The sequence below is a fragment of the Capsicum annuum genome, chromosome 11, assembly GCF_002878395.1.
Source record: "Capsicum annuum cultivar UCD-10X-F1 chromosome 11, UCD10Xv1.1, whole genome shotgun sequence".
NCBI lineage: Eukaryota > Viridiplantae > Streptophyta > Magnoliopsida > Solanales > Solanaceae > Capsicum > Capsicum annuum.
In genome coordinates this window covers 176,554,609-176,698,787 of record NC_061121.1, presented here as the reverse complement: position 1 = coordinate 176,698,787, position 144,179 = coordinate 176,554,609, and the positions used below count along the sequence as shown (strand labels likewise).

The 144,179-nt window shown below is 36.2% G+C and overlaps 2 protein-coding genes, 2 long non-coding RNA genes and 1 other non-coding gene across 24 annotated transcripts; 3 read left to right on the top strand and 2 right to left on the bottom strand.

Annotated features, from left to right (window-relative positions):
- Positions 1 to 47,980: 47,980 nt before the first annotated feature.
- On the top strand, positions 47,981 to 102,577 carry LOC107854432. Of its 4 annotated transcripts, none has more exons than XM_047399111.1 (17): positions 47,981 to 48,320; positions 48,423 to 48,476; positions 48,749 to 48,804; positions 48,932 to 48,965; positions 51,959 to 52,031; positions 52,386 to 52,477; positions 68,439 to 68,513; positions 68,711 to 68,802; positions 79,581 to 79,710; positions 79,847 to 79,936; positions 80,368 to 80,433; positions 95,552 to 95,643; positions 98,391 to 98,456; positions 98,552 to 98,618; positions 99,878 to 99,966; positions 100,789 to 100,915; positions 102,055 to 102,577. In XM_047399111.1, exons 1-17 carry the CDS (start codon positions 48,159 to 48,161, stop codon positions 102,142 to 102,144), a joined length of 1,455 nt encoding a protein of 484 aa, XP_047255067.1. In that variant the 5' UTR covers positions 47,981 to 48,158; the 3' UTR covers positions 102,145 to 102,577. The 4 variants fall into 4 exon arrangements, with proteins under 4 accessions (XP_047255067.1, XP_047255068.1, XP_047255070.1 ...); XM_047399112.1 differs by lacking the exon at positions 102,055 to 102,577 and adding an exon at positions 101,313 to 102,045; XM_047399113.1 differs by lacking the exon at positions 47,981 to 48,320 and having other exon boundaries at positions 48,423 to 48,525.
- Positions 96,670 to 96,773, top strand: LOC124889187. Its single transcript, XR_007047799.1, has one exon. It is a non-coding gene; the product is annotated as a U6 spliceosomal RNA (small nuclear RNA).
- Positions 102,578 to 108,991: 6,414 nt separating the features above from the next.
- Positions 108,992 to 112,956, top strand: LOC107846848. The gene is made up of 4 exons (XR_007046927.1): positions 108,992 to 109,195; positions 110,827 to 110,965; positions 112,514 to 112,631; positions 112,711 to 112,956. It is a non-coding gene; the product is annotated as an uncharacterized LOC107846848 (long non-coding RNA).
- A 4,842-nt stretch (positions 112,957 to 117,798) lies between these two features.
- On the bottom strand, positions 117,799 to 118,378 carry LOC124888532. The gene is made up of 3 exons (XR_007046926.1): positions 118,293 to 118,378; positions 118,112 to 118,195; positions 117,799 to 117,863 (listed from the first exon to the last, which is right to left on the bottom strand). It is a non-coding gene; the product is annotated as an uncharacterized LOC124888532 (long non-coding RNA).
- Positions 118,379 to 136,678: 18,300 nt separating this feature from the next.
- LOC107848134 (protein PALE CRESS, chloroplastic-like) lies at positions 136,679 to 141,697 on the bottom strand. Of its 17 annotated transcripts, none has more exons than XR_007046923.1 (6): positions 140,490 to 141,671; positions 139,359 to 139,424; positions 138,517 to 138,644; positions 138,375 to 138,425; positions 137,631 to 137,814; positions 136,679 to 137,119 (listed from the first exon to the last, which is right to left on the bottom strand). XR_007046923.1 is itself a non-coding variant. In XM_047399106.1 (6 exons), exons 2-5 carry the CDS (start codon positions 140,572 to 140,574, stop codon positions 137,665 to 137,667), a joined length of 309 nt encoding a protein of 102 aa, XP_047255062.1. In that variant the 5' UTR covers positions 140,575 to 140,657; positions 141,530 to 141,677; the 3' UTR covers positions 136,679 to 137,119; positions 137,631 to 137,664. The 17 variants fall into 17 exon arrangements, 8 of the variants coding, with proteins under 8 accessions (XP_047255062.1, XP_047255063.1, XP_047255064.1 ...); XR_007046924.1 differs by having other exon boundaries at positions 140,533 to 141,671; XM_047399106.1 differs by lacking the exon at positions 138,517 to 138,644 and having other exon boundaries at positions 140,533 to 140,657; positions 141,530 to 141,677.
- Positions 141,698 to 144,179: the final 2,482 nt, after the last annotated feature.

The window sequence follows — 144,179 nt, the reverse complement described above, 5'->3', positions numbered from 1 at the left end:
ACACTTTCATACCTTATTGCTTGAATTTGGAAAGATGGATGGTGAAATCATTTGAATTTGATTCTTAGATTGATAGCCCTAGGGTTTTGTTCTTGAGGGTTGTATGAATAATGATTGTATAATGCCTCTAAAAGGGCTAAATTTCATGTTATGGGGGCTGAAGGTCATGGGAAGAAGACCTAATTACCCCTTGAGATGCGGTTTTTAAATGACTGAAAACTGGGTTACCAACGCATAGGTCGATGTGGCGCGTCGATGTCATCAATGCGATATCCAATTCATCACGCCAAGTTAGAATCGACTCACTGGAATTTGACGCTGGTAGCTGGGAAAAATATTAACCAATGCGATATTCGACACGACGCACCAAGATCGCATTGGTTCACTATTTTGGGATTTCAAAGGAGCTTCAAACAAAGTTTGAAAAATCTGAAACTTGCCTAGGTTCACCTATTGACCTTCCTAATCATGAATTAACTCAAATATAGACATTTAAAGGACATTAAGGTCGTGAAGTAAGAGTGCGAACTTCTGAAGGCTAAAATATAACTAAGTCAGAATACTTAGCTAAATATTCTAAGTCTGGGACCCCTTGACAAGCTTAAAGGACTAAATTAAGCTAGAAATTTTTGCGGGGTCTTACAAAGGACTAGGATGAGGAAGTTTGCTTCGAGTTTGTCTCGGGACTTGGTACTACAGTGCAAGGTCGGCTTGCTGAATAGTGACATGGATATCTCTAGGCTTGTGGTGTACATGTAGCTTCGAGTTTGCATCGGGTTTGTCTTAGGACCTTGGAACTAGAATGGAAGTTTGCTTCGGGTTTGTATCTAGGATTGACATGGGGTTGGGACATTCTCTAGTCTTCCTTAATACCTTCTATTTATGTGATTAACACGTACTGGGTCCCTTTCAGCAGGGGGAGCTGAACCCATATAGTTTGTGGGTGCTTATTTATGACTGTTGAGCTACATAGTATAGGACAATATTTTACTATCATGCTAAACCTCGTTCCCCACCCCATTATCTTATATATATGTATGCATGAATGTAAACATGTATAATGAGTTTGAATTAAACTTTTGACTGACACTACTTCTTCCTAATCCTGAGTTACATACTAGTGCTCACCCCTCTAACTATCTTCGAACGTTGTCTCCTCATGCAATGTAGGGTCTGAAGGCACTTCTACTTCTCCTATGCAGTGATAGGTGATCCCAGAGTCGGTCAATTGCGGTGAAGTGGTGATTTTCCATTCTCCAAAAGACTTGATCATTCCATCAGTTTTTCTTCTGTAGATTAGAATTGAATTGTCATTATCACAATTAGGGTTGGGGGAATGTCCCAACGCAGGTTATTTTCTGGTGTAGAGGCTTTAAGGATATTACTGTGGATTGGATATTAATGTTAACACTTTTATATATCTTTGACCTTATTACTTTATATCTTGTTATATGTTCAAAATTCAGTCATTTCTAGGTGTGTTATGTTTTATTTGGCTAGGGAAAGGGGGTTGCCTTCGGTCCTTGGTGGACTTGAGATACTCGTCTTGGCCAAGCCCTGGTTCGGTTCATGACAGTAACTCAAGCCATCTACTTTACCTGAGATTCAAATCCTTCTGAGAAGACCCCAGATCAAGTAAGCAATACACATCACGAGAGAAGAGCTGTAATATACCAACGACAACCTCAAGAGATTCCGGGGATTCATGACTGGTGGCAAAAGCATACAGACGGTTCCGACTAGTGCCAGAGACAGAGGTAGAACACGTTGGTACAAGTGCTGAAGAAGTAACAACCAAACCTGATTTGCTCTCATAGAAACCCTAGCTGAAGAATATTCTCACTGCATGTGACCAAGTTTACCATACCTAAACACTGATTCCTTCTCTCATCACATACTCCACAATACACCTGATAACAAAATCTGCAAAGAGGATATGATAGAGCTGACTAAGCTCCACAGCCTAAGATTGGCACCTTGTGCCTTAAACCCACTATCAGTCTAAAATTGACAATCACTAGACAGCTTTGGATTGGAGCACTAGTCGTAGAATAAGAACCAGAATTTCCCCACTTCTTATTAGACCAATGCATGCCATCTCTGCCACTATTCTGCTGGTCCCCACCCTGCTAAGATACCTAAATTTCTTACTGTCTTTCCCCTATTTCATCTTTCCTTCTTCTTCTCATCCTCTTTTTATTTTATGTACACCACCAGCCTAGACATATTCATGTCATTATTCAGCATTACAACCATGCACTCCAACACCAAGTCCCGAGACATGCTCGAAGAAAACTTCTTTATCCTAGCGCTCATGCTAGACACTAGCTCGGGACGATAGCCTAAAAACTAATGAAATTTTAGGGCATACTCCTTCACACTCATCTTGCCCTATTTCAAATTCAAAAACTCCTCATCCTTCATCTCCCTCAACTCCTAAGGAAATAAGCAATAAAGAAAAACACCAGAGAAGTCATCACACATTGCTGGCTTAGCATCATCCACTCTAAGTTGTTCCCACTCTTCATACCACTAATATTCCACATCCTGCAGTTGATATGCGTCAAACTCCACACCTTCATAGTCAAAAGCATGCATCACCCTGAATATCTTCTCTATCTCATCAACATACCTTAAAGATCCTCCTCAACCTTAGAGCCAATAAAGGTTAGGGGATTCATCCTTATGAACTGGCCACCCTAGTGACCTTAGAAGATGGAGCAACAAAACCAATATAATTAGACTGAATAGACTGAGAAGGCACCAATTGGGTTAGCAATTGAATAGACCAACAGAACTCGGCATTGGAAATATCTCTTAGGGGCAGAGGGTATGATTATTATTATCCCGAGAATGTTAGGGAGGACTGGTAGGGACCGGTAAAACTCCATAAGGGTTAGTACAATCAGGAGCTAGGACTCTAGATTAGGTTTGTACTCCATAAGTAGGATAAGTTTCATCCATATTATTTATAGGTGGGACAAAAGAGGTTTCATGAGCATCAGATCCTTGAGGAGGCATAATCTAAAATGCAAAAAAATGAAATTAGAAGAGTTTTAAGACCTTAGACTCTATAGCTCAAAAATAGATCATAAGAAATGGAAATATTCCTAAATGCCTCGTATCCTCTCCCTTATAAGTGTGGCGTGCTACATACTCATAAGAGTCTCTACAAGGATTTATGGACACCCAATTGACCATGAACCTATGCTTGGATTCTAACTTTTAACGACCCAAACCAGGCCTTATCGTGATGGGTATCTCAAGTGTATCGTGAACCGAAGTCCACCCTCTTTTCCTAGACAAATAAAACATAATACAACTAGAAGCAGATGAATTCCAAACATATAATAAAATAATCTTAGTTCCAAACATATAACAAGATAAGCTGAGTTCTGAACATATAAAAAGATAGGCAACTCATAAAGAAATTTAAGAATCTCAACAACATCCTAATCCACAGTAGCCCACAAATTCTCTAAATAAACCAAAACCAATCTAAGTCAGGATATGCCCTCAACGATAGCCAAAAGAATCCAATAGAAGTAGTCTAAGACATAAGTGAAACAAGACTTCAAAAAGATAACCCTTCTGGAAATGGAAGCTCACCACTTCAAAGTTGACTGTTGACAACCCAGAAATCCTATCACTGCATAAGAAAAGTAGAAGTGTCTTTGTTCCCTATATCACATAGGGAAACAGCATCTGAAGATGGTTAGCAGGGTTAGTGCTAGCATGTAACTCAGGGATAAAGGTAAAGTAATTCCAGTTAAAAATCTCATTCAAGCTCAATATACATATTAACATTCATGCATATATATGTATATACAAAATGTTAGGATGAGGAGCAAGACTTACCATGAAAGTAAAACATAAGTCTAGGTAGTGAAGCATAACCATTATAATATTACACATGATCTATATGGGCCCCATCTCTTGCCCCCTGGTCGAGCCCCAGTGCGTGTAGCCATACAAATTGAAGAATAACCATAAACATATATGTACAGAGGACTCAAACCTCTTGATCATATATCAACATCAAGGGTGGCTCAAACACTAGGTCATTTAGACCCCCATGTCGGCAAATGTGGTTTCCAGTATTAGACCTCTCAGGACCTCCACTTTTACGGCGAACTACACAACCCCATTTTAGCCCAATTAAAATATTTAGCACATAACCCATTCATTAAATTCAAGGAGTCATTCATTTAGGCAACATCAAATTGTATTGTCATATCGACTATAGCTTGCAAGAAAATATGATTATGCCAAATCAAACAATTAGCCAATTGAGTATTTAACCCACTAGCCAGCAAAACTTCAATGTTACAAGTAGGAACCAAACCATTTAGCCGAGTAGAACTCTAACACCTTTACTAATAGGAATTCAATAGTCCAAGTCAGAACAAAATCATCTAGCTAAGCGGGACTCTAACTCCTTGGCCAATAGAACTCTAAATTTCTAAGTTAAAACTATTACATGGCCCAAAACCTTTATAGAACCATTTTAGCAATTTATGTAAGACCTTAGTTTAAAGTAGTAGGCAAAGCCAAATGATTATCCATATTCAAAAACCAATCTTGCAAGTGGGTTGAGGTTCTCACCAATTTTAATACAAAAATCTAATTATTTATGGGAATCTACAATCCCTATTCCATCACCATGACCATGAACCCTAATGGGTTTACCAACCTGTAATTCAAAGCATAATTAATCTATAAAAACCATGGGAAAATATTTAAACAATTATAATCCAAAACCCTCAACCCATCATTCAAAACCCACATATAAATACGAAAGCGATTCATTCCATAATTTAAAACACAAGTTTAGGAAGAGAGGTGCATGCCTTAGTCACCAAGAAATTTAGAGAAGAAACCATCCTTGAGCCCTAAATGACCAAACTCTTAAAACCCTATCTTTGTCTTTGAATGGAGAATTTGAGAGAAGAGAGCATGTATTTGATTATTAAAATGATTTAAATAACCCTCTTAGGGTGTTTTATGGATGTGGGGTCTAAGTTGAGAAGGAGGGAAATAACAAAAATGCCCCCAATTAAAAGTGCAGAAAAAGCTATGTCAATCGTCACGAGTTATCTTACGACTCATGATGTTTTGTTATGAGTCATCTCCATGACTCATAGTCTAAGAAGTAGCTAAAGGACCCGTGACTGTAGAACCTATGAGTCACATACTTTGGGTCAGAGGTTTCGTTATGACACATAGGGTCCTAGCCATTGTTAAAGAAGAAACACCAGGCACCCATACTAGTTTGGCTATGAGAAGCACTATACGACTCATTTAGAGTCTTTACAACTCATAACCCTCTAGTCATACTCACAATAAAAACTTTAGACTAGCACACTGGCCAGGCTACGATTGTGGTCTTAAGATCCATTAGGTGACCTTACGACTCGTAAGGTAAGTCGTAGGTTAGGAAGTAAGCTCAAAATCAAGGAATTTTCCCAGGACCAAAATCCAGGGTATGAGATTTGCATGAAACATTTGACTTTTAGATTGTTAGAATAGTTTATGAGAGTTATTTTTTATTAGTTCACATAAACTTATCACTTTGTAGGGGTTTTGAACAGGTTGGAAGACAAAAATAGGGGAGCAATAAGTTTGCAAGTATAGCTACTAAAAAACAAAATAGGGCAGCAGAAATGCCTTAATTATAGCGATCGTGAAACATAGATAATGATCGCAGTTTTTAGAGATCACCAAAAGTGTATCACGATCATGACACAATATGCCAAAGAATATTATGATCGGGAGGGATTTACCACAGTAGCGATCCTACCAGAAAATATTATTTCAGGAAGCCCCTCTACCTCTTTTATGTTTTCTTGATGTGTAGTAGGGACACTACAACTTTTAAGCTTATGCTTTATTGAGATTTTGTGGATTAGTCATTTTTTCTTTATTTTTTCATTTCTAGATTTTTATTTTTATTTTTTAATAGTGATATTGGATAAGCCTTTCCCTATGATAGATTGACTGACGACATTCTTAAGGAAAAATTGTATTGAGGTGTTAAAGTTAAAGATGCAGAGGAAATTTGAGTACCTATGGCATTACTAATTGGGATTAATATTGCAACTATGGTAAATTTTGAGTAGCCATATTTATTGTCCTCATTTGAGACCAAATGAAAAATGGTGGCTTTCTTAGTTCTAGCGATAGTTAATCTTGCATGGTGAAGGGCAAAATGAGCATCCCCCTCCATCCAAAAAATTTTGTGAAAATCAAGGGCATGAAATTGAAAGATTTTGTAACAAAGTTTTGCCTCTTTTTGTGACTCCAAATTCTATAGTTGGTAGTAGTGTGATAAATAACTCCTTTTGCTCTTAAGTAGAAAATACAATCGATCCTTCTAGAATAGTTTGTATGCCTGTGTAATGAGCACTAGTCTATTTATTCTCATGCTTACTTATGTCATCTAGAACTTGCCCCGTTGGTCTTTCAAAGCTAATCTTGATTGCATATGGTTGGTGAGATGATCTTAGGCCTTCTTTGTGATTATTAAAAACTACTTCAGCCAAAAAGTCTACCCATGCATGAATGGTATCCCTACTCACCCCTTTTGAGCCTATTAACCTTTCTTTGGCAACCATATTACAAGCCTCTAACCATTAAAAATTTATCCATCTTTTGAAGCCTACCCTCCTTGAATTTACAATTGCAAACTTGAGGCTAAAAGCCTAAGTTGGGGGTGTAGTGGAACTTGGAAGAGGTGATTATGGACATAGTCTTGTAAATGACTGCCTAAAAGAAAACCAATGATGAAAAAAGAAGGAGAAATAGAGATAAAAACATGAAATTGTGGAAAGAAAAGAAATGAGAAGAAAATACTTTCAAAAGATGGGTGAACTAATTTGGTAAAGGTCGGTACATATGTGATCTGAAAATGAATAAAGTGGTCTATGATCCAAGATTAATCTAGTTAGTCTATTATGTGGACTTCAAGGAGGGTGTAGTAACTTTTATCAAAAGTATTTATCCTACCCTTCCCTAAACCTACATTACAATCTTGAAAAAGCCCTTCGATATCTCCAACCAAATGTCTTTGTGTTAGCAATGATTGAAAATAAGGTCAAGTTTATGGCATGAAACTTGTTTGCATTAAGAAATTCTTTGTGAGTGTGAGTTCTTTCACATTCGTCCCTTGTTGTACGTTAAAAAAATTATGTGTTGGAACTTCTTTTCATGAGGAGGCATGTAGACTAAGATAGATTGATGAAGTTGGAAGCATTTGAAAATAAGGCAAAGGGGCATAGTTGATTTGTTATTAATGGAGAGTCACTTTTTGAGAATCGGTTGTTATTGCTTGACTATTCTTGAAATTTTCTTGCATCCTTAAAAATGTGATTGAATTTGAGGGGGGTGTATAGTTAGTGCTTCTCATGCTTATTAACTAATTGTTAGTTCTAGTCAAGTTCAAAATGGTGATGGTCATTGTTTGAAAACTACGAGCTTCATGGTAAAGTAGTCTCATGGAATGTAAATAAGTGTTGCATGAGGATAAGCAAAGTCTTTAAATTGGGGGTGTTAATGAGTGGCGAATTTTCCACTTATTTATATGTCATTTCTTAAACACTATGGTGAGTTAATTGCATATATGAGACAAATTCTTCAATGAAATATACTAATATCCAGTGTTTGTGATCTTAGAGGGAAATCTGATGAAAAAGAGTTGAGACAAAGTTGGTAGGAGAAGGAAAGTGAGCAAAAAGAACAAAAGATGAAGATAAGCTCAAGGAGACGACCCTCAGATATGGCTATTGCAATCTGAGGGTTGCGATCGCGGTCAGTTAAAACACCCTGGACTTTGGCCCTTGAAAATTTCCTAAGCTTTAAGCTCAATGCCTTGGTTATGACTTGACTCCATGAGTCCTAGGGTGTCTTAACGGGTCATGTAACCCAGTCGTAATATGTTCAGTGGATGTTATTGAGTTACTATCTTAGGTACAACTTAGGGACATGAGTCATGATGGCTTGTGATGAGTCGCTAGGATGAGTCGTAACCAAATCATGTATGCTATTGGCCTGATTCTTCTTTGAGTACGAGTGACTCACTATGAGCCTTAAGGACTCATTATGAGTCAAAACTATCAAATTATGGGATGTCTAGTGTTCCCCCTATTTGGTTCTTCTATGGTAATGAGTAGGACCCTACGAGTCATAGGGTCATGTTACGAGTAAGTTGTAAAGATAATAGTGTTGGGGGTCCTGGACACTGTCTTGGTTATTACTCGTGGTGACGAGTCATAAGGTGATGTTATGAGTAGATGGATGACTCGTAACCAAAGAAGATGCTTTTCCAGCTTTTAAGTTGGGGGCACTTTAGACATTTACCACTTAATCCCCTTTAGACCCCATGTCCATAAAACACTTTTGGGGCATTTATTTAACACTTTAATAGATTAAACTCTCTCTCTAAGTCCTATCAAGCAAGTCAAGCTAGGGTTTTACTAATTTGATCATCTAAGGCTTCTACAATTGATTTTTCTCCATAAATTTTTGTGATTCAGGCATCTAAGTCTTCCCTCATTGTTGATTTTGTAAAAGCACATAATTTAAAGTATTGTTCATGAGTCATTGGCATGGGTTTTGAAATAAAGGTTGAGGGTTTTGAATCTTTATTTTTGAATAATGTTTTCCAACGATTTAATTATGATTTTCCGTGCTTTGATTATAGTTTTTGCATATGTAGGTGTATGGGAATGGTGATTTAACTAAGGGGTCATGGCTAACCCCAAACTAATGATTCTTGTCTTGGCCTTGGCTTGATAATGGTACGTCATCAACCTGTTTGTGAAATTGTTAATGAGAATGACCTTGTCACAAGTTTGAATTATAAATTGAACTAATACATTGGCCTAAAATGGTGAATAAATGATAATGGCTTTATGAAGGACTTGATGGCCATAAATTGATTTAAATTGTAACCTTGGGGTTTGACTAGCTAAATGGGTTCAAGTCCCAAATGTTAAATCAATTTGCTGACTTTGTTCGGATAATGGGTTTGAGTCCTAATTGATGAAATTATTGTTATGGCATATTATACGCTTGTATGTGAGCTTAGTATGACGATACCAATAGGGTGCCGATATGTACAATGGGTTAATAAATGGTGATGCATATTAAATGTTCTAAATTAGGCTTAAAAGCAAGATATGTAGTTGGGTTGTGAAAGTGAAGGTCCTGAAGGACTAACACTGGCAACCACATTTGCCAGTGTCTAAATGAGCAGGAGGTTCGAGTCCCTTGTATTGAATATATGAATAAAAGGTTTGAGTCCCTTGTATTAATGGCTCATGATTGAAGAAAGAAAGATCCATCTTGAGAGGAGGCGTAAAGTTGATAGAGATTAGGAAAGTGGATGTTTTTGGAAACCCTACTGCCTTTTTATGTTTTAAAGAGTTCCGGGTTAGACCGGACCATTCAAATAGTAGTGGGATTTTAATTGTATACTGGGTATGTACATTATATTTTGAAGAATTTTAATAAAATACCAAATTAAACCAAAACAAAAGGTGCCTAAGTTACCTTAGTTATGCCAGGAGGTTCGATTCTCCAATAAAGGCATATACGGATATGGATATTCTTTGGTTCGTGCAATAACACGCACTGGGGCCTATCCAGCTAAGGGAGATTTGGGTCCATATAGCTTGTGGGGGCCTTGTTATATGATGGTTATGCTACACAACCACAGGATAAGGTTTTCAAATTTCACGCTAAGCCCTTCTCCCTACCCCAGCATGTGGTATTATATATTTATACATATCTTATATGACATTATGCACTGAATCTTGTATTGGTTTTGAATGATTATCATGGCATTATTTTGTTCCTCTATCCCTAAGTTACATGCTAGCCCTCCAACTGCTAACTGTCTTTAGATGCTGTATCCATATGCGATGTAGGAACTGGCCATACTTCCATTCTCCTGCCCAATGACTTGGATTTGGGAACACCTAGCAAGTCAGATCAAAGAGGTGAGCTACCATCCTTTGGAAGACCCTATTTTATGTTGTGTATTTTTTTTTATATTGTTGACTATCTCTTTGGATATTGGATTTGTCTATTGTTGAGGGCATGTCTTGATATTTTATTGACTTTCGATTTTGTATAGGCTTTGTTGGATTACTGTAGACTTGGGTGGTTTGGTTGATTATTTGGTGACAGACGGTTATTCGGGTACCAGTGGTTGGTATAGACATATCATGAATTATCATTAGATCTATTATAAGCTATCTTGTTATATGTTCAGAATTCATCTGACATTTGGAGATGTTGTGTTGGTTCGATTAGGCGAAAGGGGTGATCTCCAGTTCACGTGGGACTTAAGATAACCATCATGGCCAGGACCTAGTTTGAGTCGTGACAAATGTGGTATCAGATACTAGGTTTATGGTCAATTGGGTATCCACAAAGTCGTGTCAAGTAGAGTCTCTTTTATGGGTGTGTAGAGTGCCACACTTATAAGGGAGAGTCTATGAGACATTTAGGAATATTTTCCTTTCATATTGTCTTATTATTGAGCTATAGAGTTTAAGGTCTTGGATCCTTCTAATTTTCATTTGTTCGACTTTTAGATCATGCCTCCAAGAAGATCTGATATCTATGGAACTTCTTCTGTCCCGTCTAAGGACAATATGGATGGAGCTCGTCTAACTTCTGGGGTCTAGACCCATTCAAGGGTCACTGTGTTTGACTATCCTTGTGGAGTCCCAACTTTTACCACTAATCCTACACCTGACAGCAACACTCATATTCAGTCACCTCAACGAGAGGTTACTAATGTTGAGTTCCATCACCCCATTAGCCTATTAACCCTGTTGGTGATGTCTCAGTCACAACATTTAAGTTCTGCTGGTACTGTTATGGGTTCATTTGAGGCTACTAGTGTTGGCCAATTTATGATGTTGTGTCCTTCAATGTTTACTGGTACAAAGGTTGAGGAAAATCCTTAAAGATTCATTGATAAGATGGAGAAAATCTTTCAGGTTATGCATGCTTCAGAGGCTGAAGGGGTAAAGTTTGCTGCCTACCAATTTAATGATGTGGCATACTAGTGGTACAAAGAGTTGGAATAGTTGAGAGGCAAAGATGCTAGTTCTACCTTGTGGGATGATTTCTCTAGTTCATTTCTGGGCCGCTTCTTTCCTTAGGAGTTGAGGGAGGTAAAGGCGGAAGAATTTGTTAACTTTAAACAAGGAAGAATGACAGTCAAGGAGTATGCCTTGAAATTTCATCAGTTGTCCTGGTATGCTCCTGAGTTAGCATCTAGCAAGAGGGCCAGGATGAGAAAGTTCTCTTTTGGATTGTCCCGAGACTTGATTCTGGAGAGTAAGGCTGTCTTCTTAAATAAGGATATGGATATTTCTCGACATGTGGTTTATATGCAGCAGGTCAAAAAAGAAAGAAAAAGAAGCAAGTTAAGATTAGTGAGAGGTAGTGTAAGAAATTTTGGTATTTAGAACAGGGTGGATGCCAGCAGCAGAGTTGAAAGTGGTCTAAGAAAAAGAGTTGGGGGAGTCCTAACTCCTAATCGGCGGCTAGTACTCCCTACCCAAAGTCATTTGGTGACTGGCGTTTTTAGGGAGATGATGCTTCTAGCGCACAGGGGGCCTAATCTCAGGCCAATAGGGACCAGTCAGCACCATCCGACCCTTCCTGCATATTCTATAGTTAGCACTACCATGGTTAGTGTGACAAAGGGAGGAACCAATTCTTTCATTGTGACCAGATTGGACATATGTAGCGGGATTGTCCCTATAGAGTTATTTATGGTCAAATAAGGTTCTTGTTGCCTCTTTATCAGCTCCTGCACTAAAGGGTGCCACTTCTGGATTAGGCACTAGTCGAAACTGCCTTTATGCTCTCACTACTCGTTAGGAGTCCAAGGCATCTCTGGATGTCTTTACTAGTATGTTGAAACTCTTTTCCAATGATGTGTACCATTTACTTGATCCGGGATCCACTCTCTATTATGTAACCCCATTTGTGGCTGTGCATTTTGGTTTCAATACTGAGTGTTTATTGAACCTTTTTTCCTATTTCTACCCCGGTGGGTGACTTTGTGGTTGTTAGAAGAGTCTATAGGAGTTTGTGTGGTATCTATTGGTAATAGAAAAACTCTGGTGGATTTTACAGAGTTAGACATGGTTGACTTTGATGTTATTTTGGGGATCGATACATGGTCTAACCAAGTAATATAATGGCCTTAAATAAAGCCAAATATCAATCCCTCAGATACTTGTGTTAAGTAACTATCCAATTTTAGTTCAAAAATTGAGATTAAACTAGTGCAACGTAACCAAAAGAGTTTTGAAGGTTTGTAAACTAAGAGTAAACTAAAATAATGCAGAAAAGTAAAGACTTTGGACAATCAATGGATTAAAACCAGGGGTTAAATCACTATGAACAATCATATTATGCTATTGAACTTCATTTTTTAGATTTCTTATCTTGATTATTGGTTCATAGGGTTTATCGTATGATCATGGTCTCCCGACCTCTAACCTTCTACCTAACTGGACATTATAACTACATCATTGAGAAAGGATGTAATAATCCATTTAGATGCATTAAGACGTTATCCTACATGTGAACTAAGAAAGGCTTCTAGGTATATCCCTATCCTAGACACTAATTCAAATTCCTTATTTCACAAAAGAATGAGAATCTTACTCTATTTATCTCTATGTTCTATCTTCCTATTCCCCCTCCCGAGTTCATAAGGTCGACAACATATGTATTCTATGGGTCGTGAATCCTTAAAATCATGATAACAAGAATAAACAAATAACTAAATATGATAAGCAATCCAAATAAATCATTTCATCATACACCATGGATTAGAGCTCAAAACAATACAACACTAACAGCGGTGAACTAGAAACTCGAGCTAAGACTAGGATTGCCCATGTTGATCTTTACTTTGTGTTTTGACTCTTGGCTCGATTCAATTAACCCTTGACCATTATAAATAAGTTGTACACATAATTATACAATAATACCATTAGGAACTCCATGCACATGTTAGAATCCATCGCGATCATCTCGAACAACACCTAGCTCAAGCTAGTAACAACAGTTTTCTTGTTTAAACTCTAAGTGACCAAATTAAGTACAAAATTATTTCAAAACACTTTTAAATATTGTAATTAGATACTTAAACACTTAGATGCTTATTATATCATTATTAACACATTAAGAACACCAGAAGTCCTCAAAAAAAGCTAAATAAGCTAGGATAACAATACTAAGGTGCATAAATTCACCTCAGATCACCACCGCACACTTAAAGCCTTGTTCATCCTCAAACAACTCCTTACTCTGATCATCATAAGCTGAGGTGACTCCACACTTCTGCTACAATCAAGACACTCAAGCTAGTACTACACTGACCGCATAGAATGCAAGCTTCTACACTAAGCATGTTATGTACATAATTGAAAGTTCAAGAATACTACTTCAAAACATTGAAGCCTTAAGAATTAACACACCTAGTTGGCAAACTCATGCATATTGTTAAATCAAAAACATCATAGAATTCACCCAATTACCATCAAACATGTGCCCACATAACAAGAGAGTTACCCATAATTACTCACACAAATACAATTTATAACAGAATAGGTACAATAATCAAATTACGCTCACTCTCACAAGGAATTCACATGTTACACAAGATGAAACATATGTTTTCCCTTAGTACTCAACTAATATCATAGTGTTAAATCTTGAGGTCAAATAGGTCAATATGGGTTATAATGTAAGAAAATGGATGGGAAGGAACTATTCTGGCTAGTAATAGTGATTATCTCCCCTAAACACTTTAATACATCACAACATACAATCAACTAACCTTTAACAACCATTTTACACCACTTCTATTTACCCCTATCTTTTGTTTTTCCCTATCTCATTAAGCTCATTCACATGCACATGGTGGGAGTATTGTCTATTCATATCTTATTCAATTTTGAACCAAAAAAAATTCTTTACATTACACAACTCCCAATGACAATATATAACAATTGTAAACACCAATAACTATCACGTTGGGGCTTCAATTTTACTTTTCTCCTACTTGAAATTCCAACTCTTTAACTTAATTAATTTTACACTAAAGCACTTAGCAGATTTGGATGAAATTAAGTTCTATCAAAGAAGGGAATTAGGATACATATGAGGCTGCCAAAGAAAAGATAAAGGCTCAACAGGGCTGACTAGGATTATGCACAAGTGTAGGTAAGAAAAAGGGTATTAACATAGCTATCAAAGAAATCCATATATCATCTCCTAAATCCACACTCTTTATTTTGCTTTGCACATACACCAGGAAAGTTCTAGCATCAAATGTAAAGAAATATACAACAACCTCACATGCACATGGCACATGCTCAACTCAAGTCGGATCATCATAGACTCTTAACTAAACAATCACATGAATTTAACTAAACAATCACATGAATTCAACTTTAAGCCAACAAGTACAAGAGTCATAATCATGAGCCTAGGAGTTTCAAAAGTAGTAATTCACAAAATTAACATGCTTTTTACAACCAAAACACTTGCATCATGTAATCAAATATAGCAACAATAAGAATATCCCATTTATTCCTAACACAAAACTATAAAATTACCCCTAAAATTAGGAATTAATTTCCCAGCTCTACACTTAAAAATCTACTTTATCCCTAAAGTATACTTTAAAGGTAGATATATAAATACTCCATGGGGCCTCTAGGCCTAGCTAGTAGCATCTTTACACATCAAGGGGGTCCGGGGAATCCCACACTTTGTCTTCACCATGATCCTTAGTTCAGGTTTTTCGGTACTCAGACTTCCCATCAACCTATGACGTAATAAAAACAAAAACTACGTGAAGTAAAACTAAAATACTAAATTTAAATACCTATCTTAACTTAGGTTGCCTCCTAAGCAGTGCCTGATTTAGTGTTGTGGCACGACCTAATCTGCAACTTATCCATTTTCTTTCATCCTCTTCCCCACACTAGGACACCATCTTCTTAATCGTTTCTAACCTCTTGAATGTGAATTCTCAAGGTCAACAGATCTTTCAACAACAGCCTTTTCAGGGTCATCAATTTGCATCATGTCAGGCTAGGGCGGTTATAGCTTGGGCTGCTCAATAAGGAAGTCTGAAGAGGTCTTTAATTAAATAAACTCTACCACCCCACACTTATCCCCTTCAATCACAGTAAGTATCCATAAATCTTTATTGTAGGATAGTGTGTTTAGCGGTTTGTACACTTTGAAAACTGCTTCTTTATCATCCAGCCTCATTGTAAATGTGCCCTCTCTCACATTTATCAAAGCTCTTCCCATCGCCAAAAATGGACATCCCAAGACGACTGGTACTTTTTTATCTACCTGAAAATCTAAAATACTAAAGTCAGCTGGAATAATAAACTTACCCACCTTGATGAAAATATCTCTATGACTCATTCAGGATGAGCTATGGTCTCGTTTGCCAGTTGTAGTAACACAGAGCTAGGTCTCGGCTTTCCTAAGCCCAAAGTGTTGAACAAAAAGGGGGCATCAAATTGATGCTTTCCCCTAAGCCACTAAATACATGAAAACAGAGCTCGATTTGGGCTTTTCCAAGCCCAAAGTGTTAAACAAAGAGAGAGGCATCAATTGATGTTTTCCCCTAAGTCACTAATTTAGAAACTATCTTAATTTCAATTTTACTTTTTAGATTTCTTTGGTGTTTTACTCTTGGTCTTTGGATTGAATTTGCAGAAAATAGGTTTGCATACTATGTGTGCTTCAAATCCTGAGTCCATGATGTTTGTGAGCAATATTCAAAGGCTGAATTATAGGAACATCTACAACCTGAAGTGGTAGACTCAGCCACCAAATCCATCATAGAACAACCAATAGTAGTAGTAGGTTCAAGGGAATCAGGCCATAACTTAGACTAGAAATATAGAAGAGATGTTGAAACAACTTATGGCTGGTCAAGCACAATTGGCAGCAGATATAAACAGTCAGTGAGAAGATATAAAGACTCAGCAAGTCACTATAATGAACTTGGAGTTGCAGGTTGAGCAGATGCAGCAGGCATACAATTCCAGATCTCAGGGTGGTTTGTAAGTACTACTGAAGCTCCTAAATAAGTAATGGTAATCACTTTGAGGAGTGGTAAAGAGCATAATAAGGAACCTCCAAAGAAAACTAAGGAGGTAGATGCTGATTTGGTTCCTAAACAGGTAGATGACCAGGCTGTTAAAGATTTAAAAAAGTCTAAGTACTCGAAACCCAAAGTTACTAAAGAGGTAAAGAAAAGACTACCACCACCATTCCCGCAGAGGCTGATACCGAAGAATGATGTATGCTTTAAGAATTTCTTTCACACATTCAGAGAGCTTCACATTAATATTTCTCTCTTAGATACTTTGTAGAGAATGCCCAAGTATGCTAAGTACTTGAACAAAGTGGTAACTAACAAGGTTAAACTGCAGGATGTTAAGATAGTATCACTCACCAAGGAGTGTAGCTCTGTGGTAACGCAAAAGATGCCCAAAAAGCTCAAAGACCCTGGGAAGTTCACTTTTCCTATTAAATTAGGAATAGTGAGATGATCCACGCACTTAGTGACTTAGGGAAAAGCATCAATTTGATGCCCCTCTCTTTATTCAACACTTTAGGCTTAGGGAAAATAAGACTGAGCTCTATGTTACTGCAATTGGCAAATGAGACCATAGCTTATCCTGAAGGAGTCATAGAGGATTTTCTCATCGAGGTGGGTAAGTTTATTATTCCTGCAGAATTTATTGTCCTAGAATTTTAGGCAGATGAAAAAGTACCAATCAACTTGGGACGTCCATTATTAGCGACGAGGGGAGCTTTGATAGGTATGAGAGAGGGCACACTCACAATGAGGCTGGATGATGAAGAGGCGGTTTTCAAAGTGTACAAATCACTGAACACACTATCCCACTATAAATATTTGTGCTTGATTACCATAATTGAAGGGGATAAGTATGGGGTGGTGAATTATATTCCACAAAAGATCTCTTTAGACTTCCTCATTGAGCAGCCCAAGCCACAACCGCCCCAGCCTGGCATGTACAAATTGATGAGCTTGAAAAGGCTATTGTTGAAAGATAGACTGACCTTGAAAGTTCACATTCAAGAGGTCAAAAATGAATAAGAAGATGGTGCCCGAGTGTGAGGAAGAGGGTGAAGGGAAATAGATAAGTTGCATATTGGGTCGTGCCATGACACGAAATCAAGCGCTGCTTGGAAGGCAACCCAAGTTAAGGTAGGTATTTATTTTTAGTATTTTTAGTTTTTACTTACATGGTTTTTTTTTATGTTGATTCGTAGGTTGATGGAAAGTATGAATTCTAGAAAACCTAAGCTAAGGAGCATGGTAAAGACTAAGGGTTGGGTTCCCTAACCCCATGGAGATATAAAGATGCTACTAGCTAGGCCTAAAGGGCTTGGGGAGTATTTCTATCTCTACCTTTAAAGTATATTTTGGGGACAAAGTAGATTTTTAAGTGTGGGGCGAGGAAATTAATTCCCAATTTTAGGGGTAATTTTATAATTTTTGTTTATTGGACCCTTTTTCTATTTCTACCCTAGTGGGTGACTCTATGGTTGTTAGAAGAGTCTATAGGGTTTGTGTGGTATCTATTGGTAATAGAGAAACTCTGGTAGTCTTGATAGATTTAGACATGGTTGACTTTGATTTTATTTTGGGGATGGATACGTGGTTTCACCAAGTAATATAGTGGCCTTAAATAAAGTCGAATATCAATCCCTCGAAGACTTGTTTTAAGAAACTATCCAATTTTAGTTCAACAATTAAGATTAAACTAGCGCAACGTAACCAAAGGAGTTTTGAAGGTTTGTAAACTAAGAGTAATCTAAAATTATGCGGAAATGTAAGATTTTGGACAATAAATGGATTAAAACCCAGAGTTAAAGTACTATGAACAATAATACTATGCTATTGAAATTCATTTGATAGATTTCTTATCGTGATTATTGGTTCATAGGGTTTATCGTATGATCATGTTCTCCCGACCTCTAACCTTCTACCTAACTAGACATTACAACTACATCATTGAGTAGGGATGTAATAATCCATTTAGATGTATTAAGACGTAAACCTATATGTGAACCAAGTAAGGCTTCTAGGTATATTCCTATCCTAGATGCTAATTCAAATTCCTTATTTCATAAAACAATGAGAACCTTACTCTATTTATCCCCATGTTTTATCTTCCTATTCCCCTTCCTAAGTTCACAAGGTTAACAACATGTGTATTCTAAGGGTCACAAATCCATAAAATAGTAATAACAAGGATAAAAAACAACCAAATATGATAAGCAATCCAAACAAATCAATTCAAATCAAAATTAAACATGTTCTTGGTACTAACCCCAGAAATGGGGCGTTTAGCCACGAATAGACATAACCGTAATCCACATCAATGAATACATGATATAATCCATTAAAAAACCAAAGTAAATAGAAATAAACCCAAATTAAAGTGTGTATAATCCCCTCTACAAAGCTCCAAAAACTTCCCAAAGTATCCAAGGTGAATACAAACAAGTACAAAGGTCCTATTTATATAGGGAGAAAATTTATGATCGATGGAGAGAGCCATGTGCCGCGTTGGTCAGCCCTTCTGGAGCAAAAAGTGCATTGCTTGGATTATTAAACTAGATAGAGTATCACACCATATTTCTTAGTCTATGGTGGAAAGGTGCGCGTTAAGGCCAATTCGTGTAGGCTCACTGGAAATTGCCTTTGACGCCAAACTTAGCCTTTTGCTTTTGTCTTCCATCCCACACCTCGTAGTATTGTTTCCACTTTTTTTCCCGCATGTATATCACCAATACATAATCAAAATAATCTTACCAAGCATCCTACATCTTCATACATCATGTATTAGAGCTCAAAACAACACAATATTAATAAAGACTAAGCTTGCCCATGTTGATCTTTACTTCGTGTTTTGACTTTTTTCTTGATTCAATTGACCCTTAAACATTATAAACAAGTTTTTCCACACATAATTACATAATAATACCATTAATAACTCTTTTAACATATTAGAATCCATCGCGATCAACTCGGACAACACCTAGCTCAAGCTAGTAACACTAATTTTATCGTTTAAACTCTAAGTGACAAAATTAAGTACAAACTTGTTTGAAAACACCTTTAAACATTATAATCAGATACTTAAACACTTATACGCTTATTTATATCATTATTAACACATTAAGAACACAAGAAGCCCTCAAAACAAGGCAAAATATGCTAGGATAACAACACTAAGGTGCATAAATTCACCTCAGATCAATTGGTTGCACTCATGCTATGCTTCTCTAGACCACCGAACCTATAAGGTCATGTTTAAATTCCCTAATGAGTAAATTTTTAAATGTAAGAGAAGTTCCCTAGAGCCTAAGGGGAGGTTCATATCATATCTTAGATCCTAGAAATTAATTTCCAAAGGTTTTCTATATCAATTGGTCTGGGTTAAAGATTATAACTTGAAATGCCCATCTTTACATTCTGTACCAGTGGTAAATGAGTTTCCTGAAGTCTTCTCTGGTGATCTTCCTGGTGTCCCTCCCGATAGCGAGATTGATTTTGGTATTGACCTTGATCTAGACACTCATCCTATTTCTATCCCTAGGTATAGAATGGCTTTATCTAAGTTGAAGAAACTCAAGAAGTAGTTGAAATACCTTTAAACAAGGTATTTATCCATCCTAGTGTATCTTTGTGGGGTACACCTATCTTGTTCATGAGTAAGAAGGATGGTTCTCTTCATATGTGCATCGATTATCAATAGTTAAACAAGGTGACGGTAAAGAATAAGTATCGACTTCTAAAAATTAATGATTTCTTTGACCAGCTTCAAGGTGCTAAGTATTTCTTTAAGATTGATCTTAGGTTCGGTTATCATCAGCTAAAGATTAGGGAAGTGGATATCCCTAAGACAGGTTTACGTACCTGGTATGGGAATTTTGAGTTCTTGGTCATGTCTTTTGGCTTGACCAATGCCCCAGCGTATTCATGGACTTGATGAATCGGGTCTTCCCTCAGTTTTTGAATTTATTAATAATTTTTTTCATTGATGACATTTTAGTGTACTCAAAGAGCGAGGCAAATCATGCTGATCACCTCCACATTATGTTACAGATCTTGAAAGATCAGTAATTGTCTGCTAAATTCTCAAAATATGAATTTTGGTTGACCATTGTTGTATTTCTGGGTTATGTTTTATCTAGTGAGGGGATCATGATGGATCCACAAATGGTTGTGGTGGTTAAGAAGCGGCCTAAACCCACGACTCCAACTGACATTCGGAGCTTCTTGGATTAAGCCGTTTACTATAGAAGGTTTGTGGAAAGTTTATCTTCTATTGTAGCCCCATTAACCAAGATGACTTAAAAGAAGGTGAAGTTCTTGTGGTCTGATGCATGCAAGGCTAGTTTTGAGAAGCTAAGAGACAAGTTGACTTTGGCTCCATGAATCAGGGTATATGTTTCATCCCGATTTAACAAAGATATATCCTGACCTCAAGGATATATATTGGTGTAATTACATGAAGCAGGATACAACCAACTTTTTGGCTAAGTGTCTGGTGTGCCAGCAAGTAAAGGTATATCACATGAGGCTCGGTGGGCTATTCTAAGAAACTGAATTATCGGTATGGAAGTGGGAGATAATTAATATGGATTTCATTATCGACCTTCCATGGTCGTAGAATCAATATGACTCCATTTAGGTCATCGTGGATAGGATGACTAGGTTTGATCACTTCTTGTTAGTAAGGACTAAATATTTTGTAGAGGACTATGCAAAGTTATTCTTTTAGGAGATCATAAAGTTGCATGGTACGCCTGTCCCTATTATCTTGAATTGTGGTACTCAGTTCTCATTGCATTTCTTGTGCTCTTTTTAGTGTGGTTTGGAGACTAGAGTAAGCCTTAGCATCGCCTTTCACCCATAGAAAGATGGGCAAGTAAAAAGAACCATTCAGACTTTGGAAGATATGTTGCGAGCTTATGTAATTGACTTTGGTGGTAGTTGGTTCAACAATTTGCTACTCATTGAATTTGCCTAAAACAATAGTTACCATTAGAATTAGTATGGCTCTATTTAAGGCATTGTATGGTGGAGGTATAGATATCTTATTGGGTGATTTGAGATTCGTAAAGTGGAGATGTTTGGCCCGGATTTGGCTCACCAAGCGATGGAAAAGGTAAATGTAATTTGGGATAGTCTTAAGACTGCCTAAAGTCACCAAAAGTCCTATGTGGATGTGAGGTGAAGAGAGTTGGAATTTGAGGTTAGATATTGGGTGTTCTTGAAGGTGTCTCCCATGAAGGGAGTAATACGGTTTTAGAAGAAGGGAAAGCTCAGTCCCTGATATGTTGGCCTATACTTGGTTTTGACAAGGTTGGAAATGTTGCGTATGAATTGAATTTGCCTTTTAGTATGAATACCATTCACCCGGTGTTCTATGTGTCCATGTTGTATAAATGCGAGGGTGATCAGTCGTTGATTGTTCCCTTGGAGAACATTGGTCTTTCAGATTCTTTGTCCTATGAGGAGGTCCCAATGATTATCTTGGATTGGCAATTCCGTCGATTGCAGACGAAGTATGTGGCTTTGGTAAATGTTATATGGTAGAACCAAAAGTTCGAAGAAGCTACTTGGGAAGCCGATAAGAACATAAAGTCCAAGTATCCATTCCTATTCCCTATTCCAAAAATTTGTGCTTAAGGTATATGTGTTCTTAACATCTTTGTTTTTTGTCTTTGTTAAAGGAAGATTAAAAATTTCCTTGGTAATTTGTTTTTTATATTAAAGGTAAGAGTAATGATGTTTTAGGTCTAATCATGCTATAAATACTATGTCTTATCATTCGAAGATGAATGATCCTAAGGGGGGAAGATTGAAACACTCCAAACTTTGGCCCTTGAAAGTTTCCTGAGGTTTGAGCAAACTTTCTTGGTTATGACTTGAGACGAGTCGTAGGGTGTGTTGATGGGTCATGTGACCAAGTCATAAGGTTTCCAATGGATGTTGTTGAGTTGTGTCCTAGGTACGACTTAGGTATATGAGTCGTGAATACTCATGATGAGTCGTTAGGATGATTCGTAACCAAATCATGTAAGTTGTTGGCTTGATTCTTCTCTGAGTATTGAGTGGCTAACTATGAGCCTTAAGGGCTCGTTATGATTTATAATGATCAAACCATAGGATGTCCAGTGTTCACCCTATTTGGTCTTGCTTTGGTAACGAGTAGGACACTACGAGTTGTACAGTTATGTTATGATTTGGTTGGTTGAGTCATAACGATAACAGTGTCGGGGGTCCTAGATACTACCCTAGTTACGACTTATGGTGACGAGTCATAAGGTGATGTTACGAGGAGATGGATGACTCGTAACCAAAGACGATGCTTTTCTAGCTTTTAAGTTGGGGCCACTTTAGACGTTTCCTACTTAAAACCCTTTAGACCCCACGTCCATAAAACACTTTTGGGGAATTCATTCTACACTTTAATGGATTAAACACTCTCTATAATTTCTGTCACGAAAGTCAAGCTAGGGTTTCACCAATTTGGTCATCTAAGGTCTTAAGGGTTGATTTCTCTCTATAAAACTTCATGATTCAGGATTGTAACTCTTCCCTCATTGTTGATTTTTTAAAAGTATGTGATTTAAAGTATTTTTTTCATGAGTCATTGCCATGGGTTTTAAAATAAAGTTGGGGGTTTTGAATGTTTATTTTGAATAATGTTTTTCCATGATTTAATTATAATTTTTCGTGCTTTGATTATGGTTTTTGCACATGTAGGTGCATGGGAATGGAGGGGTCATGGATAACCCTAAATTGATGGTTTTTTTTCTTTGTCTTGTCTTGATAATGGTATGCCCTCAACTTATTTGTGAAATTGTTAATGCGAATGACCTTGTCATAAGTTTGATTCGTGGGTTGAACTCGTACATTGGCCTAAAATGGTAAATGAGTGATAAATGGCTTTATGAAGGCCTTGATGTCCATAAATTAATTTAAATTGTAACCTTGGGGTTTGATTAGCTAAATGGGTCTAAGTCCCAAATGTTAATCAATTTGATAACTTTGTTTGGATAATGGGTTCGAGTCCCAATTGATAAAATTATTGTTATGGCATTTTATACACTTACAAGTAGGGTTGGTATGACGATCTAATGGGGTGCCTATATGTACAATGAGTTAATAAATAGTGATGCATATTAAATGTTTTAAATTGATCTTAAAAGCAGGATGTGTAGCCGAGCCATAAAAGTGGAGGTCCCAAAGGACTAACACTAGAAATCGCGCTAGCCGGTGCAGGTGTCTAAAAGACTGGGAGGTTTGAGTCTCCCTTATTGAATATATGAATGAAAGGTTTGAGTCCCCCGTGTTGTATACATTGGTTCCTAAGTCACCTTGATTATAGCGGGAGGTTCGAGTCCCCCGTAAAGGCATATACGAATATAGATATTCTCTGGTTTGTATGGTTAGACGCACTGAGGCCCTTCCAGCCAGGCCCATACCACCGAAGAGTACACCAAAAAAATACAATACAGAGAACCCATCACGGCATCCCATATCACTGGATAGTACAACAAAACATCAACAAACAATACATCAAGGCAATACTACACCACAACTAACCGAAGTCGGGGGTAACACAACCCCGCCATGGCTCATTTCTGAGGTCCACAATCATCATCAATACCGCAATTTAATCACAACGAAACCAATATAGACATAACATAGTTATATAGTTACTTATTCTCTAACTCATTAATAAACTCCAAGATTAGTCTATACTAGTTAACCTTTGTTTCCATAAACCACTAGATTACAAGTCTTATAGTTACTAGCCAACACTTAAGGAAAAAGCTACAAGTTACTAATGCTATTATTTATTCACCCATTACAAGGCCATTCTCTATTTAGAATTCTCATTATATAAATCCTCAATTAAGCCACTACGAAATCACATACTAGATGTCAACTTAACTATCTATCGTACAATACCAAGTCTATTACTATTGAGCATATTACAACCTTAAGGACTAGTTTTCATATTTTAACCAAGTAAGGTCCACCAACTAGTTCACTAGGCTTCTAGCCTACAAGTCATAATCATTTATTAGAAATAACTGGTTATCACATAAGCTACTTTACTAGGCAAAATTCCACAACATAACCACTAATTAAAGTCAAGTAGATTTACTAGGTGAGCCTTTAGTTTTATATAAGATTATGCATACCAATTAGCCTTAACCCAATGATAGGCATAAATTACCTCTAGTTACCACTTAGAGTCAACAAGGGTCACACCTCTTATTTAGTGAAAAAGGACAAGGAATGAACAATAATTTACCAAGAAAGATATCATGTCCCACGTACATAAGCAGTTTGGCCCCACAGGCCTAACATCACTGTTATTCAAGCATTTATGTAAATTTGCCCTACACGGCATCATAACATCTTTACCTCTTCTTGACTTATTGGGAATTATCATAACATTAACATATCCTCCGGATTCACAGGGCATCATCATAACATCAATATTCCTCCGGATTCACCGAGCATCATCATAACATTAACATATCCTTTGAATTTACTGGGCATCATCATAACATCAATATAATCTACGAATTCACCAGGCATTATCATATCATCATTACCTCTTCCGAATTCACCAGGCATTATCATAACATCAACATAACCTTCGGACTCACCGAGCATCATCATACCATTCATATATATAGTCAAATCAATAAGCATATACAAGCCACAATAATAGAGTAATAGGGATGTAAGGTAACATATACCATCATACTTTACTATTAACCATCACCACATAGTATGAGTAGAAGCATGATCATAAGTATCTAAATGATATACATAATCACCATTTTTCCAAGGCTATCTATATCATGACCACAAGATAATCAATCAGCTATACACATTATCCAACCATTAACCACATGCATAAACCAACAAACGGGTTTTACCATAATAATCTCACTAACATAATTTAGACGTTCATCAAGTATCTAGGTCTCTAAAGGATTTCATAGTTAAAGCTTAAGGTGGGTTAAGTCCACTTCTAAATCCCAAGAATGCCAAAGTTCACTATCACAAGACTAACATCTACCTGGATTTAGGCTAATTTATCTAAATCACACCATAAGGGCTTATCATTCCTTACTAAGCCTAGAGGGGAAATCTTCTTCAAGTATTCTTTCTAAGTCAACCCAAACACCAAGGCAATTTCCTAACTAAGAAATATCTAGGTCAACATACCCTTAAGGTTAAGGAGAAACATCATTATCAACTATTAGAACAACTAAAATGTTCTCCTACTATTCACAAAATTACAAGTAGAACTATCCAAGGTTCTAGGCTAAGGGTCAAGCATCACACTTTGCAAGTTCAGTAACCTTTAAGAATCAACTAATCCCAAATATCACCATTCAACCATTTATCATCTAAACCCCACTTAATCTTATAAGATATTAAAAATTATACTACAACCAAGTTCAATCTAACTACAAGTAAGCCTAACCTACCTTAAGTCCAAGCAACTCACGAACCAACAAGCTTTGTTTTTTCTCTTCTTGAAGCCTCTTCTTCCATGAGCCAAGATATCATCAATACAATCTAAGAATTACAAAAAAAATAACAAAACCTATTATGGAACCATTGTGCCGTGGGTTCAAAATAACACCAAACCCCCAAGTGGGTTCCACCCTCGAAAAATGAGTTTTCGAGACCAACCTATTGTTCAATTATCATTAGAGAGTTATAATCACAACCACTCACAACCAGAAACCACTACACAAATACCCAAAACTAACTTTTCTGACCGAACAACCCCACCCCTTCATCTCCATCGTTGCTCCAACTCCAATGAACTAGAGTAAACCACAACCACCACATTGACATCCCTTTCAAGAATTTGAGTAAATCAATCATATTTGTGGCTATAATTGAGCCTTAAACACTTAGGGTTTTGTGTCTAGAAATCAAGAATTTAACACCAACTAGAAGGAATCTAACCTTAGATTTGTAGCAAGATTTGATTTCACAAGTTGTTTAAGGTCCTAATCAACCCACAAGACTCACTTGGAAGATTTTACACTCTATTAGGGTATATAGCTTAAGGGGGAGGCATAAAATGGCCAAAATTTTAGGCAAGACAACCTTTAAATAGGCATACCTAGCCCTTAGGTGTCGCATTCACGGTACCACAGTTGCACCCACATCACTACAGTTGCGGTATCTCCTCCTATGTCGGCATAGCTGAAGCTTGGAACTTGATTTCAGGCTTTGGCCAATGCCTCAAGATGTATTCAGAGTCCGATTCGAAAAAATAAGATATGTAACCACATAGATTTCAATGTTCCAAAAGTATTGGTGAAGTAAGATTTTGCATTTAAGGTCATTTTACTAGAGTATTTGCTTAGTGATCAATTAGGATAATGAAGACTTAGAATTGAGAAATTAGTTCTAAATAAACAAACGAACCGCCAGGTAACCGATCTATTGGTTCTGGAAAGTCACTAATGACTTAGGGCGGGCATGGAGAAGCTCAATAAGCGAAATAAGCAAGAATACAGACAATTACCTGAAGGGTCATTACACTTAGCCATTTTAGTTCCCCAAGAATACAAATATTTTATTTTTTGCATTCTCGAGACCGAAATATTAATTTTTGATTTACAATGTGTTTACAAATGTTAAAAGGGTCATTCGAGAAGTTTCAAAAAAATTTAAAGAGGTTCAATAAGATTTTGGACCTTAGAGGGAGTAAGCCTCTATGATTTTGGTGTGTCACAGAGGATAACCTCTATGATATGTAGCGTATTACAGAAGTTAGCCTCCGCGATATGCAGTGCGTCATGGAGGCTAGCCTCTCGATAGTCTCCATGCCAGGGAGGCTGTGTATTTTGGCAGCTTTTAATAAGTTAGGGGGGAATTTCAGTCCTTTCCCCCTCACCCCAAATACCCAAATCACAAATTAAAATCCCAAGAGAGGCATTATTTATACTATTCCCCATCAGTAACCCACGTAAAAATCATCCCCATTCCCAAGAACATGAATTTCAAGTTTCTCCCAAGGATTCAATCATCCAAGGTCCCAATTCCAAGCTTTTCTTCAAGAATTCAAGAAACTCGGGTATGTGGGGTATTCATCAACGGGTTCCTTCCACCTATTAAGTCCCAAAAATCTCTTTTTATTCATGCGTAAATCCTTTTTTCCTCTTGTTATTGAATTTTAATATTAAGCATGAATTTACTTGAATTTCTCTTAATAGTCTTAAATATAAACCATGATATTATATTTCCCCATATAAATTATACTCTTACATTCTTTATATTTTCAGTCATCCATATTATGTTCAGTTGATACCAGGTCAATTAATCAAGCTATGAATCAAACCACATAAGCATGTTGTCCTCCCAAGTTTAACACATTCCCATATTTAAATTTCATGGATTTTATCAGTTTAGTGAAATGTACTATATTTTGGGTATTTGAATCATAAATTTCCTTACAATGTTTTAGATGATGTTATGATGTTTAAAGTATCATTCAATGCTGGAGGTTTATGAACACTCGATACCTATATGTTTACATATGATTCAGATTTGTTTCAAAGTTACAAGTCAATCAAATCATGATTTTATTATCATATTCATGTTGAGCAATTATTATTAGTGAGTCCAGTTTACTTTAATTAGTAGAGTCTATTTAGTTGGGAGTAGGATTTAGCACCAAGCGAACCTAGGGATAAAGGTTCACCCGCCGGTAGAGCACTGGACCTTTAGTATCAGTTCTTAATTTCCAGAACTACATTTCCATCATAGTTTATAAGATATCACTCTCTAGTAGAGGAATGACACTCTCGTAGGGGTTACCCATCAGTAGAGGACTGATTCCCTAGTCCTTTGAGATATCATCCTTATAAATCCACATTGTCAGCCAGTGTTTATACCTGTGGCAAGGTACTGACACCCTTCTAACTAGGGTTATAGGTTGGACCCTGATTAGCTCAAATTAGGGAATGTCGGTTACATAATAGCTCCCATTGTTTCAGCTTAGTACTCAGGTTATATCGGTACAGGTTTGTATGACCAAGTATTCAGTTTATCAGCTATTCAGTCAGTCAGTTTTATAGATTATTTCAGTACATATTTTACTTGGTCTTTCATTCATTTTACATGTTAATACATTCATATTCAGTATCCACATGCATTTCAGTTAGTCCCTATCTCACATATCAGTACATTCAAGGTACTGACCACATACTCTTTGTTGCCTATGTTGATTTCGCAATATAGGTTCGGACACTCAGTTCCTCAATCGCATTTAGTCAATCCAGTTCCACTCAGCAAAAATTATGGTAAGTCCTCTTCCATCGAGGACAAGTTATTTGTAATTATTTTCAGTATTTTCTTTATTTTAGTCATTCGGAGTTAGTTGGGGGCTTGTCCCATCAACTACTCATGTCTTAGAAACTTTCTGATATTCAGACAATCCGACTTATTTTTAGTTTAATTAGTAGTTTCATACATGCTAAGTGTTGCTTCAGTATTTCATCTTGACAGAGTTTTTATTAGCTTATCTTCTGCATATGATGCTTGTGCTATTATTATATTCAGTGCTCACAGTAGGTACCAGATCATAGGTTAACTTGGGGCCACTTGTGGCCTTAAAAACTGTTATAAAACTAGGGGTAGCCTCAAGTCGTGACACTTGAGGGTTAGGATAAACTTTGATAGATATTATAGAGTTCACAATAATTTTTAGTCAGTAGTGCATAGGAAGTTATAAGATAACCAAAGATTATGCACAAGGATTACAAATTTATGTGGAAACCATGGATCTCTTTTAAGGTTTTCCTTTTCTTTTGGAGATTATGAAAGAAAGGACTTCCCTTGAGATTTTCTTATTAATACAAAACTAGACGAAGTGGCAAATTGTGTTTGTTTATGATTTGACAATTCATGAATCATATGAACACTTATTTGTCACTTGTCATGCAACTTCTTGGTTATAGTCCAGTTTTGCAGCAGTAATAGGGGTACACAGTCCTTTCTTTCAACTCAAAGACAATGTTTTTCAATAGTGGAATGCTAAGTGTGTTACTAAACTCAGGACTATGTTCATTATTGTCCCATCATTCGTATTGTGGTAAATTTAAAAGAGAAGGAATGATATTTAGTATGTTGGTAAGATGTCGATACATGGTATGTTAGCTGAAATAAATAGACACTTTTATCTTTTTGCAACAGTTAGATATCCTTGGTTGAGAAACATGCCCAATACTTGGCCTATGCTAATTAAATTTTTGAAAGATTACAGACCTACCATTAACCCTAAAATAGTTAAGTGGAACCCTCATATTAACGGATTTTACAAGTACAATAATAATGGAGCCTCTAAGGAAACCTAGGCCCAAGTACTGGTGCATTTTATATAAGAAATAGTGATGGGGAGTTTATTATTGGAGCAACATAGAATTTTGGAGTTTTGACTAGCCTAGAAGCTGAAACTAGTGCTATGAGAAAAGGGATGGAGTATTGTGTTGATCATAACTTGCTTACTGTTATCATGGAAATAAATTGTTTAATTCTTAAAAAGGGTTTAGATGGAATATGGGAGGTTCCTAGGAGGATTAGTAGGGATATTAAAAATAATCGTGGCTAAATGAGTAGAATCAAATGAGATGGAACATACTCTAAAGGAAGAAAATAAGATAGTTGGTATCAATAATTAAATTTAATTCAGTAAAAGGCATTTCAAAATAAGGAATAGCAATATAGAACATTAAAGAGAATCAAATTCCCAATATTAGAAAATTAAAATATTAGAATAGGAGATTTCAAGCATAAATAAGGGATGGATTTCACATAAATCATTAGATAAGAGATCAAACAGCATGAGCACATAGATGAAATATCATGAATATATAGTGGAACAATTTTTATAGGGAATATCAAGGGTGATATTAGGCTTACCTGTCAATAATGTTAGCCCTGAGTTACATGTTGCAGTGATAGTAGCAACTAATGTGTCTGAGAATGGAACATATGTGTCTCAGTTAAGAGGTGAACTAGAATCAAGTTGCAAAAGTCATAAAGAGAGTTAGAAGGTTGTACTACCCCAAATTTAGAAGCTCTAGACCTCTAAAAAGGTAGGCCAATAAATTATTTTTCCCAATGCCACAAGTCTTATCTTAATCCGATGTCTTGGCAAAGAGTTATGAAAATTTCCCATACTGTCAGCTGCCAGTGATAATAACACAGGATGAGTCATTACCAGTTGCTATGTATGAGTTATTACCACTCCAGTGAAGATCTCAAACTTCAACCCAGGGGTGATTAATAGAACCTACGACTCGTGATCAGTGACGATGAGTCATTAGGTGGTCTTATCACATTAGTTGAAAGAAACCCAGAAATTGAATTCCAGACTACAACTACTCCTAACGACTCATAGTCAAACCTTAAGAGTCATTAGGAGATGAAGTCATTCGCTTAGTAGTAAAGATCCTAGACCTCAAAGCCTCAGGTCATAACTCAGACCTCAACTCATTACCAGAGGATACGAGTTGTAAGGTGAGCCATGATGACTATAACCAAAAGTCCTGAATGATTTTAACAAGGTCTTTTTGGTAAATTCTGCCCATTTTAACCCAATCCCACGATGTTTAGGCCTTCAAAACATCAATTATCAAAGGTAACCTTACCCTAACCTTTCATAACTCATAAATTTGTCAAAACATAGCAAAAGAAATAATTTTTTCCCAAAATCCAAACTAGGGTTCATCTAAAGTAAGTTTAAGTTTCAAGAAGGTTTTCCAAGGGGTTGTTTTCAGGTATATGGGATTTCATCAATGGTTATCTTCCACCCATTTAGTCCCAAGAACTTTCTTAATTTACAAGTACAAACCCTTTTGTCTTTTAATTAGGTTCCAAGTCAAATATGAGATTTATCAACTCTATCTTAGTTGTTTTAGTTATGAACCATGAAAATATGTTTCCCCATGAGAATTGTATTTCCATATGTTTGATAATTTCACTTTTACATAACATGATTGGTTATGTAAATATTGAGTATTATTCATAATTTTCCATACCATAGTCAGTTTTATCCTTATCATGTTTTATTGCATTAGTCTATGCTAGTAGATTATGAACACCTGATACGTAGGAACTCATTCATATACCAGCTTACATGTTATTTAGTATTTCAAAATTTTATATGTATCGTTAATTTCATAACACCATGATTGAGCATATCAGTTACCGGTTTACATCTTAGTTATAATTTATTATCAGTTCAGTTGGGAGTAGTACTTAGCACCGAGTGAATGAAGGGATGAAGGCTCGCCCACCAGCTGAGGACTGAGACCTTTAATAGAAGTCCCTAAGTTCAAAAACTATTATACCACCATAGGTTATGAGGGGTCCTCCGCCAACAGAGGACTGACACCATAGTCCTTCAAAATAACAGTTTAGTAGATCCACGTCAGGCGGTGTTGGTACCTTTGGCAAGGTACTAGCACCCATCCAATTGGGGTTATAAGTTGGAACCCAGTTTTGCTCAGGTTGGGGTATGCTGGTTGTAGTTAGCTCCCACAGTCTCCAGTTTAGTTTCAGTATCTATATATCAAATGTATGTTTCATCTCAGATATGCGTGACTTTGTATTTAGTTACTCAATTATTCAACTTGTCAGTATATGTTTATACTCGGTCTTGCATTCAGTTTATATGTTCATACATTCATGCTCAGTTATACAAGTTAGCTTTCCCATCCTGCATACTCAATATATTCAAAGTACTGATTGCATACTCTCTTTTGTGCTATATTATTTTATGATATTGGTTCAGATGCCTAATTCCCAGATCGTGCCTAGTCAGTTTTGGTGCCACTCATCAGCAGTTGTTGTGAGTCCTCATCCTTCAAGGATGTGTTATCAGTTGTCACCTTTAATATTTTATTTTATTTCAGTCAGTTAGAGTAAGTCAGGGGTTTGTCTCATCAGCTCCCATATTTTAAAGGCTTACAGACAGTCAGACATGTTTTCAATTTTTATCAGATATTCAAACATGATTGATATTATTTCCATTACCACTTATTATCAAATTCTTGAGTTTAGATTTCACCCAGTATTATGTTATTTTCTCCCATGTTCATAGCAAGTACTAGACCATGGGATAGCTTGGGGTCACTTGTGACTCTAAGCACTGTGTTATGGCTAGGGGATAGTCTCGGGTCATGAAAAACTTGGTATCAGAGAACAAGGTTTAAAAAGTATTAGGGTGTCTGAAAGCTGTATTAAGTAGTCTTGTTCATGGTTGTGAAGCGTTCCACACTAATGAGCGAGAGGCTATGAAATATTTTAGGAAATTTTTACTTTTTTCGTTATTCATGTCATGCGATTGGCATGAGCTCCTTTTTGTTTCCTCTTCTAGCTCGGCCTCTACCCGCTTATAGAAAATGCCTCCTAGAAGGATTAATGGAAGGAGAAGTAGGGACCAGCCAGTATCGCCACCTGTCCCAAAAGACCCTCTGAATGAGCAAGTCTTCCACGTTGAATTCAGGGTTGCCTTCATAGCACTAGCCCAATCCATGGCTGCCCAAAATAACCAGTAGGTTGTTGATCCAGCCAACCCAGTAGTGAATACGACAGCAACTAAGATCTGAGACTTCACTTGGATGAATCCCCAGTGTTCTTTGGATCTAAGTCTAAGGAGGTATCCAAAAGAGTTTTAAGATTGTGTATAGAAGGTGACTGATATTATCGGTGTTACTCTGAGTAAGAGTGCTGACTTAGTTGATTACCAATTACAAGGGGTGGCTCACACCTGGGTTAAGTAGTAAATGGAGGATAGATGTGTCGATGCAGGTCTTATAGAGTGGGATAAGTTTGTTATTGCTTTTCTAGATAGGTTTTTCCCACTTGATAAAATCCAAGGGCAGGAGTTTATTAATCTGAAGAAAGGTAGTATGAGTGTTAAGGAATATTTGCTCAAGTTAACTCAGTTGGCGAGGTATGCTTCTAATATGGTGGCTGATCCTAGGGCCCCAATAAGTAATCTTGTATTTGGTATTTTTGAGGATGTAGTTAAGGAGTGCAGGATGGTTATGTTGATTAAAGAGATAAATCTCTCCAGATTGATAGTTCATGCTCAGCAGATTGAGGAAGAGAAGCTCAATAAGAAAAAAAAGAAAATAAAAGGGTCAGGACCGGTAGTTTCAATTTCTCTCAATGAAGGTCAAAGGGTGGGAATCATTCTGAGTTTTGCCAGAGATCTTCAGCTCCAACCCCGTCATCTGCTAGTGCTCCAGTGCCTAAGATTCAAAAGGATGCACTTGATAGAGCACTATGCTCTCTGTCTTAGTGTAGTGTGAACAATGGCTGCATAAACCCAGTTTGTAGGAAATGTGGTAAGAACCATAAGGGTGAGTGCATGGTAGGTAGTTATGCTTGTTTCAGGTATGGTAAGCTACGCCACAGAATGAAGGATTGCCCAGTGGTTGTGTAGAGGGGGAAGGATCTTTGTCGGCAAGGTCAGTCTAATTATAACTCCTCATCAGCTCCAGCAGATCACCCTACTCAGTAGGGTGCCATTTTTAGTTCAACCAACAAACAACACTAGAATTGATTTTATGCCCTTTAGACTTGCCAGGATTAGGAGGGTTCACCTAATGTGGTTAATGGTACATTACAGGTCTTTTATTTACATGTATATACATTATTAGACCCCAGAGCCACACTTTCCTTCATGACTCCCTATATAGTAGTTGATTTCGACATCAGTCCCAAAATCCTAGTAGAGCTCTTCTTAGTGTCTACTCTGATTGGTAATTCCATTATAACCATATGGGTGTACAAAAATTGCCCAGTCACAATGTCCCAAAAAGTCACCTTAGTTGATATTGTAGAATTAGAGATGATCAATTTTGATGTCATTCTTAGTATAGATTGGCTCCACTACTGCTATGCCTCGGTTGACTGTAGAAATAAAGTAGTTCAATTTCAGTTTCCAAAAGAGCCAGTCATAGAATGGACGGTTAGTATCTCATTACCTATAGCTCGGTTTGTCTCTTTCCTTAAGGCAATGAAAATAATTTTCGAGGGGTGTGTCTATCATCTAGTCCGAGTTAAGGACTCAACTTCCAAAATCTCAAGTCTTGAGTCAGTCCCAGCAGTAAACAAATTTCCATAAGTGTTTCCTAAAGATCTTCCTAGAGTTTCTCCCTAGTGGGAAATCAGCTTTGGAATAGATCTCTTTTCATTTACCCAGCCTATTTCAATTACACCTTACAGAATAGCTCCATACAAGCTTAATAAATTGAAAAACCAGTTGAAAGATCTCTTAGATAAGGGTTTTATCAAACCTAGTGTCTCTCCGTGGGGTTCTCTAATTTTATTTGTGTACAAGAAAGATAGTTCCCTCAGAATGTGCATCGACTACCGTCAGTTGAACAAAGTCACAATTAAGAATAAGTATCCCATCGCTATGATTGACAAATTTTTTGACCAACTTCAGGATGAAAATTATTTCTCTAAGATAGACCTCAAATCAGGCTATCATCAACTCAGACTCTGAGAATGTTACATAGCAAAGACAACCTTCAAAACTCGGTATGGTCACTTCAAATTTATAGTTATGTCTTTTGGACTAACGAATGCTCCTGCAGTTTTTGTGGACTTGATGAACTGAGTGTTAAACCAATACTTGGACATGTTTATCAAAGTCTTCATAGATGACATCCTCGTCTATTTTCGTAGCAAAGGTGAGTATGCAGACCATTTGAGTGTTGTTCCATAGACCCTTAAGAATCATCATTTATTCACTAACTTCAGCAAGTGTTGGTTCTGGTTGAAATCAAAAACTTTTCTTGGTTATGTTATTTCTAGGAAAGGCATCCAGGTTAATCCTCAAAAGACCGAAGTAGTAGATATCAGGAGTTTCTTAGGTTTAGCCGATTACTATAGACGGTTTGTCAAAATATTTTCCTCTATTGCCTCTCCCATGTCCAAAATTACTCGAAAAAAAGTCAAATTTCTGTACTTCGATTATTACGAGAAAAATTTTCAGGAGTTGAAGACTCGACTCACTTCTGCCCTAATTTTGACTCTACCAGAGGGTTCAGATGGTTTCATAGTTTATTATGATGCTTCCAAATTTGGTCTTGGTTGTGTGTTGATGTAGTAAGGCAAGGTTATAGCCTATTCCTCTAGGCAGCGTAAACCCCATGAAAACAACTACCCGACTTATGATCTCAAGTTGGGAGCAGCTGTTTTAGCCTTAAATAGTTGGAGGCATTACCTTTATGGAGTTCACATAGATGCGTTTACTGATCATAATAGCCTTCAGTATGTGTTAAATTAGAAAAACCTAAATCTTCATCAGATAACATGGTTAGAACTGTTAAAATATTATGATAATAAGTGTCTTGTATCACCCGGGTAAGGCTAATATAGTAGCAAACACAGTTAACAGATTATATATGGGAAGTTTTGCACATATTAAGGATGATAAGAAAGAGTTAGTTCGTGAAGTTCTTTGACTTGCTAGATTAGGAGTTTGGTTGGTTTATTTGACCGAATGTATATGGGTTCAGAATATTTTGGAATCTTCGTTGGTTGTTGAAGTGAAGGAAAAGAAAGATAGAGATCCTATTTTTCTTAAGTTGAAGGAGGCAGTTAGGAATAAGAAAGTTGAGGTTATCTCCCAAAGGGGAGATGGTGTTCTTTGCTATCAGGGTAGGTTATGTGTTCCAGACGTGGATGATCTGAGACAATGGATGCTAGCAGAGGCTCATGGTTCTTGATATTCTATTTATCCAAGAGCCACTAAGATGTACCGCAACTTGCGGGAAATTTATTGATGGAATGGTATGTAGAAAGATATCACGGAATTTGTGGCTAGGTGTTCTAATTATTAGCAGGTTAAGGTTGAGCACCAGAGACCTAGTGATACGCTTCAGGAAATCAGTATCCATACTTGGAAGTGGTAAGTGGTGTATATGGACTTCATTACACGGTTGACCCATATGCATCGTCAGCATGATTCCATTTGGGTTGTTGTAGATCGAATGAATAAGTCAGTCCATTTCTTACCAATTAATATTTCATATTCAGTCAAGGATTATGCTAAAATCTATCTCAGGGAGTAGGTAAAGTTACATGGAGTCCCGTTGACCATCATATCAGATAGGGGTACCCAATTTACCTCTTTTTTGAAAGGCTTTTCAGAAAGGTCTTGGTACCCGAGTTCATCTCAGTACAGGCTTTTACCCGTAGACAGATGGTCATCCAGAGAGGACCATTCAGACTTTAGAGGATATGTTGAGGGCGTGTGCACTTGATTTCAAGGGTAGTTGGGATGACTACTTGCCGATGATTAAGTTTGCTTATAATAATAGTTATCACTCTAGTATTTAGATGGCTCCATTTGAAGATCTTTATGAAAGGAGGTGTAGATCTCCTAATGGTTGGTTTGAGATTGGTGAGGCTGCCTTGATAGGTCTAGATTCGGTGCATGAGGCAATGGAGAAAGTTTAGCTGATTAGGGAAAGATTGAAAACATCCCAGAGTCGTCAGAAATCCTATGAAGATGTGAGCAGGATGGAGCTTAAATTAGATATTTAGGATTTTGTCTACTTGAAAATTTCTCCCATAAAGGGGGTGAAGAGATTCGGTAAGAAGGGAAAGCTCAGTCCCCGCTATGTTGGCCCATATAAGACTTTGATTCGGTTTAGTGAGGTAGTGTATGAGTTGGATTTGCCTGTGGATTTATCATCAGTGCATCCAATTTTCCATTTCTCCTTGCTAAAGAAATGCAAAGTGATCCAGCTTCAGTAGTTCCCTTATAAAGTGTGAGTGTAGAGGATATCCACTCTTACGAGGAAGTCCCAGTTGAGATCCTCGACCATCAAACTTGTAGGTTGAGAAATAAAGAGGTTGCCATAATAAAGGTCTTGTGGAAGAATTTGTTAGTTGAGGGAGCTACATGGGAAGCAGAGGCTGATATGTGAGCCAAGTACCCCTATCTTTTCTCTTCGAACCTAGTTTCAACTTGAGGTAATAGTGAGTCGACCCAAAATTAGGCCTTGTCGTATGGGCACCTCAAGCCTAACAAGGACCAAAGAACACCTCGTTAACCCCACCTAACCATCATATCAAACCACAAGCATCGGATAAACTCCAAACATATAATAAGGTAGCGAAAACAAAACTAACATTCAAAAACTTAAGAAAGTCTAGCCATTCATTAATATCAATATTAAACATCCAATGTACTCAAGTCCACAGTCATCCATAAGCCTCTATAAATCTGGAGTCAATAATATGTTGGGACAAGCCCCCGACAATAGCCAAAATTGAATCCAAAATAAGTCTATGGCATAAGTTAAGATGACTATAAAATATGTGCCTTCCAAAAGATGGAAGCTCACCACTTCGATGTCAATATTCGAATCGCCCAAACACCTGATCACTGTGTAGGAAGATAAGAAGATGCTCCGACCCCTGTGTCGCATGGGGACAAGTGTTCGAAGATGGTTAGTGGTTAGAGTGCTAGCATGTAACTCAAAGGTAAGGATAAAATAGTGTTATTATTTAATACCAAGTCAAACCATCATAAGCCACCACATTTATATAGATAGACATGTAAATACATATGGATACATCAAGTGTCAAAAGATGACAAGGCCTTAGCATGCATTTTAAAGCACTCAAACATGAACCATGAAGTGGAGGACTTAACCTTCCACCACTTAGGTTATATCGAGCAAGAGTACTCTAACCTCAAACCATCTTATTAGGCAAGTGGACTCTAACCACAAGCCTTTCCTTTAGTCAAGTGGACTCTAACCACAAGACATTTCATTACGCATATGGACTCTAACCACAAGTGATTTCATCGCGCAAGTGGACTCTAACCACAAACCTTTGCACCCATTACTAGTCGACATTGGAACTCTAACCCTTTATTCATGCATTCACATTTGGGGACTTTAACCCATTTAACCATTCTAAGCGATCAAGGCCACAATTCAACATTATACATGACCACAAGGTCTTTATGAATCATATATCAAACAATCACTTTAACAAGCCAATACATTATCTTCAAATATCATTCAAGTCAAATTGTAGTCATCAAGACCCTTACAAAACCATCCATTCTTTATTAACATTCTTATACTAGTCTTTATTTCAAACACAATTGAAGTTCATGTTTAGGGACTTTAACCCATTTACCCATCAAACCATCAAGGTCATAAATTGACTAATTATTCTAACAAGGTCTTTACAATACCATTTATTCACCACTTATACTTATTGGACCATTTACCTAGTTCAAAATATCATCAACATGTGACTAGATATTTCTCTTAGATATTTTCACAAACACCTTGTGGGCATGCCTTTACCAAGACGAAAATCAAAGTAGAAATCATCAATCTTAGGGTTACTCATGACCCACTTGTTAGAACACAAACAACAAGTACCCACATGTGTAAATCATCACCAAAATCAAGTATAAACACAAGTCTAGGCAAGGGCAAACATTACTCGACACTAAGCATCAAAACCCTTAATATTTGATTTGAAAATCATCATTTACAAGTCATAATCCATGTTTAAAACATATGATATTTGAGTTGACAATAAGTTAAAGAGTAACATGCCTTATATAAGATGATCCACGGAAAGACTTGACCCCTCCTTGACTCTAAAAGAACACTTGTGGAACCCTAGCTTCTAATTTTTCAATAATGTGTTTGAGAGAGTATTTGGAATGTTTGATCCACCAAAATTATGGTTTTTGAGGCTACAATACATTATATAATGAATGTACTTAGGGGTTTTAGGGTGGGAAATATCCATAAAGCCCTTGCCTTAAGAACTGAAAAAGTGACTTCCTAGGAGGGTACGACTTGACTAAATCGTACCCTAGGGTACGAGTACCCTATATCGTACCCTAGGCTTCACTAAAGACCCTTACACTGCCCAAGGTACGACTACACACACATGACACGTATGTTATGGTATGGATGATACCATAAATCGTATCCCAAACTGTACCCAAGACAGTGTCCACTAGATCAAGACCAACACTCTATACGAATAGGTGTATACAACCCGTACCCTAACATACAACCATAAGGAACCTAAACCGCATCTTGGATAGTGTTTAACCCCACCACACTTCCTAGTATGTGAGTGAGGGGTCACTAAGTCGTATCCAAGGGTACGACTAGTACCCTGGAGTCGTACCTAGTCCACAAGCTTCATAAAAGGGAATTTTCTAAAGGTTCAAGGCCTAGGTGTTTTAAATAGTTTTCTTAATTTATAAATAAATTAATTTTTTCATTCCTATCTTAGCTATCCAGCCATCCTCATGTCATAGCATGCATTAATGAGTTCAGTTCAGTACATGCATCAGTTACAGGTTCAGATGTTTAGTCATGATTCAGCCCATAAATATTTAGTGTGTGGTCTCAGTTTTCCCTAGTAGTCCCATTCAGATAGTTTTATTCAGGGACGAATGATCCCAAGTGGAGATATTGTAATACCCTAAGTTTCCAAGCTTTAGAACCCTTCAATAAATTAGTTTCCCAATGCCACAAGTCTTATCTTAATCCAATGTTGTGGCAAAGAGTTATAAAAAATTTCCCCTAGAGTCTGTCAGTTGCCAGTGGCAATGACTCAGGTGACGAGTTGTTACCAGTCGTAATGAGACATTACATTTGAGTTGTTGCCACTCCAGTGAAAATCTCAAACTTCAGCCCAGGGGTGATAACTAGAAACTATGACTCATGATCAGTGACAACAAGTCGTTAGGTGGTCTCATCACCTTAGCAGAAAGGAACCCAGAAATTGAGTCCCAGACTGTAATTAATCCAAACGGATTGTAGTTATTAGGAGGTGGAGTAGTTGCCTTAGTAGTGAAGAGCCTAGACCTCAAAACCTCAGGTCATAACTCAGACTACGACTCGTGACCAGAGGGTATGAGTTGTAGGGTGAGCTGTGATGACTAGAACCAAGATTCCTGCATGATTTTAACATGGGATTTTCGGTAAAGTCCACCCCCTTTAACCCAAAAACCACGGCGTTTAGGCCTTTAAAACATCAAGTATCAAGGGTAAAACTTACCCTAACCTCTCATAACTAAGAAATTTGTCAACACATAGCAAAAAAAGCGATTTCTTCTCCGAAAAGCCAAACCAGGGTTCATCCAAAGCAAGATTAAGTTTTAAGAACGTTTTCTAACGAGTTGTTTTCAGGTATGTGGGATTTCATCAATAGGTCTTTTCCATCCATCGAGTCCCAAGAACTTCCTTAATTTATAAGTACAAACCCTTTCTTTTTTAATTGAGTTCCAAGTCAAATATGAGATTTATCAAATCTATCTTAGATGTTTCGGTTATGAACCATGAAAATATATTTCCACATGAGAATTGTGTTTCCATATGTTTGACAATTTCACTTGCACATAACATTATCGGTTATTAAAATATTGAGTACTATTCATGATTTCCGTACCATAGTCAGTTTTATCCTTATCATGTTCCATTGCATTAGTCTGTGTTGGGTTATGAACACCCGATACCTAGGAACTCATGCATACACCAGCTTATATGTTATTTAGTATTTTAGTATTATACATGTATTGTTAATTTCAGAATACCATGATTGAGCATATCAATTACCAGTTTACATCTCAGTTATAAAATAGTGTCAGTTCAGTTGGGAGTAGTACTTAGCATCGAGTGAATGCAGGGATGAAGGATTACCCGCCAGTTGAGGACTGAGACATTTAGTAGAAGTCCCTAAGTTCCAGAAATATGGTGTCATCATAGATTATGAGGGGTCACCTACCAATAGAGGACTGACACCCTAGTTCTTTGGGACATCAGTTTAGTGGATCCACACCAGCCAGTGTTGGTACCCTTGGCAAGGTACTAGCACCCATCCAACTAGGGATTACAAGTTAGACCCTTGTTTTGCTCAGCTTGGGGTATGTCAGTTGTAGTTAGCTCCCACAATCTTGATACAAGACAAAACTAAGAAACTAAAAACAACACATAAAGAAGAAAAGATAAAGAAGAAGAACACGGATTCAAACTACACAACACACAGATTTAACAAGAAACAAAATGAAAATGCATTAAAGTAAATGGATAGTTAGTGAGATATACACCTACACCAATGAATAGCACCAAGGTGTGTATCAAACAGAAGACATACAACACCAATGGAGGATAACACCACACTCTTAGGTGGACACAAAGGGATCAACTCCTCAATCACCCACCTTTCTTACCAAAATGTCAACTCAAGTAAATCCACACTCAAGCTAACCCTAGTTTCAATGTCTTTTCCAAAACCTACACTAAGATAGCTTTTCCAAGACCTACACTAAGATAATTTTTCCAAGCCCTATACTAAAGAAAGAAAATACAATTTGAGTATCACTCAACAATTCATCAAAGCTAATGAAAGTAAAGGTTTAAGTATCTATTATAGTTATTATAAGACAAAGACTAAAATACCCTTAATGAGGTCTTAGAAAGAGGCGCCTCTTGAGTGTTGATTTGGAATGTATAAAGTCCATAATGTCCTTCAAGTGAGGTGCCTATGGAGTGTGTAAGGTATCTTTCCTCCTCTCTTCAACTTAAGCCACGGCTTTGAGGTGGTTCCAAGGTCTTCAATTGCTTTGCAAATCCAAGCTTGGTCTTTTGAGAAAGCTTGTAATTCTTATGCTCTTTACGCTTGTATCATCCTCTCCATCTTGAAAGGAATTTGACCTTAAATTCACACCTTGGAAAAAACAAAGAGAAGGAAAAAAACACACAATTCTCAGGGTTTGAGGGTTAACATTAGTATCACAATTATATAATCACGCCAAAGGGGCACACTCTTGGAATACAACTAATAATCCTTTGTTATGATCATGAAACACTTACTACAAGCATCACAAAGTACATGGCTAAGATAGATATCAAGGAAAGAGGAGTGCAATCCGAGACTATCACATATATCATCAAGCCAAGGTTGTTCACATTTGAAATATATCCACGGGTCCTTTGTGTGTGACATGAAAAGCTTAGCATGAATGGCACAAAGGAAGTGGCTTTGACAAATATCAAGAGATAAGAAAGCTACAATGATCTTAATGGCTTTACTATACCCAAAAGGTAAGACTACCTTTACCTTAGGAACTATAAGATACATTTGTTTTATTACCTCTGCAAAGGACCTCATCAAATATGGTGCCACTATTGATCTTGAAATCCACCTCACCCATATATCACTATCATGCAAAGAAGGAAACCAGCCACCAAACATCCTACCTCTACACAATACAAATTCAAAATTAACATGGTTATCATCATGGGTAAAGAGGTAGTATAGGAAGGAATCAAATGTGAAAACATCATGCCGAAGGGTACACTCTTAAAATACAACCAGCAATCCTTTGTTTGACCATAAAACACTTAGTATGATTAGTACAAAGGATAAGGCTAAGGTAATTATCACAGAAAAATGAAGACATGCAAAGACAATCCCTTCCTCACCCCACTAGTGCACCAAGATCAAATGGATGAAGTAGCTAAGGATATAAGCCGAGGTTACTCATTCATTTTACTAGGGAATCATACTCATAATCACCCAAAGCATTTGATTTTAAGGGAAGACTAACATTTAAGAATAAGGATCTACGGCCTAGAAGACTTCCCTCAACAAGATGCATTCCATCTTTCACATCCTCACTAGTTGTTGGCAACTCACAAACCAACGTAGACTCACCTTGGTTATTACAAGGGTCAACTAGTGTGTGAATAATTTTTTTACTTGGTAATGGAACCTTATTCAAGTTATAAGTGCTAGCACTAGATGGACACAAATCATTCTTACGAAAAGAATTGATTTTGTCATCTAAATGATCAACTAGTGCTAACGTACTTACAACAAAAGTTTGGTCCTTATGCAACTTAACAACACCAAGAATACCATAAAAAGAAGATTCATACACTTCTACACCAAGTAAATCTAAAACAACACCAATTTGGCCACTACTAGCCACATCACAACAATTCAAGTTTCTAAGTGTGTAGAAGATAGCTTTGTTACCTTGTAGATCATGGGAAGTGTGTTCTTCACTTGGTTTTGAACCATGGAATCCCTAATGTTACACATCACAATGGAATATGTCAAGATTTCCCCTTGGATTCATTTTTCATCACTTGTCCCAAGATTGGAACTTTTGGCAAAAGGGTTTTATTAACTCATCAACTATGTGTGCATGCAGAACTCCGTTTGGATTCTTATTTGAGAATATATGATCTTGAACCTGTACATAATAAGAATCAATTCTAGGCAAAATGCTAGCTCTTGGGTCCTTGTTAGACAAGATCCACAATCAAGCGTTTCTTTTCCTTTCCAACTTCACTACCTACGATTTTCTTTTCCCTCTTTTCTTCACATTCTTTTTGTACCTCACCATTAAATTTCTCTCCATCTTGAGGCTTGGTCATATTCTCTTTGGATTCTAACTTGTGGAGAGGAGGCATTGGATTTTGTAGAGTATAGGTTCTTTGGACTTGAGGTGTTTAGACTTGTGAAGGGTAAGGTCTTTGGTCAAGTGGGTTTGGAACTTGGTAGTTCAGATTTTGAGGTAGAATTTGAGTACCAAGTCCTTCTTGTTGGGATTGGTTCAATGGGGAATATATAGGTTTACTTGGCTCACGGGTTTATGGACTTTGGTTTTGGTTTTGTGGTGGCTTTTATTCTGATCATGTCACCCTTCATTGATCCCAAATCATCCTTCATTGAACCCAAATCACCCCTCATTGAACCCAAATCACCCTTCATTGAACCAACATCCGCCTCTAGCCTACTAATATCCATTCTCACCATCTTGATCTCATTCCTTAAGTCAAGGTTAAAAGCCTCAAGTCGAGCCAAGATAGCTCCACCAATGTTATTTCCTAAGGATTAAGATGGGGTACCTTCAAAACAATTGTACCTGACAAAAAGCAAAAAACAACAAAGGATAACCTACAAAACGAGAAAACAAGTTAGTTCAAAAGAAATCCTCACCACTCTCACACTCGGCTCTTACCTCACACTTGGTCTCACAAGTATTGATACTTTGGCATGTACTTGGCAAGTGAGTGAAGGATGATTCTACTTTGTCCCAGAATGAATTTTCATTTGATATGACTCGTAGAAAATTGCTTACGGACTTGAACCAACAAATTTCAATGAATTACAAAAAACACAAAAGAAATGTTGACACGAAACAAAGGACTCTAAACTAATTATCAACCTAGTAGGTAGTTACTACGTTGCTAATTAGTGGTAGAATCAACACAAAAGCAACTAAAAACAACAAATAAAAATTTAGAAATCTAGTTAAGAACTCAATTTGGTTGTTACACTAATGATGATGTGGCACAATGTGATTGGATGTCACTTTTCAAAAATTTTCAATTCTCAAATTTTTGTCTCGACCAAATAACACTTAGAGAAATAAGAGAATTCGATTTTGAAGGGAAATATACAAGTTTGGAGCCCTTTTGAGCTTCAAATGGATTCAAAATCAATTGGTCCACTCAATTGTACTTTGATGTTCCTTTGTCCCCTCTTTCTTTTTGGAAGTCTTACAATATGCTAGGAAATATTCTTGTACAAACAATTAGTACACTCTTTTTTTTCCCTTTTTGGATCAAACAAACTACTTGAATATGCTTCTTCAACAAGATTTAAAGATGATGGAAGAACAAGATGAATATTCAAGAGTTGACCAAGGTTTGACCACTAGGAAAATGAACCCTAAATTCAATTTTTCTTTTAGATCTAGGTTTCTTTTGCCAAGCCAAGCACAAATAACAACAAATCAACCACAAACACCCAAAATACCACAATACCACATGAACCTACCTTCACAAAAGCTTCAACACGCTATAACAATGGTGGATCTAACTAAAAAACAATCAAATCTTGTTCCAAACTTAGATCTAGACTCTTTAGGTGCTAGGGAACAAAGATCTAGCACTAGAAACTAACAAAACAAAACAAAAATGTGTAGATCTAGCTTATAAGGTTCAGATCTACAACTTCAACACAAGATACTACTTTTTTGTGATTTTTCTTGACTCTAGACTCTTTTTTGTAGAGATTTTCTTAGATCCAAGACAGAGAGCTATGGGAACAACTCTAATACATGGCTCTGATACCAAATGATATAAGACAACACTAAGAAATCGAAAACAACACACAAAAAAAGAAGAGACGGAGAAGAAGAACACAGATTCAAGCCACACAACACATAAATTTAACAAGAAACAAGATGAAAATGTATTAAAGTAAATGGATAGTTAGTGAGACATACACCTACACCAATGAATAGCACCAATGTGTGTATCAAACACCAAGACACACAACACTAATGGAGGATAACACCACATTCTTAAGTGGAAACAAAGGGATCAACTCCTCAAGCACCCACTTTTCTTAACAAAATGTCAACTCAAGTGAATCCACACTCAAGCTAACCCTAGTTTCAATGTCTTTTCCAAGACCTACACTAAGATAGCTTTTCCAAGCCCTACACTAAGATAGCTTTTCCAATCCCTACACTAAGGAAAAAAAACATAATTTGAGTATCACTCAACAATTCATCAAATCTAATAAAAGTAAAGGCCTAAGTATCTATTTATAGTTATTACAAGACAAAGACTAAAATGCCCTTAATGAGGGCTTAGGAAGAGGCGCCTCTTGAGTGTTGATTTGGAATGTATAAAGTCCATAATGTCCTTCAAGTGAGGCGCCTATGGAGTATGTAAGGTCTCTTTCGTCCTCTCTTCAACTTAAGCCACGACTTTGAGGTGGTTCCAAAGTCTTCAACCGCTTTGCAAATCCAAACTTGGTCTTTTGAGAAAGCTTGTAATTCTTGTGCTCTTTACACTTGTATCAAATCTCCAGTTCAGTTTCTGTATTTATATATTCAACACATGTTTCAACTTATATATGCATGACCTTGTATTCAATTACCTAGTTATTCTGCTTGTTCAGTTTATGTTTATACTCGGTTTTGCATTTAGTTTACATATTCATGCATTTGAGTTAACTAGTTAGCTTTCCTATCCTGCATAATGGTACATTCAAAGTTCTGACCGCATACTCTCTTTTGCGCTATATTATCTTATAATATAGGTTCGGACGTTCAATTCTCGAATTGCGCCTAGGCTGTTTCTGTGCCACTCAGTAGCAGTTGTGTGAGTCCTCATCCTTCAAGGATGGATTATCAGTTGTCACCTTCAATATTTTATTTTATTTCAGTCATTTGGATTTAGTTGGGGATTTGTGCATCAACTCCTCACATTTTAGAGGCTTTTAGACAGTCGAGCATATTTTTAGTTTTTATTAGATATTCAGACATGATTGATATTATTTTCACTAACACTTATTATCAGATCTTTGGGTTTAGTTTCCACCCAATATTTTTTTATTTTCTTCCGTGTTCATAACGGGTACCAGACCATGGGTTTGCTTGGGGTTACTTGTGACTCTAGGCACTATATTACAACTAGAGGGTAGTCTCGGATCATGACAGAGATGAACCAGAATCAAGTTGTAAAAGCCATAAAGAAAGCCTGCTCGTATTAGATCTAGTTGAAGATGGATAGTGGTATCAACTTCGTATAGAGCTAATATGTCAAGTGCATAATTCAAATGAGATATTAACAGAATCACATAATCATATGAAACGGGGGGTAAGACTACTACTTATGTGAGAGTTAGGAGCCTCAATCTATTGAAGATGGAGTTGAAAAAGTCTTCGTTTGGACCGATTTCATGGCATTTGTATGACTTGTAAATATCTTAAATGAAATCTTCCAATTGCTCAACTTATCCAATAGATTTGGGGTTTTTACCATTAGGAACATCTTAGGTTTTACCCTTGCTTACATCGAGGTTCCTTTGTTTGATTTGGTTGTGGATGTAGCAAAGAAGATTGAGGAGCTTCGACTTAGTTTCCTTTTTTATTGATTTCTGATCTTTTTGATTCTTAGAAATAGTTTTTCTTTTTGTTTGAGAAACGGGTTGGGCCTGCTTAGGCTGATCTCTTGGACATGTACAACTTTTGTGTTTTTAATAAAAGGTCTTCTACGCCAACTTTTTTTTTTTTTTAAAAGCTTGACCTACAAATTATGAGAATAGTTACAATTGATGACTGATTCAGGCTTCTGTATTGATGAATTGTGACAGAAAGTGTTAAATTCTAATGCCCTATGCTCTGCTACACTCCTTCGTATGCCTCTAGGTCGCCACTTTATAATTCATGCCCAATTAATCATTCAACCCGAACCAAAATCAGACTCAAAGCTCGTTTGACTAAGTGTAAAGTCGCCTTATTTTGAAAATTCCTTTGCAAAAATGTACTGAAAAATAGTTCATGCTTGGCCAATAAATCTAAAAATCACTTTTGAGTAGCAACTAGTGCTTGACCAAAGTTTCTAAAAGTGTTTTAAGTGTACTTTAAAAAAAAAAAATACTTTTACAAAAAATTAATTTTTTTTAGCCTGTGAAAAATAGTTTTTACTACCTTCTATAAACATTTAATTTTCTGCCAAAAGTCTGGTCAAATATATTACTCATCCATTTTAAAAAGAATGACTTAGTTTTTTTTGTCATTTTAAGAAAGAATGACCTCCATGTGACTTGTTTATGACCGTAAAATTAAATAATATTTTGATACACTTGACATATATTTACTAATAATAAGATTCAAAAGTTATTTTATTTATTTTTTATTCTATATCAATTCAAAACAAATAGTTCTTTTTAAACGAAGTCCTATTTTGAGAAAAAACCTGACCACAGTGCAACTCATGAGCAGGAAAAGAAAGAAAACTCCTCGTTGAAGACGCGAGGACACGAAACAAATTGGGTTGGCGGGAAAATCCAGCAGTTTTCTCTCTCTTTAGTAACATTTGCCTGTCAACTCTTCTGAACTGAACAAAATTACGGAGATAGGGGCATGGACAAATATTTGGTTCCCTCTGATCCCTTTCCCATTAACCCTAAACACAGTAAGAGGAGGAGGTCACAATGGAAGAGAAGTCTACTGGAATTGAACGGAAAATTTGATCGAAAGTACCAGCATGATGTTGCTGCTTTACTCATGCAATCTTATTCAGAGGTAACTTACCCATTTATATACATTTCCTTTTTCAATTTTCAATTTGTTTGCTCAATTGTTTTGTAACTTTCTTTTTGGTTGTTTCTTTCTTTATATTTGAAGGTTATGGTATTACCTCATACTTATCACATCGATGGAGCGCCTTGTCAAGCGCATGTACTGCTAATCTATGTCCTCCAGTTTCAATTTTTTTGCTAGATTGTTGGTATATTTATCATCATATTTATTTTTTGAAAAATATAAGATCTTTTTTTCTTGTAGGAACTAAATTTCATTAGTTTCAATTAGTAAAGTTCGCTAATTTACTGCTTTACCTTATTTTCCTTGATTTTGAAGAGAAACTTTGGATAATAGCAGCAATTTAGACTTTTTGTTTGGTTATACATCTTTAATTTGTTCTTCCTCGTTTGTTCTTCTTGAGGTTCCAGGTGAATTGGTTTCTTCGTGGTGCTGGTACTGACTATAGACAAAATCGGTTAGGCGGGTACTGTGGTCTTTTTATTTGTTTCCATTTATTTGGTTGCTGGTTGGAATCAACTAAATTATTACTCGTGTCCAAGTTTTGTCTTGTCGATAGCTCCTCTCTTGATTTCATGTCCTCCTGTTTCCAGAGAGGGTATCTCGGCCTTGGAATTTGATAAAAAGGTAACTGCTGGATTACTAATCTCTAGAACTTGATCTGAAGGCATTGCGGTTTCTTTGTTTATCTTCTTTTTTTTTTTTTGGTCTCAAGATAGTTGTGTTCTTCCTCTTTTCGGAAAATCTTGGCTGCTATATTTTCCCAGCTCCCATAAGCAACTGCATAGTGATAACCTATAATTGCATATTATCAGATGGTTGAAAGAACATTATATTCATTACTTCTATATTGAGGGACTAGATGAGATGGCTATCTCAATTAGAAGTCAGAAGCTATCATAAAGCATAAAATAACCTGGAAGTTCTTCAGTTTCCAATCAAAAGTTCTTCAAGAAATAACATTCTGTTGGCGAAATGGAAGTAAAAATAGGTTTTCGTAATGCACTTCTTCATGCCATGTGATTGCAAATCAGATGTTAGATAAACATAACTTGTGTATTCCTGCTAAAAGTTAGAGAGATTAGTAGTTTATCCCAGTTACTGAATAGTTCAGTCTGTATTATTGATTTTTAAGAAACGGTAGGAATATAAAAGAAATGGACCTTTGGATTTTCACCTATAAGGGGTCGTTTGGTAGTGTATTAAGAAAATAATACATGCATTATTTTTTGTGTACTAGTAGTACCTTGTTTGGTATATGTTTTAGCTTATGCATAATTAATGCTTGCATTAGTTATACACTCTATTGTGTATTGTGGCATGTATTAGTAATACCCACCTTTTTCCATGTATTAATAACAAAAAGGTTTGAACACATGCATTAAAGTGATTAATGACATTATTACCCCTTAAATTCCTCTCCCTCCCCTTAATATTTGATCTTGTTTCATGCCGAATTGATACAGATTATGTAAGTAGTCACCCTTCTCTTTGGTCATTATGGCTTAGCCCCCATAATTCTTTCACAATTTCGATCAAATTTTTAACTTTATCACTTGCATTCACTTCAGTTGGAAATTCTGAAGTTGGTGACTCCACTCTCTGATTTTTTTCTGATCTAGCTATTATAGAACGGGAAAATTGAGAAGAATCAAGGAAGAGGGACTAATTTTTTTGAGTGAATTCAATTTGCTTTGTTATTGAAGTAGCTTTCCGCAGCTGGAAGCCTCTGAATTTTAACGGTGAAGTTTTATAATCATGAGGGTATTTTTGTAAATTAATATTTTTGTATAAAAATTATATAAGATATTTTATTTTTAATACATCAAACCAAACAATGTATAAGAAATAATGCCAACATAACTAATGCAAGCATAACTAATACCAGCATTATTAATGCAAGCATTAATAATACACCTTATTCAACATTATTCTTATACACTCTACCAAACGACCCCCAACTGTCTCCATTACATACCAAACTGTATCTTGATTGCTGAGTATGAAAAGCCACTTGGACGTCAGGACTCTACATAAATTGGTCACTCAGCTATGTTTGTGTTTGCCCTTGAAGGTCCATTATCCTTACCACAAAGCCAACACACCATCTCTTTACTTTGACAGATTATTCATTATTCTTTACCTTCTATTTTTCTAAATAAAGAATTCTGTTTTTTTTTTGTTTTTGAGATTCATTCTGTTTATTGTCTTCAAACAGTTTTTCTTAACCACAGTCCTTCTCTTCTTTAATAATAAGCAATATGTACCTAATAATCTCAGCCAGAATTTTTGTTCTATTTTATTCTTTTGCAACACTCCGCATGCCTTTTCCATTAAGATGCCTATTATACTGGGAGATGCTTTACTGCCGGGAAGAAACAGTACCGTTCTTTTGGAAGAAGGATAACTCTGGTTAATAGTATGTTAGATATCTACTATTCCTTCCAGTTTAGAGAAGAAGATTAGCAAGATAAGTGGATATTTTTGTGGGAGGACAGTGCTCAGAATAAGAAGTTACTTTTGTTAAGTGGAATACAATAATCAGACACAAGGAAGAGCGAGGCTTATGAGTTAGGAATTCAAAAGTTCATAACCAAAGTTTGCTGTGCAAATGCTTTTGGAGGCTCAAGATGGAAAGGTAGCCCTGGAAATTTGTGGTGGAGAATAAATATGGAAGAGAGGGGTTTTGGGCTCCTAAGACTGTGAATACACCTTATGGAGTAACTGCGTAAAAACGTATAGTTTCTGCGAAGAATTCAGCACGAATGTCAGCATTGTAGTTGGTAATGGGAAGTGAGTTAGGCTGTGGAAGGACAATCAGGATGGTACAGGATTACTAAAAGAGCAATTTCCTTGCCTTTACAGTACAGTGAATAACACAAATGTGCTAATGACTGACGTCTTTAATGAAGATGGCTGGAATTTTCAGTTCAGGAGGAATTTCCTTGATCTTTTTTTTTTTTTTGAGAAAGGGAATTTCCTTAAATTGAAATGCATAATGTGGACCTATTTTTGCAAAAGTGAGTTCAGTGAAGATAAATCAGGGGAGGGATGTGTATTATGCTGGAATCCTAGCAGGAGAGGAGCTTTTCTGTCAACTCTTATCATAGAGAACTCATTAAGAAAGACACTGAATTGGGATCTATGTGGCCTTGGAGGTTGATTTGGAAGGCCCTTGCACCAGCTAAAAGGGCTTGTTTTGGTTGGTTGTTTGTCTATGATGCATGCTTGTCAGTTGTCACAGGAGAATTTGAGGCCTTAAACTTTGTAGCAGATGCTATCTATGTGAACACTCTTGTGAATCTGTTAATCATCTTTTTCTGCACTGTAATTACACCTGGCAGATTTGGACCATATCATGGAAATTTCAGAAGTCTGTTAGGATGCTGGAAGTCTATTAGTGTGGCAGGGAAATTTCAGAAGAATATCTGGTTGACGGTGACCATTCCTTATGCATAGCATGGACATACTGGATTTAGAGGAACAGGAAAATCTTTTTGTGGAAAAAAGGAGCAACTCAAGTAGTGAATAATAGATGCACTCAAAATCAGGCTCTTAGTTTCGGTTTCTCAGTCTGTTCTTCAATTCTTCATATTTTACTGCATCTTCATTTTTGGCAGGGCATATATCTAGCATCAGTGACTAAATCAGGCTGCTTAACTGTGCATGACTACGAAAGTCTCTATTGCAATGGTACGGGGTATAAGTTTCGTCATTATGTGTATTTTTTCCTAAATTTTTGTTCAGGAGAATTTTTTTTTTGTATAAATCATTCTGATTATATCACTAGGAAGAAGTATGATATCCCTTGCAATTATCCATGACATAATACTTTCCAATTACTATCAAATTCTTAAAACTATACTCATCCTCTACAATAACAACATACCCAGTGAAATCCCACAAAATGGGGTCCGGGGAGGGTCAAGTATACGCATGCATTACCAGTACCAATATTAATCCTCTAATAATAAGTAAATCCTTTTATGTAGTTTATTGTTGAGCTACTTCTTAGACAATGTTTCAGAACTCGAAAACTTCATATAGGTTCAAAAGAAGATGAAACAAAGCAGTTGCTGCACATTTCAACTGGTCAACAACTTGATGTTGTTCGATGGAACGTTTCCAATCAATATGAGGTTTGAACACTTCCCCACTGCATGATCTTATGCAATAAAAAAGTAATCTTTCTATACTATGATATCTTAAATATCATGATTTGAAATTTTCATGTAAGTTGGTAAGAGTATAGGCAAATTTAGTGAAGTTGTTGAACAACTAGTGCATTAACTAGAAAATGAGAAAATAACACCAACTTGAGAAAAACAACAATAACAAACCCAGTGTATTTCCACAAAGTGGGGTCTGGGGAGGGTAAAATGTGTGCAGTCCATACTGCTATCTCCGAAGAAGTAGAGAGGTTGTTTCCGATAGACCCCCGGCTCAAGATAAAGAATAGTAAACAAGGTCATAATGAAACATGAAGCAGGATGGATGACATAACATAAATAACGAATAAGAAATAATACAAATAGAAATCAGAGAAATACGAAATAAGAGAAATACGAGGAATACAAAATACAAAATAGGAAATAAGAAATAAAAAAATAGGACACCCACCTAGTAGTAACATACACTCACAAGATCAAGATTCTTGGTAAGAAGCTAAGAATAAAATAAATCTTTTAGCAAAACATAAACGAAAGACAACCTAAAAGCTCAACAGGAAACCCCAAATTATAGTTCCTTAAACCTTTCATAAAATAAAGCTAAACCTCAACGAATACCCTTTATTTAAGTATTTGTTACATGAACTCTTACCTTTCTTTGATGTAAGTTGATTGACCATGATGTGGTTATAGATACTTCATTCGGTTCTATAAGAAACACCAAAAACTTGCTAAAGGTTGAAGACACTTCTGGTAGATTCATCCAATAGGTGTGATAGTTACAACCTATAACCTTTTCCATGTAATGTAAATCTAGAGTAAAAGCTCGTTGAAAATTATTGCTAACATCTGAAATAAGAATACTTAAGATTTCAAACGCATAAACTGATAGTTAGGCCTCATTTATTTTTATTAAGATTGAGGCGTCTAAATTTGAATACATACATGAATATTAAGATTTGCATTAAGATTTAGATGTTGGATTTGGATACGTGTCTTAATATTAAGATGATGTATTAAGATTAGAATACCAAATAATTTAGACTATTTGTTTTCTCTATATATGAATATATAGAACTCGTCTTTATCAATTTTTTTTAAATATATAATTCAACTAAAACATACTAAATAAATCTAATACTATATCAGTAAAATATTTTAAAAAATATTATGTCGATGGTGGTGATGATTCGCGTGGTGGTTGTGGGTGCCAATTAGAGATTGTGTTGGGCCATGATGTGGGTTGTAGCTAGTAGTGATGGTTGCTGGCAGTAGTGATTGTTGATCGTGGCGGCTAATAGTTGTGATAGACGATAGTCATATCTAATAGTGGTGGTGAATGATGACGACGACCGAGTATATAGTAGCGGCTGATGATGGTGATTGTCGGTGATGATGATTGTAAAAGGTGGCTAATGATGGTGATGATTGATTGTGGTTATTGGAGGCGGTAAGTTTTATAACATGGTGGTTAGACCGATGTTGTATGGGACAGAGTTTTGGCCAGTAAAAAATTCTCTTGTTCAGAAGATGCATGTTGTCGAGATAATGATGTTAAAGTGGATGTATGGGCATACTGTAAAATTAGGTCTTAGACCTAACTCACCTTAAAAGCTAGCTCATGAGGGGAGGATTGCCCAAGTCATATAAGCAAACCACCAGTCCATTCCCCAACCAATAAGGAATTTCTATCCACTCTAGCACCCCTCCAACTGGCGTGTGGACCAGAAACCCAAGTGGGGATGGACCTGGCGTTGATGCTATCTTGATTATTGCTGGTACTAATGACATCATCAACATAAACCACCAAATAAATTCATAGATTTGGAACAAAATGTCGATAAAACACAGAGTGATCTGCTTTATGATGTCGCCCAAACTATACCCTCCAAGAAGATACAATGCGGTTGCTGTCAAATTATAGGTACCCAACTATGTTGGGGTCGATCCCACAGGGAATAGGTCGAATCTGTCTCTCGAACTTGCTGAAGTAGTCGGAAGTGCAGGAAAGTAAATAGGGGAAATTTGTAGTAAACAGTAAAAAGTAACAAGTCCTGAATGCCTTCAGTTGTAACCAATTTGAGATGAACACTAGGACTGTGTCCCCCTTGTCTTCCTAACTCAGTAGGTTTCACGTGCTCAATCCAACTATCTCACTGCCATATATGCAGAATCTGACAAGTTAGGTATTACCAACCGTTTTGTGAACGCATTGATAAATCTCACTGTTCACCTTGTGAGTCTCAGGGTGTCGCCTTACTAACGTTTGTCTTTGATCCCAGTTTAACTATCACCTAGTGTCGCCTTACTAACGCTTGCCTTTGATCCCGTTTAACTATCACCTCTTGGGTATCGAGTTATTAGACGAGGGTTGATTGCCTCGAATCACTGTTGTAATCCTTTTTTCCCAATCTCAATCTCTCTTGTGAAGATGTTCTTTAATACAAGTAAGTTCTTTGCGTTGGCCACCGCTAAGAAAGCAATTAAACTGAAGAATATCACAATGCAAGTGTAAACAATGATCTAGAAGAATCTCACACTTCCCCTACTTCGTTATTCTACCAGGGTTTCCACAACCCTAGCTGAGGAATTTAGCCGCTCAATTGCAAGAAACGCTATGGAATTCAATAAAGAAAGCATAGAAGTAATCTCACAACAATGAAGAATAAAACCCAAAGACTCAAATCAATTAATCAACCAAAAACCTAGAACAAAGAGATTCCAAGATCAAAAGTCAATCTTAGAATCAAATATATGTTTGTGAATAGTATGAGTGCGTAAACTTACTATAAAATGTCAAAAGAGTATTTATAGAGTACATAAAAATCCTGGAAATCTAAACCAAAACGTACAGGGAAAACTAAGTCGGTGGCCACTTACGGCCGTAAGTGGCACCTACGCCACGTAGGTGGCCATTGTAGGTGACAATCTTCTTAATTCTGCAACAACTCTACTTGTTCTGGTACCTACGGGGCATAAGTAGTACTTACGTCCCATAGGTTGGCTCATCGTAAGTACCAGGAAATCTTCACTTCTGCAGTTTCTCTAAACTTCAAGTCTCTGACACTTGCACTGGTACCTAGGTGACCCCTCGTAGCTAACCGTCAAAAACTTCATTTTCTGATTCTCTGAAGTTGCATGTCTGACGCCTATGATAGGCCACTTACGGGCCGTAGGTGGGACCTACGCCACGTAAGTGGCATCATAAGTGGGCCCTTCTGCAGCTTTCACTTCCTTTTCTTCTGTTTAGCTACCAAAACCTAGTTTCCTGCAAAATAAACACAAAAACACATCATATCTACCAAAACAAACCTAATTACTTGCATATTTTTCGATTTTAAGCATCGAAAGTGCCATGAAACCATGACACATCACTTCAATATAAATAATGCCAAACTTTTGAATTACCGTGCTGAACTTTTCAAACTAGGCTCGAGGAGATTGTTTTAGACCATAAAGTGACTAATGCAATCGATATGCCAGACTAGACTCATTGATAACGGACAAACCACGAGAAGAGAAATAAGGTACGTAAAATAAGAAAACGATAGAATCGAAATTGCGAAAAGTAAAGGATAGCTAGATAGATAGACACAAAAAGAGACGAGATACGACAATCGAAGAATGTATCAAATCCTAAAACCTTCCTTTCAAATACCTACAAGCACCTACCTCTTACAAAGACAGAGAGAGAATCATATCACCCAATCAACCAACGTTTCTAACAAGTGTTCAACAAAAGCCTAACCAAGTTCTCACACTCTCAAGTGTATAATTCATCAATTATCATCTAAAAACTAAGGAAAATGAATGTAGGTCCTAATATTTATAGCCTTGGGCCTTTATTACAAACATAGACCCAAAAGTGACCTATTTTCATTAAAAAAAACAATGAGCTGCTGCCTAGACTCATCTGCCTACATTGCTCGTCACCTGCTGGTGTATCAGGGAGCAGATGCCACCTGCGGGTGCAGGTTAGCTCGCATATGGCTCCAGAATGTCTTCTAGTTCTTTTTGTCTCTCCAATTGATGCGGAAAACAAAGCTAAAAATCGAAACTATAACTAAAGAACGGAGATGAAGATGATTACAATGACACAAGATGAAACAAGACACGGATTCAACACAAATACAAGAGAAATTGCATAGAAAATAAAGATAGATAGTGAGACCAAGATTATTACAAGATTAAGAACCAAGTGTATTTCAACACTAACCCCTAATGAATGTAATAATTAAAACCACACTCTTACGGTGACCGCCAAGGGAATCAACTCACCTCAAGATCCACCGTTTCCAAGCAAAAGTTAATATTGGCTTTTCCAAGCCCTATACTAAGGATGACTTTTCCAAGCCCTAACTAAGACTACACTAAGGTGGTCTACTATCAAGAGAGAGGATTTTCAAGTGTTTCATACATTCATCATTCAAAACTAATGTGAAAAGACCTAAAAGAGACCATATAGTATATTACAAAAGAAAGACAAATGACTTCAATGCCTGTAATGAGGTGGGGTGGCCATGGAGTGTCATTTAGAAAAGTCTAAATGACCAAAATGCCCTCAAGGCTAAGTGACCAAAATGCCCTTAATAAAAGGAACCAAAACCGTGAATCACCAAGTATGGCCCAAACCCGAGAGTCCTCAAGTCATCAAGGCTCCAAGCAATCTTCCACACTTGGATTTGTTTAATGGCATGCTCAAGACGACCCCTCCAAGTATGATCACGTGCTCTCCATGCGACCAAAGCTTGATTCTTCACGTAGTGACTTTGAATGATATCATCGAAAGCTAAGGCGGCCATTTGACTTGTATCACCAATGACCTCCCTAATGTCTTCCTTGACTCTAAGCTACCCTCTACACGTGGTATTGTACTCTTGGGGGCTTGAAAAGGGTCCCCCAAATGTGTCCTTGCATCCGCATCCTTGGAATGATCATGGCTTGGATCCTTTTGTGTCGGCCTTGAATCATAGGTATTGAAACGTTAACGCCGACTTGGCTTGTATCATCTTCCCCTTCTTGAAAAGGGTTTGACCTCGAATCCAAACCTTGCAAAACCATAGGGAAAACAAGCAACAACAACGCATGAGCATTAGTGTTAGCAACAAGAAGCTTATCACCAAGCTAAGGAGGAACACACTTAATATATAACCAAGCATGAAAATGATCAATCAAGGGTTTGTAACCCCACAAAATAAAAGCTACTTGGTTATTCACATAAGACCTTGACAAAGGGAAAAACCAAAAGAACTATGGTAATTAGTCAACCACACATGCAAACCCACATGGGTTCTATGTTTCAACAAGCATAAAACCCGTTTTTAAGTCGAGAGTCGCATGATAATTCGCAAAGCTAAGTGCAATGTCATGGACAAGATCATTCCAAGTTAAGACTCTGTTCAATGCACTAGCTATCTTTTAGAATGGGATTACTCGCAATTCACCACCGGGGTCAAATACAACAAGTCAATGAACAAATGACATTTAAGCTCACAATGTTATTAAGTAATAACACCAAGCAATTTTCACATGAAGGCAAGGAAGTGTTACTACTATGTTCACCAAACAAAGATGTGACCTTTACGACCTTTAAAAGCCTACGGATACACATGTAAGTGTCAATATCCTTGATCAAATTTCATTTGTTGTCTTGACCAAGCATTAAGACAAGTGTATTAAAACCACCACTCTCCAAATGGTCACCGGGGTCGAATGAAAGAAGTATCCATAAACTTGGGCAATACCCATTTTCCCCAAGGGTGCCGATATTGCAAATATCACTAGAAAATATACACTCCACACAACCACAGGCAATATTATAAGCAAATAAAGAGTAGATAAAGGTGTCTCGCAAATTGATTTCATCTAAGGTGTTCTCAAGGGCATGCTCACTATTATGCTCAAGAACATTATCAAGAGTATACTCAAGAATTGGAACACTCAAATAAGAAGAAATAATTGGAAAACAAAGACCACCTTTCATTTCTTCACAATTCTTCCTCATAAAAGTACTCTCATTTTCCAAGAAGAGATTTTTATCTTTAGAAGGAATGTTGTCACACCATGGGGGGTTGTTATATTGAGTATAGCCCTCAAGAAGACCTACATCATTAACATGATCTATACCTAGGTAGTTTACTAGGAGTGATTTCATCATCTTCAAACCAAATATTATACTTAAAGAGAGAAGGATCAATCAAAGAAGGAGAATTATAACATGTAAGTTCACTCTCAAAAAATAATTATCAAGTTTTGAAGAAGTTCCAAACACATGATCATCCATATTGGCAAAGCAAGTAATAGGATCCTCATCAAGAGGCTTGCTCAAAGGGTCACTCCTATTCAAACGATCAACATTTTTCACATCATCACTAACTTGAGGTTCACTAATCACATCACAAACATCCTCAAGTAGTGGACTAGATTCACAAGCAAGTTGATCAACACAATTTTCACAAGACAATGTACTATCATTCAACACAAAGGCTTTAAGACTAGGTAGATTCAAATTGATCTTATAAGAAGAGTCAATTCGATCATCAATAGGATCAACTAATGTATCTACACTCTCAACATGTATATTATCAACACGAAGCAAAGGATCATTAGGCTCACATATAGATAAGCTATCACTCACACTCAATTGGCTACTATTCACACAATGATCTTTCATATTTACTAAAGTGCAAGAGTTAGCTTTGTTACCTTGAAGCTCATGAGAAAATTCTTCTTTTCCTTAGGGCAAGGCTCTTACTCCCGAGAGATAAAAAGTTGTCTCTTCCATCACATCCGTAGATGTTGACTCTTTGTTGGGAACTTGTGTTCCTTCATTCTCCGCGATTGTACCTACACAAGTGTCCTCACTAAGAGAAGGACAAAATAAAGAGTGAGATTGAATTTGTGGCAACCCCTTCACTTCACTCTTCACAACCTCTTTTTTTTCCATTCTTGGGTTACTACTTTGCACTCCCTTACTACTCTCAATCTTTTGCCTTTCAATTTGGTTAGGTATGGAGCAAGTGCTATTTCCTTGACGATTGGAAGGATAGGTAGAAAGATATGCCAATTTTCCTCATTTGGAACTCCATACCTTGCAAACCAATTGGCACGCAAACTTAAATGTCCAAAGTCCAAAGGAAATACATCACACCAAACTTCTCTATAGTATCCATCTCAAATGAAGGAAACCTTCACACTCTAGACAACTCTATGGCCTTACAAGAAATATGGACAACATTTTGACATTCGAGGTATTCTCAAATAGTTAACCGTAGAGGGAGTAATGTAGTTTGCATAGCACCAATCACCGAGAACAAAAATGCATCCCGAAACCCCACAAATATCCACCTTCCTCGTGCCAACTTGTCTTCTCGGATCAATATTATAAAGCTTCGTGTACCCTTTCGTCACATAGATGGCCTTCATGTACCTCTTCAAGGCACTCCATATTCATGTGGAACCTTTTGCAAGTTCCCACCATCTCAACGCTTGACCTCGAAGGTGCTTAATGGCATATGTGGCTTGTTCGACCACACTCATATCATAATTTTTGAAAAACCTATCACATTGCCATTCCCAATCAAGATAAGCTTCGGGATCACATTCTTCTTTGAAAATAAGAAGAGGGGTTCTAGGGAGATTACGATTTTTACTACTCCCTCCATATCGACCTTGGTTCCTACTTCCCAACCTTTGTGCACTAGAACAAGAAGGATAAGATTAGTATCCCTAGACATTGAAGATAAACACTCTCGTCTTTCAGTCAGATGGCTTCTACTTGAACTAGCATAAGCTCTCGCACCATATTGACTAGGATAAGAACAAGACCAAGAATACGAATCTTCACTCGTCTTATGAACATTCCCACCATAAGTTGTACAAGGTGTATAGGAGTAAGCTTTATCTTCATGCTTGAAGTGGGAAGTGGAAGACTCTTCACATGCCCCATCATCCTCATAAGAACCATCACAAGGCTCTTCATCCTGTCCATATTCACCATAAGAGCTAGATTAATCATTTGCCCCATATTCTTCCCCGGAATAGTAGCTCTCATTCCCACACGACTCAAGATTATGGCTATATTCATAGCCTCCATAATCACCATCTTCATAATAGCCATAACCTTCATCACTACAAATATAGTCTCCTATGTTGTAGTCACATGTATCCGAGGCTATCTTATACATACTTCCTTATAACTTCGTGTACCTACAAAACGAGCAAACAAGGTTAGTAGGAAAAGTTCCTTACCTACACTCGTAAGATTCTGACCTTTGCATACCTCACAATTGGATCGGCTAATGTTGAAAGCTTGTTATACTTCGATCGTACACGTGTCAATTGCTACTCTTGGCCGGAGTGGATTCTTGTTTAAAGAAAGACGGACGACTCAATTATAAACAAAAGGACTTGAATCAAGAAGTTAACTACGAAATAAAACTAGAAAAGCACACAAAGAAGACTGACTAAGAAAAAAATAGACTCTAAGACTAATCAACCAACTAAGTAGATCAAATACTAGTTGTTAATAGTTTAGGAATCAAGAAATGAGATTAGGAATCAAAAATTGAAACTAAGATGTTGGAACCTGAGCAAAATGGGATTTTGGGTGCTTGAGATGATTTGGTGAGGCGTGGACAAAGGTGGCCACATGCCCTCGCAGATGGAGCTTTTCAAGTCATAACAGTGAACTTGGAAGTCACCTGCATTACAAACTGCTGGCGCAGATGGGTCATCTGCCCACGCAGATGGGGCCACAGGTGGCCGGACTGAATAGCTGAAGCCTCCAAATTTCCAACTTTTTGTGGGCCCACTTGCACTCTCTTTCCTAGTACCTTCCCTTTTTGGAATATTTTTTTGTACCAACACCCCACACACCTTCCTTTTGGATCAAACACCTTTTTCTATGAATCTTTTTCTTGAAGATATGAAAATTCTTCAAGAACACCAAGAATAAATATGAAGATCCAAAGTTCACAACTTCCACATTTTAACTAGGAATTCAATAAAATTTGAGATTTAGGCTCCTCTAGTCGTGGGGAACAACCTCCAACAACTTTTAACACTAACATCCACACCAAAATTTTCAAATTTTTAAACTCGCAATTTTCTTCAAGCTCTAAACCCAAAAAATGGTGGATCTTCCAAAACCTTTCCAAGTAACACCAAATTTTAGATCTAGAGTCCTGTTGACATGGGAATCATTTTCTAGTCACCCTTAACCCTCAATTTCATCCCAATTTTGGTAGAACCCACTTTCAAATTTCTTCAAACCCAAGAACTCTGCACTGGGTTTTCTTCAAATCTTCTCCAGACACTCCCAAAACTCAGATTCCGACCTAAAAATTGCTAAAGCAAACAAATCTAACAATGGAAACTCAAACAAGACTCAAAACAACGAAAATATTTTTGGGATTTTTTTTGAAAATGCTTTTTTAACGCTTTTTTTTTCCTTTAATATCACAACCTAAGATTTAGAATTGTAAGAATGAATCTAAACTGAGCTCTGATACCAAATGCTAATGAACAAACCACGAGAAGAGAAACAAGGTACAAAAAAAAACGATAGAATCAAAATTGCGAAAAATAAAGGATAGATAGATGGATAGATAGACACAAAGATATGAGAAAGGACAATCGAAGAATGTATCAAATCCTAAAACCTTCCTTTCAAATACCTAAAAACATCACCTCTTACGAAGACCGAGAGGAATCATATCACCTATCAACCAACGTTTCTAACAAGTGTTCAACAAAAGCTAACCAAGCTCTCACACTCTCAAGTGTATAATTCATCAAATATTATCTAAAAACTAAGGAAAATGAAGGTAGGTCCTAATATTTATAGCCTTGGGCCTTTATTACAAATATGGACCCAAAAGTGACCCGTTTCCATTAAAAAAAAAAATAAGCTGCCGTCTAGACTCATCTGCCTACACTGATCGTCACCTGCTGGTGTAGGTCAGGGAGCAGATGCCACCTGCGGGCGCAGGTTAGCTCGCATATGGCTCCAGAATGTCTTCTAGTTCTTTTTATCTCTCTAATGACCTCCCTAATGTCTTCCTTGTCTCTAAGCTACCCTGCACACATGGTATTGTACTCTTGCGGGCTTGTAAAAGGTCCCCCAAATTTGTCCTTGCATCCTTGGAATGATAATGGCTTGGATCTCTTTGTGTTGGTCTTGAATCATAGGTTTTGAAAGGTTAACGCCGACTTGGCTTGTATCACTCCCCCTAAGCAACAAAATCAGGTGGTTGTTCCATATAAACCTCCTTCTTAAGGTCATCATGGAGAAAAGCATTCTTAATATCCAACTGAAAAAGAGGTCAGTGTCGAACAACCAAGGATAGAAAAAGGCGAACACATGCTATTTTAGCCACGAGAGAGAAAGTACTACCATAGTCAAGCCCAAATATCTGAGTGTACCCCGTGATGACAAGGCAATCCTTAAGTCGATTAATTTGGCCTTTCGGACCAATTTTCACTGCATAAACCTAACGACAATCAATGGTTGATTTACTTGAAGGGAAAGGAACAAACTCCTAAGTACCAATTGTATGTAAAGCATACATCTCGTCAATGATAACCTGTCGCGATCCCGGATGAGAAAGTGTTTCTTTTGTGGACTTAGGAATGGAGACAGAGAACAAAAATTATATAAAGAGATAATGGGGTGATAATAGACGATGATAACTTAAAAGGGTATAATGAGGGTTAGTATTACGAGTGGACTGCATACCTTTTCGAAGTGCAATCGGAGGAGACAAGTCTGTAGTAGGTGTAGGGTCAGGTGCAGGTCGGGAATCATCTGAGCTTAATGTTGTACGTGCACGGTGATGATAAGTCAGGAGTGGTGGCACTGTAGATGGAGTTTTAGAAGGTATTGTAGATTCCTCAAAAGTCGTTACAAGTAAGACTGGTGGCACTATGGATGGAGATGTAGAAGTAATGGTAGGTTCCTCAAAAGTCAATATAGCCTTAGACATGTTAGGATGATCAGGGTTAGAAGAAAGATGTAAAGTAAGCTTGAGACTCAATGAACGGTAAGCAACAATGATATCCTTTTTGTACTAAGAATAACCAAGAAAAATACATTTGAAAGCACTAGGGGTTAATTTATCTTTCCCTGGTTTGAAGTTATGAACAAAACATGTACTCCCAAAGATACAAGGAGGAAGAGAGTATAGAGGTGACTAAGGAAACAATATTGAATAAGGAATTTAATTTTGAATGGAAGATGGGGGCATTCGATTAATTAAATAGCAAGATGAGATAACTACATTGCCTAAAAAATGCAGCGAAATATGGGATTGAGTGAGAAGAGTAAGAGTAGTCTTGATGAGGTGCCTATTCTTCCTCTCTGCTACTCTATTTTATTGAGGGGTATACGGACAAGAAGTCTGATGAATAATTCCTTAATGAGTCATAAATTGTTGAAACTGGGAGGACATATATTCTTAGGCGTTGTCACTACGAAAGGTACGAATAGAGAGGCCGAATTGATTTTATATTTCAGCACAATAACTCTTGAATATAGGAAACAATTTAGAGCAATCTTTCATTAAAAAAAATCCAACTATATCTTGAATAATCATCAGTGAAGCTAACAAAATAACGAAACCTTGAGGTCGATGTGATTCTACTAGGACCCCAAATATCAGAGTGAACTAAGGAAAAGATAGATTCTGCACGATTCGTAGTACTACGTTGAAAGGTAGTTCGGGTGTGTTTCCCAAGTTGCCACGACTCACAATGTAATGTGGATAGACTAGACAAACTAGACACCATCTTTTTTAGTTTGAACAAACTAGGATGACCTAAACGTTTGTGAATTATGCCCGAAGAATCTGTAATTGGACATGCTATGGAGGAGTTAGGAGAGTTAAGGTAGTAAAGGCCTTGTGATTCATATCCTACACTAATTGTTTGTCCTGTACTATAGTCATGCGTGATAAAAAGAGTCCTCAAGAAATAGTATGCCACAATTTAGGACACAAGTCAAATGACTGACTGATGCAATATTAAAAAGACAACCAAGGACATAAAGAACAAAATTTAAAGTGATAGAGTATAGGGGAGTAGCTTGTCCAACTCATTTTGCTTTGGTTTGGTTACCATTGGCTAAAGTGACAGTGGCAAGAGACTGTGAATAAACAATATTCGATAAAAGTGATTTATCACCAGAAATATGATCATAAGCGCTAGAGTCCACAATTCATGATCCAACGGTAGGAGATTGTGCAGTTGAGGCTAATGGTAGAGATATCTTCTAACTTGTTCGAAACTGAATAAACTCATTATATTCCTTTTTAGATAAATACACCCATTGATTACCTGTGGTGTTAGAATGAGCAACATGAATATTTTTAGGTGGTTGACCATACAAAGAGTAACGCATGTCACGAGTATGTCCAAGTCTATTACAATAACCAGGGGCGGAGCCATCTTTGCTGTAGGGGGTTCATTCGAACCCCAACAACAACAACAAACCCAGTGTATTCCCACATAGTGGGGTTTGGGGAGGGTAAGATGTACCTAGTCCATACCACTACTTCCAGAGAAGTAGCAAGATTGTTTCCGAAGATAAGGAATAGTAAACAAGTTCGTAAGAAAGCATGAAACAAGATGACATAACAAGAACAAAGAATAGTAGTAAATTCGTAATAAAGCATGAAACAAGATGGCATAACAGAAATACGACGAACCCGCTGCACCCCCATACTCTCCTACTTGCAGCTCCAACCTATGGGAATAGCCCTAGGACTACCAACCCGGCTACCCCAAAGCTCTCCTAATTACTGACAACGATCCACCCATACGCCCAGCCTTCTATCTTAATTTGCGTCCTTTAGACCCTTCCTATCTAGGGTCATGTCCATAGTAAGCTGTAACTGCTCCATGTCATGTCTAATCACCTCTCTTCAGTATTTCTTCTGTCTACCCTTACCTCGTCTGAAACCATCCAAAGCTAACCTCTCACACCTATAAATTGGGGCATCCGTGCCCCTCCTCATCACGTGACCGAACCATCTCAACCTACTTTCCCGCAACTTATCCTTCACTGAAGCCACTCTAACCTTCTCCCGGATAATCTCATTCCCAACCCTATCACTCTTAGTAAGCCTACACATCCGATGCAACATCCGCATTTCCGCCACCTTCAACTTTTGAATTTGGGAGTTCTTCACTGGCCAACATTCCGCTCCATGCAGCATGGCTGGATGGACTGCCACTCTGTAGTATTTTCCTTTAAGCTTGGGCGGCACTTTCTTATCGCACAACACACATATTGGAGACATCCTTATCAATCTCACCATTCCCCTAAATCATGGACTCGAAATACTTAAAACTATCCCTCTTACAAATAACATGGGACTCCAACCTTACTACTACTTCGTTTATTCGAACCCCCTTTGGTGAAAAATGATACTATTTAGATATGGCTAAAATAATTTTTATGTATATATAGTAGAAGTTGAACCCCCTTCGGTTTGTTCATACATTCACTTTTTCAATTTTTGAACCCCCTTAGTATTAATTCTGGCTCCGCCACTAATAATCACTCACTTAGGTAGAGAATAACATATGTCACGAGTGTGGCCAAACCTTTTACATTAACTACACCTAGGTCGAGATCTTCCCAAACAACCTCTCCCTCGTTGATTCTTCATGGAATATGACGTTTGATTTTATGATCTCCTCATTAAGGGTTCTGACTTAATCATAGGACTAAATCTAGCAAAAGTTTGGAAATATGTTGCCGAAATTTGAAAAAAAGAAGTCGATGTCGCCGGAAAACTTCGATAGCCAGAAGTTCCTCAGAATAAAATATAATTATATAGTCAGCCTCAGCATGAAAATGTGATTCTAATGGGAAAAAAAATTGCCGAAAAAGTGGTCAGGAAATGTTGCACGTTTCTACGCGTGAATCTGACGCGCTCGTTGGAGATTTTCTTCTGGCAGCACGCGAAGGCGTGCTGTACACCTATTTTCGGTGAGTCTGACTGGAGTTTGCTTGTCGGGGATTTTTGAACCTAGTGGTGGTGTTGGTTTTTTAAGAGCACCGACGAAAAATATTATTTATATGGGAGCTTCTTAGGTCATTGGAGAACTTCACAACATCTGATTTCACTGGGATGCACAATGATATTTTTCTCACCAATTCTCTAATACAATGTAAAATTTGGTCTTGGACCTAATTCACACCCCAAAAGCTTGCTCATAAGGGGAGGATTGCCCAAGTCTATATAAGCAAATCACCTGTCTATTTCCCAACTAGTATGGAACTTTTACCCACTCTAACACATACTAGGTGCGATAAGATTAAGGACTGAGGATATTCGAGATAAGGTGGGAGTGACCTCCATGGTGGACAAGTGAGGGAAGCGAGATTGAGATGGTTTGGACATGTGAGGAGGCGAGTGGTACGCCCCAGTGAGGAGGTGCGAGAGGTTGGACATAGTTGGTATGAGAAGAGGTAGAGGTAGACCGAAGAAGTATTGTGGAGAGGTGATTAGATAAGATATAAAGCAGTTTCAGGTTTTCGAGGACATGACCTTAGATAGGAGGGTGTGGAGGACACGTATTAGGGTAGAAGGTTAGTCGGGTAGGAGTCTTGTCATGCTTGTCGAGGGAGTTCTTAATGCATGCATTAGCATGAGTAAAAACACACTTGCCCCTCAAAATCTTTTCTACGTCATTTTCACTATATTTGTAGAGGGTATTTTGTAAATAATTAATTTCTTTTAGAAATATGCAATGTATATTATTTTTAATACACCAAATCAAATCGTGCATGAGAAAAATCTCAGCATAACTAATGCCAACATAACTAGTACCAGCTTTACTAATGTCAGCATTACTAACACACCTTATTCAACAATATTTTTATACACCCCTTAATGACTAAGATCTGAATGATTTAGATTTTTGTTAAGTGCAAACAAATAAGACCTTAGTTCAACTAAGAGCCCGTTTTGGATTGCTGATAAAAAACTTCTTATTTGAGAAGTACTTTTATAAATCGACTTTTTAGAAAAGTGCTTTTGAAAAAAAAAACAATTTGTGTTTGGTAAATTTATTTGAAAAGTGTTTCTGATAAACAAATTGTGTTTGGATAGTCTTTTTCAAGAAGTGCTTTTAAGCGACAAATGACAAAAAAGACACGTATCAATAGACTTTTACCGCCATTTTACTTTAAATATCTATTATAATATTTTAAATTAAAATTTTTATTTTTATTTGATTAAAAAGTGCGTACTATAAAATTTTCAATCAATAGCTATATACATAGATACATTGAAAAATATTAAATAATGATATAATATTACTATAATAATTTAAATATTACTTAAAAATATTTTCAAATGTTGGAAAAATACCATTTGATCTTGCAACGTGATTCTTCTGTCATTTATTCTCATTAATAATAAAAAATAAAGAGTTATATATTCTTCGATGATCACCATCAAAGATATTCGATTTTATATAAAGAAAAGGAGTGAGGAATAAAATAATAATATATAAATCATAAAATAAAATAAAGAATTATTATGTAAATATGAAGTATAAAATATTAAAATCAAACTTATAAGATATGTTAATTAATTAATAAGGGATATATTGATGCGCGCGTGTGTGCGCTAGGGATATTTTTGTCATGAAAAAAATAACTTTCTGCTTGTGCTTCTTTTTAAAAGTACTTTTGTAAGTTTACCAAACATCATATTTTTTTTTTTTTTTGGAGAAAAAAGCAATCCCATATAGGCACTAATTAGCACCACATAAATTTTGTGTAGCTGATAGGAAACTTTCCCTTTTAAGGTCAGTTTTTCTTCTCTCAAGTTTGATTAGTTTTACATCTTGTTCTCTCTGGAATGTATGGCTTTTAGTTGGACTTTAGAATTAACACCTCTTATTTTCTCAAAATCAGGTTGCTTGCACTTCTATGAAAAGTTCAGAAGTATGTATATTTGACATCGGTTATGTATCTTCAGAACCGGTTGAAGTAAGTACCATCTTCTGTTTCAATAGAGTTTCAAACAATTACATTCTGTTCTTCAAGAGAAAATGTATAGTTGCTTCAACTGTCATAGCTATCTAAATTTTATCATCCACCAAGCCCAAAAGTGCAGATAAAGTAGTTTACTCAAAATGATCTGAAGTGGATTGCTGTTCTTTTGCCTTCTGTTATTACTTGTGTAGGTATTAAGGAAAAGGCGTACCATCTCTGTTCATGGATATAATGCTCATAAAGGTTTCTCTGATGTAGCATTTTGTTCCCATGATGACTCAAGGTCAGCAAAACAGCCTTCTTTTAACAATTATTTCACTCTAGTTAATATGTTACTGAATTAACACTTCAGAACTTAAAATCATGATGGCATGTCATGTTGAAAACTCATTTATTAGCCCAATGCAACAAGAGCTTTTTGTAATGATACAGGTGGATACTATTACTGAACAAGGTAATGGAGTAATTTCCTTGTTGTCTATTCCATAATGTGATAGGTACACATACATATACATTGAACTCTGATTAGGGAAAGAAATTAAAAGAAGATTTCATGAATCCCTATATGTATTTCTGGGCGCGTAAATGGTGTATGGAGATTGAGTTGAAGGAAGCCTTTTCTGATCTATATCACATCTCAAGCCAAAGATAGATGATAGTCCAACAAATTGATAGGTCTCATGAGGGTGCGTTCCATTGGGACTTAAGATTGACAAGGAACATACAAGATTGGGAAATGGAAGAGTTCCACAATTTGATGGAGTTGTTGTATGGGCTTGATACACCAAACAACTCATTGCATGTAGGGAGAGTGGAGATGGTTTATTCACAATGAGCTCTTGTTATAAGAGGTTACTTGTGAGAGGAATGTTCTTTCCCACGTGTTTCAATTTGGATCCCTGAACTCCAACGAAGGTTAGGTTTTTTGAATGGTTAGCGGCTAGGGTTGCGATCTTAACAACGGAGAATCTGTGAAAGAGGAGCATTACCTGTGTTAGTTGGTGCTTTGTGTAAGAGTCGGGGCGAAAATGTAGATCATCTTCTTTTGCATTGTATGGTAGCTAGCCGGCTTTGGAGGGTGGCCCTTAATTGGTTTGGGATGCAATGGGTGATGCTGGGTACAGTGAAGGAAGCTTTGCAAAGTTGGACCCATAGAAGAGGGAAGAGATGCTCGAGCATATGGAGCGTTACCCTATTAACTATCATGTGGGTCATTTGGAAACAAAGAAATATGAGGGCCATTGAAGGGGTGGAACTAGATTTTGTAAAATGCAAAGTAGTGTTTTCTCTCTAGTTTATTTTTGGTGTACTTTTGGGTTTCCTATTTGTTTAGAGGACTGGACTTTTTTATTGAGAATCATATTTTGATGTAGGTTCTCTCCTTTTGGTATATGACTTGTATACGGGGTTTCCTCAATTGTTAATAAAATTATATACCTTATCAAAAAAAAAAAAAAAGAATCCCTATATGTATGCTAGTCTATGTTCATTATACTAAAGGGTGTCTACATTCATTAAGGATGTCTAAATGCATTCTATAGCAGCTTGATTATCACACCAAAGTTTTTCCAGGGTAGTATGCTTCAACCAAATTTCAGTTGACAGATGATGTACCCACCTAATCTAACGTGTAAATTGTGCCACAGTCCATAGCTATGTATCGAGATTCTGCATTGGACTTTGCTACAATATTTTGTTCTCCATGATACTAAGTTCTGACAGTAGCCGGTAGTAGACTTTCTCTCAATATTGAATCCAGCCTAATCAAGATCTGCAAAACACTTAATATGTGAATGCCCATAATTACTATATATTGCTCAGTTCAGGGCTCCTATTAAATAACATAGGATTTGTTTTGAAGCTGTCCAATGTCTGATTGTGGGTGCGGACATGAACTAAAGAACCAAATTTACTGCAAAGGCAATATCTGGACGAGTCATAGTAAGGTAGTTTAATTACCCAACTAACCTCTTTTATCTCTCTCGATCATCAAATGCATAACCATCATCTTTCATAAGATGTACATTAGGAACCATTGGAGTACTATAATGCTTAGCAACCAGCTTTTCAGTTTTTTCTAATAGGTCAAGAATGTACTCTCTTAGATAGAAAAATCTCCTTCTTACTTCTATTTCTACTCCCAAGAAGAATTTCAGTTGTCCAAAGTCTTTTGTATGAAACTTAGCATGCAAGAAAGACTTGAGAAAAAAGATTCCTGCATAATCACTTCTTTTCAATGTCTTGAAGTGTACAACAAGGAGAATGGATCGAATTGTTGATGGCCTATAGAAGACCGAATAATCACATTTGCTCTTTTTCAACCCCCCCTCCCCCCCTTGAGCAGCAAACCTCTTCATGGAGATCGCCATGAAGGAATGCATTCATAATATCCAACTGGCGCAAAGGCCAATTCTCAGAAGCATTTAGAGAAACGAACACGCGACAAGAGAATTTGGCTATTGGGAGGTGTCTTGAATAATCCCACCCCTAAGTCTGCGTATACCCTTTTGCTACAAGTATGACATTAAGTCTCTGACTGAGCCATCTGGATTAACTTTAATCGCGAAGACCCACTTGCATCCCACTGTTTTCTTTACATTAAGTAAATCCAGTAATCCCAAGTATGGTTTTCATCTAAGGCATGTGTTTCATCAAGCATTGCTTCAAACCATTGGGGATTATTCGAAGCCTTCTTCACTCTTTTGGGTACAGAATTGGAGTCTAGAGATGCAATCATATCTAGATGCAGGAGATAAGTAAGTGGTCATGTAAAACAATCAGCAACACAGATTTGTAATTACGTGTACCTTTGTGAAGAGCAATAGGAAGGCCAACGTTTCCAGACAATCAGGTGAAGAAGGATCCGATGACGAAGGAATTGGTACAAGACATGTATCATTTGTCTCTAGCCTCCTAGTGTAAACCGGAACAACGGGTGATCTTGCTATAGCAAATGGAACTGCTGCTCAATTGAAGGATTGGGTGATGTATAAGAAACATCATCTGATTGTTTTGTGATGACCTGGTAACTAACCACTCATCTTCCCCCTAACTTGTAGAAATAGGAAATGCAAAAAGAATGGAGTGGTCTCCGAGAAGGCCACACCAGTTGACACCAGATATTCTCTGACCCCAGTAACAACAATATCCTTTCTGAAAAACAAGAATTGCCTAAGAAATCACACTTCAAGGCCTTGGGGTCCAACTTAATAACTAATGGTCGAACATCTCAAACATGACATGTGCTCCCAAACACCTTAGGTTCCACTTTAAATAGTGACTTGTTTGGGAAGAGAACACTGTAAGAGATACCACTAACAAACATGGTAAATGTGTCATGGACAACTTTCTAGCCATGCCCCATCACCTTTATTACAGCCCATGGGACCTAGCTCCATGGACGGTCCTATGGTGTGCCAATTGACAAATGCGACTGTGCCTATGTCGCCCCATCTATAATCCTCACCAACGCCCAACCGCAGGCAAACACCAACAACACCCCTCAATAGGCTGCGCCCTGGTACGCGCCAATCGTCAGTCCCAGCGGCCAATGCCCTATAGTCAGTGTTGGTGCAGCCATGCCCCGCGCAGATCCTGATACCTAAGACAAGGACACGACCCCTCCAACTGCCTCCACTAGACTTATTTTTCCTTTGTAGAAGTTTAGGTCCCATTCAATGTAAATATAGAGTAATTTCCTTCCTGTATTTCCATTACGATTTTCTAGCTTATTTATGTCAATACATGTCACTTTGATTTTCTTTTTAAATCATTATTAGGGGGATCAAGCAATCAAATGTTCAAGCAAGCAAACAATTCTCTGTACCAGTATCTCTCCCCTTCAACACTGTGTCGTCTTTCTGTATTAGCTTTCATTAGTTCAATCAAGCTTTTGCTCACTCTCTTCTGTTCCCTTAATCGCTCTTGTCATTGGTTTTTCCATACTACACTGACAGTCTAGTCTAGCATACGGAGGGACCCAGTTGGCAGATAGTAACCACACAGACAAGGGTTGCTTAGCCTTATGTCACCCTTCCAGGAAGTCTCAGGAAGGTGCCACGTAATAGTTAGTATTAGAGCCTAGGCTCAACATCAAATGAGGAACACATTACTACTATCATCCTTGTTGACCATAGCTGGTGGACGCGACTGTTGAATGGGAGGTCAAGGAACTACAACGCCTCATGAATGTCGTTCCTGACCTGAAACCAGCCTTGAGGAAAGGTTGGATGACCTGGACCATAGGCCGAGGGAGACATCGAGAACATCAACTGAGACTTGAAGGTAGCCATCAAATAGCAGCCGTGGAGGCAACCTAAATTTTGGACAAATTTGAGGTGCTCCAGTAGGAGCGGACTGGAGCGGACCAAGGATTTAGCTCACATGACACGAGACAAACAAGGTGATTGCTATGTAGCAAACCATAGACAACTTAACTAACCAACTCAATGTTGTCATCGCGTACTATAGGGCCTACTTCGAGAAGGTGGCAATCTCATGGGGGTGGGGTGCTGTGAAGCTCGCTCCCATGACACTGAAAATCAAGATCCTAGATCCAAAGCCCTACCACGGAGCTCGAAATGCCAAAGAAATGGAGAACTTCGTTTTCACATTGACCAGTACTTTAATGCCATGGAAGAGTTGTAAGAAACGAAGAAGGTAGCAACTGCTGACATGTATCTTCAAGGTGATCTTAAGCTATGGTGGCGAGTGAAGTATGAAGCCATCAGTGTTGGTGAATATACTCTTGAGAAATGGGAAGATCTAAAGGAAGCTATATGCTTACCGTTCTTTCCCGAAAATATGGAATACAATGCATGGAGGAAGCTCCAAGAGCTGCGCCAAACTAGGTCAGTACGAGATTATGTGGGTGAGTTCTCTGCACTCATGCTGAATATTCGAATATTCGAGACATGGGCAAGAAAGACAAGCACTTTACATTCATGGAAGGGTTGAAACCTTATGCCCGCATGGAACTGCAAATGTAAACGGTTGATAGGTTGCCCAAGGCTATCCAAGCTGCTGAATGCATAGTGGAATATCAAATGCAAATCGAGGAAGGACAAGCCTCAACAACTTGTCCGGGAGGATTCAAGAGGAGTCAATCTAGTAATGTTGGTTCTGGTGGTCCCAACAGAAGTTGGGGTGGTTTAACAAAAGTGGCAGAGTGCAAGTAAATATCAGGGTTTCCGCTTGGGTGTCATAGTGATGCATCTCACAACAATGACCGTTAGAAGAAACCAAGGGCTCCCGTAGAGTGTCACGATTGCGGTGGGCCTCACTGGAAGAGGATGATATTGATCAGACGGAATCCATAGGTTCCTTCAATGCACTTGTTTGTTCCATTTCTGAGGCCTTCGAAGAAACTAGTACCTGCATCTGTAAGCAAAAGGACCTATGTCCAACTTCCAAGAAAAGAAAGACAAAGACGGATGAGGCTCCCCACGCCAACCAAGAGAAGACTCTAATGTACATCCAAATAAGAGTCAATGGAGAGCCATTCGGGCTATGATAGATACAAGCTCTACTCTCAACTACTTGGCGTCTACAAAGGTAGAACTCCTTGGCCTAGTCGTGGGTAAAGGCGGGGGTCTGAACAAGGTAATGGAGTAATTTCCATATCTCTGTTTCATAATGCGAGGGACACATACATATACATTGAACTCTAGTAAAGGAAAGAAATAAACAAAAAATTCCATGAACTTCTATATATATGCTAGGCTACATAGGCTATGTGCATTATACAAACGGGCGTCTACATTCATTCTAGGATGTCCAGATGCATTATGTAACAGATACTGACAAATCTTTGTTTCTTCATAATTTTCTTTTTTATATGCAGATGAAACTAGTAAAGAAATTTCAACTAATAAAATACTAGATTTCGTGAAAGTGGGGGTGATTTGAGAATATACAGTCTTTTCTGTTGGATAATTTAAAATATTGACAACATATAGCTTGGTTGATAACTTGTATATAGATTAAAGCAATAGGCCTATACCAGTAACAACTATACTAGTTAAGGACTGGTAAAGTTGCTACCATATGACCAGGAGGTCACGGGTTCAAGCCTTGGAAACAGCCTCTGGCAGAAATGCAAAGTAAGGCTGCATACGATACACCCTTGTGGTGGGGCCCTTCCCCGGACACCGCGCATAGCGGTAGCTTTAGTGCACCGGACTGCCTTTTTTTTTTATGTATTACTTGCATAAAGTCTGAGTGCTGTATTATATTTAAAATTTTCTGGTGTGCAGGTGAATAATATTTCAATAATATACTGGTTATAGTAAGAAAATATCTTGAAATCACTTATAGAATGTTCGATTGCTAAATTATGTCACAACATTGTCCATTTCACATCTCTTTATTAAGGGGTCAACTTTCATATTTGGGTTTTTGTACTAAGAGCAATATCTGGAGCAGATAGATGATTTGGGTCACTATGCCTCATTATTGGTTTTCCCTGTAATGAGCATAGAAGAAAGTTTGACTAACTTTAAAGAGCCAATGCTGTAACGCCGCAAGATCCCATCCCTAGACGTCACACGGTGCTTATGACCCCGAAGGACCACAAGCTAACCCTTTACTGATATCTGTACCTGTACACTGCATAATATCTGAAGTAAATGCGGAAACTAGCCATAAGGTTCAACACATTTATGAATACTCAAAACTGCAAACTGAATACTAATACATCTATCTGAAAAACCGCTGAACTGTCTGAACTGTGGAGTTGATGGGACAGGTCCCCAACTAACTCCGTCAACTGAAAATAAATAAAGTCTGAAGCAGTAATAATAAACTGAGATTCGTCCTCGAAAGAAGAGGATTCACTGCTACTGCTGCTGATTAGGAATGAACTGCTGAGGATAACTGCTACTGCTGCTGATTGGGAATGAACTGCTGAGGATACTCTAGATCCTGTGCCTCTGAACCTATGGTGCCAAATAAAACACCATAGTGCAAATGCGTCAGTACAGGAATGTACTGAGTATGTAGACGGGGTAGGGCTAAATGCAAGGGCTTATGCGTGCTCAATAGCTAAACTGAATAAATTATGAAAATACCGCACGAGAACACATATGTGAATGCACAAGATATAAACACAATCATCGCATCTCTAGATACTGAAACTCGGATACCATTTTACTGCAGACTGGATTTACTACTGACACTGAGATACTGAATAACTGACTCATCTGATACTGATAACTGAGAATTTGGATGTACTTACATCAAGGAATGAATTCTGATGTTTATTACTTTCGACTGACAGGATTTGAGATCAAACTCTCTAACGGATGATATTCAGAACTATTATCAATGATAAAAGAATGGTCGTATCTTAATCTGACAACAAGATCAGGCCTGTCTGGCGGCATAACTCTGAATATTATATCAAATAACTGTATGTGAGACCAAGCCTATCTGACGGGATGGTCCATAAATTGATGGAACTATCTGAGGTCCTCATAAAGATAGGTGACTGTGTTTGACAGTCTTGATTTTTGAAGATTGATATTGAAACTGAAACTGTGGGAAGTAGTCACTTAACCGACATGCCCCGACCTACCACAGGTGGGGTCTAATCTGTAACCCCAGCTGGAAGGGTGTCAATACCGTGCCATGGGTAAAGACCTCTCTCTGGTCAATCCTCTCTGATGGATGACCCTACCAGGCAGTCGACCTAAGGCAATATAATAGTCAAATTCTCTCTCTCTGGAGGCGACAACCTTTTCTGACCGTGACTCCTGTATCCTGCGCTGGCTACGCAGTTCTGGAGTTCAAGGATTGCTACTAACGACTCCGACCTCTCTCTCACTGACGGGAGGAGCCGCCATCCCTTCCCTCGCTCGGTGCTAGTTTCTACTCCCAACTAAAAGACTCTGAACTGAGTTATGGTGAGATCACTTAGTTCCGTATATGACGAAAATGGAATTGAATCATGGTATCTAACTACGATACAGAGCTTGAATAGATTATTCGAATCGCTTCTGAGATCAGAACTGAACACTTGAATACTATTAGATCTGAGCTGATTGTAGGACTGAGGCTAGATTACTAGCGATACGGAGATTACAGAGATAACTGAGATTACTTAGATCACGGAGCTTTCTTAAGTTCTGCAATTGTCTGAGGATACAGAGTTTTATAATTCACTGAGTTCTGAGAATCGTGGCTCGACTGGATTTATCGAGAAACTGACATGGCTCTAGACAATAGCTCTATTGTCGAGTATAAATACTCCCAGGACTCGATAACATAAAAGTAAAACATAATCCTTCTTAACTAGTCATCACCACAATCATTCTTTCATCATCACGGTCATTCATTCATCATCACAATCATCCGTTCATCACAATTACTACAGAGTTACTTCAAGCATTTAGGAAACATGGACCTCTATTCATCATCACAATCACTAAAGAATCCCTTCAAACCTTTAAGAATCATCATCATCGGTTCACCATCATATACTAGCCTAAGGAAGGCATGCTATTAGATTATACCCCGGTCAACAAGGTCTTACATCAAGTACTTCATACTTATATCAGTCTTGACTCGTATTTGGGTATCACATGTTTTCGGGAAACTTCACACTATCATGTCATAACTTATTTCTAACTACTTGGCTTGTATTAAAAGCTTAGTATATATCAAAGAGAACTTACTTGGGGAATTTACCACTATCTTGTCTCAACTTACTCACTACGGTCTTTCACTAGACATGTTCGGTTTTACACCTACTTGGGGATTTCATACTATCATGGCACATTTCACTCACTAAGGCATTTTATCAAACACTAGGCATGCATCCATGGTCTAGCCCACAATTTGGGGTTTCATCTTCAACATACTACAATGCCCCTTTATGCTTCACCTATGCTTTTCATCAAACCTATGGGGAACATGCTTCGCTTATTCAACCATTTCTACGCCCACATGCCATGAAAACATCACATAGAAAGCAACATAAGGAAGATTCATCACAAATATCACATGGATTCCACATACTAGGGTCAAAGCTCATGAATCTTGTAAACAAACATGAATCAACACTCAACAACACATGTAACATCAATTTCAACTCATATAATTCATGGAATCTCACAAACATAAAGTCTTTATATTTTTAAAAAAAGGGTTCTTGAGCTTCTTGGATGAACGGGACCCAAGAAGCAACATCTACATACCTTGGGGAAACTCTTTTCTTGAAAGCCTTCGGAAGATTTCTTGATTTCTCTAGATCTTTCTTGATTTTTGCTTGGAGAAGAAAGGGGGATTTGGTTTTGGAAAACCCTAATTTTTGTGGAGAAAGTGAAAAATGAAGCTGAAGGCCCCTTGGTCGGGTATTTATAGAGGCTGGGGGTAAGGGGAAAAGACCAAAAAGCCCTTGAAAATTTAACTGAAAAATCCCGATTTAACATGCTGGCGCGACGCGCCATAATCGCGCCAGCCTACTGGAAAATGGACAATTGGGAAATTGCAGGACGGCGCGACGCGGTGGGGATCACTTTGCCAACTTGGTTGCGAACTGGAACTTCATCGCGACGCGGAGGAATTGCAGAGGTCCACTGGAAATTGACAATTGTTATTTTGGCTAGCTCCGCGACGCGCTAAGGTGCCAGGTGGCACACTGTCTCACTAAAAGGGCCTAACTCTTCACCCGAGTGTCCGATTTGGGCGAATTTGGTATCGATGGAAAGCTTATTCAATGCTCTACATGGCAAAAAGTTGAAATTAGGGAAATTCCACACGAATCAAAGTATTTCATACTTGGGAAGATACTTCTGAAACTTTTAGACTTGGATTTCCGCTTTACTGAATACGCTCTAAGGCTCAGACTGGAAGAGGACTTTGCGGGGTATTACAAATGCTCAAGCTAGGAAATAAAAATGGAACTTTTTCATCAAGGTTTGAAGAGCTTTGGTTGTTCTAATTTATTTTAAAGTTAGGGTGTGTTTTCTAAATATTCATTTTTGTGTTAATTTTACATAATTCTTTATAGTCCAAACACATCGCCAACCCCTTAATCTTGACACAAACTTTCACTTTGGTACCTAAAGTGGACGTTGCTCATTTTAAGCACCTCAACTAGCATCCCGATGTGTCATTTTAACAATTTTTGCACAGTTGGCATGTCGCGTGTATTTCACTTATTGAAGGCGCGTAGAAGGGCTTTTTCAGCTAATGTGGCGTCCAAGTTGACCTACAACAGTATATTAACTCATCCCTATTAATTTATACCTTCTTCCTCATTTTTAGCCACTATTTTTCACAATCTTATACTTATTTAATGGTGAAAATTGTTGAGAGAGATTTAAGAATTGGATACGCATCTCTATGTAGATTTGATATAATTTGATGGTTAATTTGATGCTAAATTTTGTACCAGTGATAAGACCCAAAATTCGCTTAAGGAAATCACATCCCTTGCTCGCAATATCAAATCTCTATAAATTCAACTCGTTTGTTTTGATCAGCGAAATGGAATTTCAAGCTTTCCTCTTTTCGTTTTAGATTTAAAAAAGAAAACCATAATCATATTTTACAATTAAAATGGGTAGGGGGTTGGGTGGGTGTTGCAGAAAACAAATTTAGGGGATGGGATGTTGCAGAAGACGATTTCTTTTTAGGGGTGGGTGTTGCAACAGACGATTTGAGGGTGGTGTGTTGGAGAAGATGATCGGGGGGGGGGGGGGGGGGCAAATATCGTTTATTTATTGATAATTTTTTTATCTTACTCAAATTAATTGTTTAAAAATTTTTTTGGGGAAAAGTTGACAAATGTACTCATATTATTCGTCACTTGACACGTCATTAGCGAGTGTAATATACAGACATCATATATTTTTGCTGATTGTGCAATAAGTGCCAAAATGAAATACCGGGACACTAGTTGAGGTGCTTAAAATGAACAACGTCCACTTTAGGTGCCAAAGTGAAAGTTTGTGCCAAGTTAGGGGGCTGGCGATGTGTTTGACCTTCTTTTTATAAGCTACAACCTTGAATTATATTTTTGTGACATGCGATACTGTTAAGATAGGCTTGCTTCAACAGGTTACTTGCTTCTGATGTCTCTGGTGTTATAAATATATGGGATAGAAGAGCCAGTGATCTTCCATGTCTTGAGCTAGCAACCAATTCTAGTAGTCCTCTTAACAGTATCAAATTGAATGCAGATGATCAGGTTACGATTAAGATGAATTCTATTTGTTTGCTATCAATAACTTCCATTTGCAAATGCATAGCTTTGGAAAAGTAATCTTCTCTTCTTCTTCACAAAGACTGTAACGTTATCATTGGTTTCTCTTCTCAAATAGTAGGTTATTTTTGGAGCTAGCAAGCATGGAACTATTTACATGTGGGATATTCGTGGTGGAAGATCATCTGCTGCTTTCCAGAATAACAGAGTGGTACTAATATTAAATGTGTTTCTTTATGCTAGGCTTCCAATCATTATACAGCATATAGGAAAACAGTTTCTTGCTTTGTTGTGCATGTCAGATTTAAATTGTTGACTAGTAAATTTCAAATGCTCCTGTTTTTCTCTTCCATGGTAAGTTCTCATGTCCTCACTATGTGGGAATATACTGGGTATGTTGTAGGTTCTCATGTCTTTTGTACTTCAGGTTTTGAGCTACTGTAGTGAAATTCCTTTTTTCACTAGTTTTACGATAAAAGATGTTAATAACTTTAGTCGATCAAAAGGGAAAGAAAGGACCTCTGGTGGTTGATATCATTTGAATTACATTTACGCTGTTAATAAGTAGAACATGAGAAAGCAAGTGATCTTTGATTCCGATGACTTTGGCAAAATTCTAATAGAGAGCTTTTGTTTTTTCAGGTTAGTAATTCTCCTATAGCAACAGTTAAATTGGCATCTGAGCTAGAGAGAATTGCTACCTTGAAGGTATGTTAACTTCTAAGTCCTGTTAGGTAACCATTATCTTATTCTACAGTAATAACTATAATGACATCCTCTATACTCTCCGTTCCATAATATATTCTAATTTGTGATTCATCTTGGATACTTATTATCATGCCAAGTAAGGCATTGAAGCTAGTATTTTGCATGTTTAAAATAACATATCTATTACAGATAATCCTAATTATATATTTTCCTGATATTCTTGTTCACTATAACCCTTGTGAATATTCTAGCATATATGTTAATATTGTAGGTAGCTTAATTTACTCCTACTGTGATTAGGTATTGAATTGTATTGATTTCCTTTTATTTTTAGGACATGTAAATATAGTTATTTAAATCCTAAATAGTTTGTTGAAAGAATCAAGTGGTGTTCCTCTGATTATTCAAGGTGTACTTGGATTTTCTTAACGAAAGATCGTTTTGAATTATTTTCATATTTCAAACTTCAAACTTTTTGTGTGGATATACGAAATCAAATAATGCACGCGGATATTTATCAACCCAATTTCAACAATTTATGTCTTCCCATGGAATTCTTCATCAGACATCTTGTCCTTACACTGCACAACATGATGGGCCCTTAGAGAGAAAAATAGGCATATTGTTTTTTTTATAACTGTGGTGTCTGGACCAGTTTTCGCGCACCTTGACTAAATCCACTAGATACCTGTCACCTCCGACTATTAATATATATTAGGTAACTTTGTCCATCAAGGCTAGGACAGATGGGAAGAATCACCTAGTGTTTTATCTCTGCTGGGGTTTGAACCTGAGACCTTAGGCTCTCAACCCACGTCATTCACCACTAGGCCACATCTTTGGGTTCAAGGCATATCATTGAGACTACATACACCTTACTACAAGCAAATGTCCCATTGCTCTTTGAGGGATGCAATACTCCATCTTGTTGTCTATGCAATCGTATGTGTTGAAACACTATGGTCTCTAAGATTTTTTGATGTTTGACAAATTATGTACAAGAGACAATCTATAAAAAGATGGGACTGAAGAATGAAGATTCAAGAACAAGGTCCTACAGATCTCCTAAAAGTGAAAAAGTTAGGAACACTGCCGGAGGAACCCATTAAAAAACTTGTTTCTCTAAATAGAATAAGACTGTCAAGAGGAAGTTGTTTCACGTGTGCACTAGGAATCTCTGGAGAATTGCAATATAGTTCAATTCAATAACAAGGAAAGTTACCATAAAATATGCACATGGAATTAGCTTAGAATAAAGAGAACAAAAAGCCAACGCGCATGAAGAAGTAGAAGACCAAGTGAAATTAGGATTGGAGTCATAGAGAGACTTGAAGCAATTCTAATTTGGATTGAGAAGTTGGAAGGCGTTAGGTTACTCCAACATATCCATCACGATTCATACTTAGAGGTTGGACCACACCCAAAGACAAAGTCCCCAGAGTGTCTCGAATTCTACACAAAGAGTCTCGAAGAAGCTATTGCTACAACAAAGAACTGTTCCCATCAAGATTTATCCATACAGTTCTTTAGTTGTAATAGTTAGCTTCTTGGAGTGGTACCAGAACAATATCTCGATTTCTTTCATAGTTGCTTGTTACAAATGTAATTAATACGAGGGCTGGTGAGGGACTTGGTAAAGATATCTGCAAGTTGATCACTTGACTTCACAAATTTTGTAAGAATATCTCTAGAGAGTATCTTTTCCCTAACAAAGTGACAATCAATCTCTATATGCTTGGTCCTCTCATGGAACACTGGATTAGATGTAATATGGAGGGCTGTTTGATTATCACATACAAGTTCCATCTTACCGAGTTCTTCAAATTTTAGTTCTCCCAGCAATTGTTTGATCCAAACCAGCTCACAAGTTGCTGCAGCCATTGCTCGATATTCTGCTTCGGCACTAGATCGAGTAACCACACTCTGTTTCTTACTCTTCCAGGACACCAAAATTACCATCTACTAAAACACAATATTCGGATGTAGAACGTCTATCAGAGGCTGATCCTGCCTAATTAACATCGGTATATCCAATGATATGCTCATGGCCTCGATCCTTAGAGAGTAGTCCTTTACCTAGAGATGACTTCATATATCGCAAAATACGAACAACTACATCCCAATGATTATCACGGGGGAAGTCTTAAGCTGACTTACAACACTCACGGGAAAAGAGATGTCAGGTCTAGTCACTGTGAGATAATTCAACTTTCCAACCAACCGCCTATACCTTCCAGAATCACCAAGTGGCTCCCCCTGTCCTGACAGAAGTTTAGTATTTGGACCCATAGGAGTGTCAATGGGTCGACATCACATCATTTCTGTCTCCTCAAAAATGTCTAAAGCATACTTGCGTTGAGAAATAACAATACCTGATCTGGACTGTGCAGCCTCAATACCTAGAAAGTATTCAGTCTGCCAAGGTCGTTAGTCTGGAAATGTTGAAAGGGATGTTGCTTCAAGTTAGTGATACCCTCTTGATCATTGCCAGTGATACAATATCGTCAACATAAACAACCAGATAAATACACAAATTTGGTTCAGAATTGCGATAAAACACTGAATGATCAACAACTCCACTACGAATCATGCCAAACTCCTGAATCATTGTGCTAAATTTTCCGAACCAGGCTCGAGGGGATTGTTTCAAACCATAGAGTGACTTGCGCAATCGACATACAAGGCTACTACACTCCCCCTGAGCAACAAAACCAGGTGGTTGCTCCATATAGACTTCTTCCTCAAGATCACCATGCGGAAAAGCATTCTTAATGTCCAACTGATAAAGAGGCCAATGACGAACGACAGCCATATAGAGAAAAAGACAGACGGTTGTTATTCTAGCCACGGGAGAAAAAGTGTCACTATAATCAAGCCCAAATATCTTTGTATACCCTTTGGCAACAAGGCGAGTGATAAGAATCGGGTTATGTTAATAAACAAGAAAATAATGCGGAAGCAAAAATCTTAAGATTAAAGACAAGAAATTAAAGATAGATGAAATTTGAGAATAAATCCCTAATTTTGAGATGAAGTGCTAAGAATCCTAATTGATCTTAGTATTCAAAATTAGTGGATTTAAGACTAATTATGATACTAATAGAGTCAATTTAAGAACTTAGATCCATAGGTGATCTAGACCCCTATTTTGAAGAAATTAAAGACAACAATTAGTATAAGATTAATCACCTTCTTTAATTAACTTTAATAGAAACCAAAGATAACAAGTTAAGAATTAATCTTACCTCCTAAAGAATCGTTCTTATAAGGTTGTAAGATAAATCCCAAGTAGTCACACACAAAGGTGTAAATAAGAGAAACTTTCAATTAATAATAATGTTGTCTGCTTGAAAATAACAAAATCCATCTCTATATATAGAGAAGAAAAAAACTATCCCAAATAGCATGAGATTAGAGTCTAACTTTATCAAATCTAACTAGGACTAGGAAAAAGCTATCTCAAATAGCATGAGATTAGGATCTACTTTTATGAAAATAATAAATAAATCCTACTAGGACTAGGAAAGCATGTAAAAATAATACCAAAAATTCTCCCCTAAGAAAATAAGGAAAAGTTTCCAAATTTACTCACAACCCGTATGGGCCTAATCTTCTTCCTTTTGGGCTTGGACTTGAATCATGAAATGTGTAGCACTTTGCCCATTCTTCTCCATAATTCTTGGACTCGTTCTTGGGCTCTTCTTCCATCATAAGCATCTTCTTGATTTTGCATTGAAACCCAATAATCTGAGCTTGAGGCTTTGACGAAGGTTTCTTAGGACTTTAATAGCATCATCATTGCCCATGGAGCTATCATCCCCCTCTTCTTGAAAAGAATTCATCCTCAAATTTGATCCTCCATCAAACAAAGATAGGTCAGCAACATTGAAAGTAGCACTTATTTGATAGTTATCGGGTAGATCCAGCTTATAAGCATTGTCTCTAATACGCTCGAGCACTTTGAAGGGTCCATCGCCTCTAGGATGCAATTTCGACTTTCGTTTGAAAGGAAACCTTTCTCTGCTCATATGAATCCAAACTGTCCCCAGGCTGAAATATGACTTGTTTTCACCCTTTGTTTCTTCTTAAAGCAAATTGCTCATTCCTTTTTTCAATGGACAATCTAGTTCGCTCATGTATTTTTCTTGTCATCTCAGATTTATTCTTCCCATCAAGACTAGCAATATCATTAGTAGGCAATGGCACTAAATCAAGGGGGTAAGGGGATTAAAACCATAAACAACTTCAAAAGGAGTTGACCCAGTAGAAGAATGAATAGTTCTATTATAAGCAAATTCCACCAATGGCAAGTGATCCTCCCAAGAAGTTAATTTACCTTTCAAAACAGCCCTCACTATGTTACCTAGTGTTCTATTAATCACCTCAGTTTGCCCATCAGTTTGTGGGTGACAAGAAGTAGAAAATAACAATTTGGTTCCCAACCTTCCTCAAAGAACACGCCAAAAGTGTCTCAAGAACTTAACATCTCTATCACTAATAATAGTTCTTGGAATGCCATGTAATTTCACAACTTCTTTAATAAACAGATCAGCCACATGAGAAACATCATTAGTTTTCAAGCATGGAATGAAACGAGCCATCTTAGAGAATCTATCCACCACAACAAAAATGCTATCTTTACCATTCTTTGTTTTTGGTAAACCTAAAGCAATATCCATAGAGATATCTATCCAAGGTGAAATTGGAACAGGTAAAGGTGTATAAAACCCATGTGGTAAGACCCTAGACTTGGCGTGTTTACATTCTAAACATTGTGCACAAAATTTTTCTACATCCTTGCGCATGCCAATCCAAAAGAAATTTTCAGCAAGTATTTCTAAGGTCTTTGGCACTCCAAAGTCTCCCATAAGACCCCCACAATGTGCTTCTCTTACAAAAACTTCACTCAATGAGCATATTGGCGCACACAATTTATTTTCCTTGAAAAGAAACCTATTACTCAGGGTGAACTTCTCAAAGGGTCCCTTCAAACATGCAGCATAAGCAACTTTAAAGTCTGAATCATCAACATACAGACCTTTAATGTGATCAAATCCCATTAGCTTAGAAACATGAGTAGAAACAAGAACGTACCTTCTGGATAATGCATCAACCACCACGTTGTCCTTACCTTGTTTGTATGAAATCATATAAGGAAACATCTCAATGAACTCCACCCACTTTGCATGTCGCTTACTCAATTTAGCTTGGCTTTTCAAGTGTCTCAATGATTCGTGGTCAGTCTTTATCACAAACTCCCGTGATCACAAATAATGTTGCCAAGTAGCCAAAGCCGTTACCAAGGCGTACAACTCCCGATCATACGTAGAATAATTCAATGTAGCTCCACTCAATTTCTCACTGAAATATGCAATAGGCTTAGAATCTTCCATTAGAACGGCCCCAATGCCTTTTCCACCAGCATCACATTCAATTTCGAAAGACTTGGAAAAATCAGGTAATTGCAACAAAAGGGCAGAACACAACTTATCTTTCAAGACATTAAATGCATACTCTTGTTCTTCTCCTGGGTTAAAATTCTTATCCTTTTTAATGACTTCAGTTAAGGGTGAAACAATTGTACTAAAGTCCCTTACAAATCTCCGGTAGAAGCTAGCAAGCCCATGAAAACTCCTAACTTCTATCACACTCTTAGGTGTAGGCCATTCTTTTATTGCTTTAATTTTATCTCTGTCAACTTCAACACCATTGGAGTTAACAACAAAACAAAGAAAGATTACCTTATCAACACAAAACGTGTATTTTGTGAGATTAGCATACAATTGTTGCTCTCTTAGCACTTGAAAAACTAACCTCAAATGTTCCAAATGTTCTTCAAGAGAGGTAGAAAAGATCATAATATCATCAAAATAGACCACCACAAATTTTCCATGAAAATCCTTAAAGATATGGTTTATTAGCCTCATGAAAGTACTAGGTGCATTAGTTAAGCCAAACTGCATCACTAACCACTCATACAAACCATACTTAGTTTTGAAAGCAGTTTTCCATTCATCTCGCGGGTTCATTCGGATTTGGTGGTATCTATTTTTTAAATCAATTTTAGAAAATATCTTAGAGCCATGCAATTGGTCAAGCATATCAATTAGGCGAGAAATAGGATGACGGTACTTTACCGTTATTTTGTTGATGGCGCGACAATCCCCACACATCCTTAAAGTACCGTCCTTTTTTGGTACCAAGAGTACAGGAACAGAGCATGGGCTCATACTTTCTCTAACAAATCCCTTTTCAAGCAACCTTTCCACCTGTCTTTGTAGTTCCCTTGTTTCCTTGGGATTGCTTCTATAAGTGGGCCTATTCGGAAGTTGAGATCCAGGTACAAAGTCAATTTGATGTTCTATGCCCCTCAAAGGAGGTAAGCCTTTAGGGCAGGAAAGATATCATCAAAATCTTGCAAAAACTTTGAAATAGCACTAGGTAAAGAAGGAGTTAAATCATTAGTGTTGATCATAACTTCCCTATAAGTAAGTAGGACAATAGGCATCCCCTCATTTTTCGCAAGTAAACACTCTTTGGCTTTTGCAAGACACACTATTTTGTCACCCTTAGCCGTCTTTCTCTCACCTATTCTTTCTTCTTTATCACTGTCTTTTGTTGATCCCTTCCCATGTTTTCCCATTGTTTCTTTCAATCTTTGTTGGCCTTCATACACTTGGGAAGGAGTTAAGGGTGCAAGAATAAACTTCTTCCCCTTATGTTCAAGAGAGTACTTATTTCTCCTCCCATCATGGATGGCATATCTATCATATTGCCAGGGTCGACCCAACAAAATATGACAAGCTTGAATTGGTACAACATCACAGAGAACTTAATCAGAATACTCCCCAATAGAAAAGGAAATCATGCATTGTATTCTCATCTTGAGCTCTCCACATTCATTCTACCATTGGAGCTTATAATTTCCCTTACGTTTTGTGCATGGAATTCCTAATTTTTCCACCGCGTATGCACTCAACACATTAGCACAACTACCATTGTCGATAATCATTGAGTAAATTCTACCCTTTATCCCACATCGTGTATGAAAAAAAATTTCTCGTTGTGCCTCATCAAGCTCTCCCATATTAATGTGCATAAGATGCCTAACTACCCCTAAAATTTTTCCTCATTATGAGCAGCCATATCTATTCTGTCTTTACTCCCAACACCCTTTTCTTCTTCTTCTTCTTCTACTTTTTCACTTTTTTCACTCTCATATTCCCCATTATCTTTAATGATGATAACTCTTTTATTTGGACACTCAAACGCCTTATGTCCCTTCCCTTGACACTTATGACATTGTATAGCACTAGAAGAAGTAGAAGTTTTTGAGTTGAAAGCCTTACTCCATCTTTGGCCTCCAATTTACCTTTGCCCTTATCATGTTGTGATTTAGGCATAGTTTTATCCTCATAGATTGTCCATGGCTTCCTTGGGGTTGTAGTAGGCCGATTTTTCCATGAGCTAGTTTGTTGCTTCCTTTTATTCTGTTTTTCTACCTTTACAGCCAACTCTACTAACTCGTCTTAATCAACATATTGTTGCAATTCTACTACATCGGCAATTTCTCCATTTAACCCATTAAGAAACCTAGCCATAGTGGCCTCCTTGTCCTCATTAAAATTTGCTTTGGATCATAGCCATATCCATAGCCTTAAAATAATCATCCACAGACATAGAGCCTTGCCTCAAATTTTGAAGGCGTTTTTGCAGATCTCTTTGAAAGTGTGATGGCACAAAGCGCTTCCTCATAACCCTCCTCATCTCATCCCATGTTGCAATAGGAAGCTCTCTGTTGTCTAATCTCTCTCTGCTAAATTTCTTCCACAAACTAGCAGCATCGTCTGAAAACTCAACTACAGCAAGTGTAACTTTCTTAATTTCAGAGTAGTTATGACAGTCAAAGATAGCCTCTACCTTTCTCTCCCAATCAAGATATAAGTCTGGATCTTTCATTCCTTTGAAAGCAGGCATCTTCATCTTAATGCTACTAAGATTGTTATCTTCAACCCTAGCTCGTGATGCTCTCCTTTCGTTTCTCCTTTGGTAAGCTTCCTCCAATTCATCCTCATAGTCGCCAAAAGAATTCTCATCTTGTTGGAACTGAGGAGCTCGAACTGCTTGTCTCCTAACTTGAGGCATCAGGTTTTGACGCATTCTCCTTACATCGGCCATGTTCATCGGGTTAGGAGGATTGTGGGTCACCTCCAATGCATCAAGTCGCGCGGAAATCTTTCTACGTGCATTGACTATGTCATTGTTTTGAGTCCCAGCATCAGTATTCTTTCTGGTTTGAGACATCTCCAAAAGTTAGAAAACAAAAAATCTCAATTTGACCCTTTTTTTTTTATCTCACCCCTTTTGCCTTTTCCAATCAAATTACAATCTTTGGTCCTTTAGGATTTGTATATTAGAGAGAAAAAGAAATTACCAACTCCCAGACGAATTGGGTTTGGTGAGACAAGAAAAAAAAACAATTTAAAAAAAAATTCTCAATTTCCCCACTTCTTAATTTTCCTTCTTGATGTTGAAAAACAAGAAACACAATAAATTTGGAATTTCTTGATTTGCAAGCAACCTTTTTTTTCTTTTTAATCTATTAAAAGGGGAAAGAAAAGTAAAGAGATTTTTTTTGGGGGGGGGGGTTACGAAACTCCTAAGAACTATCAAGAACGGAACCTTGATAGAACCACTCTGATATCACTTGATAAGAATCGGGTTACATTAATAAACAAGAAAATAATGCGGAAGCAAAAACCCTAAGATTAAAGACAAGAAATTAAAGATAAATGAAATTTGAGAATAAATTCCCAATTTTGAGATGAAGTGCTAAGAACCCTAATTGATCTTAGTATTCAAAATTCGTGGATTAAGACTAATTATGATACTAATAGAGTCAATTCAAGAACTTAGATCTAAAGGTGATCTAGACCCCTATTTTGAAGAAATTAAAGACAACAATTAGTGTAAGACTAGTCACCTTTTTTAATTAACTTTAATAGAAACCAGAGATATCGAGTTAAGAATTAATCTTACCTCCTAAAGAATCATTCTTATAAAGTTGCAAGATAAATCCCAAGTAGTCACACACAAAGGTGTAAATAAGAGTAACTTTCAATTAATAATAATGTTGTCTGCTTGAAAATAACAAAATCCATCTCTATATATAGAGAAAAAAACCTATCCCAAATAGCATGGGATTGGGGTCTACCTTTATCAAATCTAACTTGGAGTAGGAAAAAGCTATCCCAAATAATATGGGATTAGGATCTACTTTTATGAAAATAATAAATAAAATCCTATTAGGACTAGGAAAGCATGTAAAAATAATACCAAAAATTCTCCCCTAAGAAAGTAAGGAAAAGTTTCCAAATTTACTCACAACCCATATAGGCCCAATCTTCTTTCTTTTGGGCTTGGACTTGAATCATGAAATATGTGTAGCACTTTGCCCATTCTTCTCCATAATTCTTGGACTTGTTCTTGGGCTCTTCCTCCATCATAAGCATCTTCTTGATTTCACATTAAAGCCCAATAATCCGAGCTTGAGGCTTTGACGAAGGTCTTCTTAGGGCTTCAATAGCATCATCATTGCCCATGGAGCTATCAGCGAGCCTTTAGCCAATCAACCTGACCATTTGGACCAATTTTGACTGTATAAACCCAACGGCAACCAACCGCATATTTACCTGCAGGAAGGGAAACAAGCTCCCAAGTACCACTCGTATGTAAAGCAAACATTTTATCAATCATAGCTTGTTTCCATCCTGAATGGAAAAGTGCTTTACATGTAGTCTTAGGGATGGAAATAGAGGACAAAGATGATACAAAAGCATAATGGGGTGATGACAGACGATGATAACTCAAGAAAGTATAATGTGGGTTAGTATTACGAGTGGATCTTATACCTTTTTGAAGTGTAACTGATTGGCTAGGAGGAGACAGGTCCGCTGTAGGGGAAGTATCAGGTGCATGACATGAATCATCTAGGACTAATGCTGGACGCGGGCGGCGGTGATAAGTCAAAAGTGGTGGCATTGCATTTGGAGATGGAGAAGTAACAATAGATTCTTCAAAGATTAGTTCAAAGATTGGTGTGGGTAAGACTGGAGGTATGGGTAAAACCTCAGATATATCAAGATGAGCAGATGATGTATAGTAAGGTTGAGATTCAAAGAATGTGACATCGGCGGGCATAAGGTAGCGATCCAGATCAGGTGAATAGCAGCGATACCTTTTTTGAACTCGAGAGTAACCAAGGAAGACATATTTGAGAGCACGAGTGGCTAATTTATCTTTTTCTGGGGCTAAGTTATGAACAAAACAAGTGCTTCCAAAAACACGAGGGGGGATAGAGTAGAGATGTGATTGAGGAAATAGTATGGAATGGGGAACCTGATTTTGAATCGAAGATGATGACATTCTATTAATGAGATAACAAGATGCGACGATTGCATCACCCCAAAAATGTAGCGAAACATGGGATTCCATGAGAAGAGTGTGAGTTGTCTCAATTAGATGTCTATTTTTCCTTTCTGCTATATCGTTCTGTTGAGGGGTGTGTGGACATAATGTCTGATGAATAATTCCTTGGTGAGTCATAAACTCCTGAAACTGGGAGTATAAGTATTCTAAGGCATTATCACTACGAAAAGTACAAATGGAAACACCAAATTGATTTTGTATTTCGGCATAAAAACTTTTGAATATAGGAAATAACTCAGAACGATCTTTCATTTGGAAACCCAAGTGCACCATGAAAAATCATCAATGAAACTACCAAAGTAACGAAATCCTAAGGGTGAACTAGCTCTACTAGGATCCCAAATATCAGAATGAACTAATGAGAAACTAGACTCTGAACGACTCTCAATACTACGTGAAAATATAACACAGGTATGTTTTCCAAGTTGACTGGACTCACAATCTAATGTGGATAAACTAGACAAACTGGGCACCATTTTCTGTAGCTTGGATAGACTAGGATGTCCCAAACTGTTGTGAATAAGTTCCGGTGGGTCTGCTACGGAACATGTTGTGAAGGAATTTGAAGAGGTAAGATGGTAAGGCCTTGTGATTCATGTCCTATGCCAATCGTCTGTCCCGTACTGCGGTCCTGCATTACAAAAGAATCATCTTATCATCAAAAAAAGTTATACTACAATGAAGGGCACGTGTCAAACGACTAACGGATGCAAGATTAAAAGGACAACTAGGAACATAAAGAACAGAGTCTGGAGTGACAGAAGATAGGGGTTTGGCTTGTCCAACTCCTTTTGGTTTTGTTCGAATCCCATTGGCTAAAGTAATAGCAGGAAGAGATTGTGAATAAACAATATCAGACAAAAGTGACTTGTTATCAGAAATATGATCAGAAGCACCTGAGTCCACAACCCATGATCCAAAGGTTGGAGATTGTGCAGTTGAGACTATTGATAGAGATGTATGCTTACTTGCTCGATACTGAAGATACTCATGATATTCCTTATCAAATAAATACACTCGTTGATCACCTGAGGTGTTAGACTGAGCAACATGAATATTTTTAGATGGTTGACCACGCAAAGAATAGTATATCCCACGAGTATGTCCAAGCCTATTACAATAACTATACTTAGGTCGAGAATAGCATACATCACAAGTATGTCCAAACCTTTTACAATAACTACACCTAGGTCGGGATCTTCCAAATCAGCCTCCCCCTCGTCGATTCTTCATGGATTGTGACGTTTGATTGTCTGATCTCCTCATTAAGGGTTCAGATGTAATCATAGGATTAAATAGAGAAAAAAAAATTCAGCCACCGTAAAATTGGGTTAGTCACCAAAAAATTTGTCAGTCGCTGGAAAATTCGATTTGATTGCCGAAAACAAACTGGAATCAAGAAATAGCTCAAGGGACAGCCTTGGAATGAAGAGGCAACCTCACTGGAAAGAGGAATCTTGCCGGAAAAAAAATAAAGTCGCCAAAATTAGGGTTCCGACGATCGGAATTGGGAAAAGGTAATTGGTCGGATCGGAATAACTGGGCGACTTTAACAGAAAAAGAACTCAAAAATTTGATCAGAAATTGGCTCACACGTCGGCGCATGATACAGATCTCGCCAGAATTTCAGAACTCTTGCAGGCGCGTGTGGGCGCATGGCTGATATTTTTCCGACGGTTTTGGTCGGGTTTTTGTCGCCTGAGCTTCCCGATCCTCTTGGTGGTGTTGTATTTTTCACACAACCCACAGAATAAAAAAATAACACAAATCAGTCACGGGAATTGACGCACGGTGACTGAGTTTTCTTTTCAGTTTCTCACAAACTCTCTGATACCATGTGAGTAATAATGGAGAAAAATATTATTAAATTCTTGTCTACATAATTACATTGACACCCTATTTATAGACACTACAATACAATCTTTTTTGAAGTAGAATTAGGATTTTGTATACTATTTCTATTTCCACTCATATTCTAATAGTTTTTCAACAACTAAATGTGCAAAATTTATTTATTTATATATATAATAAAAATACAATTCAAATAAAAAATTAATTATATATTAAAAAATATTTAATTTAATACGATAAAATTATTATTTGATTGAAAAAAAAATTACTCTCTCCGTCCCATTTTATGTGTCGCCATTTGACTAGGTACGGAGTTTAAGAAATAAGGAAAAACTTGGTAAAGTTTACCAAATTATCCTTTATCAAAAAATGTGCCAATATCTTTTTTTTTAATTAAGTGGGACCAATAAGGGTAAAAGGGTAATTATGCCTTTAAAAAGTTGCCAAATAAGGAAAGGCGACACTTGTTTTGGGACGGATTAAAAAGGAAATGATGACACATAATTTGGGACGGAGGGAGTATTTTTGTTAGTGATAACAGAGATGGTTTGTATCGGTGTTGGTGGTGGTAATGATTGATGTTAGTGACTAATAATATTGGTGGTGATAGTTGTGATGGTAGAGATGGTTGGTATTGTAGTGACTATTATGACGGTGGCGATTGGTAATTGTGATGTGAAGTTAGTTGATGTTAGTTATTGGAGGTGTTGATTGTGATGGCTGAAAATTGAATGCATAATGTTTGATGATGTGTTGGGGGTAGCTGGAGATGTTGTTAGCTGTGATAGTGTTGATGGTTGTTAGTAGAGATAGATTGTAGTGATGGTGGTAAAGGTGGCGATACTACTGACAATGATAGTCGTCAGTCGTGGTGGCCGAAGAATGTATGGAGGTTAATTATGTGTTAGTGGTAGTTAGCGGTAGATGAGTTGGTAGGTAGTAGGGATCGATCGGTAATGGTTGATGATGGTGGTGGTGTTGGAAATGACGTTAGCATTCGCGGTGGCGGTGGCGGTATGTATATAAGTAGAACAATGTAGGTGGTAGGTTTTGTAACGGCTGACAATAGTGGTTGGTAGTGATATTATTGTCAGCGGTGGCTGTGATGGTGGAAGTGGTTGATGATGGCAGTTGATGGTAGTGGTTGGTGGTTGACAAAAATGGTGGTGGTAGAGGTGGTAGTGGTGGTGGCGGGTGATGGTGAATATCATCCAACACAAGAATACCTCTTAATGAATGACATTAATACTTGGTTCCAGATCTGAATGATTAAAAACCTATTCAAACCTATTAAGAGTTAAAATTTTAATTAAAAAGCAAATGCACTTAATGGTCTGACGTCTGAACCATTCAGATTTAGACCTCCATTAAGTGCAAACAAATGAGGCCTAAGGATCTTTGTCGATTAAGGTACTTCTTGGGCATTAAGGCTGCTCAATCCAAAATACGAATTGTCATTTCACAAAGCAAGTATACACTTAATATTTTGAGGAGATAGGAATGACACATTGTAGTCCTATTGATACTCCAATGAATCCAACTGTTAAGCTCCAACCAGGTTAGCGGGAGCTTATCAATCATCCTGGAAGATAGAGTAGGTTGGTAGGAAAGTTGAACTATGTCACTGTGACTCAACTTGACATTGGCTTCCCAGCTAGTGTAAGTCAGTTTGTGGGTTCCCGTTGTAACATCCATCAGAATGCAGTTATTCACATTCTTTAATACACAAAATATTCTCCGGGGAAATGACTATTTTACGATGACCAAGGACATGAGAAAATTGTTGAACATGTAGATTGACAGGGTCATTCTATAATAGATGATCCGCTTCTAGATACTGTGTTCTAGTTGGGAAAAATTTCAGTGTCTTGGAAAACTAGAAAACAACATGTGGTTGCTAGATCTAATGTAGAAACAATAGTGGTCTATGGAAGTGGTGACACATGAACGCATATGGATCAAGCAATTATGAAGGAGTTGAAATTTGGCGAGATTAAAGATATGAAACTTGTATGTGACACTGAAGCCGCAATTCATATTACATCGAATCCAGTGTTTCACAAGAGAACCAAACACAAAGATTCATTGTCATTTAGTCCGAGATAAGGTAATCTCAGGAGACATTGTCTCAAGGTTCGTGTGGTCAAATGATCAGCTTGTTGAGATATTCACCAAGTCCCTAGTCCCTAGCCGGTCCTAGGATGGGTTATATATGTAGCAAACTTACAACAACATACCCAGTGTATTCCCACAAAGTGGGGTCTGGGGAGGTAAAGTGTACCTAGTCCATACCACTACCTCAGATGAAGTAGAGAGACTTGTTTCGATAGACCCCCGGCTCATAACAGATAACAGTATATAAAACAAAAAATATAAAAGCACACAACAAAACTATAACATACTGCTAAATAATAAAGGAAACAAGACACCCACAAGGTAATACTATAAAATCAAATACATCACCGAAACACCATGAACAAGAAATTCCAGGCGCAGATACAAACCAAGCACTCATCCCTACTATCACGGCCGAACTCCTATAGAATATATGTAAATATAGTAGATATCTTATTTTACTCCTATTGTAATTAAGTATTGATTTTTATTGATTTCCTTTCCTTTTAAGACATGTAAAAATAGTTATTTAAACTACAATAGCTTGAGGGAATAATCAAGCCAAGTTCCTCTCTTTTTCTCTTTTGTTTTCACATTATTTATGGTTTTTCTCATAATTTACATACATTATCTTTAACTATCTTAATCAAGATACGTTTTGCAGGCTCAGTCAAATATAATTTCGAAGGAAATACACTCCATTGACATAAATCCATCTTGCCAACATCAACTGGCGTTTCATCTTGACGATGGTTGGTGAGTTGGAAAGGAAATGCATAGACATTCTTTCATTTTATTTCTTGATGCATTTTTATGCCCAATGTGCTGAATCATAGATTGCTTATTGGATGGCTTTCTCTGTTGGTATCGGAATGCATTCTATTGATGTCAGGTCATTCACATACTTTTTGTTTAACAGAGAAGTTACTGAAATATTTTTGGTAGAACTCTTGTAATGTGATGGTGGTGTCAATAAGATTATTATAAACTTGAGGTGGAGTAGGAAACTGACTGAGTCATGATCAAGGATTTTCACATGACCCATACACGCTTAGCATGCTTCCAAGGCTTTGCTGTTGCGTTTTTCTGAGTATTCCTGCATGAAAGCATCTGACATATCACATTGCATTCTGAAGGAAATAATATCTGGTATTTTCATATTTTGTGAAATAAGATATTAGCTCATAGCACAAGATATTCACATTCTAGGGAAAACTGGTATAGAGGGAAAAGAAGTTTAAAAGATCCTTGCATGACATCTTTTAGCAAGTACCAACCCTTTACATGGTCTCGTGGTTGTCATTTGTTAGACCAGAAAAACTTCCATCATGTAAGTTGCATTATATCATTTTTAACCTCCCATGTGAGAAATATAAGAGAAGAATATTATTGAATTGTTGTCTCAACATTATTGAGACCCTATTTATAGACACTACATTCCAATTCTTGTCCAAGTAGGACACTACATTAATGTCCTTTTCCAACAAGGATTCTATATACTATTCCTGTTCCTACTCCAATTCTAACAGATACAAATACTTCGAAATGGTTTAATTCAAGGATTGAACGCAATATATTTCCACGTCTTTTATGGTGTCCCCATAATCTTCGCAGACTACAGCTGTGCTCCCTTAAGATTAAAAGCAGTGTCTTGGGTCGGTTTTTTCTTCTTAGGTCTGTTTTTTCTTCTTTCTTTTACTAATGGATATCTGAAGTTAAATCAAACTAGACGAGTAAGTTTCCTAAAACCCAAATACTTTAAAAGAAGCAAACAAAAACGTATTGATGAACATTTATATCAAAGTTTGTTACCTCTGTATAGACATGATTAGCATGGCCCCTGCGCAAGGATGATACAGAAAAATCGAGAAATGGTATAGACTTAAAACGGCCAGACGTATAATTAGTGATTCCTTATTACAGGGGCAACATTAGTGTCTTACTTGGTCTAGTTATTGGATTTTATAAACTGTTAGTATTTCCATTTAGCTATTTTTGGTATAATATACAACTTTATATTTGCGTATGCTTGCAAGTTGAAACCAAGAATGTGGCCTAATCGTCAATGAAATGGGTGCATACTTTAGACCCTAGGGTTCAAATTCCAGCCGAGATAAAGATACTAGTTGATTTCTCTCCATCTATCTAAGCCTTGGAGGGCAGAGCGATCCAACACCTATGTTGGTGTTAGGAAGCAGGTAAACAGTTGAATAATCGAGGTTCGGATAAGATGGCGTGGACTCTGGACACCACCATTACTAAAAAGAAAAGAAGAAATCATGTATGTTTCAGATGTTGAATATTCATGTATTAAGTCTCTTTTATGAGAATTGTTAGATGATTATATGCAAAAAAGATGGTGCATGATGGACTGGTGGAAGTGTTAATATACCTTCAGCTCCTTATTCTTAGTAGGCATTTGGACATGCGATTTCATCTTGTAATTTGAAATCATGAGATGAAATCAACGTCTGGACATGCGATTTCATAGCATGATTGCAAATCATGGGATGAAACCCCAAATTCCAAATCATGATTTCAACTCTTGTTAAATACAAAATTTGACCCACAAGTTTATATGTTTTTTTTTAAAAACCATCATTTTATATCTACCAATCATGTTACCAACCATTCATTTCTGATCGAGAAGTGCATGTTCAACGTGAGGAGATTGTCCATACTATGTGGGAGGATTATATTATGAGTAGTACACTACAACCCATGTTCAATTTTACTTTTTACTGAACTAAAGTTCGATCAATAAGTATTTTTTTTAAAGAATAGTTTTGTGATAGTGTATTATACTTTGTTTTGAACTTTTGCTTATTTGGTAAGATTGTTAAAGAGTTGGGGCAATTTTGATAGTTTTCACAATTTATGAGGTTGTTATTTTTATAAGAAAAAATACAACTTAAGAAATCCAAATTGCATGTCCAAACAAAACTTCAACTTCATTTCAAATGATTTCATATCATGATTTAGAATCATGGTTTCATCCCGCATGGCCAAACGGGCCCTTGGACAAATTTTTATGTTGTCACCCCCTCTTGCACATAAAGATCGTGTTGATAAGTTCTTCATTAACTGGACTAGATAAGTCAGCAGGACGCGATTATTTTGTCAAAATAAAACACCCAACATAGGATCTGTTCCTGATGAGATTGCCAGAGTTAACATTACAGGCTTCTGCTACTTTTACTAGATCATTTTTTCAGAATATACCTTTGTACTTTTGGCATCAAGCAGCCTTAAATATTTCATACATATCTCGAATACACATGCTAAAGTGTAAAGCAAGCGGATGCAATCAAAGAGCAATCACCACTTTCTCCTGTCTGTTAATATATACTTGTGTCCAATATTTATTCCTTAAGTACTGATTATTAGCTATTATCAGTAATCAAATGCGGCACACTACCAATTACCAAAATTTTGGTTCTGACTTCTTTTGCCACAAATGCATATGCCACTCCTCAGTTGTTTGAAGTCTTGTTTTTTTACAGGTCAGGTGTTTTGGATGTCCATAGTTTGAAAGTCACACATATTCATTGTCCCCCTCCGCCTTGGTTGTGAGTAAAAGGCATTTCTAGTTCACAGTGTTTGTAAATGAAGATCTGTTTACTACTTTTGTCTTAAAATATTTTTATATTCTTTCTGAGTATAGGGATGACTTCAGTGATTTGTCTAACTTACGTTGTTTACGGAAACCTTCATGGCTACCAGCATATCCTGTAAGACTAATCCTTCTGCTGCACATACTCTTTTGGTTCCCCTTGAGTTATATTAATGCACAATAGGTCCATTTTTGTTAAGCTGGTTCTTCGGAGAAGCTATTCTGTCAAAAATGATGGTTCTTTTATCTTAAAATATCAGATAATATATGCGTATGGTAGTTGCTTATAGTGATGTTTTAATCTCATATAACACTTGCCTCGACAAGTATTGACTAATGGTATGGAAAGGGGCTTTGTCCCTAATTTATTATCTGTTTGAAAGTTGACGGAATGAGCGAATTCAGTTGGCTGTTACTTTTTCTAGGGGAGTGGTCAATTTATATCCTATTTTATATGGTATTTAATCCACTTAATAGGAAGTCCTTTGGCATCGTTAAGTACTAGGAATTCCAAAAAGTGAATAACATAAGAGAACTCATGAGAGGTAGCAGCAGATGATAGTAGGCTTTCTTTTCTCCATTTTTAATTTAAAATCTTAAACTTTACTAGTGTTTTCCGTTGATTTTGTCCCTAGCCATCATGCTGATATTTTGATCATATCCCATGCATAACATCATGACAGGGAATGCCGTTCAAAATGGCTTGTTTACTTCTATAATACGGATGGTGAGAGAAATTGGTTTTTACTTTTTATTTGACTGCATTAAACCAGCATCGGTTAATTGTGCACGAGGAAACTAGATGGAAGATACTGATATTTGGGGGAACATTATATCTCAGTGGATTGTTTATGAGTCTGTTTCCCTGTTTCAAAGGCGGATTTACAATGATGTGGATCATCTTTTTACATCTTCTGTTCATGTTTCATATTGGATGGGCCTGGGGGATGGAGGAAGGGGGAGAAAGTGCTTTCTGAATGCTGTTTGGAGATGATATGCTCTTCGATTTTTGCATGGAACATACACCTCAGAGAATTATGTAAAGTGAAACTGATGATCTGGTTATTGTTTACAGCTTACCCTCCTTTGGTTATTGGTGTTTGATTTATGTAAAATACAGAGACAATGGAGCAATCTCCTTTCGTATTATTCCAAGGGAGAGTTATTTGCAGGTGTAGAAGTAAATTTATCTTAGGAAACAAAATTTAGAAGATTCCTAATAGCTCTACCTGTGTATACCATATGAAGATATGTCTGCGTACATTCTGTAACAATTTACATATAGTTTGCTTCAAGTAGAATCTTCTGCTAAAAAGGAGTTGAATCTTTTGCTGCAATGTGAATTGTTATTTTCTACTGAAATTTCTTTTACTGCAGATTTATGTGGTTGGATCATTGTCAAGTAATGGGCTCTATCTTTTGGATTTCTATCCAGATTGTAGCTCCCCTTGCCATGTCGATTTCAAGTAATTTTAAGTTTTTTTTCTTTCCTTCGATATATTTGCATTAGATGGCCATAGTGGACTCTTATGGTTTTCTGTTTTTTACTTTCAAGGTTCTTGATGCAGATCTTTTCATATAATTTCTTTAATGGCCATAGTGGATTGTTTTGATTTTATGTTCTTACAATACAACCCTTGTAGTGGGGCCCTTCCCCGGACCCTGCGCATAATGGGAGCTTTAGTACACCAGGCTGCCCCTTTTTTAACTTTCGATGTACTTGATGCTAATCTTTACATATTATTGCGTGTCGTCTTAGATTCTTAACAGGCCAACATGAAAAAATCTGAGGATTCAGGATGTGTTTGGTATGAAGGAAAATGTTTTTCATGAAAAATATTTTCGTAAAAAATGTTTTCTTGAAAAACAAGTTGGTTTCTTACTTATTTTCTAGTGTCTAGTGAGTAAGCAAAAAAATATTATCCCAAGAGTATTTATATGTATTCTAGCAAAGAACTATCCGATGGGATGAGGTGGGCAGCAGGGGTTTGGGGATGGCAGGGGGGATGGTCAAGGGGTGGGGGTTCGGGCCGTTGGGTGGGTGAGGAGGAGATAATGAACTTGGAATATCACTTATGGAATTTGTTTTCCCTACTTTCATGGAAGTCATTTTCGTCATTTCAAAGGAACTTGTGTTTATAGAGAAAAAGTTTTCCAAAACATTTTGACCAACCAAACATGGAAAAATTGAAAAAAATTTCTTGAGAAATTTTCTTCCATACCAAACGCACCCTCAATGTTGTTCATTTGCTTTGAGAATACGGCTTATATGGGTATTCTTCTTATAGTGAGGAGATGCAAGAGCTTTATGGAGTAAAGAGCCAGCATAAGCAAAATCAATTCGTTCCAACAACAGAAGGTGTTACTGCATGTATTGCTCATCCCTCAAGTGGAACCATTTTGGTTGGAACTGAGGTCTGTATGCTGCGATTCACCTTACTTGATGGACCTTATTTGCTGGTTATGCTTAAAATACTTCTGTATATATCAAACCTTTGTACCTCATGTCATTATATTGCGGTATTTTTGTCCCACTTTGTATTACATTAGTTCTATTTTGACACATTGCATAATGTTTTTTAACAGTAATGAATCTTTTCATGGATGGCAAACCTGCACTGAGCAAGTTCTATAAAAAGAAATTATGAGTTTTGCAACTCCCTTATCATGTCTAACATTTTTGTTCAAGGCTAAGTATGTTTGTCCTTCTGTCATTAAAAATTTAACTGTTCCTTTCTAGCCAAATAGTCCACCAGATGACGTGTGATGTAGTGTTCCAAGTCGTCTTCTTGTTCACTCCCTTTCTTTCCAGCAATGCTGTAGGTCTAAAGTGGAGTTGGACATGGACCAGCAAAGGCCAAAAATTGCAAATTAACATGCACCAAAGCTGATATATATGACCTTGCAATGCATAAAAAGATGGCAGATGCCTTCAGGATATTCTTCACATATGTTGCAGATGGTGTTACACCATGCCATTTATTATGTCTTTTATATACCACTTTCTCAAGTTTCAAGAATTTCAAATAATCAGTTTTGGTGCATGTTTTTTTTATTGTATCTTTTGATTAATTCACTTATACAATTACATACATAATACACAAGTCAATGATTTTTTAAGGACAACGAGGAGCCTAAGCAGCCACCCAATCCAGCAGATGAGGGACAGTTGGCTGTAGACTCCAATCCTCCCACCTTTCTTCAGTTTCTAGTGAATCTTCCGGTGGTTTTCTGATGCAGTTCCTTTGGAGGCAGCTGTGCCCTTAATTGCTTTGTCTGTACAACAATACAATCTCCATCTCTTTATAGTCAAAGCCTAAGTTATTCTGACACTATTTCGAAGTGATTGCAATTTTAAAAACTGAAAAAATATTGAAATGCTTGATGTCTCTGAGAACCTCTTACAATCCTTGTCTAATTTATTGCTTATCTTGTTAAGATGATACTTTTCTCTAAACAGCATGCTGGAAAACATGTAATTAATACAAGCATATATACCAGTTTGATGCTAATTTTCTGTTCTAACAAGTCATTATATTCTTCTATGGAAGCAGCACTCGTCACTCCTGGTGATTTCACAAGCAGGCAATTCATTTCAGGGCACACATGATTCTCCGGAAGATAATCTTAGAAGAACCAGCTAAATCTCGCTTGCATGCTTATACAAACTAAAGTTTAGTGGCACAGATATTGGCGGTGCATGAGCTTTAGATGATGTGTAAAATTTTTGTTAAGAGGGCAAGGTTTCTGGCCACATATCATATCCCTTCAATATTGTGCTTTAGCAAAGGTATTGGTTGTCTACAGCTTCCGTGAGTTGCACCATCCACAATGTTCTCCTGCTTATCACGTTAAAATTATGTATCCATCAGTTTATCCAGGATCCTCGTTTTCCCAAATATGTTTCTATCTTGTACCAACTTAACCCAACTTTTCGACTGAAAATGGAAGTGATTATACTTCCCTAGATGAAACTTTACAGGATGTAGTGCAGTAGTTGTACCTCTAAACTTATTTCTCCACAAAGGAGGTTCATTTATCGTGGTAATTCTAAGAGCCTGCAATTCTCAGTCCCAATGCAAAGTTCACAACACTTGTACGAAAATACCTAAGATTATGCTGGACTGGCTTTGCATGATCATTCTTTTATTGGTGAGTTGAATATTTTTCGTGGCGTAAATAAGATATTGCTTAAGAGCTGTTGGCCTCCCATTGTGACAATTCGTCTGGTCTTTGTTTTTTTCCCCAGCTTGTCAATGGGTTTGGTTTTGAAACTATGCTGGTTTTAAAAATTGGGGTGGCTACCGACATACATGATTGGGTAAGCTACATAAATGACTCTTATAATAGGTGGTTTTATTTTTTTTATCGTTCATAAGAATGGTCTTATAAAACTAATCTCTCTTTTTTTTTTGTATAACACGATTATCTATTTGTCCCTCGATATCTCAAATATTTCTAAACAATTTCATGTTTATTTGTCTTTCAACTTTTATTTTTTCTCTTTTTTTTTATTTTTCTTTAATTTATCTTTTCTTTTTTCTCTTTTTCTTTTAAGTTTTTCTCAATCTTTACTTTTTCTTTCTTTTTCTCCTTTCAACTATTTTTTATTTTCCTTTGATTTTTATTTTTTTCTTTTTAGTTTTTCTCAACCTTTTTTTTGTCTCCTCTCAACTTCTATTTATTTTTTTAAGTTTCTCTTCTTTTTATTTTTCTTTGATTTTTATTTTTTCTCTTTTTTTTTCTTTTTTAATTTTTCTCAATCTTTATTTTTGTTTCGTCTCTTTTTTAGTTTTTCTCAATCTTTATTTTTTTTCTTTTCTCCCCTCAGTTTTTGTATTTTCTTTATTCTTTTTTATTTCTTTGATTTTTTCAATATTTTCTTCTTTTTTTGCAATTTTTATTTTTTTTATCTTTTCTTCGATTTCTTCTAATCAACTTACGCCCCATGAGTAAGAGTTGACACTATCATATAGTAGAGGCAAGACTTATAACTTTCAAATAAGAAGTTATGTTTAAGAGTAAAAGTTGACACTATCACATTGTATTTTTTATTTATAAAATGTTTTATAACTCTTATCTTAAAGGACACTCAAGGACTTTCAAACAATAAATTATGTTCCACGGGCAAGATTTGATTATACTATATTATATTTTTATTTATGAGATGTTTTACAACTTTTGTCTTAGAGGTAAGACTTAGCTCAAGAATTTTCAAACAACAAATTATGCTCCACGGGCAAGAGTTGACACTATCATGTTATGTCTTCATTTATGAAATGTTCTATAACTCTTGCCTTAAAGACAAGACTTAGTTCAAGGACTTTCAAACAATAAATTATGCTCTACGTGCAGTAGTTGATACTACCACGTTATGTCTTCATTTATGAGATGATCTATAACTCTTGCCTTAGAGACAAAACCTAATTCAAGGATTTTTAAACAACAAATTATGCCCCGCGGGCAAGAATTGATAGTGTCACGTTATGTCTTCATTTATGAGATGTTTTACAACACGTCTTAGGGGCACGACTTATCCAAGAATTTTCAAACAAGTTATGTATATTGGGTAAGACTATAACTTTTGTCTAAAAGGTACGATTAAACCCAAGGACCATCAAACAACAAGTTATACCTCATAGGCAAGAGTTGACACCACACATCGTGTATTGATTTATGAAATGCTTTATAACTCTTCCGTTAGAGGCAAGACTTAGACCAAGGGCTTTCAAGTAACAAGCTGTGCCCTATGAGCAAAAGTTGACACTACCATATTGTGTTTTAATTTATGAGATATTTTATAACTCTTGCCTTAGAGACAAGAATTAACCCAAGGACCTTCAAACAAGTTACGTCCCATGAGTAAGAGTTGACATTATCACATTATGTTTTGATTTATGAGATGTTCTATAACTCTTGCCTTAAAGACAAGACTTGGCCCAAGGACTTTTAGACAACAATTACGCTCCGTGGACAAGATTTGACGCTATCACACTGTGTCTTAATTTATGAGATATTTTATAAATCCAAGTTTTTCAAACAACAAGTTATGCCCCATGGGTAAGAGTTGACACTACTATATTATGTTTTGATTTATGAGATGTTCTATAAATCTTACCTTAGAGGGACGAATTAGTCTAAAGACTTTCAAACAGCAAGTTACGCCCATAGGTAAGAGTTGATACTACCACATCGTGCTTTGATTTATGAGATATCCTATAACTCTTGTCTTTAGAGGCAAGACTTAGCCGATAAGTTACGCTCCATGAAAAAGAGTTGACATTATCATATTATGTCTTGATTTATGTGATGCTCTATTAGTCTTGCCTGTAAGATAAGACTTATCTCAAGAACCAACAAGTTAGACCCAATGGATAAGTGTTAACACTACTGTTTTGTTATTGATTAATGAAATGTTCTATAAAGCTTGCCTTAGAAGCAAGACTTAACTCAAGGTTTTTCAAACAACAAGTTATGCTCCACAAATAAGACTTGACACTACCACATTGTATCTTGATTTATGAGTTGTTCTATAATTTTTTTCTTAGAGGCAAGACTTATCCTAAAGGACTTCCTAACAACGTCATGCCCTTAAATTTGCTTTAATGTAAAAAAAAAAAAGAAGATTTCTTTGCGGATTATCCAACTTTTTATTTATTAACAAACTATAATAGAAGTTGAGAGAAAAGAAAAAGAGAACAGATAAAATAAAGAATAAAAAAAAAGAGATTGAAAAAAAGAGAAAAAGAAAGACAAGAAAAAATATATAGGTTAAGAAAAAAGAGAAGAATAAATAAAAAAGAAAAGAAAAGAAAAAAAACATGAAAAGAAAAAATAAAAATAAAGTTTGAGAAATGATAAAAAATAAATAAAAAAATTAAAAAGATTGAGACCAATGAATTAAAAAAGAGAGAGAAATGAAGAAATAAATAATGTTTGAGAAAAAAGAGAAAAAATGAAAAAATAAAAATTGAGACAAATGAATTAAAATAAGAAAAAAAAAAATTTAAGGTAAGAAAAAATTAAAATAGAAGCTGAGAGACAAATGAGAATGAAAAGTTTAAAAATATTTGAGGTGTAGAGGGACAAAAATGTATTTGTACTATACATAAAAAAAAAAAAAAGACTAGTCTTTAAAAACTTTTATTATGGAGGTCAAAAATTTAAAGCCACCTACTATTAGGATCATCCCATGTAATTTCATGTATATCGTTCTTGTGAAAAATGACCGAAGTTAGTTTTTTCTTGTAATTTTATTGTTTAACTATATTTTTCTTTTAAAAAAAAATTATTAGTAAAGAAAGGAGAATTAAGGAGGTGATTACAAAACAGAAAATCAAACTTTTACTAATAAAGTGAAAATTCAGATTCTTAATCAATTGAACTATTTAAATTTTCATGTTGTTGAACTAATCGGTAAATCATTCTTTGAAGCTTTCATTATAATGTTTTATTTCACATACTTATATATTATTTAATCAAGTCAATTACAAAATATAAATCTCGGACCCTGCCTATAGCGGGAGCTATAGTGCACCGTGCTGTCCTTTTTTTTTTTTAATTACAAAATATAAACGTCAAATATTTAGTAATTAGTTTTTTACTTTTAATTCATGCTTTATGAATCATCTTCAATGACATTATTTATTCAATATTTTAATAATAATTATCTGACAAAAGACCCAAAAACTTTTATTTTGACTATTCTTTGTCAGTTTTTAATCAAAATTGATTATTTAATTAACTTTAAAATATTAAAATAGTATTAACAAAATTAATATTTTGTATGAGCTTTTATTTAACGTAGTTTAAAACTGAAAAATATATTATGATTGTGGAGAACTTTCGTCATCTTTTTCCTTTTTTCTTAGTATTTATATTTAAAAATTTTATTTTTTGTATGAAATAAGTTTGTACAAATCTCTAAAAAATGAAGAAAGAGGTAAAAGAAAGGGGTTAAAATTAATGATTGTACGAGGTTATATTTTATTTTATCGAATTGAGTATGTTTTTCATGTATTTTTTAATTATTTTTTTATGATATGAATAGAATTTTTCTGTGAACAATTTTATTCATTGCTATTGAAAATATTTGGCACATTTAATATACTAAAAATTAAAATTATTGATAATGTTAAAAATTAAGGAAATGATATGAATAAAGATCAAATTATTTTTAAAATCTCTTTTTTTGGTTAATTGATAATTAATAGTGTGTAGCATAAAGTGTATATAAAAAAATTAATTGATTCTCGATGTTCATTTTGATGAGTTTATTTTTTTAATTTAGGGAAAAGACATCGTTTCCACCCCAAACTATACCTGAAAAGTTTAGGTCACACCTAAACTATACTAGTGACCTATTACACACGTAAACTATAAAAAAATATTACTTTTTACACCCTGTAAAGTATTATACCACTTACATGTGGTGCGGTGTTTCACACGCGTCTGCCACGTCAGCACCACATCAGCATAATACGAAAAAATAATAAATTTATTACTTTCATAAATTTTTTATTTTTCTTTTTAATTTTTTTTTCTTTTTCTGCAATGTCTAAAAACTCCATTGTTATGAGATCAAAAACATCATATTCACCACCATAAACTTTATCTCACCAACAAAATTAACATAACAATCAATTTCTTCTAATCATGTTCTTCATCCAGTTGAAATTTTTTTTCGTTCTTTCCAAATCCGCTACTGCAGCAATCACTCCTGTAGCATTTAGCAACATCAATTATAATAATTAAATATAAAAAAAAAAATCAAGTTCACTACCAAATCCAGTATGCAAACTCCAACAATTCTTTTGTTACAAAGGCAACTTCATCATCTATAAATTCGAAAAGTGACAATAGTAAGTAATTGAAAACAAAGAGAAAAAAATGCAAGAGCAATTGATTCAACAGTGCGTATCTGTTTTCCTATAAAATGCAAGAGCATAAGAAACAATCAATGCATAACACGTCGATTCACATAGTTTTTCTATAAATTAATATATTGGAGGAGCAGAAAAATTGATGGAAAGTACCTGGATCAACAGTGATGTTGCAGTTTGGAAGCGAGTGAGAGAGCTGAGATATTTTTTGTGCAAAATAATTGATTCAAATGTAAGCAGAATAGTATAGTATAGTAGAGAGAGAAATGGGGAGGGAGGGGAGTTATAAAGAGATTGGATGATGTAAATCCAGTGGATTTGGAAATGCGTTCTCGTCAAGTATTAGATAAAGTATAATGAAAACTTTTGAAATTTGCCTGTTTAAACATCAAATTTAATTTGATTTTGTTCATTGTGAAATTGATATTATTTCGATGAAGATGGATGATGAGGTGTGAAGAAATTGTGTTATTTGGGGTTAAAGGTGACGAAAAAGATGTGTTGGTTGGGGGGGTTGGAGTTTGGGGGTGGGGGTGATGAAGAAGAAAGTTGTTTGGGGGTGGGGGAGGACTTTTTTTTCTTTTGTGTGAATTTTCTACCAGACGCGCTATATTTAATTTAAATAATTATGTTTTTTTCACGTCAGATTTAGGATTTAAAATACACTTTTTTTTATAGTTTAGGTGTGTAATAGGTCACTAATATAGTTTAGACGTGACCTGGACTTTTCAGGTATAGTTTGGGGTGGAAATGATGTCTTTCACTACCAGAATTCGCTATTTTTCAATTGAAAATTTTCGACTGAAAAAAGTAGTCGGAAATTTCTGACTACTTCAGTCGAAAATATTTTTTTTTAATTTTTATTTTTTACAAAATATTTTTTCAATACATTTTGTTACAAAAACAGTCTGAATGTTTGGCGGAAAATTTCGGAAAATATAAATTCCAACTACAGTAGTCGGAAACACTAATAAATAAATAAAATTAATAATTAATTTAATATATTTTTGACTACCGTAATCGAAAATATAAATAATTAAATAAATATAATCCTAAATATATAATCAGTCATTTATATGAAAATTAAATAATTATTTAAATAAATTATTAATTATATATTTTCGACTACAGTAGTCGGAAATACTAATAACTAAGGAAAATTAATAATAATTAAATATATATCTGACCACCGTAGTCATAAATATATATAATTAAATAAATATATTACGAAAATAAATTATTAAATATATGTTTCTGATTAACGTAGTCAAAAACATAAATAATTAAATAAATATATTAATAAATATATAACCAGTACCAATATATTTTCAACCACTGTAGTCGAAAATATAAATAATTAAATAAATAAATTATTAAATTATATTTTCGACCACTATAGTCGAAAATATAAAGATTAAATAAATATATTATTAAATGTATAATCGAACTTTTATCCAAAAATTAAATAATTATTTAAATAAATTATTAACTATGTATTTTTTCGACTATAGTAGTCAAAAAATTTAAATAATTAAATATATTAAATTAGTTTCCAACTGAAGTAGTCAGAATCTTATATTTAATTATTAAACATATTTATATATAAAACATAAGCTACACCCACCACAACAATTCAATTATCTCTCTCACTTTATTCCACGTCTCTCTCTAAGCTAGGGCTCCTGAACTTGATGACTTTCAGCGTTCTATCTCAAAAATTGACGGCAGTGGAGTGTTAACGGCGACGGTGAATGACGGTATTGAAGGTGAATCAAGAAATTTTCATCTTCACTTACATCTTCACTGATTCAAGGTAAAAAGTTGTTCCATTTTTAACAAGAGTTTATAAAGTTTTAAAATCAATGTTTGGTGATACAAGGTCTTGGCTAAATCTGTGAATTTGTGCTCATATTTTAACGAAAGGTTTTGTAACCAAGTTTTGCTTTACTGTGCTTTCAAGTTAAATAATTTTGTGGGTGTCTACTTGTCTCTGTACAAAAGGGGGATTTGCAACTGATAGCTTATTTAGTGTTTTTTGTGTACATATATTCTTCCGAGTAGAATGTTTCTGTATCTGAATCTTATTTCAGTTCATTTTGACGAAGCTATACTGTATCTCTTGACATGTTTTTGCACAACGTTCGATCTGCACTCATGGATTGAACATTGTGGATCTAGTTGATTTGATATCTTCATGTTGAAAGCTTTTAATCTGGATTAGATTAGTTGAACGTTAACCTAATTTTGTTTGTATCTACTCCTGTAGTTTCTTTTTAGTGGTGTTTTGGTGTTGTCTTCGATTTCGAATAGACATTTTATAGTATTACCTTGTGGGTGCCATGTGTTCAATATTATCATCTGTTTAAAGTTGGTATATTTTGGGTATTTCTTCTTCTTCTTCTTGGATTTCTTATTTTAAGACATGAATGATCTGCGGAACCTGTGCATAACAAATTTCCAGTTCCCTATACAAGCAGGTACAGTAACATATTTAGGCTTGTTTTTCACTGCAACAATCTGAGAACGTTCTAAATGTTCTTACAGATGAATAGGTAGTGCAAAGGTTAACCAGTTGCTTGGAAAACCTTCATTAGATAGCCATTCTCTCGAACATACTAGGAGCAAAAACTTAGATGTTATTCTCCACTTTCAATTCTCTCAAACAATAGGGAGGTACAAGGGTTATATTACTAAGGAATAGTCATTAATAATATTTTTGTGGTCCCCAATTTGCTTTGGGAATGAGATCTGAGGGTGAAGATCCTTTTGGAAAGACTATTGAATTGGCAAATTACGTGAACAATGGGTTCTCTATTGACCTTTGTGTTTGTTTTCTTTTTTCGGTAAGTGAAGTCATAATTATAGGCAAGTTAATTTTACTTTATCATGTAGAAGATTACATAATCAGAACATTAACTATGAAAGCATGTGTGTCTCGTTAAACCATATTACTATAGACATCAATCATTACTATTATGATAATGATGAGTAATTAATAAGTCTTTAGTAGACTTTAAGATGACATATTTCCTGAGATTTGACCCGTGATATTTAGTTATAGATAGATCTTTAACATCTTTTAAGCAATAGATTTGAAACTTATTCTTAAAATTGTATTACACTAAAGTTCTCAAAGTTAGCAAATTTTAACATGTTTATTGTTTAATATCAGTATTTACAGTGTTGTTGTTAATCCACTTCTTCATAGCTCAGGCTAATATAATGTTGTATTTGGATTTATATGATTTAGTTATCTATTTTTAAGTATCTTTCTATGCATTCTTTACAAGTTATCTCCTTACAATAAAGTCATTTGACTAATTTAGTTCACATGTTCTTTGTTGTTAGAAGATTTGTTATCTTGTTGATAATTATCACATTTCTTCATGCATATTTCATTTAGGTTAACCTCTTTTTTAATGTTAACAAAAAAGTTCCATGCAGGTGGTTTTTTTTCCAGGTGGTTAATAAAGAAAATCAATGGCATCAAAAGGTCATGGTAATGGACGGCGTAAGAAAGGCAAGAAAGGACCTGATAATCTTCCCGTAGGTCAATATACACCACCACCACCATCATCAAAAGGTCACTATTGTTGTTATCTTCTTCTTGTTGTTCATCTTGAAGTCTTGTGAAGCCGTTTGTGGCCTATTTCGATTCACTAGCATTGTTGACATCTTGTTGCTCTTGTTGTTGTTCATCTTGAAGTCTAGTGAAGCCGTGTGTGGCCTATTTCGATTCACTAGCATTATTGACATCTTGTTGCTTGTTCATCTTGAAGTCTAGTGAAGCCATGTGTGGCCTATTTCGATTCACTTGCATTGTTGACATCTTGTTGCTCTTGTTGTTTCTTGTTTCTTTTGTTGTGAACTTGATTTTGTATCACACTGCCTGATGGTTTTCGAAAGATCGATTGCCTGCATCTAACTTCTATCCTCTATACTCAACATCTCTCATAGTGCGTCTATCCCGCACAAATCACATCTTGAAATCATACTTTGTAGTAGATTCTAGGGCTACACACTCAAACCCAAATAGAACTCAGCCGAAAGCCACTGCCAAAATATCAACATGAACTTCTCTCAACTAAGTGTTCTGTAACTGGGGCTACTCTATGACCTTTCTCCCCCTTAGGTGTAAATAGATATATAGAGGTAGCGTAGAAAGAATTAAACTCCCTAACCAAGGGATGACTGTAAGAAGCTTGGAGTCTAGCCAACCACTTCAACTGTTATAAATCAACCAGTTCTGCAGGGGAATGGAATATATGTCCCCCATCTAAAGGCTTTGCATTGCTCCTAATTTTCCTTATTTGTGAGTGCATTTTTTTGGATTTGAATTGTGTATAAAAGAACTGCAGGAATATCAAGAGCTAGCATTAATCCAACTAAACACATGACCTTATAACCATTGGTTACTGTGGAGTACTGCATAATCACATAAGTTGTTTTCCCATGGAATAATTGCTTAAATAGTTCTAAAAAGATACAGAGAACCTTCCATTGTCAATAATTAGTTATCCATTCCACTTCAACGATTAGTTAAGTAGTAGATGTGAGAAACACTCTTTTAGTTATTTTTTTGTACAAACTAATAATGATGGATGTTACCTTTTGGATAATGTAAGTCTTTCCATACTTTGACTATTATTCATATTTCATATTTGTTTGTGTTATATTCATATGGATGTCTGACCATTTGCCCTGGTTTTTAGCATAAAATGGACCACTGTACATGTTGACACAAAAGCAAGTTTCCAAAATCACTTTTCTTTTCTTGACCATTATTCCAACTTGCTTAGTTACGAATTTCAAAATGTATGCATCTGCATTTCCGACATTTTGAATGCTTCTTTCGACACTCTTCAGAGCATCTACTTTTTGTTTGGTCATTGAAATCACAAATACTATTTCTGGGCATTGGCTCCCTATATACCTATAGACCCCTTCCAAACTGTTTACTTATAGCTTAAACAATTGAAAAGAATCTACCTAAACTACTACTTCTGTTGGATTTGAGTATTTTCGAATCATGGACTCCATGATCTATTTGTATTAGTCTTAAGATGTTTTGGTCTACGTTGCCCGGGCTTGTTTTCATACTTGTATTATCTCTTTTTCTAAAATTTTGCAGGAATTAAAAATGGGAGAAAAGAGAGCCCTTTTATTGATGTCTACGAAGAGACGCATAGGAAGAAAAACAAGGACGGTACAAGAGAGATTGGTTAGAGACGCGGGCTAAGAATGCATATGTAAGATAATAGCTTTTACATTGTTTTATTATTTCTTAACTTTGCTTGTTTACATACTGACAAATAATTTTTCTTTCAGGAAGAATTTCAAAAAAGCATAGAAGAGTGGCGTCAAACCCAACTACGAGGAAGATAATGAATCTGATGATAATTAGATTGTAGTTATTGTTCTTGTTTTTGGTCGTGACATTTACATATTTAAATTATTTGATTTGATGTTTGTTTTGAATGGTTTAAAGTGGTTGTATTTATAAATTTTTGTCGTGTTTGATCCAGTTGTGAAAAATATATTAGTTATGTCATTTATAATCTGAAAGCAGTGAAATCAGTGTAAGCTAATGCAATATAATAATTATTAAATAATTATTTATTAAGTAATAATTATTAAATAATTATAAATTATTAAATAGTTATTTATTAATTTTTATTAATTTTTCAACTACAATGGTTGGAATAATAATAATTATTAAAATATTATTTATTAAATTTTTGACTACATCAGTCAAAATAATTATAATTATTAAATATTTATTTATTTAATTTTTGACTACAGTAGTCGAAAAAATTATAACTATTAAATAATTATTTATTAATTTTTTGACTACAGTAGTTGGAATAATTAAAATTATTAAATAATTATTTATTAAATTTTTGACTACAGTAATCAAAATATTTAATTATTAAATAAATATTTATTCCTCCATGCATATTAAATAAGTATTTATTAATTTTTTGACTACAGTAGTTGGAATAATTAAAATTATTAAATAAATATTTATCTTTCCCACCATGGATACCAAGATCCTTAAATTCTTTACTCTCGGGATCATATGACGAAAGATGCCCAACACACTTCTCTATTAGAAACTCCTCATTTCTATTGAAACCAATAACAAGATAAATCCCATTCCCTAGAACCAAGACAAATTTCTTAGTACACGACTCCATTTCACCATATTGGTTCATACCAAAAACAACATAACAATTATAAAATTCACCTTTATCGCGACCCTTTGCATACTAAATGAAAGAAATCTGATCCCTACACAAGGTTATAAACAAATCCAACAGAGAAACATAAGCTACCCTTTTAGGCAACCCGGTTTCACTAAATCTTTCATCACCTAAATAAAAAACCAATAACCTATTCACAAAATCCCCACCTTTATTATTAATATATGAAACCCAATGATTAGCCCCATTCAGATAAACACAACTATAGAAATACTCAATAATTCTACGACGAATATCCTTCATAGCTGTTTTCCATAATCCAGTACTTAAACTATATACCTCAACTTCAGGAGGAAATACTGTATAAGCACCATTACCATCCTGCAAATATGCAATCCTCACCATTTTAAATTCATTCTTTTTACAAAGACAAAACATGTAAGGCCCATATGGACCAAAGTGAACACGAGGCTTAGAGAGGATGATACTTTTACGAATAGAGAGGTTCCAAAGAATGACATTATCCCTGTACCCAAATAGATCATCAGAGAGACAAAACAAATAATTACAAAAATGCACAACTCTAAAATGGTTTTCAGAGTCGGTCTTGAAGGGAAAGTTGAGTTATTTAACAAGAGTGAGGTTATCGATTTTCGAATAGTGAAGGTAAATAAAGTACTTTTCTTATTTCTTGGGTTTGGTGGAGAGGTGATGGAGAAGGAATAGGGGAGTAGAAGTAGCAGTAGCATTAGTGTCACTATCATGCTTGTAATCAATATATTTAAGAGTATGATACCAGGTTCACACCTATGACATCACCATCACAACATTACTAACTATAGCGATTTTTTAAAAAGCATTAAGCTTAGGACCATACACATAATATCCTTAAACTATGTTTCACCACTAAACCAAACAATTTCAACATGGGTAAACCATTACTCTTCTTACTTTTCTATAACACTCCTTTCTGTTTCTGGTTCTTACTTTCGTATAACTCATTTCTATTTCTGGTAAGACTCATAAATTTAAATAAGTTAGTCTTAACAAAAAATTATATCATTTGGTCATTCATTCTCTCTATCCATACAACTTTATTTAAACTGGCAGATCTACATTATAAATAAAGTAATTTCAAGATGTAAACAGATTCAATCTCAACCAACATCAATGCACACATATTTCCAGTAATCAATGTCGCTCTAAATTTACATGTATAATTAAAAAATTTAAAGTCAACTATGTAATATAGAAGAGGAGGATATGTCTATCCTATCCATCTACGAAAAGGACTTTAGAAAAAATTAACTATGATTAATCTTAACACACAAATGATGAATGAAAGAAGGGAAAACATACTAGAAATTTGGTAACTTCAAGGTCATAAGTATGGACGTCTACATAACCATGAATAAGACTCTACCAAACATTGATCCATGATCTAGTACCTAAAGCCTAGGCTCTGATACCAACTTTGTCACGTCCCAAAATAATTCCTAGACGTGACTGGCACCCGCTAACACCACCTATCGGAAGAACCAAACTTCCTTATACCTTTTTAGTTAATAAGCACTACGATAAGATATGTGAAACTCCAATGCATCAATAAATAGTGAATAATGATCCAACAAAATTTCACAATCAAATAATAAATTCATCAATCACTCAAAAACTAATTCTCTAGCTAAAATCCCACAGTGAGATCATGCAACAACAACAACATACCCAGTGTATTCCCACCTAGTGGGGTCTGGGGAGGGTAGAGTGTACGCAGACCATACCACTACCTCAAGAGAAGTAGAAAGGTTGTTTCCAATAGGCCTCCGACTTAGGACCATTAACAGTATAACCAATATAAAAAGTAAGCACATATAAACTAGTATGGTACACAAAACAAACTAACAGTATAACAAACACAAAAGATAAGTGCATAATAAACTAGTACGGGATGCGAAAAAACCAACACCACTAGCCCCAAAAACTACAGCCACAACACTACGAACTAGAAACTGCAGACCCAAAGGAGCACTCCCCTATTACTACCGCCGCGCTCCCACCCCCTAACCCTCTACCCTAATCCGCGTCCTCCACACCTTTTTATTAAGGGTCATGTTCTCTGTAAGCTATAATTGCTCCATATCATGCCTAATTACCTCCCTCTATTATTTCATCGGTCTACCTCCTGCCCGCCTAAAACCATCCATAGCCAGAGTCTCACACCTCCACACTGGATTATCAGGGCCCCTCCTCATCACATACCCAAACCAACATAGCCTCACTTCTCGCAACTTATCCTCCACTGAGGCAACTCCCACCTTCTCTCAAATAATCTCATTCCTCATCCTATCTTTTCTGGCATGTCCACATATCCATCACAACATTCGCATCTCCGCCACCTTCACCTTTTAGATGTGGGAGTTCTTAACTGGCCAACACTCCGCTCCATACAACATAGCCGTCCGAACTACCACTCTGTAGAACTTACCTTTAATCTTTGGGGGTACTTTCTTATCGCAAAGGACTCTCGAAGTGAGCCTCCACTTCAACCACCCTGCCCCAATACGATGCGTGACATCCTCATCAATCTTACTATTACCCTAAATTATGGACCCCAGATACTTGAAACTCTATGGACTGAGAGTCTAGCTTCACAACCACTCCATCTTCTTACGACATATCACTGAACTTACACTCCAAGTACTCTATCTTGGTTTTACTTAACTGAAAACCTTTAGATTTAAGCATCTGTCTCCAAATCTCCAACTTATCATTAACTCCACCCCGAGTCCTATCGATCAGAACCACATCATCTAAAAATAACATACACCAAGGCACCTCTTCTTGAATATGTTGCGTCAAAACATCCATCACCAAGGCAAATAAAAATAGGCTAAGGGTTGATCACTGGTGCAACCCTATCAAAACTGTGAAGTGCCCCGAATCTCCACCTACCGTCCCCATATAAGTCTTTGCACCATCATACATATCCTGAATCAACCTAGTGTATGCCATGGGCACCCCTCTAGCCTCCAAATACCTCCACAGAATCTCCTTGGAAACTCTGTCATATGCTTTCTCTAGATCAATAAACACCATTGTAAGTCCTTCTTCGTCTATCAGAACTACTCCACTAATCTCCTCACAAGGTGAATGGCCTCAGTGGTAGAGCGACTAGGCATAAAACTGAACTGATTCTTAGAGATCATCACGATCCTCCTCATCCTGAGAATCAGTTTGGTCCTCCTCATCCTGAGAATCAGTTTGGTTTCAACTCTCAGGCATGCAAATCAATAAAGAGAAATATAAGCTAAAATAGCTAGAGATGAAATAAAAACCCCACTAATAATGTGAAGGCTCACCTCAGCAACAGAATTCTCACAAATGGACCATCAGCCACTAATCTCACTTTTCATAAAGTATCTGCAGACATGTAAGTAAGGAGTGAGCTATATATAAATATAACCCAGTAAGATCGTCAACCCACTACTTTAATACCCCTGGAATAAGTGTTAGAAAATACAACACACAATGATTACATATATGATATGCATAATATATATCTTATAATATAATGCTCAGTAAGGTTCAACAAATGTTTCAAAGTCACTATGTATCTCTAAACTCAATCCACTCTCATGGCTTGTCATAAATGGTAGTAAAGGTGATCAGTCTAGAACCCCGACTAGTCTATGATAGCATATATAATGTCCTAAAAGTATACTATGATAGCAAGTACAGGTCCCCTAACATATTACGATGGCATAAGTATGCCTCTAATATATTCTGGCAGCACATGTATGCCCCTAGTAAATATATCACGACAGCAAGTACAAGGCCCCTAACATATTACGGAAACATAGGTATGCCCCTAACATATTACGGCAATACATGTATGCTCCTAGTAAATATATCACCTTAGCAAGTACAAGGCCCCTAACATATTACAACAACACAGGTATATATGCTCATAACATATTGCAGCAACGCATGTATGCTCCAAGGAAATATATCCAATATCATAACGTCACCCACAACTTACCATCAAATGATTCTCAATATACTTAACAAATTACATATCCGTGGTTGATCAAAGACCACCGATTTTACCAAGTAAACGCTTGTCCCAACATATGGACTGGGTAGAAAAATACATTTTTTATAAAGCATGTTTGAAAAGCAAGAATCAAAGTTTAAAGTCTCACTTACCTCGAATTCACTATCCAAGCACCCCTCTCAATATATCATAACTATGCTTCCATAAATCCAAATCACCTCAAACTACACCAAAATGGATTTAAAATAATCAAAACCTTTAAGTGGGTATCGTCTAAAATTTTAGAACAAGTCACCAATCAGAACCAAGTTCTTAGTCCAATTGCTCATTTGTGTAACCATTCAAAACATAACATCTTCAACAATTAAAATTTTCAATTAATCAAAGCTTTATATTTTATTTTCCAACAAAAATAAATATAGCTACTACGTGAAATAGTGGCTTCGATAATATTATGGTCCTTTAATATTACCTTTCTATTTCCATATAGTTCCAACTTCAATTCATCCCTAAGAAAATTCAATCATTATCTAATCGTCTCCTTCCAATCATTAGCCTATTATAAGAGAAGAAATAAAAATCTTTTATTTTTTTGAACTATTATAAAGGTAAGGATCTGCAACTACAATAATAAGTCATTGATATATACATACCTGAAGGTTACTATCAATCAAATTGTAGCCTATGAAATTCTTTATAGCCATTCTTGAACTCCAAAAAACCTCTATGATGCTTGATCTCTGCCGGTAATAAAGGAATTAAAAAAAACATAATATTCTACTTCTCTGCATCTGGAACGTGAAAAAAAAATTGAACAAGGGAATGGGTTTTGGATTTTGACTTGCTCACTTTAATTATCTTAATTAATATTAATAATATACGCAAAATTACTCATTTATCCCTTAATAAAAAGTCTGAGTTATTATAGAAATAATTTTTGGCAAGAAATCATACGTACAAACAAAAGCCAGACAAAGTAAGTGTCCTCTTCTTGTTTCTTGTTTAACAAAGGAGAACAATAGAAAAACCAGAGAGAAATAAAGGAAGCCAAACACATCGCCACATGTCTTTAGAAGCTTGTAGATATTACACGTATATCAACTTGTAAAGTAGAATGACCAACTTACCTTTATTAGAAAATTAAGTGACATGCAGGAGACATGTCAAAACCAACACTTCTATGATATATAATATATATATAATTATGAACAATATTTTAACTATGTATGATAAGTTAGATTGATGTCATTTTGAATTATAAATTATAAAACATAAATATGCAAAATATATTAACTACTTGATATAAATGTAAGAAACGTTGACCCAAAGCCATATGTAGAAGTAAACCCAGACTGAAAGTTAACACTCCTTCCAAAGCTTTTGTTTTATTTTTGATTACGTATATAAGAAGAGTTCCATTAAAGTCATTAATAAGATGCAACAAAATTACCAAAGGGAATGATAAGGAGTTTGCTCACAAAAGTTAGCTTAATCTACATCTACAACTAAGGAGCAAACCCCATCAAAAACCTGTTCACAACTAAGCTTGTGTTTTATCTATCCTTATGGTCCCTATAATTGCTCTTTAACTTCATGTAGAACAAAAAAATAAAGTAAGGATTTCATAATTCAGTGGAAATTGAGACCAAGAGGTTCTCATCAAATACCATAAAAGATTCAATTGATTTTCCATATACTGCAAGATGTTCACATGATCTTTGGCTTCCAAAGTAACAGCTACATAATAATAAATGATAATCAATTACAACAATGAGCATCCAGTCACTACAAAAAAGGTATCCTAATATTTTTTTCACGTGGTGTGTCATGTTATATGTTTTGCCTTTTTTTGTTTTGCACAACAACAACATCATGTTCAGTGTAATCCAATAATAAGGTTCCGGGAGGGTAGAATATATGCAGAGCCTATGCTATTTTTGTATTGTCAGGAGGTTGTTGTCTATAATCCTTCAGCTCAAAAGGAGAGTAGCCAAAGTAGGATTTACAGAAAAATAACATCACCAAAATAGAAAAATAAAAAAATCTTTCATTTGAGACATTCAGGAAAGATGCATCAAGCCATCCCTCAATGATTGCCCATGGAAAAATCATCTGGAATGACATTTTGCCATAAGCAATACCCATGGAAAGATCATCGATTCTCACAGCCATCCTAGAAAAACCCTTCACCATTCGACTGGAACTTATAAGACTCTCTTCTATAATCCCCTTTAAAAGTTTCAGAATAAGTGGTTGTAGAAACTTTTTAATTTTCATCTAAATTTTCAATGCAACAGCTTAACAAAACAGACCCTTAAGGATCAGATAAGAAAAATTAGGGCAAAGGAGACGATGCATCCGCCATGGCTATTACAGCTCAATCAACTCTAGTACCTTTTGGGTTGCCCCGCCAAGATACGGAACCAACTCTCTTGCCCCCATGAACTCTAGACAGCTTAAGCTATCACAACCTATAATCCATAATAGCAACAACAACAGCAACGAAAAGGATGTAGCATAATGTTTAGAGGAGCCCTCTAATGTGCTAAATGAAGTAAACCACACAATTTATTGAAGGAACAACTTCAACGTGTTGTAAGGTAACACTTTGAAGACAATCCGAATCCACAGATAACAAGAGCTTAATCTAAAGCCCTTAAAATACAATATCTAATCCAAGATCTTAAAAGAAAACACAAAGTTTCATTAATCAAAAAGTTAAACTAAAACTACATAGCTAGAGGTCATTGCCTCTATTTATAGGCTTTAAAAGCCTTTGTACAACTCATACACAACTCCTAGTTGACAACTCATTTTCTTAATAGCTAAGTATTCTAGAATTATGTAAAAGATAAAACTTGACAACTAGTAGTAAAATTCAAATTGACTTTCTCTTTCTAGAAATAGCAAAATTGATTTTTGATTCATGAAGGTTCTGGACTAGGTTTAGAATTTTAATGTTTCTCATCATTCTCCTCTACTTCTTTGAAACTCGACCTTGAGTTTTCTTCATAAAGTGTTTGCTCTGGATAATAGAGTGATAGGTCAACCACATTAAAAGTATTTGAAATATTTATCTCACTTGACAAATCTACCACATAGGTATTGTCATTGATCTTCTTTAGAATAATGTATGGGCCATGTTTCTTTTGCCTTAATTTTTCGTGAACACCAATAGGCAATCTCTCTTTTTACTAAATCAACCACATGTCTTAGACTCTAGTGTACACAATAGAGAAAGGGTTACGACCCATAGACCTATGCTTAGAATTATTGTAGGCAAACTCCATAAGGGATAAAAATAAATCCATTGTCCTTTCATATCTCCACAGATGCATCAAATTAAATTTCTTAGAAATTTATTCATCACTTCTATTTAGCCATCTGTTTGTGGATGAGAAGTGGTTGAAAACTTTAATTTTGTGTTGAATTGTTTCCATAAAGTAAGCCAAAATGTAGCAAGAAATTTGCTATCTCGATCTGAAATAATTGATCTTGGAACACCATATAGTCTGACTACTTTACTGAAGAAAAGATTAACTACATGATGGGCATCCGTTATCTTACGGCAAGGGATAAAATGAGTCATTTTAGAAAATCTATCTACTATCACGTGAACAGCATCATGTCCTCGCCTTGTCCTTGGTAAGCCAAGTATAAAATCCATTGATAAATTTTCCCAAGGTGCACTTGGAACAGGTAATGGCATATAGAGTCCGATGTTTTGAAATTGACCTTTGTATGTTTGGCAAATGGGACATCTTTGCACAATTTTGCTGGCATCTCTCTTAAGTTTTGGCCAATAGTATTGTACTTCCAAATTAGCAATAGTTTTACAATGCCCAACATGGCCACTAAGATTACATGAATGTATCTCTCGAGTCAACTTGTCTCGTAGAGAACCTCTAGGAATACATAAGCGATTTCCATTAAAGAGATATCCATCTTGTACCATAAAATTCTCTTCTAATGGTAAACCTTTCATTTGTTTCACCCAGATTTGCCCGAAGTCTTCATTATTTTCATATAGTTCTTTTATTTGGTCTACTCCTGATAACTCAGCTTCAAAAGAAACCATGATACTTGCACGTTGACTTAAATCATCTGCCACTCGATTAGTTACTCCGAACTTGTGGACAATAAGATAATTGAATCTCTCCAGGTATGCTGCCCATCTATCAACATGCAATCCACATGCTTTTGACTTCTAAAATGTTTCAAGGATTGATGATTAGTGTAGACAATGAACCCTTTAGGCATTAAACAGACCTCCCATGTCTTCAATGCTCTATAAAAAGAATAAATAGAATAGAACTCTTGCTAGTAAGTACTCTACTTTTGTCTTGCTTTACTTAGCTTCTCACTGAAAAAAGAAACAAGTTTCATTTTTTGTGATAAAACAGCCCCAATTCCTACTCCACTAGCATCACATTCCAACTCAAAGGTCTTGTTAAAATCTGGTAACATTAATACAAGAACCTATGATAGTTTTTCCTTAATCTCCATGAAACTAGCTTCAGCTTTTTCATATCGTTTGAACTTCCCTTTCTTTAAAAATTTAGTGATTGGTGCCATGATAGTACTAAAATTCTTCACAAATCTTCTTTAGAAAGTGTCTAAACCATCGAAACTCCTTACTTCAGAGATAGTTTTTGGGGTTGGCCATCGCTCTGTTGCATCTATTTTAGACTCATCAACTTGAATCCCCTCACTTGAGATAATAAAGCCTAAGAAAACTAGTTTTGTTTCAAAGAATACACACTTCTTTGGGTTAACATAGAGATCATTCTCCTTCAATACATCTATTACCTTTTTGACATGTTCAAAGTATTCCTCCATAGTTTTGCTATAGATCAATATGTCGTCAAAATAGACAACTACAAATTATGACAAGAATGGATGGAGAAACTGATTCATTAGATGCATGAAAGTACTAGGAGCATTAGAAAGTCCAAATGGCATAACTATCCATTCATACAACCCTTCTTTTGTCTTGAATGCAGTCTTCCATTCATTACTGGGTCTAATTCGTATTTGGTGATATCTGCTTCTTAGATCAAGCTTCTAAAACACCTTTGCTCCACTGAGTTGTTCAAGCATGTCATCCATTCGTGGGATAGAAAATTTGTACCTTGTAGTGATTTTATTGATATCCCTACTATCCATGCACATCCGCCAAGATCCATCTTTCTTTGGCATGAGTAGTGCTGGTACAACGCATGGACTTATGCTTTCTCTAACATGTCCCTTGCACAATAACTCTTCTACTTTCTCCTTAGAATTTCATACTCTGTTGGGCTTATCCTATAGTGTGGGAGGTTGGGAAGGCTAGCACCTGGAACAAAATCTATTTGAAGTTGAATATTCCTCATAGGAGGTTGATGTTGAGGCTCTCTAAGTATACTTTGGTATTCAGATAACAGACTTTGCATCTCAACTGGAATTTCTTTTGTTGGTTGTTCATCTCCTTTAACGACTAATGCGGCACATAATTTTGATTTCTTCAAGTTTTGAGAAAATTCTTTTGGATTTTGAGTAATGGTTAACATACTCTTCTTCTCTACTTCAGAGGCAATATTAGTAGTCTTTTTTGGAAGTATAATGTTTTTTTATTTGTTCCAAATGAAAGAATACCAATTGTCTCTTCCTTTATGTGTGGTGTTCACATCATATTGCCAGGGTCTTCCAAGAAGAACATGACATGCATCCATATGTAACGCTCCAGATCTGGTACCCAGAATGCTACACAGTGCTCATGACCCAAAAGGACCACAAGCTAACCCATGACTGATATCTGTGCCGGTATACTACATAATATACTGTATAATTGCGAAAACATGAAATGAAAGGCCATAAGGTTCAAGACTGTAACATAAATGATTAATCTATAACTTCTGAATAGGGTATGAAATACCCAAAATGAAATAAAAATAACATGATAGTCTGGACATGATAGTCTGGAAAGCCTCTAACTAACTTAACTGTCTGAATAAGGAGTTGATGGGATATGTCCCCAACTAACTCCAACTAATAAATTACTTAATGAGATAATAAATAATGATCATGTCCTCGAGAGATGAGGACTTACTGCTAACTCTGACTGCTGAGACTGGAATGCTACTGATGCTCTGGAGCTCGTGTCTCTGAATCTATGGTATAAGACACCATAGTGCAAATGAGTCAATACTTTGAATGTACTGGTATACATGTGAGGTAGGCTAAATTCATGGGTTCATATGCATGAACAATACTAGCTAACTGACTAATATGAACGTGAAAATACATGCATGAACACATAGTAACTATATCTGAGATTGTGATAACATGAGTTTACTGATAACTAACATGACTGATAACTGAGTTCTGATGACTGATATAACTGATAACATGAGTGATTGTATCTGAAAGTCCTAAATCTGATGGAACTAGTTGAGTTTCGTACTGTTCTGAGTTGGCTGTATCTGACAATTCTGAATTCTGTAACTGAAACTGTGGGAAGTAGTTATCTAACCGATATGACCCTAATACGCTATTATAGATGAGTTGGTGTCTAATCTGTTACCCCAATTGGAAGGGTGTCAATAACGCACCACTTGTAAGGACAATCTGTGAGTAACCCTCATTTAATAGGTTAAGCCACCTTATCTACCCTCATATAGTATGCTATGATGTCTCAACCTATGCTGGCTACATAGTTCTGGAATGCAAGGATTGCTTCTAAGAATCATACCCTCATATAACAGGTGAGTTCCCATCATTGGGTTTACTCGGTGCTAAATCCTACTCCCATCTGAATGGACACTGAACATGAATTACTGCACTGAATTAACTGAATTTCATTGACTGATGGAAAAGTACTGAGATCATTGAATTACTGATATTTCCTAAGTCACATGACTGACTGAGTTCTATAGATCATCGCTTGACTGAGGATATCATGAAACATGTCATTGAATCTAGGCACACAACTATATTTTTTGGTACAAGTACCCCCAGGACTCGATGGAAGGAAACTGACAAGGCATGACATTCTTGAATGCATGAACAATCATCAACAATCCATAATACAATAATTGGAGATATTTCATGGGCATTTGATTATCATAGCTTGGTACGTGAATAAGATAGCATGTATACATAACATAATTTCATAAGGCTAACTCATGAGCAATCCAACAAACAAATTTCAATACATAAGAATAACATGGAAGTCATTTTGGATCACAATCTAGCTATAGTGCATAAATTCTATCTTCCTAGGCATTTTATCAAACACCTTGCATGCACCCATAGGGCATAGGCTTAATCATCAAATTGACACATTATACATAACTCAATTTGTGGATTTCACTCACTTGCTAATGTAGTTTTATGAAAAACACATAAATATTCCAACTTGGGAATCATACAACAAGATAAACATGGTTACAATCAACCCACAACATAAATATCATGATTCATAATTTAAAATAGGGTTCTTGAGCTTTATGTATGAAAGGAATCCATAAATCAACACAACGCATACCTTAGTTCTTGGTTTAGCGAAGATTGATGGAGAGACATTCTTGAAATTAAATCCCCAATTAAAACCCTAGCTTGTTCTTGAGAGAAAATTGAGAGAAACTAGTTTATTTTGGGTGAAGAATGGCTAAATCACGTATTAAAGGGCTTAAATAAGGGTGGAAAATTGACCCTTTTAACCCTGGACGCGTCTTTTAATTTGGTGAAAATTTCCCAAACTGAACCCCTGGTGTAATGCGGCGCTATCGCGTCGTGTCACTAGAATTTGACAACTGAGTAATTGAGAGATGACACGATGCAGATCCATCATATTTCTACTTTATTTGCAACCTGGAAGTTTGGTGCGACGCGCCACTATCGCAGACTCCTACTGGAATTTAAAAATTGCCATTTTCTCCTGTGGCGCGGTGCGCCACTGACTAATATGGCTCTGTTTTACGATGGAAAGTTAAAATAGTCTTAACTGCTTACCCAGTTATCAGATTTAGGCAAATCTTATATCGATAGAAATCTTATTGAGATTCCCACATGACAAAAAGTGAAAATATTAAAATTTCCCATGGAATAAACATCATTCAATTTAGAAAATAATACTAGACATTTTTGGGATGAAATTAGTTAGAAAACTTCAGGGTATTACAATATCTCCCCCTTGGGAACAGTCATCCTTGAATGAGAATGAGTGAGAGGGGAGAAGATAAACTGACGTACATACCAAACATGAACAACTAGAACATGATCTTAGGACTGACATGATTGAGATTTCTGATAACTGAATTTCTCACTATGAGAATTCATGTCTGATGCGTGAACACACAGATAATCTGATCCATGTTCATATGATTGAATATGCAGTGGTACTTAGTACCAAGTTTACAATGGAACTCTGAACATGAGAATGATACCAAGTCATAACTGAAATCTGGACATGAAAACTGAAAAGCTTAAGGAGAACTGTTACCTTGAGCTAGATCTGAGTTAGCGGGGAAGAGGTGAGGATACTTCGTACGTTTATCTGCTTCTGCTTCCCAAGTAGCTCCCTCAACGGACTGATTCTTCCAAAGAACTTTGACTATAGTAACTTCTTTGTTCCTCAATCTACGAGTCTGATAGTCTAGAATTTCGACAGGAATCTCTCCATAAGAGAGGCTGTTTAGAATATCTATTTTCTTAATAGGGATTACAACCGCTGGGTCACCTATACACTTCTTGAGCAAAGAGACATGGAAGACTTGATGAATTGACGCTAGATCTGAAGGGAATTCAAGCTTATAAGCTACCTTTCCGAAGGGACTAAGAATTTTGAAGGGACCGACATATTAGGGACTGAGCTTTTCCTTCTTGCCAAACGTCTTCACTCCTTTCATAGAAGAGATCTTTAGATATACATAGTCACCAATCTTGAACTCGAGATTCTTTTTATGCACATCTGCATAAGACTTCTGTCGGTTCTGAGCAGCCTGGAGTCTTTCTCTGATCAATTGGACTTTTTCTAAAGCATCGAATACTAAGTCAGGCCCTATGTTGAGGCGTCACTAACTTCGAACCAACCGACTGGAGATCTGCATCTCCTACCATAGAGAGCTTCGAACGGAACCATCTTAATATTGGAATAATAGCTGTTGTTATATGCAAACTCAATTAAAAGCAAGTGGTCATCCCAACTACCCTTGAAATTAATTGCACACGCTCACAACATATCTTCTAGAGTTTGAATGGTCCTTTATGCTTGACCATCTGTCTAAGGATGAAAGGCTGTACTGAGATGAACTTGGGTACCAAGACCCTTTTGGAATGCTTTCCAAAAATGAGAGGTGAACTGGGTACCTCTGTCTGAGACAATAGATAATTGAACACCATGTAATTTAACCAACTCTCTGATATAGAGTTTGGCATAATCCTCGGCTGAATAAGAGGTATGGACTAGAAGGAAATAAACTGATTAGGTCATCCTATCTATAATGACCCAAACTGAATTATGCTGATGACGAGTTCAAGGCAAACCCATCACAAAGTCCTTGTTCACTTCTTCCCACTTCCAAGTAGGAATACTGAACTCCTGCATGGACCCACTAGGCTTTTGATGCTCTATCTTAACCTGCTGACATATAGAGCACTTAGCTACAAACTCTGCAACATCTCTCTTTATCCCACTCCACCAATAGATTTCTCGCAAGTCGCGGTACATATTTGTGGCCCCTGGATGAATAGAGTAGCGCGCACCATGCGCTTCTGCAAAAATTCACTGCCTCAATTTATCTACACCTAGAACACACAGGTGACCCTGACAATTCAATACACCATCTCCCCCTTGGGATAAAACCTCTACTTTCTGATCCTTGACTGACTCTTTCAACTTGACTAGACTGGGATCTCTATCTTGCTTTTATTTTACCTCAGAAACTAGAGATAATTCTGCACTACTCTAAACCCGTATATCACCCTCTTCTGTATTGACTAAGTGAACGCCTAGTCTAGTAAGATAATTGATTTTCTGAGCTAACTTCTTCTTATTTTCCTCAACATGAGAAACACTACCCATAGACAGTCTACTGAGAGCGTCGACCACTATATTGGCCTTGCCCAGATAATAAAGGACATTCATGTCATAATTTTTCAAGAGCTCTAATCACCTTTTCTGATGAAGATTGAGATATTTTTAAGAAAAGACATACTGGAGACTCTTATGATCTGTGAACACATCTACATGAACACCGTATAAATAATGCCTCCAAATCTTTAAGTCAAATACTATGACTGCTAACTCAAGACCATGAGTAGGATAATTCTTCTCATGGGGTTGAAGCTGTCTGGAGGCGTAGGCTATGACCTTACCATGCTTCATGAGGACACAACCTAAAATTACTCTGGATGCATCACAGTGCACTACAAACCCATCTGGACTGTCTGGAAGAGCTAAAATTGGGGCTGAGGTGAGTCAAGTCTTCAACTCCTAAAAACTCTTTTCGCAAGGATCTGACAACTGAAACTTAACTTTCTTCTGAGTCAATCTGGACATAGGGGATACAATAAAAGAAAATCCCTCAATAAATCACCTGTAATAGCCAGCCAAACCCAAGAAACTCCTGATATCTACTGGAGAGACAGGTCTTGGCCAGTTTCTTACCACTTTGGTCTTTTGAGGATCTACTCTAATGCCATCACCTGAAATTATATGGCCAAGGAATACTACTAACCTTAGACAAAATTCACACTTACTAAATTTGGCGAATAGCTGATGATCTCTGAGAGTCTAAAGTACAATTCTGAGATAGTCTACATGATTATGCTCACTGCAAGAATAGACCAGAATATCATCTATAAAGAATATGACGAACATGTCCAAGTACTACTTGAACACACGGTTCATCAAGTCCATGAAAACTGTTGGGGCATTGGTAAAATCAAAGGACATGACTAGGAATTTGAAGTGACCATACTGAGTACGGAAGGCTATTTCCAGAATGTCACATTCTCTGACTCTGAGCTGATGATAGTCGGATCTGAGATCTATCTTAAAGAATTAACTAGCACCCTGAAGTTGGTCAAACAAGTCATCGATTCTGGGAAGTGGATACTTGTTTTTGACTGTAACTTTATTGAGTTGACGGTAGTCTATGCACATTCTAAAACAACCATCTTTCTTTTGCACGAATAAGACTGGTGTCCCCTACAGAGACATACTAGGTCTAAGGAATCCCTTATCTTAGAGATTCTTCAACTGCTCCTTCAATTCTCTTAGTTCTGCTGGTGCCATTCTATATGGCGAAATAGATACGAGCTGAGTATTTGGAAGAAGATCAATGTCAAAGTGTATTTTCCTTTCGGGAGGAATTCCTAGAAGATCTTCGGGGAAGACATATAAATATTCATTCACTACTAGGACCGATACAAGACTGGGAGTTTAATAACTAGTGTCCTTAAATCTAACAAGATGATAAAAACATCCCTTAGATATTATTTTCCATGCCCGAAGGTAGGAAATAAGCTGACCTCTGAAAGCGGATATACTACCCTTCCACTCTAGGACGGGTTCATTCAGAAACTGGAACTAGACTATTCTGTTTCTGCAGTCGATTGTGGCATAGTAGGAATGAAGCCAATCCATGTCGAGAATGACATCAAAATCGCTCATCTCTAATTTGACTAAGTCTGCTGAAGTGACTTTCTGAAATATAATAATCAAGCAGTTCCTGTATACCCGCCAGGCTATGATGGTTTTATCCACTGGGGTAGAGACTGAAAAGGGCTCTACTAGAATTTTGGGATAGACTCCAAAATCAACTGCTATATAAGGAGTAACAAAAGTCAAAGAAGCTCCTGGATATAGCAAAGCATAAACATGCACATGAAAGATCTGTAACGAACTAGTAACCACATCAGGAGAATTTTCCTGATCTTTTTGGGACTGGAGAGCATAGAGTCGATTTGGGCGTTGCCCACTAGTAGCACTAGAAGTGGCACCCTACTGATCTAGGCGACTGGACTGAGCTGAGAAACAGTTCTGCTAAAACTGAGGACTTGGCTGAGGATAGTATCTAACTCTGTGGCCTGTCTTGCCACACCCAAAACAAATACCACTACCTACTCTACAAATACCCTTATGGTGCTTGCCATAAATCTAGCAAAGATGATAGGTGTGGATACTGCTAACACTGCCCTGAGACTTAGAGCCTGGCGCTCTATCTTTATTACCATCCCTGAACTTAGGAGCTAGAGCACTAGCTGAAGAAGGAGCTGGAATTGATGACTTAGGACGAAACTGATAATGATTTCCTCCTTTTAAATTCGGATGAGCGAAGTTGAAACTATTTATCTTTGCTTTCTTATTCTGCTTCTCCCTCATCTTAATCTTTTAATCTTCTATCTTCTGAGCATGAGTTATAAGCCTGGCTATGTTCATGTCACTATTCAACATCGCAGACCTACACTCATTTACCACGCTATCATTTACCCCAGAGATAAACTTACTCATATTGGCCCTGCTGTCTGCAACCACATGAGGGGCATACCTGGCTAATTAAGTAAACTTAAGGAATACTCATTCACTGTCATGTTGCCCTACCTAAGGTTGATGAATTCTAACACCTTAGCTTCTCTGAGCTCTTGGGGAAAGAATCTATCTAAGAATGCGCTGACAAACTCCTCCCACTCTATAGGCCCTGCATCATCTAGCCTTTCTGACTTCCACTACTTGTACGAAGTATGAGCAATATCCTGCAACTGGTATGCAGCTAGCTCAGAACTCTTACTAGGAGTAACCCCCATAATGTCAGTAGCCTTTTGAACCTGATCAATGAATTCCTGAGGGTCCTCAACTGACTTAGACTCGAAAATAGATGGAGGATTCATTCGGGTGAAGTCCTGAATCCTGGTTGCAGCTGAATTGGCCACTGGGTTGGATGAAATGATAGTTGGTCATTCATTCTGAGTAGTAACTAACTGAGCAAGAGTGGTGAATGCAGCTCTAAACTCTACATGCGAAACATACTCGTCCAAGGGGTCTGCTTGGATGGGCTAAGGGGTTGACTGATTTCTATTTCTTCTTTTGGGAGGCATATTCTGTAGAAGAAAGGGAGAAACAAATTTGACTGAGAGATTGATATGAATTATGCTCACTGGCACATGAATACTGAAAGAAGAGAAATTGTTCCTAAAACATCTTATAGCCTCCTGTACATAAATATGGCGCGCAACACACCCATGCACAAGACTCTACTAGATGCGATGTTCATGCTTACTAGGACTCTATTAAACCTTAGGATCTGATACCAAGTTTGTAATGCCTCGAATCTGGTACCTGGAATGCTACACGGTGCTCATGACCTCGAAGGACCACAAGCTAATCCATGACTGATATTTGTGCCTGTATACTGCATAATATACTGTATGATTGCGAAAACATAAACTGAAAGGCCATAAGGTTCAATACTGTAACATAATTGATAAAGATATAACATCTAAATGGGGTATGAAATACCTAAAACAAAACTAAAATAACATGATAGTCTAAACATGATAGTCTGAAAAGCCTCTAACTGATTGAACTATCCGAATAAAGAGTTGATGGGACATGTCCCCAACTAACTCTAACTAATAAATTACTTAATAAGATAATAAATAATGATCATGTCCTTGAGAGATGAGGACTTACTGCCAACTCTGACTGCTGAGACTGGACTGCTACTAATGCTCTGGAGCTCGTGTTTCTGAATCTATGGTATAAGACACCATAGCGCAAATGCGTCAGTACTTTGAATGTACTGGTATGCATCTGAGGTAGGCTAAATGCATGGGTTTTATATGCATGAACAATACTGGCTAACTGACTAATATGAACGTGAGAATACATGCATGAACACATAGTAACTATATCTAAGATTATGATAACATGAGTTTATTGATAACTAACATGACTGATAACTGAGTTCAGATGACCGATATAATTTATAACATGAGTGACTGTATCTGACAGTCCTAAATTTGATGGAACTAGTTAAGTTCCATACTGTTTTGAGTTGGTTATATCTGATAGTCCTGAATTTTGTAACTAAAACTGTAGGAAATAGTTATCTAACCAACATGCCCCTAATATGCCATTATGGCTGAGTTGGGGTCCAATCTATAACCCCAATTGGAAGGGTGTCAATACCGCACCACTGGAAAGGACAATCTATGAGTAACCCTCATATAATAGGTAACTCTAGCGAGAATGGTGGGAGCCCTCATATAACATGTTAAGCTACCTCATTTACCCTTATATAGCAGTCTATGATGTCTCAACCTACGCTGGCTACGTAGTTCTGGAACGCAAGGATTGCTTCTAAGAATCACACCCTCATATAAAAGGTGAGTTCCCATTCTTGGGTTCACTCGATGCTAACTCCTACTTCTATCTGAATGGACACTGAACATGAATTACTGAATGATGTGTGAGTAGATGCTAACACATTTGAGGCTTTTAACTAAGAATAATTGCAAAGTCTTAAGCAACTTTTGTCATTTTTTGTTGTTTTCTCTTTGATATTGCAGTAATAATTAGGATGCAAGAGAACCAGCAACAACAGAGGTAAAAAATTAATTTTTGAGTAAGTAGAGATGGAAGTATGGCAGGCAACTTGTCTGATAAGTCATCAGCCTTGTGATAAGTTATCAAAAATACCATCAGCCTTAGACAGAGAATGGACTTCAGCTGGAATATGTGATGATATCTATGATAGGTTGTCAGAGTTATGATAAGCTGTCAGGCTTGGGCAGTGCTTGAGAAATTGAAGTGAACATGTGATGATATCTGTGATAAGTCATCAAAGGTCTGATAAGCTGTTATGCCTCATCGTCAACCTAAGGTAGAGATTGTCAAAAGTAAAGAGGAGCTGACGACATTCTTGATAAGTCATCAGATTCCTGATAAGCCATCACCCACATGTCATCTGTCCAAGAAAAAATCTGTGATCTATGATTTTGTTTCCATAATTAGGCTGAAGTATTTAAGGATAAGTTCTTGGGTTTTCATTCAGCATCTTGATCATCTTGAAATGACTGGAACTCATTCCAAAGGCCAGTTTGTCTCTCTTTGAGGGATCTTAACTTTGAATTCAATTTTCAAATCTTTGATTTGGTTGTGGGAATTTTCTCTTGAACTTGGAAGAAAATCAACTTCAGACTTCATCTTTTGTAAGTTTAATTACTTTGAATGATGAATAAAATTGTTGTTATCTCTTTCTTTTTCATGTGGCACTAAAACCTACAACTAGGGTTGTGGGATTAATGATTATTCCCCCATGGATTTAATAGTTGATTAGGATTTGAGTGATTGTGGGGACATCTTGATAATTCCTTTGTTATGATTGTTGTTTGTTGGTTGCAAACAATAGATCCAACCTTATGTTAATTTGCTCGAACTGAGAAATAAACTAAAGGTAGCAAATTATCAACAAGGATTTGGGAAGGTTAAGCTTCCATCTAATGATTAATGCTGTAACAAGATTGATCAACTTGAGATAAAATCAGTATGAATAAAATGATTTCCTAAGTTCGAGAGAATCAGGGAGTTCAACATCTAAGTAGGTTGAGAAACACTTAGATGGATTGTCAAAACTGATAGTTTGGTGTTTCCCACAAGTCTCGAGAACCTAACACCACAACTATTATTTAATGGGGATTAATAATCATAGTGATCACAACCCTAATTTTTCTTTATCATTGATTTGAATCATTAAAATTTTAGCTTAGAGTTTCTAAAGCGGACTAAAGTGTTAATAACTTTCGTTCAATCATTACAAACCCTGATTTTATCTTTTTGTATCATTTGTTTGAATTCCACTTATAGCTATAGTTTTAAATTAGTTTTATCGCCACTCACATTGTTCCTCGTAGATTCGACCCCGACTCTAAAGTTGGGTAAATATATTGACGACGACCGCCTTGCACTAAATTGATGTGTAAGTTGAGCGTTATCACTTAAATGAATTAACTGAATTCCGTTGACTGACGGAATAGTACTGAGATTATTGAATTACTGAGATTTCCTAAGTCACATGACTGACTGAGTTCTATAGATCATGGCTTGACTGAGGATATCGTGAAACATGTCACTGAATCTAGGCACACAACTATATTTTTCGGGTACAAGTACCCCCAGGACTCGATGGAATGAAACTGACAAGGCATGACATTCTTGAATGCATGAACAACCATCAACAATCCATAATACAATAATTGGAGATATTTCATCGACATTTGATTGTCATAGCTTGGTACGTGAATAAGATAGCATGTATACATAGCATAATTTCATAAGGCTAACTCATGAGCAATCCAACAAAAAAATTTCAATACATAAGAATAACATTTTAGTTATTTTGGATCACAATCTAGCTATAGTGGATAAGTTCTATCTTCCTAGGCATTTTATCAAACACCGTGTATGCACCCATAGGCATAGGCTTAATCATCAAATTGACACATTATAAATAACTCAATTTATGGATTTTCCTCACTTGCTAATGTAGTTTCATGAAAAAAACATAAATATTCAAACTTGGGAATCATATAACAAGATAAACATGGTTACAATCAACCCACAACATAAATATCATGATTCATAATTTAAAATAGGGTTCTTGAGATTTATGGATGAAAGAAATTCATAAATCAACACAACGCATACCTTAGTTCTTGGTTTAGCGAAGATTGACGGAGAGACTTTCTTGAAATTGAATCCCCAATTGAAACCCTAGCTTGTTCTTGAGAGAAAATTGAGAGAAACTAGTTTATTTTGGATAAAGAATAGCTAAATAACGTGTTAAAGGGCTTAAATAGGGGTGAAAAATTGATTCTTTTAACCCTGGATGCGTCTTTTAATTTGGTGAAAATTTTTCGAACTGGACCCCTAGTGCAACTTGACAACTAGGAAATTGAGGGATGGCACGACGCGGAGCCATTGCGTTGCCACTTCATTTGCGACCTGAAAGTTTGGCGCAACGTGCCACTATTGCAGACCCCTACTGAAAGACAATTGCCATTTTCTCCTATGGCGCGGCGCGCCACTGACTAATATGGTGCTATTTTATGACGGAAACTTGAAATAGTCATAACTTTTTACCCGGTTATCGGATTTAGGTGAATCTTATATCGATGTAAAGCTTATTGAGTTTCCCACATGACTAAAAGTGAAAATCTTAAAAATTTCCTATGGAATAAAAATTATTCAATTTAGAAGATAATGCTAGACATTCTTGGAATGAAATTAGTTAGAAAACTTTAGGGTATTACACCATATCAACCACATCACATAGAAACTTTGATCGATAATACTTACCCAAAGAAAGTGGTAACCAAAATTGTTTGGTGATCCTGATCTTCACTCCTTTCTTGAGCCATCCAATAGTGTATGGATTCGGGTGATTATGTATCTCAAGATTTAAGTGTTTAACCATGTTTTCTGAAACTAAATTCTCACAGCTACAACTATTAATTAACAACTTGCATACTTTTCCATTCATAGTGCATTTGCTTTCGAATATCCTCTTTCATTGTGTCTCTTCAGGTTGCAAGGTTGAGAATAGAAGGTGTTCGACCACATATACTATTTCCTCCCCCCCTTCTTCACATAGTTTGGGTTTACCTTCACTTTCACAGTTGTCCACCTCTTCATCACTTTCATCATGAAGAGTGGTGTTGACAAACTTCCTTTTTGGACAGTTGCTTGATATGTGTCCCTCTTTGCGGCCCTTGTAACACTTGATCGTATTAGATGGTTGCTTATCATTATTTTTGCTAGAAGATGGTGCCTTTTCATCTTTCTTTGCTTTAGATGGAATAAACTTCCCCTCCTCTTGGCATGGAGAACTTTTTGATAAACTTTCTGGGCGAGAATAAGATGCGGCTTTATAAGACTTCTTGGTCTTTATATATCTCTCAGACTTTCTGGGCGAGAATAAGATGCGGCTTTATAAGACTTCTTGGTCTTTATATATCTCTCAGCTTTCAAGGTAAGAGTTTGAGATTGATCTATTAACCAAATTTGTTGTATGCCAAGACATTCTTGGATAGAATCATTGAAACTATTGATATACCTTGCGACTTGTTGGTTTTTATTTTCAAAAAGATTGCAACTTACTTGTAATCTTAAGAACTCCTCTGCATAATCAAAAATAGATTTATTACCTTGAACACAGTTATGGGACTGTAGGTACAAGAGTTGTTCATAATCCGCAGGCAAGAACCTAGCCTTTAGAAGTTCTTTCATTTGTGGACAATATCTTACACGATTTTCACCCCTCAAATGAAGATTTTCTTGATGATGATTCCACCAAGCTCCAGCATCTCCTTTCAATTTATATGCCTTTCAATTTATATGCCACCAATGGTACTCGATGATCTGGAGGGATGTTCATAGTCTCAAAGAATGTCTCCACCTCATGGATCCAATCAAGAAACCTTTCAATGTTTATATTACCATTGAAAGTTGGGATTTCTGCCTTTTATCTTGTACATATCTCCACCATTTGCATGACCTCTTCTTGGTTGTGCGTAAAGATCATGTTCCTCCACATCATCTTTCTCTTCCACATATTGAGCTCGATGTTGTCTCCAGTTTCTGGCACTACCTCCTTGATTGTTTCTCACTAATACAACAAGTTCTTTAAACCTCCTAGTGAGTTCTTCATAAAGAGTAGCGATTTGTTGATACAATCTTTCTTCTAAGTTATTCACCCTCTGATACAAGATCGACAAGGAAGACACTAACACACACTAAAACAGTCCATGATTTAAAGAACCGAGGACTCTTCTGGTGACTCCTCTCAGATTCACTACACAATAACAATACAAACATGATAACAACAAGAAATCTCTAAGGTGTTCAACATCTATAATCAGCGAGCCACAAACTAAGATTACAACATAATAACAAGAACAAAAATGACACAACAAGGTCTCGAGTTTGGACACCCAAAACCGAGAATGAACACAAAACAATAATAAGATAAAATGATAGATAACTTGACACACAATGCACAAACACTATGAACCAAAGTGTATTGAACACCAAGACCCAAGAATTCATACAAATAACATCAAGTTCTTACGGTGACCTCAAGGGAACGGAATCCCTAAGAAACCAACATTTCAAAACAAGCAACCAACACAAGTGATTCCACACTTGTCACAAATGATATCCACACGACACAAGTGATATCCACACTTGTATGAACACTCTCAAAGAGCTCTCAAAATATCATCTAAGTTATGAGAAAATGACCTAATATGTTCTATCTATAGCCTAGGTTACAACTTATTACAAAATCACTAAAATGCCCTTAATGAGCCAACACTCCAAAGTTTGTTCCATTAGTTGGCCAGTCACCCGAGCACAAGTTCTTTACATATTGATCCACAATCACGATCGTACTTGCATCACCCTCGTTGTAAGATCCTTCATTGCCCTGATACCAAACTGATGTAGCACAATGTTTAGAGAAACTCTCTAATATGCTAAATAAAGTAAACTACATAATTTGTTGAAGGAATAACTTCAACGTGTTGTAAGGTAACACTCTAAAGACAATCTGAATCCAAAGCCCTTAAAATACAAGATCTAATCCAAGATCTTAAAAGAAAACACAAAATTTCATTAATAGAAGAGTTGGACTAAAACGATATAGCTAGAGGTCATTACCTTTATTTATAGGCTTCAAAAGCCTTTGTACAACTCATTAACAACTCATACACAACTCATTGACAACTCATACACAACTCATAGTTGACAACTCATTTTCTTAATAGCTAAGTATTCTAGAATTATGTAAAAGATAAACTTGACAACTAGTAGCAAAATTCAAATTGACTTCCTCTTTCTAGAAGTAGCAAAATTGATTTTTGATTCATGAAGGTTCTGGACTAGGTTTAGAATTTTAATGTTCCTCATCAAAAAAACCCATAAGCAATCTGAAAGAGTAAAAATATACCGTGTCAATGTCGAAATCTGCAGGTACAAGACTACTAATTTAGGTCCTCTCGAGGAAATGTCTCAACTATACAATTTTTACATGCCTTAGGCCATCCTTCATTGTCTAGTCCACCATCATGCATATTCAGAAGATCATTCAGTAGTCTCATGGCAGGAATTGCTTCCCGCTTCAAAATATCTATCTAAATTCAAGGATAAAAGTTTAAGACCAAAAGAAATCAAATAAAAACACACAAAGAGGGGGAAAAAAAAAAGAAAGGGCACCAGAAAAAAATTAGTTTATCTATCTATCAACATGCAGATTGCATGATAAGAGATAAAACATGAGTGCGTGATCAATCCACAAAAAGACATGAGCAAAAAAACCCTACCATTTGAAATGTAAAAACAAACTAAAAAGGAAGGACACAGTGAGAAATAAAAATAAAAGTAAATCAAATCTACTTGGCAATTCATCAAAGATCAGTAAATGGGTAAGATGCTTAATAAAGATGGATACTTACGATAACGACCACTTTATCAAGGTGAGTTAGCCACATAAATGGTACTTTTTGGTGGGCAGAGATAGACAACACACATGAGAAGAAAGGAAGCTCAGTTGGATATCTCAAGTTAAAATTACCAAGTATAATCTGAGTTAAATGAAAATAAAGGGTACAATAGTCGAAATTTCTTGAATTGATACTAAAGAAACATGCGTTTTCTGTTAGGAGTGCTCCTACTGAAGCCAAGTTTCACATACCTCAACTCGCCTGTACAAGAGATCAAGACTTTGGAATACATCCTTCTCATCCTGGAAAGCACAACAAAGATATCTTACATGCATTAGAATTTTCATTTGGTACTTTTCCTAAAGAGTTGGTTGTGGGGACTCACTAACATACCACATATGGACTTATAAGCACAGAACTTGGAGGATGCATATTCTTCTATTACACTAAAGTATGAAAAAGACTTATTCCCATTTCCGCACTGCCTATGCAACAGTTCCATACTAATTAAAGATTGCACACTGCATATTAAGGACTTTAAACATAAGAGGATGGAATCCAAAGTAATTGACAGAATTGTCAATGAAGTGACGAACAATACCTAATAGTAATATTATATGAAATATCATGCATGTTGCACTTCATCATTTGATTGTTACAGTAACAACAACAACATACCCGGTGATCATTTAATTGTTACAGCAAATCCTTCAAATTTACTCATTTAAACAAAGCCATTTTATTTGGGGAAAACCTTGTCTATACTCTAAATTCAATTCCAAATTTGCTACTGTGTGAGCATGCTATTTGAAGCAACCACCGCTCTTCCGCAAACATAGTGTCATTAAGTGGACTTTATAAAAATGCACCACCAATGTTGTTGCATTAATTTCTAGCCATACAACTATTTTGTCTCTTGCAAATGATCTCAAAGTAAAGATGCAGCATGTAACATTAGTTCAATCAAATATATTAGAGTTTGTCTCACTTTTGTTTCCGTTGTACTATGAACTTATTAATTGTTGTCGAAGCTCTATTAGCAAATAATCCATAACTACAGCACACTATAGATTCAAACTTATGTTCATCTAATAATTAACGCTTTATTTCATTCTACTATGAATTTACTGTATGTCGTAGAATATATCATAGCAATTTCTATTGCAATTACAAGCTAGCGCAGATTCAAATTTAGGCTTATCTAATTAGTAACTATTCTTCCAAAAACAACAAACCAGTTTTCTCTCTTCCATCTCTGGTTCAGCAGCTTGAGTTAAAAATGACACCACATCTTTTGCCATCTACACAACAATGGAAATACAGATTAGCTTATTCATGTTGAAACTAAGCAGTGTAGCTTATGTCTAGGAAATTGCATGCAACAACTCCAATCAAGTTAAAAAGGGACCAAACTAAGCTTCTGTTGTAGGTAAAAGAAAATAAAATCTTGCAACTTTGGGTAAGTCGTGTCACCAAGCACAAAGATCCATCCAGATTCAACACAAGTGTATCGTTCTCTCTTTCCCTCCAAGACTACTACACTTACCATTTCCACCTAAGCTGGTAGGTACAAAAAAAGATGCCAACAACCTTCTATCTTCCCATGTCGATATGATTTTTTCATATCATAGAAAAGGTACACATATATACGTTATCATCTTAGTAGGGTAAATGAGTACAACGCCCTTGCTATAAATTTTTTTGGACATGAAACACACATGTCAAAACCACTTCTTCTACATAATAGAAAATACAAAGACATAAATGGATGATGAATGTGAGTATGTATACATATTGCAGAAACTTCCGATTTAAGGCTTAGATATTATAAGTAGGGCTAAAGAAAACAATACATCCGCCATGGCTACAGACCTTACTAGGTCAGCCCGCCAAGATACGGGGCAAGCTCCAAATACCCGACCCAACTGTAGACGGACTCCATTAGTCATCATCACAACCTCATAGATAAAGAGAAAGAGGCGACGACGCAATAATATAGTGCTCAAAATCATGTAAATAAGTCAATCCAAACAACAGCTTAGCCAAACAGACACTTAGAATATTTGTTTATATGTATCTATACATGTTGTAGAAACTTCCGATTGTCAATACAACTGCTTAACCAAACAGACCCTTAAGATAAATGGTGGTTTATTTTTTTATTTTATTTTTTCTTTGGTGACAAAATAGAGAGAGGGCAACCACCATTAAAAGACACCCCAATACTTCTCTATTTGCCTTATTTTCAAGCATTTCATTGATAATGATATATATATATATGTATGTATATATATATATGTATATATAAAGAGATGTATATCTATAAATACACCAGAAACTTTAGATAAAAAGGCTCAGATTAGTACAATCAAGAAAAAGGAGATAATGCATCAAACATGGCTGCAGAACCTCGGTTAGGCCTTCCAGGTTGCCTCGCCAAGATGTGGGCATAGCTTCATTACCCCATGAACTCTAGACACCTCAATCATCATAGCCTCATATTGTAACACCACTACTACCATCATCATCATCAACTACAACAATAGCAATATCAACAACAACGAAAATCCTATTTCAAGGATTTCAACTCAAGCCATATATGATGATGATGAGTAAAGAGAAGAAGAACAACAAAAGGGTCAAATTTTAAACCCTAAACCCTTCATTTCTTTGTGCGTATATATGTATATATATGTGTGTGTGTATATATTTGTGTGCATATATATATATTTATATATGTGTGTGTGTATATATTATGTGTGTATGTATACAAACTGCAAAAACTTTTTGATTTTCATTGAAAGTTTCAATGCAACAACTTAACCAAACAGACCTGTAAGGCTCATAAAAATTATGTGTGTGTATAAAAACTGTTGAACTTTTCAATTCTCATCGAAACCTTCAATGCAACAACTTAACCAAACAGACCCTTAAGGCTCAGATCAGTATAACCAGCGCAAAGGAGATAATGCATCTGCCATGGTTGCTGACCTCAGCTGAACTAAATCTCAATCAGCTCATAGTACCTTCGGGGTCGCCCTAAAAAAATCAAATTGGGTCTTTTTTTTTCATTAAAATCAAGGGTAAAGAGAAACCCCAAGTAACCAATCTAATCTATTTTTCTATATTATAGAAGCAGTGGTTTTGACATAGAATAAAAAAAACCCAAGTAAAACCTACAAATTTGATCTTCAGAAAAACCCCAAGAAAAACCCACAAATTGGATCTTCTTTTTTATTTCGACATAGAATTAAAAAAACACGTAAAACCATAAATTACATCTTCTTTCTTCCATTAGAACCAGAAACCATGAAAAACTCAAAAGATAATCCACAAAGTCAGGAAAACATTATCAATTCAAGATGGTATATAATTTGAAATAATCTAAAAAAAAATCATAACCGACACAAGAGAGAAACAACTTCAATTTGATCTTCCTGATTAGCACAAGAGAAAGACAGAGACATCTGAAGGCATTTCCACGTGTTCTGTAGGAGGATGGAAATTTTTTATTTTGAGTGAAATTTGCCACATAATACTAATACGAGGGATTTATTAATTGACAAGTGCATGTTATATGATATGTCCCACATATTATTTCTTACCCATATTTTATTTCTTCTACTCTTGCCCCACCACTCCCCTCTCCCTCATTACCCCTAACTGCATTCCCACATCCCTCCCGTCTGCCCCCACCCTCACATACCATTTTTTTTCTCTTTGCTCTTTTCATGTAATCTCAATTTAATTAATGTTGGTGAAATTATTTTGATTTTTAATGTGTAAATAACATATTTTACTGTACAAGTTTAAATATTATTTTTTTATTTAATAATATTTATTCACTATTAACTTGATACACATCTTAAAAAATAATATATAATAAAATAATTTTATATTATTATTTTTAAATATAATAAATTTAATATTTTAAAAAATACATTGCATTATGAATAATATTTAATACTAAAGATAAAATAAATAAATTATCCATTAGTTATTCAAATAAAATAATTATTTTTAGACATTTATTTTTAGTATAATAAACAAGTAAAGATTAACGAAGGGAGTAACACAATAAAATACAATGAAAAATTAATAATGTTTTGTGTTAATAGTTATGATTAACTAATTATATTTATTAATAAAGGAAAAAAGAATAAAAATAAAATATTATTTTTAGTTGTTATTTTCTACCTTCCTATATAGCGGTTTTCATTTGCTCCAAAACAAATGGTATTTAGATGATTAAAAATACATTAATTATATTCTTCTAAGTTCTAAGTTTATCCTTTTTTTAAAAAAATAAAGAATGTTTTAAATAACTATTAAACTACTAAAGAGTTACATAATTTTCAAGATATTTTTTTTGGTAATTAGAGATATTATTAATAACCAAAGTAATGTCATTACAAAACTGAAACGTAGCCAACACAGCTAGTTTCCCAAATCAAAGAATTAAGTAACTTTCTATACTGATAGATACATCTCTTCAGTGTGTTTCGTGTCAATCCAGTAGCTTTAACACAACATACACAAGCAATTTTCTTAGCTATATCTTCAATAGTATGCTCAACTTGTCGAAAGTTCCTCGAGTTCCTTTCCTTCCAGATGGTATAGGTAAACTCTATATATACCATTTTTCATAGTTGCGATCTAGGGGTCTTTCCTTTACTTCGCTGGACGATCCATGTTAACATAGCATCCCAAGTTGTTTGTATAGGTTGTATAGCATCCAACCAGTGTACTAATCGCTTCCATAATAGCATTGAAAAGTTGCATTCCATAAACAGGTGATTTCTTATTTCATGAGCTTGTTTACATATGACACATATTGGATCAACTTGTATGTTCCACTTCAATACTCTATCCATAGTAAGTAGCCTATTTTGAACTTGTAAACAGGTGATGAATTTAACTTTAGGTCTAGCAGAATTTTGATATATTAAAGATTACCAATATATTTTGTTATTAGTACCCTCCAGTTGTATATACACTCTTCTAATTAAACTTTTCTTAACACTAAGGGTATTTTGAACCAGGTGCAACTCATGTTCAGCCCTAAGAATCTTTCTAACCATCTAATGCGCTTGAGCAGGTACAACTAGAGCATCTAATCTATTACCTTTTATGTAATAGTTGTGGATCCACTTGATCCACAGACTATCTTGTTTTTGTTCAATATTCCAGCACAACTTCAAGATAGCAGTCTTGTTCCACAATTTTAGATTGATCAAGTTTAGTCCTCCTGCAGCTTTAGGTAAGCATATCCTCTCCCATGAAACAAGAGCTCTTTTAGTGATAGTACTCATGCCCAACTAGATGTAGCTTTTGCAGTAAGCCTGAATAGCTTTCATCACTATCGTAGGAATGATAAATAATTGCACCCAGTATGCCTGCACCCCAAAAATTTCAAGATATTTATAAAGATAAATTAGTAATTGTATTTAATCACATGGTATTTACATCATATATTTCATAAAATTCAAACAATAGTTTGAATAAAGCAAACTAACTTATTGGAACAAATTGAAAAATATTCATGATCAAACGGCTCTTAAATTTTTAAAAATACATAGCATTAAAATTGTGAGGTCAAATTTTTTAATTTCCGATATGATAATTCGATATAAGTCAAACTATAAACTTACTTACTTATACCCTTCAATTAACAAAAATCAATTCTTATATTCCAGAAAAAATTAAAATAAAATAAAAATTTAAGTAGTGGGGATATTTATTTTTATTCCGTAATTGATTTTTTTTTTAAATGATGTAGAAAGATGGAAGGTAGTGTTGAGATAAAATATAAGAAGTGTTGGTGAAAAATAAATATAAAAAAAGTCCCAATCCTAAGAAAAATACAATAAGTGGAAGAAAGGGATTAGAGAAAATAGAGAATGGACTCCATGACACACTTGTCAAATGTAGACAATGCCCCCATACAACTTTTGTTGGTTGTATCTCACTAAAAACAGATTTTTTCTAGCAGGATATACTTCTTACACGTATATACATTATCCTCTTGGTAGGTTAAATGACTATAATGTCTTGCT

Excerpts from the sequence above, each read along its gene's own strand:
- LOC107854432 (XM_047399111.1), top strand. The coding sequence starts at position 48,159 with ATGGACAAATATTTGGTTCCCTCTGATCCCTTTCCCATTAACCCTAAA. Across the intron at positions 68,514-68,710 it reads TATCTTCAGAACCGGTTGAA|GTATTAAGGAAAAGGCGTAC; the intron begins GTAAGTACCATC and ends TTACTTGTGTAG. Across the intron at positions 68,803-79,580 it reads TGTTCCCATGATGACTCAAG|GTTACTTGCTTCTGATGTCT; the intron begins GTCAGCAAAACA and ends TTGCTTCAACAG.
- LOC107848134 (XM_047399103.1), bottom strand. The coding sequence starts at position 141,590 with ATGTCTCTGTCTTTCTCTTGTGCTAATCAGGAAGATCAAATTGAA. Across the intron at positions 138,426-139,358 it reads AGATGGAAGAGAGAAAACTG|GATGAGAAGGATGTATTCCA; the intron begins GTTTGTTGTTTT and ends TGTGCTTTCCAG. Across the intron at positions 137,815-138,374 it reads TCTTGTACAGGCGAGTTGAG|ATAGATATTTTGAAGCGGGA; the intron begins GTATGTGAAACT and ends CCTTGAATTTAG.